Genomic DNA, 144,179 nt, shown 5'->3' with positions numbered 1-144,179 from the left:
TGCATAAAATGTCGCAGAGCTTAAGAAATATATTATCTAGTTACAGAACAAAAAACTAAGATTTATTTCTATCTATTTTTTAAATATTGGGGTTCGACTGATAACACTAAACTTCAATTTTTTTCGCATTGTAAAGTACTAAAACAACTATAAAATATATTTAAACGAACAGGTTACTTATTTTTTAGTTCAGAAACTGCAAAACGTATTGAGATATTTTTATACCAAATTCGAACAAAATATACAAATTAGATTTTAACTTATCAAGTTTTTCATAAGGAAATTCTACTAAAGATAATAATTTTTGAAAATCGCATCTAAAGATGCAAATGTAACAATTAGTGTACATTCTCCAAAAATAAACTTAGAAACAAAATTTTAACCATTTTATAAAGAAACCTATATAAATATTAAGAATATTAAATGAAAAAAATTATAATTCCCCCCCCCTCCTAAAAAAAAATCAACTCTTTAACGTAATTATCAACCTTAACTACATGTCTGATGCAATTTAGTCAGAATTGGCTCTTGCGTCACTGAAACCCACAGTCAACCAATCCACAATGTTTAATGCACTATCAGATGGTATTACTTACACAGATTTGAAATATGATTAACTATTAATTAAGCATAAAATCATTAAAATAGCGAGGAGAAAATAAGTATACAAAAATTCAGAAAATTCCAGTACATTACAAAATATTTTAAAAAAATCGATGATAAAATTCTATTTCAAGAACATGAAATAAGTCAAATAAAATCCTTTAAAGGAAAAACTGGTAATTAGAATATTTTTCATTTTTTATTCGAAGAATAGAAATATCTTATTTCTTATCCTAAAAATAGGAATTCAGAAATGAGATAAGATAGGAATCATGGGAAAGTTGAAATGAGTTTTCTTTTTTCGCCTTTTCCATTGAATCGGAAAATCGGAAAATGACTTACCGAGCATGAAAATTATGATGTCGGTTGGTGAAAAATGAAGTGAGAAAAGCAGGTGTAGATGAAGCAGACGATTAGAAGTTTCCCTAGACTTCTCTCTGAAAGAAAACTGGAATTAAAAAGTGAAAGTGATTAAAAGCTATTTTTAGAATAACTCCAGAAAGATTCTTTAATTTTTTTTTCAAAGAACAGAAATATATTTGATAGAATTTTTTTCAAGAAACAAATTGTTCAGACTACCTCAGACTTTCAATTTTCATTCCTTTTAAACATCCGTTCTACGTTCGTAAGAATTTTTAAATTTCTTCATTAAGAATCACAAATAAGCAAACATAATAAACTTATTCTTCTGTCTAAATAAACTTTTTCTCAGCGAATTACTTATTTCCTGAAACTTTCTTTTTTACAATTATAACTATTCTGCGTCGTCATAAATTGATGTTTATAGTTTTAAAAAAGTTTTATAAATTTTCAGCATTTAATAGAAAAGAAAATAGATATTTTAAGCGGAATATGTGATGTTTTTAACCTTTTTAATTGCTCTTTATTATTATTTAATAAGAAACTAAGTTAATTTCTCAAAAAAAATGAGTAAATAATTTTATTTTAATCTTTTATAATCTAAAAATTATTTCTGTTCTGATCGGAACAATTATAAATTGGAATTGCTTCAAACGGCTAAAGAAAAAGAAAACCATTCTGAAGATTCTTTATTAAATATAATACTTCTGACAACTAACGTGGTTTGCTGGAATGCTGATTTTGTTTGACCGTAATGTAAATAAAAGCGTATTCTCTCTCCTTCAAATTCAATCAAATATTGCTTACATATTATTTAACACAAGATAAAGAGTATTTTTATCTTTTCAATATTAAAAATATTTAAATATTCAATTAAGTAGAAATTAACTAAACTTTTGTCATAGTCTTACAATAAATTCAAGGGAAATTATTCCAAAAAAATTTTACAAATAGCTTAAAACTTTTCATTTCTATGATATTAATTTCATTTTTGCTCATTTCTTCTTTTCCCCATTTGCTATTAATTCTTTTAGAAAAAATAAACGCATTAAAATTTATATGCACTTGAAATACTGTACCATAATTTTTTTTAAATTCTGCTTTTTAAAAACTATAATACTAATTAGGTTTTGTCTCAGAAGCATCCAAAATTGTTATTTATTCTTGGATACTTTTTTGTATTTAATAATAACAGCAATTAAAACGTAAATATTTGTGTTAAAAATACCTACTTTATAGTTAAAATAATCTAATTTTATTCAGCGGAATATAATTTATGGATAAAAACATAAAGAAAATTAACGCAAATGCGAATATTATTTTTTAAAAATGATGCAGCAGCAAAGAATAGTTTCTACTACGTTCTCAGCATAATAAAGAAAACAGCTCATATTGTATTAAAAAGTGTCCTTAACAATTTTTGAAGAACCATTCAAATTGCAAACAAGTTTAACGACAAAACGCAGTAACAGTAATAAGTAAAAATGGTACGTAAGCATGTGATTACAATTGTTTTTGTCTTGGTTTTTATTATTATTATTATTTCTGTCCCCATATTTTATTAATAATTTTATTATTATTATTTTTCCTGAATTTTGTAATCGAAAACAAACTAGGTCTCTTTATGTAGATTAACGTAAGTTTTTAGTTTCTCTTTGATAATTTGCTTCATAAGTCAATGCATTTCCCTCTTGAATTTCCACCACCTCATTGTTTTTGGCATTTTTTAATCCAATATTAAAATTTCCTTACCAAATTTGAATCAATAAATGTCAGACGTCGAACAATTTGGATGAGGGTCACAGCGATGGATAGAACATGAGCGTCTTTCGATGTCTCACCCACTTTATGCTCATTACACTGTTTAAATAACCAGTAGGTTATAGTTGCAGGGGCATGAAGCGTTGTGTTGTTTGTTCATTTGTAACTTTAGTCTTAAAAAAAACGCCCAAAATTAGATATTTGATTTTTTTCCTACTTAATGTTCTAACTGCATGACAATTATTAATCACAGGAAAAAAAATCGTATAAGATCGCTTTTTTTTACTCTTTTGTGGCTATTGTTTTTTCGGCAATAGCATACGGTTAATACATAACAGCCGGTTTCCTTTTGTATTAACACTACGAAGTATACATTTCTAATCTTCCGGACTCTGAAAATAAAATTCTGAGTAGTGATCACATTTACAGATTAGACGTAGATCCAAAATTTTATACCGGATTAAGAAGAAGAATATCTTTTCTTAGAAAGTATACGAGCAAATTCAAAGGAGATCGATCACTTCCGATCGTTTTTTTATATACTTTTCATTTTCTCATGTGAGTTATTTTTATAACATTTTTAATATATTTTTGTTTTAATATTTCAAAATAGTTTTCAACAAAATGGGGGCAAGATGGTTCACAATTAAGAAATAAATTCTGGATGTGAAACAATTGAAGCTGGACAATTTTTCCTAGAAACAATTGAAGCTGGACAATTTTTCCTAGAAACAATTGAAGCTGGACAATATCATTAATTGAACAAAATTTCTATTCTTTATTTAAAAAAAAGCAAATTATTAAGATAATGTAATGGAATTTAAAACTTCTACGAAACTACTTCCTAATTAATAAGCATTTGTTCATACAATGACTTATGCATGGAATTATATTTAATGCATGGAATTATATTTTAATTGTATTTTATGGAAAATAATACTTTATAACTATTTCACACAAAAAAAATGTATTTCTACAAATTTTGTAAAATTTAAACTTTTAAAAAAATTTGAGATTTTAAAAGCTTCTTTTTTTAAAAAAAATGCATATTTTTCTACAAACATTTTTCAGGTAGCTAATAATATTCTACATAAAATCTGCTAAGGATTTTTTTTTCTGTAAATGATATTTATGTTTTTATAAAATATTTTATTGTAGAACCAAGAAAAAAATGTAAAAAAAGCATTCATTTTGACCTTGAATCTTTTTTTTTAAATGACTATTCATCTTAGAGCTAAGATAAGTAGTTTTAGAAATAGGACAAAGAAATAGACTGCAACATGAAAAGTATAATATTTTAAAATCATTATCTACAGATTAATTCTCCATTGCCTTTTTCTCAAGTTGAAACATGCAAAATTTAAAGAGATCAGAAATTTATCTTGCATTTATATTAATCAATCTTTTTAGATAGATTTTGTGGTGTTCATTTCTCTTGCTGTCACTTATTAGTTTCTCCAAACATAACATTTCACTCCTAAATTACTAACTCAACTCAACTCAATTAAAATTCAGAACTTGCCATCTCAAGAGAAAACAAAGCAACTCATTTCTGCATTCTCTCATCACAAATCTGTAATAAAGGCGTAATGAGTCTTTACCAAAGATTGGTAAGGTGATTCTTGCTCGAGGGAAACCAACAAGAGATAATTATCATCGAAGCAGCTCATTTACTGTAATGAAACGTGGCAGGATTTTCAGTGGATTTTTCCCTTCCACAAACTTATCCACCGTCTCCATTTTCTGGGCATTATTGAATTGAAAGAAGTTTTAAAAGGAAGTGACATCTTGTGCATTTTCACTGCTTGCAGCAACAACTCTGTGAAAGTTTCTGAATGCGTGACTAGTATAAATCAGATTGACATGTTGAAGTTTTAGAAGTAAAACATAATTAAATAAATAAGAGAATCTAATGCACCAGGTAAGTAACGGCGAAGATATAAAATATGTTTAGGCTTCGTATACAAATACACATATTTACTTCTTCATATACAAAGTATAACTAAGAGAAAATATTGTAATGGCCAAAAAATCGTAGTCGAGATTTTGACAGACTTTCAAGTCTCACATCATCCCCTATTCGAAAAACATATTTTCAGAATGATGCCTATCTCAGAACATAACTGAATAATGTCTTGAACTAATCTGATGAAAATAGATATATGGACTTTAGACTAAATTCGTAGATTCCTGTTAAATTATGAACGACATTCATTCAGATAAAATTTATCAAACCAACTGTCCAAATGTATATAAACACGATAATTACAAAACGTAAAGTGCTAGACAGATAAAATCTAGTATACAGGTTAAGCATCTAAAACGTTGGTCCATATCAGACTGAGAATCAAATTTATCAAGGGTTTGATCATCTGCCAGATTGTTCTTGCTTATGTATGCAAACGAGAAAATTAAAAAAAATACAATGACTAAAATAAAATTTGGTGTGTCACCATGTGATTACAGTTGTTGCTCGGTGTTCAGTTGCAATTTCATTCAGGTAAAAAAAATCTCCCAAATTATATATTTGTTTTTTTTTCGATACTAGTGTATTAACAGTATGTAAATTATTAATCGCAGAAAAAAATCGCTTAGGATTGCTTTGGCTGTTTCGTAACTGTTGTTTACCAATAGCATACCGTAAATACAAAAACACCCAGTTTTTTTGCATTAACACTACGAAGCATACAATTCTAATCAATGGGACTCTGAAAATAAAATTCTGAGTATTTATCGCATTTGCAGATTAGCCAGAGCTCCACAATTTTATGTTGAGTTAAGAATAATAACATCTTTTCTTAGAGAGAATACGAGAAAGTTCAAGAGAGACCACTCCCGATCGTTTTTTATCACTTTTCATTTCTTTAAGTTAGCTATTTTCATTGCATTTTTAGCATACTTTTGTTTTAATATTTCGAAACGATATTCAACAAAACAGAATAAGACTGTTTACAGTTGCAGAATTATGAAAGAGTTGAAGGGGGTGAATTTCTCGATGAAAATCGTTAACTGAACAAAGTCGTTATTCTTGATTTAAAAAAAAAAGCATACATAATTTAAAGTTAAAAAAATATATATAATTTAAAGCCTCTTCGAACTACTTTTTAATTAATATGCATTTATGTATTCAATTAAATTACAAGAAATGGCAGAAATCTTTAAAAATAGATGCTCTTTTAAATTGGTTCATCATTGCTTGCCTGTAATGCTATAAATACAACAAAATTTTAAAAATTGTATTGAAAATCTCTTTTTCAGAGAAACTTACTCAACATACAAAAATTCTTGTTTTCATTCTACGACAATGGAAGAAAATTATGAAAAGAAATGTTTGTAGCAACATCGAAAACAATTTGAATTTCATGACAATTATTTTTATACTATCACTAAATTAGCTAAAAATGCTTTTAATTAATTAGAAACAGATAGAAACTTCTCAACCAAATGGATTACATTGAACAGATTTTTTTTTCAAATTAAATATTATTGTAAAAATTATTTTTGTACTGGAATAGTTTCGGTAATATATATGGTATACACTATTAATTAAAAATTTTAAAAATTACTTTAGGATTTCCATTTGCATCTTCCAAAATATATATGTACTAAATTTGGTAGCTATAGATTGTTTTGTCCTGTAGAATGGCAGTAGATACATGCCCAAGCACATTCTTTTTTTTTTTTTTTTTTTTTGTAATCTATAATAGATCTATGGCTTTGTTTTTATTTTCACTTCCTTTATTGATTCATTCCTTGATGATAATAATATTATTCAGTCAGAATACAAAATTATTACCTATTAATAATAAGCATATGTCTTCATGCTACTTCCGATTTCTTTCCGGCCAAAAATAAGCTTATATCGAACAGCTCTGAAAATCACTCCCAAAAAAACCCGCTTCCTCGGTCGTATCACTTCGAAAATTGTATATATAGCCAGAAGAAATTCAAATCTCCAATAGGGTCTTCAGATCAGCTGTCAGAAACCAGGCGTTCAATAGAAGCTTCTATCGGCCGCCTTGTATAGCGAGTCTTCTTGGCGAGCGAATTCAACGGGCGGAAATATAAAAGGAGAATTCTCAAATCCTGTTATTATGAATTGCATTTTGTATAAAAGTAGAATTTTGTTAACTGTTTATTGAATCTATTATAGATTAATAACAATTAATGCAGGATTCAGGTATTTAAAAAAATCGACAGGTTGGAAAATGTATCGTTTGCAGAAAATCTTTATTTTCATAAATGAAATATTTTCTTTTTTTTTCTAATCATTTTAAAATAGCAAGAAACCAAACGATTCTTTAGTTTTAACGTTCTCAAAGAAAACTTTTCCGAAGCTAATCTATATCTATATCTATATACTTATAATAAAGCTCAATGTGTGTGTGTGTGTGTGTGTGTGTGTTGGCGCTCTACAGGCTAGACCGTTTGACCTAAAGCTACCAAATTTGGTACATGTATACCTTGGAGGTTGGGAATGTGCACCTGGGGTTCCTTTTTTCGAATTTTTAATTAGAATTTTAATTATTAATTAAAAACTAACTTTCCCGCCAAAAAAATCTTCCATTTTCCCCAACGCCAACTTTTCCGCCAAAAAAATCTTCCATTTTCCCCACCGCCAAATGAGAAAGGCTTCAATTTTTTTTTTCTTCCAACAGTAATGAGGCTAGGGTTAAAATTTTTCGGCGGATTATTTCAATCGATTCAGTTTATTTTCTTAATGTATGATGCATTTAAAATTAAACATTGTTAATTAATCGATCTTTCAGATTCATTCTGAAGTACTTTTGAATTAAAATAAAACAGAATAAAGGAAATTAAAAATTTCTAATCCGCATAGCGTTACCCCAACTGGCGTGGAAAAAATCACGTATTTGCGTTACGTAACTGGGGAAGAAAATTCACGCATGCGCATTCTGTTCCGATTGTTGCCATGACAACCGTTATCAATGGACGATTTAAATTATTTTTGAGTTAGTCGCATGCTTTTGTAAGTAAATTGTATTTATGTTAGTTTTATATTTTTTGTATATGCTTATAGTTTTAAGTACATCGTTTTTTAAGTAGTTTTTTTAAAACCTGTTTTCAACCGTTTATTTTAAACGATTCGTTTTATTTTCTTAGTGTTTGATGCATTTAAATTTAAACATTGTTAATTAATCGATCTGCTCATAATGAATCTAAGAAAATTTTGTTGACAAACTCTTGAGATATTACATAAATTAAAAAAGATATTCTTTAGTGGCCATAAAGTTTAAACGCTGAGTGACTCTATTTTCAGTAATCAGATTATAAAAAAATGCTTTCTTTCAGTAAAAAATATTATTATATTGATTGAAGATTAATTCTTTCCACTTTAATTTAAAGCATAAATTCTACGGGTGCTAACAGAAAATGAGAGATACATATTACGTTATGACTAAAGGTCTTTATAATATTATGAATGAATTATATCACAATCAAAATTTGAAGTTTTAAAATATTTTGATGAAGAAGCTATTAAAGTAGAAATTGTATAAAATATTTAATTATTGAAATTTTAACGAACATTAAGATTGGCGAACCGGCTGGTCGCCAAAGGCGGCTAGTAGTTTTATAAAATGTTACAGTAACATATAGATAAATTAATGATTGGTTGCATTTAATACGATATATGCAAATTGATAGTCTATGTTGAAATAATATCATTCTTTGATGCAATACTTTCAAAAAATACCTGAAATCAACGCTAACATTATTTTATAGAATGTATATGCCAGAATATAAAAGCTAACTTGCCAAATGTTTTTCGTTCTTTTGTTAGCAGACAATTATCAAATCGAAGAACATAAAAGTTTTATACTCCTCGCTTTCTGTAATCTTTTAAAACAAATTCAGCTAAAACAATCTGGATGGTATTATCATATCTGCTTACACAACAATTAGTGTATATTCTTTAGGGAATGCTATTCTTGAGTGGTCATAAAAGTTTGCAATGTCAGTTCTTTACATTAAAAGAATCGTTTTTCTTAAAGCTGCCATCTGTTTTATCATAATTCTGTTTTTCTTTACATGGCATAAGGAAAGTTTCTGTAGCAGTATGCATGAATGGTAAGTACAGTAAAGCTGGTATAAACATTTATTATTTTTTTTTATTTTCAGTGATTATTTTGTTCAAGCACTTAAACCATGTCTAATTGTAGAAGACTAATTTTAACCCTTTGCACTCGGAAAAGTAATTCGATGCAAAATTATTCACCTATAACAAAGGCTTGTTTATTGTTTCGGAAAATAAATATTATATATAACTGTCAATGTGAACCATCGGTTATTATTAATACTATCCAGTCATTATTAATAATAACCTGACAGGTTATTATTAATAAATGAGCGGCTAGTATTAATTATAACCGATTGTTCACATTGACAGTAACATATATAATTCTTCCAAGTTGAATTTCCCCCCAAAAAATTATCTACATGTTCTTACCATTCTGTAGGTACTATTAACAATCAAACCTGAAAAATAAATAAAGCATCAAAATGATGCACTGCCTTGAATAGTGCCAGAGAGACACCATCCGAATTGAAAGGGTTAAATTAATTCTCCATAGACATTCATATGGTTACCTTTACCATCTAAAATTTCTGTATCTCATTTTGTCATAAAATCGATTCGATATAGGCTACACTTTTTAACAATATTGAGATAAATTACATGAATGTAAATAAAACTGAAATATAACTACAGATGTGTAACAAGTAAAATGAAAAAAAGTAATCAGATAATTCTGGCAATATTCGACTTAAAATATTAACCAAGAATTAACTTCTGAATGTTTATAAATTTAAAAGCACAGAAAGCCTCATATTGTATTTTATTTGCTTTTGCTTGGCAACATGACTGATTAAGTTATTAAACAATGAGACAGAAAATTGTCCAAAAAAATTTCATGAAATCATTTTTTTAATCACCATTAGAGTAAATAAAACAAAAAAAGTTAAAGCTCAATTATAAATTATTGAAGTAATTTCTTAGATCCAAACACCATAAATAAATTCCACTAACATTTTAGTAATATATAAATATGTAGCATAGATTCTATGAAAAATTAATCAGAATAACAGACGCATTTTTCAAACAGAGAGAAAATTCTTATTGTGCAATTCACTAGTTATTAACTTTGAGATTTGTGGCATTAGCAAAACGATCAGAAGATAAAACAAATGATCAGCATAACAGAGAATCGACACGTTTCTGTTGCTGTGTGTCATTATGTTAATCATTGAACATTATTGGAAGCAAATAAACTGCCTATGACTATCCTACCAATTCATAAATAAGCTTTTAGGTAAATCTCTAATTATGTTGGAATTTGTTGTTTGTATTTTTCTGTTATAACAAGTTTTTAATAATTCGTGTGATTCATTCATTATAATTACTATACATTGAAGCAGATATGATCGCATTTTTTCTGTTTTTCTATGTTTTATTGGGGGAAGTTGCAGAGTATTTCATTCACTACAAATGCATGCTAAATATTTAATGAACTAGACTACTACTATAATTTCCATGGACAAATGGTGGTATTTCATTCAAAATTAAGGAAGATATTATTTAAACGGAGAATCATTTAAAAAGAATTTAACTAATGATGTTCTTTGTAATGATTGTGTTCTTAACTAATGATTGTGCAATAACTTATATAAAGACATCACTATACGCTTCGAAAAGGTTTGTAAATGTTTCCAAATAAGTAAGATTTCTATAATTCTCTTCATTCCGATTTCCTAAGACGAGTTTTATAATGGATCTTGAGTTTTATTTATCATTTGATTACAAACGAATTTAATAAGATTATGATAATGTACTTCTGGCTACTTGCATCAAATATTCAAATTAAGTTTGCATTATTGGGGCAATCTTTTGAAAGAAATTACGTTACTATGAAAGTAGTTGAATGGAAATAATTTTGTAATTGTGTGCACCATCTTTGTATTGTGTTGCTAATGAGTAATGCCGGGTTTACATTCAGCCAGTTATAAGACGGCCAGTAAGGCAACGCATGCGCAAAAAGGGACTGATTTATGATTGAACGATTTCGTAAGATAGGTTTAGGTATTCCATGCTTGGCTATAAATTGGTCTTTTAGCGTCCCTGGATTTTTCTTTTTTACTGCGTATAGTATTGAAATGATGGATATTTACACAAAGAAACATGGTAAAAAAAAAAGGTCAATATGCCTAAATTTAAAAAACGTTACAAAAGAAATGGCAAATAAAGTGAAAAAAGCTCGTATTTGAAAAAACAAAGAGCAAAAAAAAAAAAAGTCAGAATTAATCTATGATAAGTGATCAATTTTTTGTAAATGAGCAATAAAAAATATGCCTAAGAATTATTCAAATGTCAAAAAATAATGGATTAGCTTTAGATCTACCTGAATCGTGTTGGTTTGTATTTCCATTAATTGTTTGTACCTTTATTGACTTTTATATACATCTTTTACCAAAAATTAAAATTCCACTCCAGTCTGATATTTTATTTTTAAAAAATAACTTAATTGTACTTTAGCAAAGTACACTAACATAAAAAAGGAGACAATTGAAATAAAAATCTAAACGATCTTATCTGGAAGTTTGACACTAAATAAATGTTCTCCTTCTCTCCAGAGACTTCGCCAAGAACAACAAAAAATCGTTTTCTAGTCACTCTGCCCATTTAAAATCTTTCACCTTTTTATTGCTGACGTGCGGCGGAACGTTTCTCGGAGGAATAGGCAGTTTCTCTATCACTTACGTCTTCACTAAACAAAATAATTAACCCCTTAATATATTAATATTCATTATAATTACTGTATTAATTAATAATGAAAAATTGCACACAAAATAACCATTTAATTTTTATTTAAAAAACGTTTCATTTTATAATTTTTACATAGCGTTAATTAAAACTATATTATTGATATGGATTTATTGCTAATGTGTGGCGGAACGTTTCTCGGAGGAATAGGCAGTTTCTCTATCACTTACGTCTTCACTAAACAAAATAATTAACCTCTTAATGTATTAATATTCATTATAATTACTGTATTAATTAATAATGAAAAATTGTATACAAAATAACCATTTAATTTTTATTTAAAAAACGTTTCATTTTATAATTTTTACATAGCGTTAATTAAAACTATATTATTGATATGGATATAATTACAATTTTTACGTTCATATTCAACACTCCGTCAAAACCTGTAATGATTTCGGATTAGCGCATAGTTTTCCCAACATCAAAGTGTTTACACCAGGCATTCCTGTAAATTTCTTTATTTCAGGCACATTATCTAATTCCTTCCATTCTTCTGATGATGTGTCTACGATTCCAGAATATTGACTAGAATCACTCATGAATCGCCTAGTATGTTTTCGTCTTCTTGATAACAATTCACTACCATGAGTTTCATAATCAGTATGTCGTAAATATTTGCTTATTTCTTCTGATTCCGCAGAATCCCTCCAATCACCTTGATATTCATAGTCTGCGCTATCCATTATGGTGTTTATTTTCCAACATGTTTTTCCTTTAGTAAAAATAGATACTGGCCTGACCGATGTTTCCACTAAATGTTTATAAGAATGAAATCCCACTGACTAACAACAATTTAGCCATGATTTATATCAAGAAATTCTAACGATAAGCAATATGTGATAGTGTGCTATGATACTAATATAAGTAAATAAAGTGCAGCCGGATTTAATACACTAGAAAATTTACTCAAAATTTTTTATCATATTCAACAGTAACTTTAGCTCATCATCGTTCTGAATGTCATGAAAATTCAATGACGAGCTATACTCGTCATTTTACAGGAAAGTGTTAATTCAATATACAACAAATATCCCGGTTCATTAACGCAACATTTTACTCTTTCCCGTTGTAGAGCAACGTCCACTTCTTCTAATAGATAATTTTTCATCAGTCTCCATATTCCTAACCTTCTGCTAAAGTTTTTCTTATTAGTCGTTCTTTGTTTAGTCCCAATAACTTCTGCTCTTTCTTGGAACTCAGATCAATTGACAATTATTGGTTAAGTGGATGATGTTATTAGTTTCCCTATGAATTAAGAGGTTCTTAAAAGCGGTGCAGACAAGAAATTGTGTGGGGAAATCAGTGAATAATTCTGCTGACCAATGGCCTTGGAGTTGATTGCGGTAAGTATTTTGAATTCTGTTCTTATGCAAATAAGAATAGAATTCAAAATACCTTTCAAAGTTTGAATGTCGTTACTTCTAACGTAGTTGAGGTTCATTAAGAAAGTATTTTTATGTATTAAATTAAAACTTTAATACATAACTCAGTTTCTTCAAAAAGTACTGAGCACACCTGGAGCAAATAAGTTTTTCATCCTACACATTATTTTTTACTTAAATTATGTGTGTGTGTATTTTTTTAAATATTTACTATGCAACGATAGATAAGATGGATTTTTTTTATCATTTTCTCGTTACTGAAATGCTTTCTAATCTTTTTTAAATGTGGAGACAGGTTTTATAGTATAACCTTTGAGTTAAAAAAAATTACATTTCAATCGTAAAAAAATCTTTAAATTATTATATCTGATAATAGAATCTATTTTATTATTATTATTATCTATTATATTATTTAAAATTATTAAATAATGTAATAGATGTTATTATATTATTTCAAGTATTTTGTATTATTTTGATACGATTTTATAAATTCGTAAACTTGATCTAGAAGGGCGATGAAATAATGTTAAAAGCACGGGATAAAATAATAAAGATTCAGATTTCCTTGTATTTTTACCCTTGGTCTGATTTAAAATTTCAACCAATATATAAATGCAGTGCGCTCTAAAAATCTTTGAAAAAAAGATTATGCCTCTCGATTTACAAGTGCTTATAGTTTGGAGAGAAATGTACAGTGAAAAAACCGTCGCTACCAATTGTAATTTATATTTCAAAATGCCCTTTTATGACTTCCTGAAAACAGAAGTAAAATATATAAACAACCTCGAACTGTTAAATATACTTAAAGGAAATTTTTTATCATTAATTTAAGAAAATTTGACGGTTCATCAGCTTTCAGAACGTATGATCACTCAAAAACCCAAGCGCTATCTATGAAAATAAAAAGAAATTGGTAATCAACAAAGAAAATCATCAACTTTCATGATTTTCAACGAATAAACGAACAGCCTTATGTATCTAAGCAGTAGGTTTGTAACTAAAAATTACATAAAATAATTTTGATACTTTGATCCAAATTACTAATATTGGTTTTTAAAAAAACACATCCATTTTTAAGATTGAAGTGCCGTTGTCAATCGATATTTCATAAAATTTCCAATTGTTTTTTACCATTAATTTGGGAATAAGCCTATGAATCTATTAAATAAAATATTAATAATCTCTCTCAGGTCGAATTTGTTAATCGCCGTTCGGCAACACTTCGACCTCGCCCGGGAACATCACCATGCGGTTTGATAAGATTTCAAGCGAACGCTATTCTTGCATCGGGTTGAAAATTTTTTAAACATAAAATTAGCGGTCCAAAAACAGACAAAACTTTTTACTATAAGTTTAAGTCAAGGCGTATCGATTATTAAACAAAATCGTCGAAAAAGAGAACACAGGTCGAATGAAAATTCTCAAGAATCGTTCATAAGAAGATTCAATCGCAATGAACGAGATAGGATTAAACGTTTATGTGTACGGAGTAAAGTTTCCGAACTACAGGAGCATAGTTGTGGTACTATGTCAGGACTGTTCTTTTTGCCAGGCACGTTACTGGGAAATTTTTTAAAAAATTTGTTTCTTTGGTGGATGTATATAAGTATTTGATTGAAAGGTTATTTGTGTTTACAAAGAACTTTGATGCAGGTGATTTTTGAAAGTGTACTTTTTGCTTTACATTTTTTTTTTCATTTTTTTATCATAATTTGGAATAAATTAAATATGAATATATCTGTTGCTAGACTAAAATGGTTTTGTAAATTGCGAGCGAGCGAAACAATCCGAGAGGAACTGATTAGCAGTTCTTGGGGGTTGGCGAACATAAGCGAGCAGGGGGTTGAGACCCCTAGTTTCTAATAAACTAATAAATTCAAATGGTAAACAAAAGTAGTTAACTAATTGAAAATAATTTATGCAATGTAAAATTAGAAAAAAGTGGTTCATGTTTACATATGATCTTATATAATGTAAATAATTGAAAAAAATATAAATAATTGAGACATTTTAAAGATTTTGAGTTTATTTAATGATTCACGAAAGTGATGCAGTCGTATTCTTGTATCGAATTGTTCACTGGCCTTAGTATTAGTAATATTTCTCATTTATAGGATTCTTATGTGTATCTTCATGTTTGTCTTTTAGAACTTTATAAGTCACAGAGTTAGATCTAGAGCAACAAATGTCGCGCAAATAAGCTCTTCACACTAAAAGTGTGTATCTGTACGATTTTTTCAAAAAATTCACTTTAAAATGAAATGAAATTTTGGCATGTTTTTCGCAACAGTTTCCGAAATATTATTGCAAAAAGTTCTTCTTTACTTCGTTTTAAAAGTTAAAATAACTTTTCATTGGCATCAATTTATTTTTATAACATTTTTTTTTAAATTGAAAATATTTTTTGCATGATTTTTAAAATAGATCACTTTAATACAATAAATGTTAAATCTTTTCTCCAGTTTAATAAAGTATTTAAATACACAATTTTCTTCCACTGTAGTAAACTAAAAAAAGAAAGATTTTGATAATTATTTTTCTAATTATATATGCATTTTACTTGTGGAATCAGAAAGTGAAGTATCGGTACTGCAAAAAATACTATATGTATATATATAATTAAAAAAAATAGATTATCCGAATATATATATTTATAATGCCACTCCTTTGACTCAGAAAAAGAGGCTCATGCACATTACTAACTCAACAGGTGTAAGGCTATTAAAATAATAAGACATCAATTTTTACCACAATTTAATGCTTACAGTTATTTGTAGACAAAATCATGAATTCCAAGTTATGTATAAGAAATCTAGTTGAGTTCAAATATAATCAATACTCCTGGCGACCCAGATGGTCACTAAAGGCAGCTGCTGTAAGAAAATTAAATCTTCTTTAAAATAATATTTATAAATTCTTCGCAAAAAGTTTCCCTAGTCCTTTAAAAAAAATCGATATCCTTTTAAGAGACATATCCTTACAAAGTAGAACACCGAAATACAACAATTGGTAAAAAGCTTTCACCAATTGTCATTACCATCTGTACAATTTGTATTTATCGAAGGAGAAATATTTTTGAAGCAAAGTTTCGGCCGAATTCAAAACTCGACCCAGAAGAATAACTCTTTCAACGAGTATATCCTAGGGATTCGAAATGGTAATTTTTTTCCCTTACTCAAAAGTGGTTTTAGGGAAAATGAAGCTGCGAAAGCTTAAGAGGTTCTTTTTACTCGTGAGAAAAAAGAAAAGCAAAAACATATTATGGTTTTCCCTTCCCAAGAATAATAAAACATTTCCATATTGCGTTCCTCTTTTTCCATTTGATGTTGATCAATCTAAGTCTTATTGCGCTTGAAATCTTTGTTGCGTGTCTAAAAAAAACAACTTTTGTTTCGATTTTTAGAAAAAGTTAAAATACGGCGATAGGAAAACAGACATGAAAATAACTTTACACATATAGTTGATACATAATATTATAATTTATACAGGAAATGTGTCCATTTGAAACAGAAGTAAGACTAGTTGTGATTATCTATTCAAAAATATTCTTAGTTCTCTGTCTCATCCGAATAGGTTAGTGCACGAAATTAAAAAAAAATGATACATAAATATTTTTATAGTATCAAATAAAACGGACTTGAAAGGCCCCTATTAGAATAAAAAATACACTCATCGCCTTTAGTTTATGAAAGAAAACTGATTGTTTATTGACTATTTAGCAAAAATAATTGACAATTTTTTCAATGTTAGGAAAAACAAAGTAAGTTAAAAAAAATAATGGAAATATTTAATTTTTATTTCACCTATATACAACTCAAACTATCTAAAATGAAACAGACCACAATATAAAAATTATTTTAATAAATAAAATTTTTATGAGTATTTGAAATTGCCGCTAATGATTTTCTGTTGAAATTTGTCTGTTTTGAAAATAAAATGTCTGTAAAATATGTCAAAATGAAGCATTTCTATCACATCCTTAAAGGTTTAAGATACATGCGTACCAAATTTAATGAAATTTTATTGAATTGATTTTAAGATATGATGATTAAGATTCCATGAACCAATCACAAAGAAATATTCATTCTTCAAAAAATGCGTTTAGATATTGCAAATTAGTTCATCCAAATACGCTATAAACAAATATATTTTTCACGCATTTTTGGCAGAAATGCCAGAAGTAAGTAAACTATGGCTGTGTAGATAGACAGTTAATATAAACAAATATTATTTTAGAGAATATAACGGTAAAAATAAAAATAATAATAAATAACTCATTTCTGATTTAAAATATCACTGTTTCCGATTTCATTTTTATTTCTTGTGATTATTGAAACGACTGCATCTATAGTTTTATCTTACATATATTAAAAACAAGGTCTTTTTTCGAATCTACGAAGTTTGGACTTTATTTTCAGATCATAAAATAAATTCACATTTTTTTGGAAAAGGCATCTTTACAACCTAGTTGGATACATCTATATACATAAACCACTAACGTACCTGGCTCAGAAATCTCTCTTCTTATTTATTGCGGAATGGCAGCAATGAAATGTAAACGATTCGAAACTTACGAAAGTTACAGCAGACTGCTGTATTCAGGCGTTCTTAGAGCTGCATTTAATTCAACGCTTTGCTAATTGAATAACATTTTTTAATTATAAATGTTGCGCGCCATGTCAAACATTTCATTAAATAAGAAAATGTAAAAGGAATTAAGAAATAAGCATAAATCAGAAAGCTTAATAATCAATTGTGAAAATAGGATTAACCATCATTATGAATACTCGCTATAATTTACCTAATGGAAATAGTTGACTTTCAAAAATTACTTTTCCAAATTACTTTTTAATTTCCCAAAAAAGGTTTTTGCATTAACTTAAAACTAAAAACCCTTCATATTTAATGATGTCAAATTGATTTCTGTGCAGTTTTTTTTATTTACTTTTAATAAATCCTTTAAGTTTATTTTGCAAAGAGCATCATAGAACTTCAATATATCTTAAATTATAGTTACTATAAAGAATTAAAAAAAATCCATGGTTGAAATCTGTAGTACACAGAATCCTGCACATATTTAAAAAAAAGTTGCAAACAGAAAATTAAAAGATATTAAAGAAGAACATTCTGTTACATAGTTTTTTTTTTTTACACTGAATAAAATGAATTTCCTTTCCATTGCAATTTTATCTCGAGCATGAAACAATTGAAAAAACTGGTATAGCAAACATTCTGTTTCTACCATTTTGCATCCATTTATATCGTAGTATAAAGTAAGTGTTTATAAAAATGGTCAAACATTAAAAACTTTTCATTATTGCTTGGTTCTGAAGTTAAAACTTAATTTATAACAAAATATCTCTTAAAAGCATGCCTTATTCTAAATCCTACTCATCAAGGAAGAAAAGACACGATTTTCAAATCTCGTTCATTAACTTTGGAAATAAAATTAGAAGAAATGTTAATAGCAATGCTGAAAGAAATTTGAGTTAAACACTGAAAGAATTGTTATAAAATAGGCTTAAATTGATTTTTAAAAAAATCGATTGAAGATATATCAATTTTTGTCATAACTTTTTTGTAACTAAAATGAGTTTTTAAATTTTAAAATGATGTAAAAATTGTTTTTGTTCTATGATATTTTCATAAGTTATCGTGGGAAAACAACAAAATTACTTAAATTTACAAATTTTTAATTAATTGAAATTTTGAAAATCACTCCGAGTTGCAAATGGTTGCTCACTAAAGCATATATTAATGGCCAATTTTGATAGTTCTAGGTTAAAAGGATTGTAGAGTAGAGCGCGAACACACTTAAATTCATTTTTATTCGATGTATTGAAGAAGTCAGCACATCGTTGTAAATAGTACTAAATACAATATAGCCTCAAACATTATCTATTAACAATCAGCTTTGTTTATTAAAGTTAAAAATTGCGGTAGCAAATGTTTTCGTCCTCATTTATTTTGCAGTATGCAAAAAATTTTGAGCTCCTAGTTCGAAATATCGTCTCTCTTGTTCTAAGATGATGTTCTTTGTGAAAAAATATTTTATGCGATTAATAGAGAAAATAACTGTTTGCTACCTTTTCATCTAAATGGTTCTCTTATTCCTCTTTTTTATCTTTCAATGAATAATACTCTCATCATACCTCAGGAAATTGAAGAATACCATGTCAAATAAAGCAAAATGTTATATTTATTAAATTCTAGTCGCCTTGGGTGATCAGTAGATTCACTCGAGATTTTGGTTATAATTCATTTCGTTTAAATTGTGCAGATATAAATTGCCGGCGTCCTGGCATAGGGGTAGCGCGTTTTCCCCGTGATCTGGGCGTCCCGGTTTCGGCATGGTTGTTCTTCCGTTATTCTATCTGCGAGATGTGTGAGTATGCCCTCCTGTAAAAAAGGGGTTGTGCAAGCGAATGAGTGATGCGTGAGCAGCGAAGTCGTGCTCTTGGCCCTAGTTGGCGCTACTATAAAAACAAAAGACGCAAACCCCCACCGGCTTAAATCGCTGTCTTCGTAACAGCAGGCTAGTCCATGGCAAGTGCCATAAGAAACAACAACAGATGTAAATTTCATGTCCATGATTTTAAAAAATTTCCAGACATTAAAACCGTGTTATTTAAGTGTCACATATATATGTTCTCTCGTTGTGTACATGAGTCTTTCTAATGGAAAAATACTAGAGCTATGGTGTTTTTTGTTTAAAGTCTGGTTTATGCATCTTCTAAATTTTGAAGTATTATAGCTTTGTTATTTTCATTTGTCTTTTAAATCAAACAGATATTAAACAATTCTGTTTCTTTAATCATCGAAATTCGAATGGTAAAATACTAAAAACAGTAATAAAACGGCTTAAATTTTCAGGCTACAATGTCATCTATCGTTCGAAGTCAGTTTATATATATATATATATAAACATTATTTTATGTGAAGCCGAATGCAGTTTGAAGACAGTGAAGATACTTTTAATTTCGAGACGTCGTTCTATTTCATTTTTAAGAAGCAGGCATATGTACAAGCGACGAGTGACTAGCAACACACACACAACACAGAAAGGAAAATGAGGAAAAAACTCTTGGACATTTTATCCCTGGTCTTATATAACCAGAGAAATTGATAGGGAAAATATTTCTTCATAATGCTAATATATAATGAGAGGGATTATATATATCGAGAGGGATTTTCGTTACACGCGTTGAAGACGTAGAGGAAACCCAGGGAGATTTTAAAAAAGAATTTGTATCGTCAGCGGTATTTTCTCTCTTCACGCGGAGTATGGGAAAATTAGGCTTTTAGCTGATTCAGCAATTTAACAAAGCTTCTCTTGAATAAATTAAGTAGAGACAGTGGAATTGGATCACGAAATAAGAGAATATTTTAGAATGAAGTTACTATGGGCTAAATTAATATAAAATTTTGAAAATTAATTAAATTGAAATTAGAGCTAAAAATATCATTATATATATTTCAATATATATATATATATTGAAAAATTGCCAAAATTTAGGAAAACTTGCTCGCCTTTTAGACATGTATTATTATAAAGAAAATATTTTACATTTTGAAACGAGCTAACATTTTTTTTTCACTAATATTTTGAATATAAGTTGCAGAAAACTTCGTAATTCAGATTAATTTTTAATTAATTAAATTTTAAAAAAACTCGTTCCAATGTGCAAATCCCCACTCTCCAATATATATGTTCTTCAAACTTGGTAGCTCTAATCAAACACTCTGGTCCGTAGAACGCCGGTACATATATACATACTCATTCTCTTATTAGAATAGACATCACAGTTTCTAGTCAGAAAAAATACTTCGGAACAGTAGATAACAATTATTTAAAAAAATATCAATATCAGTTAATTCCAAATAATATTTAAAATTAAAAACAAATTTTTTGTTTTATTTTGTATATCATGCCAAATGCAATACAGTATGAATAAGAATAATACCAAGTTTTGCATCATGTTGGAAAAAGGGAAACTACATTCTCAAAATAGATCACTTCTTACATATTCATAGAATTTATTCAATCGGTGTCTAGTTTTCTGAAAGCAAATGTTCATTCTGAAATGTTCTGTATCATATATATCGTGGGAGTATCGGAATGAGCTGATTGTATAGCCTTCAAATCAGACTTTGAAACACTTCAAAGGTTTAGGTTAAAATGAGTCGCCTTTGAACTTGTTTCTAAGCAACAGTTTCGGTTTCGTTTAAATCGTTCGTTAAGGCAATGAAGTCAATGTCATGATACATACAATCTATTGTACATGTTTCCAGTCTCTTTTCTTTTAATCTAATTAATTCTGCTTCTTGTACTACACATTAAAATTTTAAAAATATAGGAAAATAAACCCGTTTTAAATATCTTCGGTTTCGGTCTTTAAAATTTAAGCAGATTGTATTGCTGTCTACAGTTAATTCGCAACATTTATAATTGGCTTCGATAATTGTTTTATGTCCAAAGTGGAAAATATATATATTCTGCACAATTCATTCATTGATCAAAACTCACTAAGCCTATTTTGTGTACTTTTGAAACCAAGCGTTTTTAAAAATATATATGTATATGTAACATAATAGTTGCCTGGCCGAATAGATTGAAGAATTTGTTGGAATTTTAATTTCAATTTATTTCAACCAAGTATAATTTTTACAAAGAAAAAGTGGTAAAAAATGCGTCTGTCTACATCGCGACACAAGAGTAAAATAGAAATTTTTCCCTTTAATCATTTTACTATAAGATTTTTATAAGGATTTCTTTTGCAGGTATCGACTTAGGGTAGAGAATCATAGATATCTCTGAAAGGATGTTGGACTTTTATCCCTTCACTCGGAGTGTGAGAAAAGGCTGAGATCATCAGAGGCGTGTGGAATTAAATATAAAAAAGGGAGAATTGGATGAAGAAATATAAAATTTTACAAAGACGTTAATATGCACTAAATTAGGGTAAAAATTAGGAAATCTAATTTAAAATTAAATTTTAAATTGGATTTAAAATATAATTAAATGCATATATATATATATATATATATATATCTTTTTAATAGCTGAATAAAATCTATACTTACCGAAGGAAGTGTGTAAATGCGTGTATTAATTTTGAAAGTGCAAATGTGCGTCTTGATTGGAAAAAAATTGCTTTGAAAATTTTAATTAAGAATTTAGCGATATATCTACGTTTTCCCGCAATAATTTCCTGGAATAATATTAAAAATAATTGATATTTGCAATATTTCAAAAAAATATCAATTTAATGATACCAACTTAATGAAATTTAAATTTTCTGGAATTTTAAATATTTCTTTAAAATATGTTATGCATGATTTTCAACAATAGTTTTCATTATTATAATGAAATTCCAAACATTTTCATTGTTTCATCAAATATTTAATCGAGGATTTTCTTCCATCGTTAAAACATAAGAAATAATAATTCTATTAATATTCTATTACTGAGAAATTTATATGGAGGATCAGAAAATGGAAATATATTACCACAAAAGACAATATTTGATTTCAAGTTGTTTAACTAGACAAAATTTTTATAGTTACTATTATTATTTTATATATCATGCAACTCGACTGCTTTAGGCAAATTTCTTCTTTTTTTGAGAAAATAATGAACACACAAATATACTAAAACTAGTTTATCGAAATTAAACACGACCAATATTCTTGACGGACCAGTCGATCATTAAAAGCGACTGGTACAAAATATAATTCAACTGGAAATTTTAGGCAAATGAAGTATGGCTTTACTTTTTTTCTCGTTCTATTAGAGTTCAGAATTGCTTATAAAGGTCTTCAATATAAAGTAATATTGAATGTTTCATTTTTCTTTTCAACAGCAGATGCACGCAAGTCACATCAACTTTGTTCTTATACTGAGGACATTTATGTCATTTTTAAGAGTACATGCGGATTTAAGCATTTTATAGCGGTAGGTAGTGAAAATAATTAAAATCGTCTTTTAATAACTAAATTTCAGATTGAACGGATTCGTAATTCAATAATATTAAAAAAAATTCAGTGTTAAATTAGTAATTTTCTTTACACATAGTTTTATCTATTTAAAAAAAATAATAAGAATCTCATGGGGAAACGGCAATTATAATAAAATTCTGGAAAAGTTAAGAATTATTTATTAAAATAATCTCCTTATTTACAAATGCAAACATTTAATTATTGTGATGAATTATAGATAAATTATTAATTTCAAACAAATATAGCTTTAAATTTATTATTTTACAGGATCTATAGGCAAAAACTAATAATTATTTAAATGGTTACTTTTTCCGCTAATATATACAACTCTAATAAACTGTACTTTATTTTTAAACGATTTAACTATCAAACATTATCACATACTGTAGATCTCCTATTTTATAATTAATGGAGTGTGTATTTTTTAAAAATGTATTTACTTGACAACTAGGCTAATAATATTTTAACCCTTTAAAGGGCCATTTTTTTCTAGTCATTATGTTAAAATATTTTGAGGCTTGAAATTAGAATAAGAAAAGGGATTCATTTAGCTTATTAGATGAATTCAATTTGATTCATTAATTAATTTGGTTAATTAATAATTAAGTAACAAATCAAGACACATCATTTTGTATGAGATAAAGAACTGAAGCATCTAAGTTTCTGACTTATTAAAAAAATGTGTCAGAACTTATGCCAACTTACATAATTTCATGCAAAGATTGATAAATTTAGTGGGAAGCATACTTCCCACCGCCCTAGAAAGGGTTAATCTACTTGCTTACACCTTTTCCCCTAAGCCCGACTATCTAGTATGCCTAGTTGAAATTTTGCGTCTGTTTGGATACTGCAAGTTTCCCTTTTTTTAAATATATCAAGCAAATAAACACGTACTGATATTAATTAATATAATCTTCATGCCAACTATATCTCACGATAAATATCACATACAAATCAATCACCGTTTCTTCGGAAAGAAGAATACTCTTTAAATAAAGATCTTCATCTACATTTCTTTCCTTTAATTGATCATTTAGAAATAAATAAGGATAAATGTGTAAGCATTATATTAGTTTCATTCTCAAGGAAAAAATGAGCAACTCTCACTTTTAAAACTAAATTCTTCACAAGAACTGCCTTAGAGAAAATAATCAGAGCTTGTTAAAAATACATTTTGTTACAAATGTACGACAGAAAATCGCAGAAATGCGTATCATAATGAATCGCAGAAAATTTTCAATCTCCTGGAGACAGAATCTCCAGACAGAATATTTTGTTTTTCGAAATTAAACATAATCGACTGACTTCCATGAATAATGTATGATACTCCATTTGATAGCGATATTTTTTTTCTAAATATCTCCTATTTCCTGTAAATGAGTGAAATTTCGTGATCTGAATTCTACTTTTATTATATAGTTCCCACTTTAAAAATTAACACACATTGCCCACTTATATCTAGGATAAGATAATTTCTTTTAAAGCGTTATTTCTGTAAAAAGGACTTTCATTTTTTCACCTTCAAAACGTTTTGGAACTTAATTTATTAAGAAACTGAATAAGGATTTTTAAAAAAAATGCTGTTTTGGTGCTTGCTTTGAGCTAATTAAACAGCGAAATTGTGGGGTTTTGCATAATTCAAGTAAACATGTAAATACGAATTACTATTCTGTTTTTACCGCTTCCTCAAGTACCTAACCGAGTATCCTAATTTTTGGCTGAACAAGTGTCTAATCAATTCTTCAAGTACCTAATCAGTCAGCCATCTAACTCTCCGACCCGCCACGAAGACACACGGATTTAAACCACAAAAACTGAATGACATTACCGCCGCAACACCAACATTGGCGGGAACTGTGGTTGAGTCCTAAGGGCCATTACCGGCCACGGTACAACCCTCCCCGAAGGAAGTACGTCCCGTCATCGATGGGAGGAGTTAGATCCCCCACCTAGTAGTGTACCTTCCAGGATGGTGAGATCCAACCACCATGCTGGAAGCATCTCATCCTCATTTCGAGGTGCTCCCCCCGGGGGGCCAAGTACATAATCAAGTATCATTAGCTAATTACGGACGAATGAATATAGATCAAACCTACTGTTTTGGTATGTTCTTCGAAATAATTAACCTATGATGCGCATTTATTATATTACGTATATTGCACAGGGGAATTGTTTCGTAGAACATATCAAGACAGCAGGCATTAGCTACATTCACTTTTCCGTAACCAACTAAGGTTCTTGAAGAATTCTTTAACTGGTTTTGCCCAAAAAGTAAATGCCGATTATAACTCTTTTTCTCGCCTCCTGCAACAATATTTTATCATTTGACTTCTTCGGAATTTGAAAATTGTTGTCCCTCAATCCAATTCACCATCCAAATAAATATTATGCAAGGCGAGATTAAAGAAATAAGCTAATATTAAAAGCACAAGAATATATTTTAAATACTTTGGCATCTGGTTATTCTAATGGAGTATCCCCAATAAGTAGTTTCGAATGCTTCTAATCATAAAATATGGTCATGCATTGTACATATTTAAACTGGGTATAAACTATTCTTAGAAGTCCCTTAAAGTTACTTGTTCTGCAGAAAATAGTGCTATGCATTTATTAGTAGAAAATATTTTAAAAATGCAGGAACTTTTTGAACATAGCAGTATAGAGATAAGAAATCGATTTATAAAAGTCTTTGCTTAACGGATGCATTTTCTTCATTTTATTTCGACAGTGTTAAGTATCGATTTCTTTTTCAATATAGTATTTTTTTTCTTTTATTATTTAAAAAAATGTTCCTTTTATTCGCTAGACTATTTTATATTTCATGTCCATTTACCTTCCTTTTTTTTTTCTGTATATTTCCAAAAATCTTTTAAGATCTCGTATTTGAATGAGTGGAATGGAAAATATTTGAATACATTTTATAAAGTTAAAGGAAGTATTGATTTTAAAAAATGCGGAAGCGCTTCTGGTTGATCATTGAAATGAAATGAAAAGAAAGCATTTGGATGTAAAAGACATCTAAATAAGATATTGCAAAAAAGATATAAGATATTGCAAACAAAAAAAAATGTCAAGATCTGTACATTAATTGCATATTAAGATACCGACTTTCTCATTTTCATACTGAAATTTTTAAATGCAAATTTTTTTTTATTTCAATTCTATAGTAATCGTTATGGAACGATTACTATGGAACGTTCCTGCAGTAATCGTTATGGAAATAACGATTACTGCAGTCATCAAAATATCTTTATAATTTTTTTTTCCAGTTTTTGTATTTCTTAATTTTATTTAATTGTAATTTTTCACTTTTTTTTATTTCAAAGTATCATATTTTATTTGTTATATTTATTCTTTCAATAAAGCTGACATTACAAAATTGATCCTATAAAAATAATTTATTTTAAAATAGTCAAATTTTGATATTTAATAAAAAACAATATGCAATTACTTAGCAGTTGTAGATAATGATATTGTTAGTATCGTTGTACTGTCTTTCAATTTCGATACAATCAGACATTATAAAAACATAAGAAGTAAAAAAATGGTAGAATTGAAATTTCGGAATAAAATTTATCATTCCCAATTCTATACAAAAGCTTTAATGATACACTTACTGATAAATTTGATTCTTGCATCTTCATAAAATCAGGATTATTTATGCACTTTTAAGACGACGAATTTCGGAAAAGCGAACGCATTAGTTAAGATATTTTGATTCAAGCGCTGATCATTATCCTCTGACTAACAATCTGAGTTGCAAAGCGAGAGAATGCGTGACATTCAGACGGCGGTTATTCATAATTTACTGGAGACGACGTCACTGAAAGGGATGGGAATATTATGGGAAATAATATTAATGAAATAATAAATAATGAACTAACTATTATGCCATGTATTTAATGAAAGCGTTCCTATTTTGACTAGTAACGTCACTGTAAAACATAAATAGATTTTATCAGCGGCGATGCATGGGATTTTTTAAAAAGTTTTTATTAAATCAGCAGGTTACTCGTGAAGGATTCATTTACGTATGTATACATTGAAATTGTTGCAAAATAAAAGCGCGAATAAAATTATCAACTTTGAATAAATGCTGGTAAAGGTTTTAAACCATAAATATGATTCGGAAGGTTTTGGCAATCAGGTGCTCATCATTTAGCATTGAGGAAATTTTTCTCGTTAGCTATGTTTAGTTTAGTTATATTAACGTCCCGTTTTAAAATTACACTTGGGCTATTTTGGGACCACGGTCAGATAACGAGGGTGGCACCCGTGTCTTCAAACTTCCACACCACACCAGGCACTAGCGGGAAGACGTTTGGCCCCGACGGATTTAGCATGCACCACACCCGCTTACACGACGGTTCTGCGGTCGAGTCGTGTCTCGAACCTCAATTCCTCCAGTTCCGAAGCCAAGAAACGGCCACCGCGACTCTTCTCGTTTGTAAAAATTTATACTATAATAAAAGTAGATTTTATAAATCAAATAACCCCAGAAACTATCCTATCTCCTTAAGTAACCAGGTCCATCTGAATTATAGACATATTGTTATTAAAACAAAATTGAGGATAAGAACCTGCAACTGTCTAAGTTCTCAACCCAATATTTCTCTCTATAATCCCTCTAATTATCCGATCATAGTGGAATCAACACTTCCATTCTTAGTTACAATAATTTATTCCATTTCTTATTTGGCAGGATCATTACTTCTTTCTTTATAGGTCAATTCCAGTAAAAATAAACAAAGAATTTTTGAATTTTCATGAACATAACGATAGATACTGTTGATATTTTGAATTTTCCGAGCACGAATTCGAAACTTAAATAACTACTGATAGCAAGTCTTTATAATTTCCACATATTTTAAAGAACTTTAAATGTCGAAAATTATAAAGATTTTTTTTATTCTTTAGGGTTTTCGCACAACCACAATTATGGTTATTTTAAATCAGCTATTCAATTACTTATTATCACTAACTTGATATATCATTCATTTGAAAGTGTATATTTCGTTATAATTTACAACTAAATTTGTCTTGTTTCTAGTGGTCTTTGCCATCTTTACTAGCCCTCTTTTGTGACCAAAGAATGCCTCCACAATGAATGGTCGCTAAAATTTTAAATTAAATATTTTATGTCATTTGATCGTAGTAACATCTTCAGCAAAATATTTTTAAGTTTCAAATTTTTATAATTATATAACCCATACTATTTACTATAAAATAGTATGAGTTTAGAAATATACAATTCATACTGTTTTAGAAGCATTACGTTCATTCATTTTATTATACATTTTTCTTATTTTCTGTCAGCTCCCATAAAATGTAAACTTTAATTTGTAGAGGAAGTGATAAAACTTTAAGTAATGCAAATTATATATATATATATATATATATATATATATATATATATATATATATATATATATATATATATATATATATATATATATATATATATTGCATTGGTTTGCAGGAGAAAAAAAATTAAAAAATAAAAGCGCAAAAAATAGAATAGTTCTGCATTGAAATTTTATGTGCACTTCAGAATATTTTATATATATGATATTTCTCAAAAAAGCTGTTTCATAAGAATTTCTCTAATTCATCATAAAATTCAGTTTTGGGTTTTACTTTTAAAAATATTTAAAGCATAAATCTTAATATTTTAATTTGTTCAATGATTAAATATACTTCTGAAAAGATTTTGAATTCTAAATTTTATACAGTTCTTTGCTTCTAGAGAATTATATTTCTTGAAATATTTTTAACAGTCCAACTTTCGAATTAAAAATAAAAAACGCTTCTATTATTTATGATTAAATCTGATGAAGTAATGAAGATTTGAATATCACTATTTTATTACAGTCAATAATTTCATTACTTTAGGCAAATCAACCGTGAGGAAACTCCGGGTGCTGATTGTTTTATTTTCTTTCAAATGGCCAATGGTGTGGTTTAAAATCGTAGATTTTTATAATATTATTTTATTCAAATTTTCTTAACCCATTTAGTTTTTTCCTGCGATAGTGTAAATACTTCTTTTTATTTAAAATGCTAGTGTCACAAGAATATTTCACTAAATATGACTCATAGTTCAAAGAGCCTGCATGAAAATATAAAATTTGTTATCCATCAGAATATTTATTCACACTCATTGCATAAAATAATATTCATTCATTCATTCTGACAATTTTGATGTATATATATTGTATATACATTACTCTAACAATAAAAGTTTTAAGAAATTATCTGTTAGGAGCGTATAAATTAGATATCTTACATATACAAATAATATTTGCTTTAAATGCTACACAATTATTTAATTAATTGTGTATCATTTAAAAGACATTTTAAAGCTGTTGGCAATTTTTTTCTTGTACTTGTTTTCTGGAAAGTATCATTTTTCATGTTTATTTCATTTTATTCAGACGTAATAAAAAGTTAACCAAATTAGAATAATTATTAGAAATAAATATTAAGTTTACAGCCAAAGAATCAAGAAGAAAGATATAATGAATCCGGCCAGAAGACTTTTTCAAGGGTCACCCTCAGGCAAGGATTCAAACCAGGGATTTTTTTCTGTGAGGGATCTGACTTTCGTCCAACAAACTGACCCCTAGTAATAAAAAATTAGCTTTTTTTAGGTATAGCTTGTTGTAAGAGTACAATCTTTTAATTTCAGCTTTCGTTAACTTAATGGCAAAAAGTTGATAAACGCAATTTTTTTTTCATGCACTTCCAACAGCCTTGTGCAAGTTAAATTTTATTTTATATTAAATAAATATATTGCTGTAAAATATTCTGAAAAAAAATTCAACCAAAAATAGAAAAACTTATAAGATCAAAATTTGGTATCAGTGAAGGAATTTTTTTAAGTTTTAAGATCCTTACAAGATAAAAATCTTTCACGAACTATAATATTGTTAAAAGTATCGGAGAAAAATATCAAAATTTCGTTTAATTTTTAATTATTTAAAATTTCAAAAATATTCGCTCCGAGGTGCATATTCCCACTCTCCAAAGTATACATGATAATACCAGAGCAGACGGATTATCTTGTAGAGCGTCAATACATATACACACATTCACCATTATTGCAAGCAGAGATTGGTAGTCCTCTCCAACCAAATTCCTGTGATCATAAATCAATAAAATCACATAATAACTTTAAAAAAATTCAATATTACAAACCGAATGTTACTCAGTTTCATATCAGATTCCATGCTTATATTTCGAAATAAGTTTTGAATGAAACAAATAAGATTAGCGATTGAATTAACGAAAGATTATCTTTATTTCGTCGTTTATATTCTGATTTAGAGAATGCTTTATTGAATATTCGCATGTTATTAATATTGTCACGTAGATACTTTAGTGTGGAACTCAATGACGCACACAAAAAGTAGAGCTAAATTAATTTATTAACTCAACTCGGAACTCAGAACACAGTGACTGACAAATCTTCTGCTTTTATACTAGCAGGGAACGCTCCAGAATACTTTTCTGGAGACAGTAAGAAAAGTCCAGAACACTTGTCTGCTAAACTAAAGAAATGTCCAGAATCTCCTGGAACATGAAATAAAGGGAAATATAAAATCAAGGAATTAAATATTTATACAAACTGAATCACATTGTCTCCAGCGGGATTCGAACCCACGGTCTCCCGATCACGAGACCAGGCGCCACGACCACCCGGCCATGGAGACCCGACCGTCCCACCTCAATGCGGCAATATATACATTCTATCTAAATGGACAATATATGTAGAAGTGGATATAATTGTATTTTTTTAGCCAGGTTTAATTATTCGCAATTAGTTGCTCCAAATCAATACGAGATGTCGAGGTTTCTTCTTTTTCTTCCTCATCAATTTTATTAATTCCTTGTCTGCCGCGGGCGTATATATACGTCTCCCTAAGTCAATGTGTTAACCGCCCCTGGCGTATATATACGTCTCGCAACTATATACGTATATATATATACGTGGAACTGGGGACCGAATCTCTCAAGTTATCCTCGGCAGCTAAGGGGATAAATAGATATATCCAGTAAACAATACTTTTTCAAAATGCAGTACGATTTTATCCTATTTCAAACTAATTGCAGAATATTGAAGGATAATAAAGGATATTCGAACCTATAGTATCAAAAATACAATAGTTTAAAAATATTTCTGTATTGTTATCTTTTTATATTACCTAAAAAAATTTTCATTCTTTTATAGAAATAATAGCATGCACACAAAAATTGTTTTTAATATCGTTGCAAAGCAAACTTAGCAAATGTAGGTACTAAAACGATTAAATGAATGATTGTAAAATATAAGCAAAATCTCTTCAATTTATTAAAACAAGAGAATAATTGCGCAAAAATAAAAATTTGTACCAATGGCAAATGTTTCAAAGAAATTAAAAAAAATAATAATACAGTTATAGGTTTCGAAGTTGCCGAGAAAAAATTTTAAACTTTAAATACATTTTTAATTTAATACATAATTAAAATTCTAAAAGTCCTATTCTTGATTAGAACCATAAATGGATATCTAATATATCCATTTACATATACAGTGGTGGCCAAAAGTGTGGACATTTTTGAAAGTTTCATGTTTTTCAACTTTGCTTGCTTGTAGAATATATTACTTTTCACTTAAATACAAATGTTTATATATCAAATTGAAGGTAATTTAATGTAAAATTTAATAACAAAAATAGTATTACAATATCTGCATTACAAAAAAAGTTACGCTCATTTTAGTAAGATCTATCTTAAATTTGCATTTTTTAAAGTGATACTTACACAATCAATACTTAGAAGGATAACCCTTATTTTTTAAGACAGCTTCACAGCGCCTTTTCATCGAGTGAACGAGTGTTTGGAGTTCATCTTTCGTAATCACATGGTGCCAAAAATCAATTATAGATTCAATAAGTTGCCTTTTATTGGATGGATGTTTTTTTCGTACAAGAATTTTCAAACATCGCCGCAAATTTTCAATTGGTTTGAGATCAAGGCTGTTTCCTGGCCATGGTAATACATCTATACCTTTATTTTGAAACTATGCTTTGCATATTTTTTTGTGTGGCATGGAGCTGAATCCTGCTGAAAAATAAATGGTGCTTTGTTGGGGAAGAAATCCCTGATGGAAGGTATCAATTTTGGTTCCAGGACAGTTTCGATGTATTTTTTGGCACTCAGGATGCCATCAATCACTTGAATTCGGCCCACACCATCTGCAGACATACATGCCAAAATCATGGCATTTGTTGTTGTTTTTATAGTTGCTTCAATGCAATCAGGATGAAGCGCTTCACCTACTCTAGGTCTCACGTATTTTCTACCATCACTACCAAAGAGCGATATTTTAGTCTCATCGCTCCAGATTACTTGCTTCCATTGACTTTCTGACCATTTAATGTGTTCTTTTGCCCACTTAACTCGTTTTTCGAGTTACTTTTGATTTAAATATGGTTTTTTCCTTGGAATTCTAGCTTGTAGTCCAAATCCTGATAACTTTCTTCTTATTGTTCTTTAACTTACTGCAATACCCGCTGCATTCATTTCACATCTAATGGCATCTGATGAAATTGTTCTATCTTGAAGGCATAACCGTTTAATTTTTCTATTGGTAGTAGCATTTGTGCATTTTTTTCGGCCTGATTTGGCCTTATTTTCCACTGGTTTCGTTTTTTCATAACGTAAACAGAACTTTCGTACACCAGAACAAGTCACTGAACCACCAACTTGTTTTGCAATTTCAGCATAAGAGAGGCCATTTTCTCTTAATATGACAATTTGGCTTCTTTTTGTAGATGTCACCAACAAGAAAAACTGATTGGACATTGTTTAAAATTAGTTTAATTAAAAAAAGGACTTAAAATATTCAAAAACAGCAATACTCTATTTAATTGTACTAGTATGCATCATTCCGCAAAATATTTCCACAACAATAACTTTTATCATCCAAATAACCTAAACTATAGTTACAGACATTTGATGGGTCCTCAGAACAGTGTTTGTGATTGGCTAGTACGCTTTTATTACAAAACACGTCATTATTCAAAACGATTTGTGTTTGTTTGTTCTACTAAAATGAGCGTAACTGTTTTTGTAATACAGATATTGTAATACTGTTTTTGTTATTAAATTTTACATTAAATTACCTTCAATTTGATATATAAACATTTGTATTTAAGTGAAAATTAATATATTCTACAAGCACGCAAAGTTGAAAAACATGAAACTTTCAAAAAATTTCCACACTTTTGGCCACCACTGTATATATTGATTGGATGGAATATATAATATATGGATTAGCATATCCATATCTATTGGTTAGAACCATAAATCTTGGATATAACATCCATAAAAAATATATCTGGTAACCCTAGTACCTCTAATCATGTAACAACCCGTCATTTATCAAATGATATACCAGCCTTTATTCATTTATCTAGTAATATTAGAAATTGCATCTTTTGTAACACAAAATTTATCTTTAACATACTGTTTATGTTTCTGATTGGCAAAAATCGCCATTAGGTATGCGAATTAAATATTCACACGACTTATTTCTGCTGATGGCAAACCTAAAAACAGAAATAACTTCACTTAATCGATTTCATTAATCCCGCCGAGTCATTACTTAATGACAACGTTTACTTTAAACTGACGTAGCAGTTCATTTAATCCCAAATATCCATCCAGGACGCAGGGTTGATGAAGTGGCGTTTTGCTCCACTTTCATGGGGCAGCTATTTCAATTTTCGAGAATTCTATGTGCGTAATCCAGATTAGGCGCTCTCTCATTCTCTCACTTTCAACACAGCAATACCTTGATTAGGAAAGGCGCTGAAGTGTGCACGAATACGTTTTAAGCTACAGAGCACACTGATCTGCCTGTGCGAGGATAATCCTCAGAATTCCCAAAATTCCCTTCTAAAGATTCACTTGTCTGTGCGCGAGAGATCTTAAGGAAGGTAAATAACACTTGTTTGATGACTTAGAAGACGAGCAAGAAGATAAGAAAGATATTGCTGGTATTCAAATTCAAACAGTTCGATTCAAGGACCATTGATAATGGAGGTTCTTAATCATTATGCAGAAAAGTATTTGAAATATATATCATGTTCGCACTTGCTTTAAACATTGTGGGAGACATTTTCCAATATCAGGTTCAAATATAGAGGTTTAAAATATGTAATAAAAAGGTTCTACATAAGTTTTTAATGCTAATTTTATAAATTTAAATTTTGCAAGTAATATTGTCTTGTATTAATATTGTATTATTATATAGTAAAATAATAATACAAGTAATATTGTAATATATGATATAATAAAAAAGATCATTTTAATGCGCATGCTACTGAAGCATATGCTTGAATCTATATTTACTATTATGCCATCATGTAACCCTTTGCACTACGGAAAGTAATTCGATGCATAATTATTCACTTAATACAGGTGCTTGTTTATTATTACGAAAAACATTTGTTTTAAATCGAATTTCCTGGAAATATTAATCTACTTCTTACACTCTGCAGGTATTTTTAATAATCAAAATTAAAAAATAAATAAATAAAAAGTCAAAATGATGCACCATCTTGAATAGTGAGTGAGAGTCACCATCCGAATGCAAGGCCAATGATTGCATCATTCTAGCATATAAAATTTTACAAAATCTAGAATTGTATTTTTCTTTCGTCACTATTGTATATATGAGGAATACGTTGCCTTAAATAAAATATTGCTGATTTTGATGAGAACAAAATATCTAATTCGTCAATCAAAATTAGCATTAAACAATGACTAATTAATCAATGACTGAAAGACTTATAATTGCCGAAATTCATATAACCCTGAGATTTTCAATTAAAAAGATTTTGTATTACTTATAACGCCATAAATTAGAGTAGAATAAATTTTTTCACAAAACGGTGGGACAACGGTGGACAATGATAAGTAAAATCCAATTCTAATGACCACAAATTAAAAAAAAAGGAATAATCCTACTTTGATTTATATTGCCGCATTGATAAGAGACAGTCGACTCTCCATGGCCGAATTGTCATAGCACTGGTCTCATAATCAAGAGATCGGAAGTTCGAATCCCACTAGAGGCAATGCGATTCACAGTTTGTGTAAATATTTAATTCCTTGATTTTATGTTTCCCTTTATTTCATGTTCCAGAAGATTCTGGACTTTTCTTACTGTCTCCAGAAAAGTATACTGGAACTTTCCCTGCTAGTATAAAAACAGAAGATCTGTCAGTCACTGTATTCAGAGTTGAGTTAATAAATTGGTTTAGCTCTACTTCTTGTGTGTGTCATTGCATTCCACACTAAAGTACCTACGTGACAATATTCTCATTCTGAAGATATTTCAGAAATGTTGATTAGATTGTTAGAGCTAGTGATTTTGACATGCATTCAACTAGAGCTAAAATAATCTCGAAGACATGAAAAAGAATAAGTCCTTCTGAAATTCTAATTTCTTTAAACGGTAAAAAAAAATTCCTATGCTCAGTAAGAATAAAAAAAAATGCAAACAAATCGTTAAATTTTAGTAACAAAGAAGCAAGGGGAAAAAAAGCAATTTTAACTGACGTTAGAACGAAGCAAGAAAAACTCACACCTACTGTGAAAAGCATATCCTACTTTACTCTCATTTGTTAAAAAAAATTCTAATAAATCTTTCTTTGGATGTTACTTTTAAAATAATTTTTCTAGTTTACGGATGTAAATAAAAAATTTCATTAATAGACATAAGGCATAAAAGGAAATCGGTTTCATTTTATATCCACACTTTGTTTATTTTGTCAATACTCCTGCATTTGTCTTATCAATAAATGTAATTATTGATAAGACATTGTGGCTCTCTCATTCTTTCACCAAAAACATCCAACAAATAAGTATCAGCTAAATGAATTATATTGCTATTACTGATATATTTTGTATTTCCCAAATACGTTCATTTTAACCTTAAGAAACATCTTAACCTACTTTTTAACCTTACATTTAGAGAATAAAGTGTCACCTTAAAAGCTAATGACTTCCTAAGGGGACGTTGTTAATGATTGCAGATCGTTCCCTTCGCCTTTAACAAATGGTATTCCAGATAATTAGTTGTCTTCGCATCCTTTTTCTTACAAAGCAATAAAATAAAGAGTGTCATTCTGACAAAACGTTACGACTTCCGTAAATCGTTACGTCTAATGTTCAAATTCTATCGAAGTAAATAAAGACATTACAATATATATATGTTAAGAGCCTGTCTTCTCTGAAGGGTGTTTATGTATACTTTTTCTTCAAGAGTTTTTTTAATTGTCTGCAACCTGTAGTGTTGCCATTTTAGTGTCAGTCTCAGTTTCTGAATCGCAAAGTAAGTTGCAAGTGTGATAAAAAATAACGTTTAACCGAAAAAACATATTCCAACAAACCGAGAGAATAAATCTGAAATGTTTCTAGACAATAAATTTCTTTTACATAAAACCATGCTCCGACCGAATATAAAATCAAACCTTGTGTTGGAAATATGCCAGAAGCCATTTGAATATGCTAAAAATCGCACAAACTATTCCTAACATCACGTCCATGGTATATCGTTTAATATATATATATGTATATTTTGCATGTTTTGTGTGCATCTAGTCTACAGGACAGACTATTTCTACTAATATATTCTGCAAAGATATATCTTACAATACTATAATGTGCACCTTAAAAGCGATTTTTTAAATTAAAAATACTGAAAAATTAGACGACATTTTGAAGTTTCTCCCCTCCCCCATAACATATTTTCCAAACATTAATTAAATAAACTTAAAACTTAAATCCCATCCCCCCTTTAAATAATGACTGAAAGAATATAACCTAAAATCGTATTATCATTATTAAATTTTTCAAACAAAAAGAGTGTATCTTTATATTTCAAAATGAATAAACACTTGTATCGTCGATTTATACGAGAGACCAACATTTTAAAAAGACAAATGCGATAAAATGTCTCTCTTCCTTGAAATGAATAAAGAGTTACAGACTAATATTTATACTTTGATATTTATCTGATTTTACTTTGATATTTTATACCTTGATATTTTATACCTTGATATTTGATATTGCAATAAATACTGAATGGTTGGCTAGCGATATAAACATTACTTATGTTTGATTCAATACGTAATATTTCATTTATATTTTATATTATATGAGGAATAGAGAAGGTATTGTAATCGTCAGAAAATTCAAAATCTAGTTTCTGATGAACCTCCTCGTTTTGGTCTTCCTTCAGACTGAAAAAAATATTTTTGGCATTAAGGTAGTCAGTCAGTCAGTCTGTCTGTCTGTTCGTCGCTAACTCAAAAATGCTTTCAGGTTTCTTTTCACCAAATTTTAGATTTCTATCGAATCTTGAGCAAAATCTGTCCAAAGGACAAGACGCAAGAGCTATATAAATAAAACTTGGCACACAAGTTAGAACCTAAAATGGAGATTCTTATCAAATTTTGAACCAAATCTGTCAAACGATTGACCCTCTGTCGGTCCGTATTTTCTCATTCATGTAAATGCGATACTTCATAAACACAGTAACTTAAATCAATAAAATTCGTCATGTTGACTTGTGACAACAATTGCAGTTGCATGTCACATTTTGGTGCGAATTGGCCTGCAAAATGACGTTCAAAACACGTATTCTTAAAATAGATACGATAAAAACGGTAGATCCATGTCAAAATATCAGTACTATGTAACATTCACTAGATGTGTAACTTTAAGTGGTTTTAGTCAACACCATTCAAGATATACGTGGCCTTATCCAAGAAACACAACTTTATACTGGGGAGGGGGGCTCATTGGAGAGTATACGAAAATATTTCGGGAACACCAGTCTAGTAGGTCTTTGTATAAAGATCGAAAGGAATTTGAAAATAGTCACGCAGATGAAAAGGAATCTACCTTTGATTTCCCAGCATTGCCGAGATGAATTTGTTTGAATATGGTAATTTTAGAATAATTTTATATCATTTCAATCACGAAACGACCATCCATTTCTCCTATTTGATTGTTAAACTTTCTTTGTGAAAAGAGGCATTCCATTTATGATGGACAAAGTCCTCAATTTAAAATTTAATCTAGATTCTTAGGAAAAGCTGAAATTTGTGCATTAAAAATATATATAAGAATATTAAAAAAAAACCGATGGAATTTTGAGGTTACTCAATGCATGACATTATTCGGATTACAGATAATCAGATGCATCGATATTTCTTCTAGGCACAGTACTTTTATATCGAAATCTAAAGCAGAAACTGATTCTAAATGGCGATTAATGAACGATATAGTATCCGGTATAAAGGGTGAGGAATTTCTTATTCTATGGATGAAAACAAGCTCAAATTCGGTAAAATAATTCAGCGGATCGTGATAATACGAGAAAAAAATACAGAAAGAGTCATTAATACAAAAAGAGGGAAAAGTGATACAAGACAAATCGACGTATTTTGTTCGGTAGGAGCGCTTTACTGGTTATAATGTATTAACATCGCCCATATGAGCCGTTGTAGAGTTGCGGGTAAGAAGCAAAAGGTTTTGCGTGAAGCGTGTGTGATTTATACTTCCCGAGCGAATGCATTATCTGAGAATTATATTAGCTTCAGGTGGCAATCGGCATGTGAATAATAATAACAATCAATGTACAGGGTGTTTATAAAGTCCCGGACCCATTTTGATGTTTAATAACTCATAAAATAATAAAGATAGATTAAAATTAATAACATAAATAGTTAAATAGACTCAAAAAGTTTCATGACCCTTGTCAATGAACTTCCACGTGTGCCGCCTTCGTCGCAAGGAGAATATCAAGTCGATAGTCAATTTCACGCCAGGTAGCGACAAGCATGTCGGCATCCACAGAGCCATTTGCGCACTTTATGGCGATTAACAATGCCAGAAACATGAAAGGATGCTTCATCGGAGAACATTATGCTCTTCAGAAAATCAGCAGCATCTTCTATCCTCCTTAGCATATCTGTTGCAAAGGCCATCCTCCTAGGTCTATCGTTCGGTTCCAAAACTTGAACAATTTGAACTTTGTATGCATGCAGTCTTAATTTTTTCTTAATAACCTTGTACACCGTCGAAATTGGCATATCCAATTCTGTTGCCGCTGATCTCACAGATATTCTAGGATTGTGTAAAAATGTCTCTCTGACACGCTCAACATCAAAATCACTTGTGCAAGGGCGTCTGGAACGTTTCTTATCTTCGATACTTCCAATTTCTAGAAAATTCTTTTTCCACCGCAAGATGCTGTTTTTGGATGGAGGATCTTTTTGGTAAATTCTTCTGAAATTTCTCTGTGCTTGCACTATCGATTTCATTTCTATGAACCACCATAAAATCTGTGCTTTCTCTTGTGGTGTACGCATTCTCCTTAATATCCACTCGAATAAAACATCACATACAAAAGTACTACATAGACAAACACATCAAAAGTAAACATAACATTGCAATAGTTGCCAAAAACAAAAGAGAGAAAAATGCAATTAATAAGCAGATAATATTTAGAAAAGTACAGATATTTAGACTGGAAAAGGAAATTATCTGAAAATAACCACACGTGCAGACGATATTTACAAAAGTAAAAATATTCAAAACTGAAAAGGAAAATATATGAGTTATTCCATCAATAAATGCCATAAGTTTGTTTATATCTTTATTATTTTACGAGTTATTAAACATCAAAATGGGTCCGAGACTTTATAAACACCCTGTATTTTGGTTGTGATTCTAGGATAAAATCTATCCATAAAGCCTTAAAAAAGGCAACAATATCAAAAAAGCATTATTAGCAGCCTGTTTTATATAAGGTGAAAAAGCGTTATTTAGTTGAAATCCTTTTATCAAATTAAATTGTTTGAAAATTATTGATATCGTTAGAAACTATCTGGATAAAAAATGAACATGCTTATTATGAAAAGCCAAAGAGCACTTCTGAGCAGTGTCTTCTGCATTATCTTGTGAACTTGATAATTAGAGTAATTTTGAATTTTTGATGCTGTTGCAAAAACGGGGAGTATAAAGGAATTGGTAAGGATATAAATATTTATCTACATAACTTAAAAAGACAGTTCAAAAAGGAAAAAAATTGTCTTAATAAACAATTTTTGCTTGATTACATGCTTTAACCAAATAAATTGTTATTACATTGAAAAAGTCGTCACAGATGAGCCAAATGTAGTCTTTTTCAATTACTACTATTAGCTCACACTCTCTCTATATATATCTTGTTCAAATTTTCAATCGTTAATAAAATACTTTTTATTCATCCACTCAAGTTCAAATATATTTTTTTAAACTTGTAGTGGATGACACTCGATGTTAATACAGTTTTTTGTAAATATTAGTTAGTTATTTAATTATGTCCAATAATTCCTATTTAGTCGCCAAAGTTACCAAATCCGTCGCCATGTCACCAAATGGTCGCCAAGAGTGTTGCCAAGCTCTATTTTGCCACTTAATATTGCAATACTGCCATATGTATATACATATTTATATTAATTGTTATATTAATAATTATTTAATAACAAGTAACTAAAATAATTTTTTTATTGATCTAAGTAGGAATTGACTTAATTTTTTTATATATTACTTGTTTCTTTACAGGATATATAGCACTAGTCCATAGGTTTTTAGAAGGGCGATAATGTTTTGTTCTAGCAAAGACTGGAATTCAACTGAGTTATTTTAATTTCTCAAGTGGAAGTTGACTGATCTTATTGAACACTAGTATACTTTAACAAGAACACTAGTATTCTTTAATGAGTATACAACGTTTCGTATTAAAATTTACTGGTATAAGATTGAGCGCATGTTCGATTATATTAAAAAAAATTCGAAAAGCAATTGATAAGGCAAATCGTCAAAAATTCTCTCTAAATTAGTTGAAGCACCACTGCAAATTTTACTATTCACTTTAAGAGAAGTCAACTTGTCAATTAATCTACGATTGCTGATATCGATAAATAATTCAAATCTTTCAGAAACCTATTCAACCAGTATAGGTCGAGAGACATTCGAAATCACACGATTTCAAAAAAATAGCAAAATTCCAATGTTAAAAGTCGAGTGCCGTATTTCGAATATGATTCATACAAAACGAAGTTCGTATTTGGTGCACGTTTAGCTAAATTCATATTGAAATTGGGGAAACAGAACAAGACGCGCCGCTTTCTATTAAAATATAGGTTTAGATCCGCGGTAGTAAACAAATAAGTGCCATAATTAATACAATCGTCAGCAGCCGCTACAATTGATGATTTTTTTAAATATCTTTATAAAAATACGCTTTCACATACTTCTTTGTTTTATCGGCATGATGTGTATGATACCAACATTTCTTTAGTATAAGCGTCTGCAACAGAACATGATCGGAAACTAGATTTTGATGTTCTGTTTCTGTTATGATTCTGAAATAAGCATGAACATTCAGTAAACTTGCTTTGCTTGCACAAATTTTGCTTCTAGTGTCTTTAAAAAGAAGGATTCGTTGAAACCGCACTAACCGCTGTTTTATTAGCTGTTTCATTAATTTTATTACCAGTTAATGCTAATGTTTCCTAATCATCATCGTGAACTGATAAGATTTGTTGCATTGAAAAAGATAAATGTTTTTAAAATATCATTATTAATACGACATTATTTCATTCTTACATTAGCATTAAAAGTTGCAATGAAATTTTGTCTCCTGGTTGATGGTCTTGTAAAATAGCTTTAAGTTTAATACTTTCCAAATCTACATATTGCTTAGTTGTTTTATCTTTTAATAACATGTAAGGAGTGTTAAGAAGAAGAGAATGAATTATCTTACTAACGCAAGCCAGAACATCGTAATCCAAAGCAGAAATTCCACAATGAAATTTTGTTCTTACAGAAACAATTCCCACTGTGATAAATTTAAATTCTACCTGTAAAAACCAGAATTCTTTTCCAAAAAGGAGATGCTCTAAATACAACACTGCCCAACTCAGCAAAAGCATCAACTTTTGTTTCCATTTTGAACATTAGAGAACAGGAACGCGATCAAAAGTGAAAACCAAAAATGATTCAGAAACAAACATACCTGTCATTTAAAATTGATGGCATTCATTCCATTCCAAGCTGAGTAATATTAAAATTCAAGTCACTACTTGTAGGGGATTGGAAAGATTCCTCCAAATAAATAATCATAGCTTCACAAATGCTACAGCTTTTAACACAATAAAGAATATTTTTCACACAAAATAGACCAAAACAAGAAATATTAATTGGAGAACAAGTAGAAGTAGCTCTTTCAAGCTTTGAAAGAATATTAAATTCCTGCCGGCCAGATTACATAGTGGTTAGTGATACAATAGTCGCCACAGTCCATATCTGGATAATACACAACACAGAGCAGCCTGAGTGATGAAAATAAATATGTCTTGTGACAACAATTTTTTTTTCTCGTTTTAACGCGTTTTCTATATTTTCGAAGATTATTAACAGTTGAAACTGGCATTTTAATATCTTTTCTTAGCATTAATGATACTCATTTTATACTAATTTGAAAACGCCCTAGAACTTTTAATTGACATTATTCTTTATTTTGTCACATTTCCTATATAGGAACGCTAACTCTAAAGGTTTCTACTAGGCTAATACTAAAAGTGATCTCATCATATAGCGCATAACCATTTTATTATACCAAACCACCAATTTCATAACTATAGATGTTGTCGTTTGGAAGTTAAGAAGTGGACATCCTGTATACACGATATGAATTCATACCATTATTTCTCCTCATTAAATGCAGAGTTTTCAGGTTCAAGTCTGGGTTTAATCGCAAGTCTGTCTTGTACGTCAGTCTTATGCAGGATGATTCTGATAAAAAGGTTCAAACATCCCCTTGCTGGTCCGGGACGGAAGTTTCGAGAGAAGGTATTGGCTCAAATGTCATCTTTGACAGTGATCATGCTTGAAATTTACAAGGTCTGCCCCAAAATAGCACTAGGGCCAAGTTTACAGTACTAAGGAACACTAAAAACAGGAATAAGTTTAGCACATACCATGCTTAATGATTAAATATATTGATAGTATAGGTTAATATATTAATTCCACGTCTTATAATAAAATCCAGACAATAACGGCTTATACTGTAAAGTATTGAAAGACTAGACACTTTGGTGAGATGGCGACGAAACAAAATTTAGTTGGTGCCGAGTGGCAACGTGGAGAAAAAAGCGTGGAGCGGAATGATGTGGTGTGCGTGAAAAAGGAACACTGGAAGGAATAGTTTATTGAAATTTAAAATGTTTCATAATTAAATGTTACTCTTTGTAAAGTTGTGTAATGTAGTAATCGTCCCTATAATTCAAAAAAGAAATAAACCAATTCGGTTTAAAAATCGGCCTGTTTCTTTGGTATAATCCACGCTATCATATTACAATACCAATGATTAGTGTATCAATAGCAATGCATTTAGATGAAAAAGAGAAATCAGAAAGAAAAACACAATATTAATTTATTTTATCGCGAATACGATATATATTTTTTATTTTTAAAAATCATTTTTTTATTGCCAAAGTATTGGTTTCTATGCCCATTTTTTTTCTATGACCAAATTTCTCTCAAAATAACTGGCGTAAGACTAAATGAAATTGATAATGACTCGGCATTGTTTAGAAACTCAGTTGAAAGAAAATAACTGTCATAGGTAACACAATTCTTCATTTGGCATAGTCATTACATTTCAATTAAAAGTTTATTACGTTTGATGTCTTTCTTTTCACTTCGTTTCGTTCAATTAACTAGAAAGGAGGTGTTTCGTGCGTCTTTCAAAAAATCTCGAATTAACTTTCCACGATTCAAGAAGTTTTGTTTGTATATTCTTTCCTTTGAAGTAGAAGCAAATCTTATTCGAATTCTTGTGAATTTTTTTTTAAAACAAACAAATAAACCTCGCTAAAGTTTCACGGAACTTTTAATCAAATTTGCAATACCGTAGGCTCGACTAACCTAGAAGAGTTAGAAATCCTTAATAAATCATTATAAACAAAAAACTGAAAAACTGATTGTAGTATTTAAAATATTAGTGCTAATTGCATCCATTAAAGGGCACATTCTCATTAGAAGACTTAGAAATTTCATTTACATTTGCTAAGTCTAATTGTTGTGATTTTCACTTTGTCTAAAAACTCATTACTCAATTCTAATCTTTTAAACTGATTTCAATTCGCAAACATCACCCATTAACAGGATTTTAAAGTTGAAATGTCATTTTAAAAATTTTGTCAATTTGATTTGATTTTTGCATTGAGATAATGTAAGAAATTCGAAGGTAATTTTCATCTTTTGACAATTTATTTATTTAATAGATGGTTATCTATCTATATATGAAAAAACGACTTACGAACATCACACAAAAATCCATCTTATTATTTATTGTAAACAGTAAAATAAATACAAACCATCGTACGAATTTCAACCTTTTCATGGAACATTTTTAAAGATCATTCAGTTCTGGCTAAAAGATCATTTAAATAATTAAATGCTATTATCTTTTCTATATTTTCTCAGCCAACTTTTCCTACCTAAATATATAAAAGTGTATCCGCTGCTTCAGAAACGATGTATAAAATATTAAAATTCTTCCTAAATGCAGAATTGGAATGCAAAAACTAAATCAGAAATACAATTTAAGTTTAAATTAAAAATAAATAAATAAAATTAAATAAAAAATGAAGGAAATGATAAATACAGCCTGAAGACTTTATCAAGGGTCATCCTCGGAAAAGGATTCAAACCAGGTATTTTTTTCTATGAGGAATCTGACTTTCGTCCACATATTGATCCCTAGTGACACGAAAATCCCAAGAAAGTGAGGCTGTTTGAACAAAAAAATTAATATAAATCAAGCAGTGATATTAAAATTAGAAAATAAAAAACAAAATGTTAATTTAATAGGCAAAGTATTTTAAAATTCAATCCAAGCAAACCATAACAAAATCGAATCGAATCAAAACCACTATCAGACAATTATCAAACTATAAAACCAAAAAAACATTAATAAGATATAAAAGCAAAGTTCATACCGGTTGGATGTATATTCCAAAAGGTTTTTATGGAGAGGACTAAATTCCTGTAAGTAGCTATACTTATCTAAATTCAACTTTCCCGCGCTTAACCTGAAAACGCCTATAATGCTTGGCCAAAGTGCCTTAGAACCCAAAAGTATAAACTTTATCTTCAGTTGTGAAAATATTAAGATATAAGTTAGAAAATAGATAAAGCCTCTCTTATTAAAACTTCTATATTGTAATAGTTATGGGGGAAATCATTAAAAATTAAGTTTTAAATAAGATTGTTTGTTGCTTCAATATAAAAATTTTGTCATTACATTTTTTTTACTCCGGTGGAATTGTGAGAAAACCAAATGTTTAAAAACTTTAAGAGTTTTAATTAAGATGGTAATTACTACTTCGAAGACAAATTTATCTCTTTTATCGTAATTACCTACAAAAGTTTTTCCATTAGAAATTTCTATTTTTAAATCCAAATAAGTAGCTTTGCATTGATTTTCGTTCGTTTCATTTAAACCTAACTCTTTGGGATAACAATCAATAATAATATTAGCATTATTTATGTTTAGCAAAAGTAAAACATCATCATATCAAATCCATTTATTAAATTGTGTTTAACTGTTTTTTTCTCGTAGTAATGCAAAAAAATATTGGCTAAAGTACTTGAAAAAGTTGTTCCCATTGGAATTTTTTTTTTCACTTGTTTATAAAAATTTATTTCTTTAAAAACATAATTTTTGAAAATATAAAATTTACATAATTCAATCCAATTACTTTTTTTAATAAAATCTCTATTTAAATATTCGTCATATATAATAATACAAATATCTATTAATTTGTAGTGTAATAGATTTGTGTACAAATTTTCAAAATCATACGTATAAAATTTATTGGTATTGTTATCTTTTAGAAATTCCAGAGTTTCCTTGTTGCTATTGATTATAAAGTTATTATCATTTTAAATTTTATTTAAGATGATTTTTGGATATTTAAAGAAATGCTTTCTCATATAATAATTGTAACTATCAGTCCTACAAGCCATAAATCTAAAAGTTTTTTTTTCTGAATTTTGAATTTTGAATTTATATGGAAAGCCAAGAAGGATAGTTAATAACAGGATAAATTTCATATATTTTGGTATCTTATTCCATGAACCGTTGCGATTGGAAGCATATGCCTAAATACGTTAAGAAAATAAAATTTGCTCCATTTTTATAGTACTCCTCTAGGATATATATAATATATTTTAGCAGTTGCGTGGCCCAATAGAAGAAACTTTTGAAACTTTCAAACTTTTATTTATTCCATCCCAGGAGACATAATTTGTACAAGAAACGATTATAACAGATGCTCAGTTTACATAGCGCCACAAAAGCAGAAGAGCAAAGGAGACCGAATTTTCCCCTTCAATGTTTTTACACTGAAATTTTGATGCGGATTTCTTTGACACGTGTCGATTTAGGATAAGGAAATTTATATATATATATATATATATATATATATATATATATATATATATATATATATATATATTATACGAAATTTACGCCTGGCTATATAAGTTTTTTTTTGGTGGGAAAAAATGAATCCAGAATATATATTTAAGCGATAGATTTAATAAAACTGCTAGATTCGAGCCAAAAAAATCTATATTTTGTAAAATTTATTTGTCAAATCCTGCGAGGCATCTGTTGTTTTATGCAAGGTCCACAAATTTATGCAGAGGGTGGGGGGAGGAAAGGCCTTCATTGGAAAATACGCGAGAAACATTCGAGGTGACATCTGCCTCTGATTTTCCTATCAGCGAAGCGTTTTCCTTTCATGCATCAATCAATTCACAAATAATATTCAGATTAAAAGTGCTATCATACTAATTAAATTTTGTAGATTCATAATCAAATGGAAAAAAAAATGACGTGTATAGCTAAATTGTAGTCATTAGTTATAATAGCAATATTCTACTTAAAGTAGTTTTTCCTGTTCGATATAAAAATTTTTTAACAGATTTGGGCATTTTTTCCTAGATTGAAAGAAAAAACAATTAGCCAGATAATACATTATTAACGAATCTAACTCTCGATTTGGTCTATAAGCAACATTTTATTTAAAGGTTTGTCATATCTAAATTCATTTATTACTTTTATTAAAAATCATTTTATAAGATTAATTCTTTATGAAATTTATGTCCTTCCTAGACAACTCTTTCTCCTGAAAGAAATTTTAAATGTATATGCTACAGACGCAATAAATCATAAATTTTTCCGAAAATATTAGAAATATTAATACTTCTGCTGATACTTTTAAATCGAAAATATTGAATGAAGCAAACAATATTTTAAAGTAGTTGGAATAAAATGTGTTTGACTTTTAGCATTCTATAGTACAACACACACAGTCATTAATTACGATGACACTTATGAATTTGCCAGCCAAATAAAACTGATTTAATTTGGCTGGCTGAAATTAATCTGATTTAAGCACTTTATACTTCTTACAATTAATAATAAAGCAATGGGCCTTTCTGTTAAATTGCTACATTTTCAAATCTATCAAAATTAAAGTAAGAAATAATTTGTTTCAATTTTGAAAAAAAGTTGCTTTTTTTTTTCAAAAAGGGTCCAAACTTGATAAATAGATATTAACACAGAAAATCTAGTGAAATTATCCAATTACAAACAAACATTGAGTAAACAGTGGAAGTTGGCGTGGCTCTTGTTACAGCCTCTGTCAAAGTGACTTCTTATCTCGCAAAAAATTTATCTGCTCCTTCTGAAATTTTCTGAGAATTCAAAGATAATTTCGAACACAAAATTCAATTCAAAATTTAATCGGAATTTTCGTTTATTTTAGGGTACCAAGTCCCTTTAATAACAAATAAAGATGACTTTTTAGTACAATGATTACATTTTCAATCTTGGGAAAACAAATATTTTTTAGAAATTCACATTTCATAAACGAAATTTATACTCGAGCTGCCCGAAAGAATGTTAAAAAAAATGTATTTACGACAATCTTCGAAACATCTAATACCTTTGAAGAATTACCTAATATCCGGGTAAAAAGAAGAACAGAAATACTTATTCTCAACCTCCTGGGACATCTTCAGATAGAAGATTTTCATTTTAAAATTTTAACATCAGTCACTTGAATTTCATGAATAATGGATGCTATTCAGTTTGAAAGAGATTTTTCTCTCTTTCTCTTTCCTACAACTTACTGATATTTGAGGATCAGAATGTATCTTTATTTTTATTTATTTATTTATTTTCAATTCAAAATACTAACTCTATTGTGAGAGATTTTCTACTGGCACGATCAAAAAGATTTGCAATTTTATTTATTCCGAAGGGTTCAAAATTGTTACAAATTTGTAATATACCTTCCCTGCACAATTGGTTTTATGTTAGAGAAGAGGGTTTTACAGATAGCTCTGACGAATGTTGAATGGATACTATTAATGAATCCCGATTTTGGTAACAAACTTGGCTGCTTCAGTTTGGTGACATTTTCAGAGGAAACAGAGACCCCAAAACTACTCCAATTTTAATGATATCTCCATTAGGACTCGAGTTTCAGAATTTGTTTTTGAGAATCGATGCTCTTCAACAGAGTTATAAAAACTCGAGAGGCAGAACTCAGAGAGCCAATAGTCGAGTCGAGAGAAATTAGTCACTCTTTCGAGTGCTTCTCTCAAGCAAGTTTTATCTCTGAGTATTTCAGCTTTTGCAGTTATTTAATAAAGATACGTTAGCGTATCTAGTTTGAATTTTTATAAGTTGTGTTATTGTGTATGTTTTGGTTGTTAACCGCTTTATAATGCTCTCTTTTCGAATAAACCATCGTTATAGGTTATTGAGTTCATTAGGCTTTCTGTCATGTATCCATCAGACGAATTTTTTCGTAACAATACAGATAGAGTTTGTTTATCCGAGGTTTTCTACAAAGTAACCACTTGCCCAATTATGTCTTTTTGACATCATTCAAGCACTGATGTAAATGCAAATTGCAAGTCTTCTTTTAGCATCTCCTCAATTTCCTCCGCTGATGCACTTACTGTATAGCTTGAAATTCCTGGCTCTTTCACACTTTCATTGCCACAATTCGAACCAGGTATTCGGAATATCTACCATAGACTAGTCCTTCATTTCTATTTCTTAGTTATAGAGGAGGTCATAGTTCTCTGGTGGTAAAGTTTCATCTTCGAGACCTGATTCCGTCAAGAACCGTCGTGTAAGCGCATCTAGTGCACGCTAAATCCATAGGGGTTCAAATGTCCCCCCACTGGTATGGAGCGGAAATTTGGAAAGGGGATTTCCAGTTCATGTGTCTTCTTCGTCATCTGACCACGGTTCAAAATTACGAGATCATTAATGCCGTCCGCAAATAGTTCAAGCGTAGCTTTAAAACGGGACGTCAATATAACTAAACTAAACTAAACTTAGTTATAGCAGAGAAGGGATTATCTATTTATATTACAATAAAATAACATGTTTGAGCCACAGATGAAACATTTATCAGCATTTTAGACGCATTCAAAACAAAAGTCACATGAGACAAGACCAAGGAAAACAGGTTGTAAAATTTACATTTTGGGGGTAATATATATATATATATATATATATATATATATATATATATATATATATATATATATATATATATATATATAAATTTGTGAAGTGGCACAACCATCTCATCATAATGAGAAGTTTCAAATGCTTGTAATCATGATCTACACGCTCACATGTTGCATGCATGAACTGGATTAATTCTAGTCGAACTGGTCGAACACCGTTCACTGCGCTTGTTTTGTAGGAAATGGCATAATTAACATACGGGTGAGATTTTTTTTTGAAAAAAAAAAGTATTTCGGAACTTTTAAACCCACTAGCATAAATGTAAGTAAACAATTCATGCAGGGTTTTCTTACAGCTGATGGATTTGTTTCATTTTATATCGGCAGTGTTAAACATTGGCTCCTTCCTTAACATAATATTCTTTTCACTCGATGATCGAACGTTTTATTGGCGAACTGTTTGATATTTAAAATTCATCTACAAGCTTTGTTTCCCAAACGTTTTCAAGAAATTCCGTTTGAAATCTAGTTCATGAACAAATACGAAAACAAATATTTAAATTGGAAAAAATAATTTAAAAAAAATATCTATTTGGTTTTTAATCACGCCAAAAATATCTTTTTGAATTCATCAATCGAAATAATATGAAAATCAAACATTTAGAAGTACATTTTATTAATAAAATATTACGAAAATGACAAAATAAGATTTAATTATTAACTTTAACTTTATTTACTAATGATTTTTCCAGTCGCGTTTTCTTTTATAATGTCGAGATTTTTTATATTTTGTTATTTAAATTCAAATCCATATCGATTCTCAGAAGGAAAAATTCTGTCGAAGGAAATAAATAAGAAATTAATTCTTATTTACTTTCACGTTGTAAATATATTTTAAAGAATGTTTTTAATAAAATAATAATACACACATCAATTGAATAAATTCAATAATAAACTAAAATAGGAAAAAATATCATAGTGAACAACAATGAAATAAGTACTTGCCAAAAGCCATAAATGCAATAGAATTTTAATGTATCAATTGCGCAAAATATTCATTGGAAAAAATTTACAAAAAAAAAAAAAAAAAAAAAAAAAAGTGAGCATGGACCGTATTGCTTATATTGCAGTTATTGAAAGTAAAAAATAAATAGTAGCAAGTTATTTTATTACAAGTTCTGGAATATTCTGGAAGTTGTTGTATATGTAGTAAAATCCAATGAAATAATATAGCTTGATTCTAAAATTATATTCCAGTATTTACATAATATTTACACATTTTTTGAGAGACAGTTGGCAAGAGTGCGGTTAAACCATAAAAGTGAAGTTATAAATTATACAAAAAGTTGTTAACATAAAAGGTTAAACAAAAGTTGCGTAATATAGAAGTGTCGTAATTATGTATGACAAAGGGTACGAAAACACCAAACGAAATTGTCACTACTCTTTAGGGCGTGATATTAATAAATAAAAAATTAGAAATCAGAGATAAGAGGAAATCGATTTGAAAAATAACGAAATGAAAATGTTAGTAATTTGAGAAATTCTATTAAAATAGGGTTCTTTCATTTTCAAGAATTTTCTGTTTATACTAGGAAGCGAGAAATATTTTATTGGTAGGAAATGCTAGATCAAGAAACACGCAGCTTATTTTAAAGACTGCGATTGGTAGAAAAAATAAAACTGATGTAAAAAATCATTTACTAATTTAAAAAAGTTTAGTGTCACAAAAAATTGATGGTATAATGTCTACTCGATTTACGACTTTAAATTTAAGCTGCCGTAAATTAATTTATATTATTCAACGATTTTCATCCAAGTATGTAAACAAAATTGTCCATACAACACCAAAAATTCAATTATTTAAGCAATGATATAAAAAAGATTTTGTTAAATACATAATATTTATTCTTTTATTCATACTGTAAGCAAAAATATAATTTAAAACATTTTAATATTCAAATCTAAAGGTGTTTCTTTTTTTGTCACAAACAAGTAACTGTAAAATGTATATATATATATATATACATATGTACATTTATCTTTATTTTTCATCATTGATTTCATTTTTATTAGTTTAATAATTGCACTCAAGTACATTTGTGCACGTCTCAGAACGAACACATGGTTATTTAAATTTTCTATGGGTTAGCACTATTCTAATACAGCAAACAAGTTTCTTCAAAATTTCCTTTCCATTTTTTTGCATTTTCTAAATATTATTTTATTCTATTGTTTATCCACTGTTTTATTTTAAAATATTGTATTTTATATTTGTTGTGATGCTGTTTACTATAAGTATTCCACCACCGGGGGGCACCTCGAAAAGAGGATGAGATACTTCCAGTATGGTGGTTGGATCTTGCCATCCTGGAGCGTGCACAAAAAAATGGGGATCTGGCTCCTTCCATCGATGGCGGGAGGTACTTCCTTCGGGAAAGGTTATACCGTGGCCGGTGATGGCTTTTAAGACTCAACCACAGTTCCCGCCAGTGCTGCTGTTGCAACGGTCCGGTCATTCAGTTTTCTTTATCAGTGTGTCTTCGGGAGGGGTCGTAGAGTCAGTGATGTGACTTATTATATGTATTCTCTTTTTTATTTTTTGAAATGAAATTTTTTTCAATAATGCCACATGTTTTAAAAAAAAACATTATGAAATCTAACCTTAAAATTTTTGTTTACAAGTAACAAGATAACAATGTACTTCCCATGAAAATGAGGCCTAAAGAGTCTTTAATGAAAAAGAAATTTATTTTCTCATTCTCAAATTTTGTCTTTAAATAAAAGACGATTCGAATTATTTAGTTAACTGCCGATAATCCTGCTGTTGAAATTACTGCATTACTGTCCAGTTTCATTACAGTATAAACATTACAACAAAATAAATTAAGGTATTCGGAAAAGGAGATAAATTAAATTACGAAATAAAATTAGTCCTATCAGTAGCAATGGAAATATTTTAATAATAAATGTATTGATAATTCTATTATTTGCATGTATATGAAATCGATAATAACAATGCTCATTCAAGATGAACTTCTAGAAAAGTGAATATATTGATTGAGGTATTTTGGTCACGCCCTGGTCATTATCCTCCGACTAACAATCCGAATAACGAAGCTAGAATAAAGAATCTGAAGTATGTAGACAGCGGTTATTCCTGTATGACTAACGAAACGCAGCTGAGAGGGAAGTGAATAACGTGGGAAATAAATGTTGGACTAACTATAATTGTTAAGGATGTATATAGTTGAAGCATTCTTATCTTGACCAGTATATCTTTCTAAAATATAAATAAATTCTATCAGAACAACTTTTGTTTGATTTTATATTATTTCAGTCGATAACTAGTGTACGCATCATTATATACGAGTTATATCAAAATGAAAGAACATCTGAAATTATCAACTTCAAATAAATCATGAAAGAATTTATTAACCCTATAATGACTATTATAAGTGATCTGACACACATCATTTAATTATGAGGAAATTGCTCCATTGAAAAGGTTTTAAATGTTACCAAATCTCTATGAAAAAAGTGTTGTTAGAACAAATCAAATAACCATATAAAAGCTGGAATTCGATGTTACTTGAATGATAGTAATCACGCTATCGAAACGGAAAATGAGTATGGAATTCAATCCGTCCCACAGGTATTTACTTTTCGTCATCGGAATGAAGGCATCTCAACCCCACATAATTACTACGTGCTCCAACAGAATCGAGGACATTTTTACAAGACGACATCTTTTATACATACCTTGTTGAAAATGCAAATTAAGTATGCCCGATATATTTTAATTCAAAATAAATTTCAAATAAGGCATGTTTTTTAGTAATATCCGATTTGGAAAATGTAAAAAATTTATTCATTCATTGGTTTGCAATATGAACATGTGTTTGGTGCTACCATTATGACTTAAACGTACGAAATAGTCCAATAATAAATCCATCAGTAATTTCACGTCACTAAAGTTGTGCTAGGACTCTTCTAAAGATAAGTCATATCACTGACTCTCCGACTTCCCCGAAGGCACACGGATAAATAATACTGAATGACCGGACAGCCGCATCAGCAACATTCGCGGGAACTATTGTTGAGCCCTAAGGACCATCACCGGCCACGCTACAACCCTACAACCCTTCCCAAAGGAAGTATGTCCCGTCATCGATGGGAGGAGCCAGACCCCCACCTATTTGTGTACCCTTCAGGGTGACGGGATCCAACCACCATACCGGAAGCATCTTATCCTCATTCCGAGGTGCCTCCGGGGTATTCTTTCTAAAGAGAAACCAGATGATAAACAATATGTATAAGGAACTCCATTATGCAGTGCAATTTTATAGGATGGATGTTAATTTTCTTGACATTCCAACAATCCATTGATCTAAATATCACGGCACTAAAGCTGCTTTAAGACTCTCATTCTGATCAGAGTGCCAGAAGATAAACAAGATCTGTAGAGAGCTCTAATATGCAGCACAATTTTACAGGAAAGATGGTGATTTTTCTGGGCCCCATTGATTTGATAAGAAAATTAACTAGTCCTGAAAGAAATCCATCAGGGCTTTCACGACACCGGAATGTAGGAATCTCATTCTAAATAGAGTGCCAGACGATAAAAAAGATCTCAAACATGTGATTTAGTCTTACATGTTGGATGTTTCACTATCTTGACATGCCAAGAATTCATTGATTTGGAATGGGAATCAAAATCTCGAACCTGATGTAAAAATTTCGGCATCTATAATATCTGAGAAGATATATAACTCTCTACATAATATTTTGCCTTTTCCATATCTTAGAGTTTCTCTAACTAATCCAAATATAATTAAAATCAATGTATACGGAAATGAAATTTGTTTACTTATACCAAGTCCATAACAACAGAACTTTGGATTATCCATATCCTTTCACTACTCTATCTGCTGGAGCAAAAGATGTGTTCTCTCTCACGACTCGTTAAAATTGATGTATTCAACAGGCGAAACATTATGCATCAAAGTGTTTGCAGGAGAGTAGTGAAAAATTTATTTCACGGTATTTGCATCAGTTGAAATAATCAGAGGATATGCATTGCTTCATATTTTAGGTACATTCTAAGAATACAAAACATCTGAAATCACTCTAGAAAATTAGCAAAAAAATTTTTGATACTTATAAGACAATATAAAAACTTGTTCATATATCTACTAAATTTGTATTCATAAATCTTCTTTGCTAAAATTACTTTTTGTTCAATAATATACTCCAAAATCATTCAGGGAAATCATTAAATTTCAATTAATTTTTAAATAATAAATATAAATAAAATATTAAAAGACATTTTAGCTGGCACCTATTGTCCAAAAAGCAACTACATCAAAATTTGGTAAATATAGATTCAATGGTTTGCTCTTTAAAACATTTGAAAGAATTTCTAATCCAGCATGTTACATGACGCCATTTACAAATATTATGCCAACCTTAAAGCTAATATTATAGATATTATGTTAATATTATAGATTGAATCTTTTACAATATTTATCTTTAATATATCTTTTCTGGTTTCCAAAATTCAACATCAAATAAATTCATAAAAAAAAGCCTAGTCTCATACTTTTTCTCCGACAATATATGTTCCCAAAAATTGAAATAACTTCAAGAATTTTATTAATACAAATCTATCTTCTTCAGTATGTGCGCCATTGTTCAACCTCCAAGACCATAGTAATTCAATTAATCCGAAACATCCAGCAAACAATGTTGCTGAAGTGAACTTTCGTGGAAAACAATTGAAATTTTCTAGAATGTCATCCTATGGAAATCATGTGAGATCAGTCTCTTTTAATGCACACTTGATTTGGTTTGAAAAGGAACTGAAGTGTTTCAAAGTGGAGATTAAACTTCAGAGCTTAGTAATCTATCAGAGCGAGGATAATCCTTGAGAATTCCTAAGATTTACATTTCAAGATTCACAAGTTGGAAAGCGAGAGATCTTGGATTAAGCAAATAGCACTTGTTTGGTTCCTTAGAAGACAACCCAGAAGATAAGAAAGAAACCGTCGGTATTCATATTCAAACATTCTTTCAATGATCACAGAATAAAATAATTGATATCTGCATGTTCTCTCGGTTTTAAAAATGGGAGAAGAAATTTTCGAGTCTAGATTTAAATATAAATTAGAACATAATAAACGAATAGCGCGCACCTTTAATGAATATGATTACAAATTTAGATTCTACAAGTAAAGCAGTTGAAAAGAAAGTAATTTTTAATTATTTGTCTCTAGAACACATGACAGCGTTTTCGGATTACGTATTGGTTCAACTTTTAAGCGATTACATCAGTTACATGCATAAAATATAATTTATAAAGAGACATTTTCGTTGGTTGCTTTTGTGTATGAGCCGTTTATTTTAAAAGTGGGGCAAGTCCATTTTTGAAAAAAATGGAGATAATGGCAGTTATAGATAAAACTTGTTATGATCTTTTTATGAGTAAAAAATGTATAATAAAAAAATATTTAGATTCTAGTATTTTGGAGATGGAAGTTTTAACTCTTAACAGTATTGAAAATCTGTTTATTTTGAAAGTGATGCAAGTCCATCTTAGATTGCCGTAATATATTTGACCGAATATATTAAGGCAAAATTTAGCTCCGGTTGCTCTATGGTGAAGGAAATGTGGCCGTTTGTTATCATTTCTGAAATCTAGAGTGTTTCTATTTATCTTTGATATAGAAAATCGGTGGTTGTACAGTATTTTATAAATAATAAAAAGTATATCTTAATTTTGTGTGTCGATAATAATGTTTAATTCCATCACTGATTATTCAGTCCAGTGACAAAGAAATAAATATAATTGATCACAAATTTTTATTGTCAGGACATTCATTTCTACCGAACGGTCGTGATTTTGGAGTGGAACTATTCAGTAACTATTCAATCCAGAAACCAGTTCCTTGCATATTCCCCAGGATTACTATAAAGTAATATACAATTGTTGAAAACATAATAAATTTTTAGTACATGAAATTAAACATGGAAATTTATTTTCAACCCAACCTCTGGAAAAAGCGGTTTTAAAAAGAAAGAAAAATACTGATTGAGAAACCATGAATTGATTAACTATACGCTGGATCAGATTTACAAGGGATGCACCATACAAAATGTTCAACAAAACTTCGATAGAACGAGATTTTGAATTTAAAATTATTGATTTGTCAACACAACGAGGAAGGTAAATAATTCTAAGTAATTTCAGAAATATAAAATTATCTTTTATGTAAGATAAAAAGGAGATTTTATTACATCTGAAAAATATAAGGATATAATGGATTTATTACCATATATACCACCCGTTCATCATGAATTTTTCAAAATGTTAAATCTTGAATAAAATTCAAATTGATTATACCTACGTATAAACTGATATGTATAATTTCATTGAAATTCTTAATAAAACTGAATTGTTTGTTATATTTTCTACTAGAATATTCTTGGTTTTGTTTCCCCTTTTATCAAATGAATAAATTTTTATAAAAATTTGAATAGTATTTTGTTGTTATTCTTAAAAAAAGGCTGATGCAATTGAAATATTATTTCCCAATTAAATGAACGATTCCAATAATTCTTTAATTTTGAAAATGAATCAAGTTCATTTAGTTATAATGGAATTCTTATTTTTTTTAGTCAGCACTGTAAACACTATTAGATTATAAACCTACATTATCTGGTTTCACAAAATACAAAAAATATATCTATTAATATTTACCAATATTTTTAAATTTATTGAAACGCAAACCTTTAAATATCTCGCAATAACAAAAAATGGACTTGACCCATTTTGAAAATAAACGGCTCGTATAATGATATCAATTACAATAATAACAGTCCAGATATATTAACAATTTAATTTAAATTTAAAAACAAAGTTTTACTCAAACATCAAAATGTCAGTTGGAAAAAAAATATTATCAGTATTATTATTAGTATTTTTTTTATTTTCTAGAAATAAAAAGTATATACAGATAAATTTTTATAATCTTTAAAACTTTGGTTTTTAATGAATCTCCACATTTCAGACTTTCCTAAATAAAAAAATTAATAAATTAAAATTAAATCATGCTTTTTTTGAGAACACGATAAATTAAAAATGATTCGAGCTAGACAGATGAAATTTGGAGTACGGTACGATCTCTATTCCAAATTTGTAGATTCTATCAAATCTTGAAGGAATTCAGAAAACACATATATGTCCAGAATACCGAATAAATATTTACACGATAGTAGTATATATATGCCTGTTCTGGCGCACCTTAAGAGCCATCAATAATTTAAAATAACATCAAAATTTAGAGCAAAAATAGTGTAAAAAGGGCATAATTAGCACACCTTAAAAATCCATCAAATAACCTCAAAATTTAGAGCAAAAATAGTGTAAAAAGGTCATAATTAGCACACCAAAATAACATCAATAATTTAAAGTATCAAGTCAAAATTTAGAGCAAAAATAGTGCAAAAAGGTCATAATTAGCACACCAAAATAACATCAATAATTTAAAATATCAAGCCAAAACTTGGAAAAAGTTAACAAATTAACCGAAAGGCTATCGTCTTAAAATCAATATAAATTCATGCGTTGTTCACATTATTATACACATAAAAAGAAATAAAAATATAAGAATAAAAATATAAGAATAAAAATATAAAAAAAGAAAAAATTATTCATAAATACTGCACGCACCCCATTGAAAAAAATCTTTATGTTCTGTTAAAGGTTCGCCGTTTAATTTTATACATTGAAATCTAAAACCATATCGATCTACTTCTGTTATTTTAACAATAAAAGGTTCACCATATTTACAAATAGGTGTTACAGTTATTACAGGATGAATTCTAAAAGTTTCTGTAAAACTAACGTTTATTCGATCACTAGTACAACTACCTGTTAATATCTTTGTTTGCTTACCACCCATTTATAAAGATTAAAAAAAGAATTATTATTTATTCAAACACGTTCTTGCTATATACCATAATTTCATCCTTCTATAAAGTTTATTAAATTCTTCATCTGAAAGTTTCAGATTTCTCATAACTCTACAATCTGTTATTTTTTCAACATGTTTCATTATAAATTCAGAGGTTAAATTTTTCTGATATGAATAAATTTTATTCCAATTAACAGTTGTTTCTAGTTTTTCGATTATATTCATACTCATTTCATCTTGATACTGAGAAACTAAATCCATATCTAGTTTTCCAACATTTTCAAAAATAAATTTATCACTTAAAGTTTGATATTGTGAAATTGCAGGCCAGTGTACTTTATGATCATGCATTAAAATAAATTTTTCTGTTAATTTTTGAAATTTCGATATGATATCCCATTCAACTAAATGCTCATTTTCACTTATAAATTTTTCTGATAATTTTTGATAAGCTGATATATTTTTCCAATCAACTTTATCTTTGAACTCTAAAATGAAATTTTCTGATAATGTTTGATATCTAGAAATTAAATCCCATTTCACTTCATCTTTTAATTTTCTAATCAAACTTTCAGGCATACCACGTTCTTTTGAAACTTCATCCCAATTGACTTTTTCACTCATTTATTATAGGATGAAATTCTCTAATTAAATCTTCACTTAATTTTAGTTTTCGGGATATATAATACCAATCTACTTTATCTTGAAATTCTCTTATAAAGCTTCACTTAATTTTTGATGTTCTGATATAAGTTTCCAATCTACTTTATGTTGAAATTCTCGAATAAAATCTTCACTTAATTCTTGTTCCCATGATATACCTTCCCAATCTACTTTATCTTGAAATATTCTTATGAAATCTTCACTTAATTCTTGTTTCCATGATATATTACCCCAATCTACTTTATCTCGAAATACTATTATAAAATCTTCACTTAATTTTTGGTGATATGATATACCTTCCCAATCTACTTTATGTTGAAATTCTCGAATAAAATCTTCACTTAATTTTTGGTGATATGATATATTACCCCAATCTACTTTATTTCGAAATTCTCTTATAAAATCTTCACTTAATTTTTGATATTCTGATATAAGTTTCCAATTAACTTTATATTGAAATTCTCTTATAAAATCTTCACTTAATTTTTGATATTCTGATATAAGTTTCCAATTAAATTTATCTTGAAATTCTCTTATAAAATCTTCACTTAATTTTTGTTTTATTGGTTTTATTAGCTTTGCTGCTAATATTCGTTTTTTATAGTCGGAAAGACTATCGTCTTTAAAATAGGTAGATGAACTCATTTATTTAAGACGATAGTCTTTCCGACTATAAAAAATTATAAATCAATTTCAGCTAATTTCTCGATATAAAGGTAAGGTTTTACATAAAATATCATATCTTCTGTAGAAAATTTATGTTGTATACTTAATGTTAATTTATCATCACGTTTACCATAAGCAAACAGGACAACCATTTTACTAAGATCATCACTGTATATTATATTATCATTGAGTTGGATATATAACAAATAATTATCATTATTTACAAATCTATCAGTTTTTAAAAAGAGTGTAATTTTCATCAACATATCAGTTGTAAGTTGCAGTTCATTAGTTAATAAAGTAGAACTGAAAACATTAAATTCAATCAAAGTACCCTCATGGTCAAATTCTATCTGTTGTTCTTTATTAGTTGCTAAAAATGTTGATGTTTTAGGAACATATAATCCATCATGATCTCTCATCAACATATTATCAGGTTTTTTATCATTTATTTTTGTTTTTTTATCAACGTATTGTTTAGTAACTGCATCATTTTTATCTTGTGGATTAGGAAGATGTTTTAAAGGAATACCTTTCAAATCAAAAAAATTGTTAGCTTTTTGTTGTCTAAAATCTTCATTCAAAATTAAAGCATTATTTTCTAAATATTGTTTATTAACAACGTTCATAACATGAATTGGATCTTTAACATTTCCTATAATTTTATCTTTCGCATCAAAATCTCCATGTTCTGAATGAATTAAACTTCTTTTTTGTAATTCAACAATATGTGATTTTAAGCCTATTTGAACTGAATCAACATAAGATTTAGTCGCTGCATCACTAATTTCAACAGGTTCATCAACACGTTTTAATTTCTTCTTTTCCATATCATAATCACCATTATCTGTTAATTTAAATCCAATTCCTGGAGGTCCTATACGTCCTTCTGTCATTTCATCATCAAAAAGTGGATAATAAGCAGCCATTTATTATAGGATGAAAAGCGACTATCACTCTGAATGATCTTTTATACTAAACGTAAATTTATTCTCATGCATATTTAAGTAACATTTATTCCTTTCCTTCAAAATAAAATAAAATATATAATCTTTTTGGGTATTATTTTCTAATTTCCAATGAAATATTAATTCTCTGGAAGATACAGAAGTAAGATTCTTATGAGCAGATAAATCTATACAGAGAAATGGATATAATTCTCCAAAATCTTTATATCCAATCATGCAACCTGTTTCTGTATTATTAGCATTATATCCTTCTTTTAAAAGAGCTGTATATGCATTATTATAATTTTTATCCGAAAAATTTACTTTATAATGATATTCAGGATAATCTTGTCCATTTACAGTAACCCAATATTCAACTATCCCTAAATTATCAAATATTAGATTATTTTTAGTATAATCTCCATTTCTATCATTATATTGGGGAATTGCATAAAATGCTGAGACTTCATCCCATTCAGTTGAAAGTTTATATGATCCATATTTTACTTTTAAGTTTATACCAGATTTTTCTATTCTATAATGATCCCAATATATATCTATATATGAATTTAAAACTTTCAATTCTGTAAATTTCAAATTTGCGGCATTTCTAAACTTTACATAAGGTAAAAATAATGATATTTTCTCAACTTTTACTTTAAAATCAGGGTTTGCATCATCTGTAATAATCATATCCTTACTAGTATTTCTCGTAAATTCCATTCTAACATGAAATCCAGTCAATACTTTTCTGTATTCATTAAAGAAATCGAATATATATTTCAAAGGAATCCATATATTAACGGTTTTACTATTTTTTGTGAAATAATACCTTTTATCAAAGCCTTTGTTATAATTCTCATTTATTTTTAACTTATTAAAAAATTCAGTTATTTTAGTTGTATCTGTTAAAGTTCCATCATATTTTAATATATTTATATCCTTCGTATCTGCTGTATCTGAGTAAAAAAACATATTTTGAGCTTCAGATTTTGAATAATCACTTGTAAAATGAATATGTCTTAAAACTTGATCTAGAATTGAACAATTTTCATTAATCGATTCGAGTGTAGTTGAGCCAATTTGCAGTTTTTTACCCTTAAAAAAACCTCCTCCATTCTCAAAAGTTGCTTTTCTATTTCCAATATTTAAATCATTTTTATCAGTAATTTTCATTTCCAGATGAATATAGGCTCCTGAATAAAATATATTATCATTTTCACCTCTAATACTAAACTTATACGTTGCATTTTCATCATAAGCATAACTTGGATTTTCACATTCTTTTTCCTGATATTCAAATTGTTCGAGATCATTATTTTGAAAATAATGAGTATCTGTCAAATCATAAATCTTTTCCATTTATTAAGGATGAAAAGTGTAAAGGTGATAACCTGTCGGTTAAAAATCTCACTTGGAATACTTTTTAAAGCCTCCTCCAATTTTATTCTTCGATAAAATTTCTTCTACTTTATCATGAAAAATTTTCTTTGTTTTATCTTCTAATACTGGTTTCACTCCTTTAATAGCTGCTAGAAACAAATCTTTAAAAAATCCTTTTCCTTGAATTTTTTTAGATGAAAAGCTATCTCTTTTACTTCTACGATATAATCTATGTTTATTCATTTATTATAGGATGAAAAGACATCTAAGTGGATAATCTTTCATGCATCAAATTGTAAATTTTCTTTAAATAATTTCCCTCTTCTTCATCATATACAGCTACAAAATTATATTCAACTCTTCCTTTATTCAAATCTATTAGTTCATTATTTTGATTAGTAATTCTCATTCTTATTCTATATATATTCTTCTTTTCCACAGCTGAAAATATCCAATTATTAAAATCTTTAGTTATATTACCACCATGAGGAATTTTACTAACGAATGAATGAATAACATCTGAATCACAATTATTAATTAATGAACCTTTTACGATGTCACAATGAATATAAATATTATCGATTCCATGTGTAATATCTGCAATATATTCACCAAATTGATTTTCCTGATCTAATATTTTAGATTTAAAACCTAATAATTGATGAAGATTTCCTTCTGTTAAATCCATTTTAAAATTTTTCTTCAAATTAACAGAAATTAATTCTCTTTCTTCAATAATACCAAATTTAATGGGTGAATCTATTCCGAATAGTTCAATCATATAACGATTTAAACTTTTAACAGTATAACTACCATTTGGAATTTTAATGATCCTTTCATTGTTTCCTTCAATCAATTTAAACTTATTATTATTAAATTTTTCACTTATGTTATGCCAAGTCTTTTTAATAGAAAACGACTCTAAAGCTAACTTTTTAATCTTCAAAGGAGGCGAATATTCAACTGTAAAGTCTTCAGATTTTTCATAATTATCTGATGTCAATTTTAAACGACTCATTTATTATAGTCGAAAAGACTATCGTCTTATGGATGAAAGTCGACTAATTTCTCATTATAAGCACTTGGTTCTTGAGTAAATGAATATAAAACTTCAACAGGTGATTTTCCTTTATTTCTTTCAGTTATGTATTTCATGCAAAATAAACCACATTTTACAGAAGTAGGTTGTTGTAAAAAACTAGAATTATATCTGATTTCTTTCTTAGATGTTTTAAGATAATTTACAATATTTTTAGGAATATCACCTTCTTTGAATTTGATCCCTTCATATTCATATTCACCAAAAGAATCAAAATATTCAACAAATTTATATTTAGGATCATTATAATAACAGACCCAATGAGTTCCAGATCCAGTTGAAATATCAAAATTAATTATCCCATTTTCAAATTTTCTCATTATTTTGGGTAATGTATCTATTGTAAAAACTCCTCGAAATCCTTTCTCTTTTATCATATTTTCATTAATCATTGCATCGGATATTCCCTTGGTAGATATACTCCCTTTCCATTCTTTGGTTTTCGATTTTTTTTTTTAGGGTGCCAGCCCTTCAGTCTAGGATTACCAGAGCCTGTTACTTTATCTAATACTTTTTTAGTGCCCCAGGCTCCTAATCCTGTTGCTGCACCAGTTAAAAGAGGAATAAGAAATTGTAAAAATCCCCCATTTTTATTCAATTGAGCTTTACTGATTGTAATTCTTTTACCTTCATTAATTCGATTAATATTTGTTTTTGTTAAATACAATTCATAATTCGGTGATTTAGATTTATCGATTTGTAAGGTAATTTCCTCATTTTTTCTATAAGCCGATTTTAATTTATCTTTCTGCCCATCACTTAAAAAGACTTTCTTTTTAATATAACTCATTTATTAAGGATGAAAAAAAGCGTAAAGATGTTAATTCCTTTTATAAGAGAAATTTATGATAATATCGTATTACTTGATCATTAGTCATAAATCCTTCTTTATGTAATCTATCTATTAATATAACAACTTGATTATATATTTTTGCAGGAATATCACTTTTAAATTGACAAATTTTATCTGTTAATTTATCTAAAAGCATCTTTTTATCTTCTAAACCTTCTCCAATATAATCTTTACCTAAGTTTATAAGACTCAGTGCTTTTATGTATTTTTTCATATTATTCATCTTTTTATCTGCATCTTGTATTTGATCTGTTTTCCTATGTTTAGACGCATTTCCTTTTGCTCGTTTATATTCATCTCGTCTATCTTTTGCTTTTTTTATTATTGTATTCAGTTCATCTGCACTTTTATTTACTAATTCTGACGGTAATTCAAAACCTTCATTTTTAATAAAAGATGTATCTAAATCTTTATTAAAATGCATCTTAAATATATCGTCAGCTCTCTCAAACATATTTGTAATATCTGACGAATAATCAGGCTCAATTTCTAAAGGAATTTTGGATGATTCATGCTGTGGAATGATTGAAAAATCACTTACAACATTTTGTATAGCTCGTATTTGCTCTTTCGTATTTATTTCTTGTTTCTGAAATTCTTCTAAAATAGGCTTATATTTTTTCTTTAAAGATTTTTGTATTCCAATTTCTTCTTCTAATTTTTCTTCATTTATTCTTCTTTTTTCTTCATCTAATTTATTTATATGTAATAAATCTCTTATTTCTGAACTTTTCTTTAAAGGGGTAATCTTTTTATTCGTTCTATTTAAAGGTTTAGATACCTTTAAGGTGATAACCTGTCGGTTTAAAGCTTCTTCATTTATTCTTCTTTTTTCTTCTTCTAATTTTATGATACGTTTTAAATCTTTCAAGTCTTTTTCATTCAAGTCTTTTTCATTCAAGTCTTTTTCATTCATTTATTATAGGATGAAAAGCGTAAAGGTTTGCAACGAGCAGAGCCATATTTGCAACGAGCAGAGCCATATTTGCAACGAGCAGACCTTTACGCTTTTCATCCTATAATAAATGATAAAAATCAAAAATTATAGTGAAGAAGAAGAATTTACAGATGAAAACCAAAATCCATATATACCAAAACATCCATTTCGTTTATTAATTACAGGAGCATCTGGTTCAGGAAAAACGAATTTATTATTGAATTTAATCTATGATTATTTAGATTTTGATGCTTTATACGTATGTGCTAAAGATTTATTTGAACCTAAATATTCTAAATTGCAAGAAAATTATACATTGTTTCAAGATCTTCAAAAAGAAGATATTATTAGCAATATTAAAAATCATAAAAAAAGGGAAAGGTTATTAAAATTGTACAACAAATTCAAAAAGAAAGAAGTCTTATTTTCATCTGATTTGAATGAATTTATTACAGTGGATGATTTAGATCCTGCTATTAAAAACTTGGTTATATTTGATGATTGCGTTACAGAAAAAAATCAAAAATGTATAGAAGATTTATTCATAAGAGGAAGGAAAAAAAATGCATCAATTATTTATTTATCACAATCTTATTATTCTACACCAATCAATATTAGAAAAAACTGTAATTATTTCATTTTTTTCAATCTTCAACCAAGAGAAATGAAACAAATTATTAGAGAAATAGATGGTAAATTAAACACAGAAGAATTTAAACAATTATATAATAAGTGCATTCAAAAACCATATGATTTCTTTATGCTAGATTTAGTGAATCCAAAAATGAGATACAGACAAAATTTTGACTATATTAAATGGACGAATATTTAGAAAAACGGATCTTTATTTACAGAAAGAGCTATAATTACTTTCACAAGATAAGCATTTCTTTATCTGTCAGTAAGTTTATTTTAAGTGGAACAGGCTTATCAGCATTTGTTTTTATTCCTTTAGCAGCATTAAGTTTAAGTGCTGGAATTGTTGAAATTATTGAAAAATCGTTAAATATTTTAGAAAGAAAAGAAGAATATAAGCAATGTTATAGATTTTATAAACAATTGTTAAATTTATGGAAAGCTAAAGCAATTTCTGAAGAAGAAATATATCAAAGAGAACAAGATTTTATTAATAGTTTAAACTATTTTCCTGTCGAAAAATATGTAAAAAAGACTCAATTGAATGGATATAAATATGTTAATAACGTATGATTTTTTATCCTTAATAAATGGTTTGTGATAAGAAAAAGACACCTTGCAACTGTAAAAAATTTGTTATTGAAAAAATATCAAAAAATGGAAAATTTAAAGGATATTGTCAAAAATGTGAACAATTAGGTTCAGGTTTATTCAAACTAATAAGTAATCCGGAATCAGTTAAATATGGAAAAGGATTTATAAATTCAGCTATAAATAATTTACCATTCGAATTGCATTTACCAGGTCATAATTTTACTGGTCCTGGAACTCAATTATTATGGGGAAAACATAGATTAAATCCAGATTTATCATATAAAGATTTGAGTAAACCGATTAATAGAGTTGATAAAGCTGCTTATAATCATGATGTTTGTTATTTAAAAAATAAAGATACAAAAGTAAGAAATGAAGTATGTGATTCAAATATGTTGAAAGAATTGGATGATATTGAAAAGCCAACTATTAGAGAAAGAATTGAAAGAGCAATTGTAAAACCTATTATTAAAACTAAAAAAAGGTTTGGAATGGGAGGCGTTTTCATGATATATTGTGTAAAATGTAAAAAGGAAACAGAAACTAAAGATATGAAAGAAACTGTTACTAAAAATAATAGACCAATATTAAAAGGAATTTGTATACAATGTGGATCTAAAAAGTGTCGTTTTTTAGGGCTCAGTCTAGGGGGCAATCTAGGAAAGGAGAAAAAGCCTTAAAAGTCCTTGAAAAAACATATTATAATCCAGAAACTGGTTATTGTGGAATTAACGAGATAAAAAGAAAAACAGGGATAAAACAAAAAGAAATTGCAGATTTTTTACATTCTCAAGATGTTTATACTAGATATAAACCTGTTATAAGAAAATTTAAAAGAAGAAGAGTATATGTTTCTCATATTGATGATCAATGGCAAGCAGATTTATTATTCATAAAAAAATTTAGTAAATACAATGATGGAACTAATTATTTATTAACTGTCATTGATATTTTTAGCAAATATGCTTGGGCTATACCAATTAAAAGAAAAACAGGAGAAGAAGTTACTGAAGCATTTAAAAAGGTTTTTAAAGGCAGAATTCCTGAAAATCTTCAAACAGATAAAGGAACTGAATTTATTAATAAACATACTCAAAAGTTATTCAAAGATAATAATATTCATTGGTTTACAACAGAAAATGTTGAAATTAAATGCTCTATAGTTGAACGGTTTAATCGCACTATTAATACTAAAATAAGAAAATATTTAGCAGCTAACAATACTAAAACGTATATAAATGTATTACCGAAATTACTAAAAAATTATAACAATTCTTACCACAGATCTATAAAAATGACACCTATAGAAGCAAGTAAAGAAGAAAACGAATCATTAGTTTATAAGAATTTATACCAACAAAAAGTGATTAGAAAACCGAAATTTCAAGTAGGTGATAAAGTTAGAATATCTAAATATAAAGAAACTTTTACACGAGGTTATGATCCTACATTTACTGAAGAAATATTTCTAATCTCAAAAATATTAAAAACTGACCCAATAACATATAAAATTAAAGATTTAAATGATGAAGAAATTAAAGGAACGTATTATGAATCTGAATTGGTTAAATATAATAAAAAAGACAATGACTATAAGACTATAAAATTAAAAGAAAGGAAATAATCCGAAAAGATTTAAATTATTAGAAAAAATCGGAGGAAATAAAATTAGTTATGGAATTGGAGATAATATATAGCATCAGAGAAGCTTCTGGAGCGATAAGACACTTCTCGAAGCGATGATAAGAAACCAGGAAGTTACGTAAATATGAATGAAAAAAGGCGTCCTTCAAGACTTTGAAGGACTTTTACAAGGTTCGTCAAAAGCTTTTGAAAAATATTCGTAGCCGTCCATCTTAGTTAACAAACTGTTTCGTCTTTGATAAGAGTGCAATGAATTAATATTAAAATTTTATATTATTTCTTTTTAATATCTGATAGGTTCAAAAAATTCCACGTACACTAAAACAGTGAAAACCTAATAAATGAATACTAATTTTTTAAAAGACTTGGAAGAAGATATTTCTTCTGAATTTAGTGAAAGTGAAGAGGTCTCTGGTCATTATTTGAAAGTAGTTAAACAAATAAAAAATAAGGAAATGTCTATTTTTTAAAAACAGGCTGCGTTATTTTAATTTAAATTTTACTAACGAAGCGGATGAATTGTTTTTAAAATTAATTACGGTTTTTTCTTTAAAAAAATTTGCGAATTATGCAATATACCACACACTTTAAAGATGACTAAAAATGAAAAGATCTGGAATGATTTTATGAAAAGCCTTAATAAAAATGTGTCGTAATAAATGGAAGTGCTAAGAACTTGTACATACTGTCGAATTGTAAAACCATTAGATGATTTCTATAAACATCGTAATTATGGTAAATTTAATCGAGATAATATATGTAAAACATGTAAATCTGTATATAATTATACAAAATATGATTGTGAATGTGGTAAACAATACTCTATGGGTCATAAAAAAAGACATGAAAGTTCAAGATATCATATTAGTCGTCTAGCGCAAAGTCCTTTAAAAAATGTTTCCTAATAAATGGAGGTGCAGTTTAAGACGACGACTATTGGTGAACTTAGAAAAGCTGTAAAACAGTTAAAAATTAAACAACCTAGAGGTTGTAAGAAAGTTGAATTGATTAGATTATTAAGGAAATACATTAAAGAAACAGGTGAATATAAACCGGTTTTGGTAGATTTATTAAACTTGGATGTTACTGATTATTTGAATAAATGTAAAAAAATATTTAACAAAAAACCAGAAAAGCGTGATAAGATTAAAAAAATATTTGATTCTTTCGGTTTTAAAGTTGAAGGTTACTCCTTAAAAAATTTATATGATTTTGATAAAGGTGAAATTGAAGGCCAGTTTAATCTTGATAAGTTATTTACAGTGGAAGAAGATAGAAAATGTTATATATGTGGCAAATATTACAAAATCGAAGATATAGAGGAGCATATAAAAAAAGACTTAATGAATAAAAAATCAAAAAAGAAGAGAAAATGTATGATTTGTGGTGAATATTATAACATAGCACATTTAAGTAATCACATATCAAGTCGAAAACATCTAAAAGCATTATCAAAAATAAAAGATGGAGAAATTATAGAATATGACACTGCTTTTGAATCTAGATTAAGATCTTATAGAATTAATAATTATAATAATATTATAATCCCCTTAGAGTTTTTACAAGAGAAAAGAAAAATTGTAATTGATAAAATAAGACAAATTTTGAATGAATTTAATGGAATAAAGGTGAATTTAAAATTATTTTGTTTGTATAGGTTAGATGATGAAATTCAGGAATTTTCATTCAAAACTGAGAATCAAATTATATTAAATTCTAATGATTTACATACTTTTTATGATAATGCTATTGACAAATTAATTAATGAATCTGATGAATTTATATCAAAAGGATCTGGCTGGAGTCTTGAAGAAATTAGATTTTTGGAATTGAGAATAAATAAATATCAACCTTTGAGTGGATCAAGTTATATTGATTTACCTAAAAAAATTAAATCTAAAAAAGCTATAATAAATGTTAAAAATACAGATAATAAATGTTTTATGTGGTCTATATTATCAGCGATTCATCCTGTAAAAAAAGATCCTCAAAGAGTGTCAAAATATGAACAATTTAAAGATGAATTGAATTTTAAAGGAATTAATTTCCCTGTTTCATTAAATAATATTAAAAATTTTGAAAAACTGAATAATATATCTGTAAATGTTTATAGTTATGACAGTTCGATTTATCCACTTAGAATAACTAACAATAAATTACAAAATCATGTAAACTTGTTTTATATGAAGGATGAACAAAATGATCATTATTGTTGGATTAAAGATATAAATAAATTGGTCGGATCCCAAATTACTGTTGATCATCGAATATTTTTATGTGATAGATGTTTAAATCATTTTTATTCTGAGGAAAAATTAAAAATGCATGAAGAATACTGTAAAAAGAAAGAAGCTGTCACAATTAATATGCCAGAAAAAGGTAAAGTTATTCGATTTAAAAAATATAATCATAAAATGAGAAATCCATTTACTATATACGCAGATTTTGAGTGTCTTTTACATAAAATGGATACAAGTGAACCAGATCAAACTAAATCGTATACTATGAAATATCAGAAACATGAATCTGATAATTTTTGCTATTATATCAAATATGAAAATGAATATTTTAAACCTCCTATTCATTATAGAGGACCTGATGCAATAAAAAAGTTTATATCTATGTTAAAAGAGGATACTCTCGAAATTGAAATTTTTATAAAAGAGAAAACTGAAAAATATGAAAGTCTTAAATCAATGATAGATTTCGATAAAAATCATTACAAAAGAACTAATATTTGTCATATATGTGAAAATGAAATCTTAAAGGATTCTCCTGTTGATGGGGAAAAAAAAGTAATTGATCACTGTCATTTAACCGGAAAATATAGAGGTCCAGCTCATAATATTTGTAATTTAAATTATAAAATTCCAAAATTTATTCCAGTAAAAATCCATAATTTAACAGGTTATGATTCTCATTTATTTATAAAAGAGCTCGGATTTGATAAATCAAAAATAGATGCTATACCTAATACTGAAGAAAAATATATATCTTTCAGCAAAAAAATAGGAGGAATGAAATTGAGATTTATTGATTCATTTAAATTTATGTCATCCAGTTTAGATCAATTATCAAAAAACTTGAGAAAGATGCCTGAAAATGAGTTGAGTAAATATCCGTCAAAAATAAGAGAAATGAAATATATTAATTATTTAAAATCGAAATTTAGAGAGACATCATTACATTTTCCTGATGACAAATTAGATCTCATAACAAGAAAAGGTGTATATCCGTATGATTATATGGATTCTAAAGATAAATATGAAGAAACAAAATTACCTCCAAAAGATAAATTTTATAATAAATTGAATGAATGTCATATAACTGATGAAGAATATCAACATGCTCAACGTGTTTGGAAAGCATTTAATATAAAAAATTTGGGTGAATATACAGATTTATATGTTAAAACAGATGTATTAATTTTAACAGATGTATTTGAAAATTTTAGAGATGTTTGTTTAAAAACTTATAAATTAGATCCAGATTGGTATTTTACTGCTCCTGGTTTATCTTGGGATGCAATGTTAAAAATGACAAAAATTAAATTAGATTTATTAGATGATTATGATATGATTCTTATGTTAGAAAAAGGATTAAGAGGTGGAGTTTCGCAATGTTGTAATAGATATGGGAAAGCAAATAATAAATATATGAAAAATTATGATGAAAGCAAAGAATCCAATTTTTTAATGTATTTAGATGCTAATAACTTATATGGATGGGCAATGAGTCAATATTTACCTTATGGAGGATTTAAATGGATAAATACAAATGCAATACAAAATGCAATACAAAATATTCTTAAATGTCCTGATGATTCAGAAAAAGGATATATATTGGAAGTTGATTTAGAATATCCAAAAGAATTACATGATTATCATACAGATTTACCATTATGTCCTGAAAATAGAATTCCTGAAAATTCTAAACAAGGTAAGTTATTAACAACTTTATACGATAAAGAGAAATATGTAGTTCATTATAGAAGTTTAAAACAGTATTTGAAAATGGGTTTAAAAATTATAAAAGTACATAGAATATTGAAATTCAAACAATCGAATTGGTTGAAAAAATATATAGATTTAAACACTGAAATGAGAAAACGAGCAACTAATGATTTTGAGAAAGATTTTTATAAATTGATGAATAACTCAGTATTTGGAAAAACCATGGAAAACATAAGAAAACGAATAGATATAAGATTATGTTGTAATTATGATCAAGTTAAAAAATTAATTGCCAAACCTCATTTTAAAAGTCGAACTATTTTTGATGAAAATTTGGTTGCTGTTCATATGAAAAAGACAAAAATACTTTTTAATAAACCAATCTATGTTGGAATGAGTATATTAGATTTGTCTAAATATTTAATGTATGATTTCCATTATAATGTAATGAAGCCAAGATATAAGAATAATATTAAATTATTATATATGGATACAGATAGTTTCATATATGATATTAAAACAGATGATTTTTATGAAGATATGAAATCTATGATTGATTATTTTGATACTTCTGATTATCAAGAAAATAATCTATATAATATGCCGAGATGTAATAAAAAAATATTGGGTAAAATGAAAGATGAAAATAGTGGTGTTATTATGGAAGAATTTGTAGGTTTAAGAAGTAAAATGTATGCAATCAGACTAGAAAAATGTGAAATTAAAAAATCGAAAGGAGTTAAAAAATCTGTAGTTAAAAATAGAATATCATTTGATGATTATAAAAAATGTTTATTTGATAAAATTCATCAATATAGAACACAGAATTTAATTCGAAGTATGAAACATGAGCTGTATTCAATTCAAATAAATAAAATAGCTTTATCAGCAAAAGATGATAAAAGATATATTTTAGAAGATGGAATTCACACTTTAGCATTGGGTCATTATAAGACGATAGATTCTTAAAGGTGAAACCTTTCGGTTTTAAAAATAACTTTAAATAAATGGAGGATCTAGAACAACTTACACAAGAACTTATGAAACTAAATTCAAAATATTTAAGATCTGACTTGCATGAATTAATAACGAAATATGTCAAAGAAATAATTAATTCATATACAAATAAAATATCTAATGCATTGGAAAATATCGATTCAAACACACAATTAATCAACTCAATTGAAGAAATAATCGATTCATAAGATTTTTTTCTAAATAAATGGAAGCTTTCAATAGACTTAAGCCACTTGTAACATATAGATTAAAAGATTTAAAGAATGGTGAATACACTCTATTATCTTTGAAAAAAATTCAATCTGCTAAATATGGATATATAGTTATTGCAAAATTACAAGTTGAAGGGCAAGAAAAAGAATATTTTCTCCCTAAACATAAATCTAATATATCTGATGAAGCAATTGATATAATTAATGAAGGCTCATATATTTTTGGTTATAGAGGTAAGGTTGATGGTAAATATGATGATTGCTATATCAAGAAAATTGAATAGTGAAACCTTTTTCTTTTTATATTTTTATTCTTATATTTTTATTCTTATATTTTTATTTCTTTTTATGTGTATAATAATGTGAACAACGCATGAATTTATATTGATTTTAAGACGATAGCCTTTCGGTTAATTTGTTAACTTTTTCCAAGTTTTGGCTTGATATTTTAAATTATTGATGTTATTTTGGTGTGCTAATTATGACCTTTTTGCACTATTTTTGCTCTAAATTTTGACTTGATACTTTAAATTATTGATGTTATTTTGGTGTGCTAATTATGACCTTTTTACACTATTTTTGCTCTAAATTTTGAGGTTATTTGATGGATTTTTAAGGTGTGCTAATTATGCCCTTTTTACACTATTTTTGCTCTAAATTTTGATGTTATTTTAAATTATTGATGGTTTTTAAGGTGCGCCAGAACAGGCATATATATACTACTCACGATAGTTACAAGACGAAAAGAGCTAGATAGAGAAAATCTGGTGCATAGATTTAACATCTAATCAGTAGATAACAAATTTGGGACAAAATCTGCCAAAGGATTCAATCATTCTTCTGTACATTCACAAATATATATATGTGTGTGTGTGTGTGTGTGTGTGTGTGTGTGTGTGTGTGTGTGTGTGTGTGTGTGTGTGTGTGTGTGTGTGTGTGTGTGTGTGTGTGTGTGTGTGTGTGTGTGTGTGTGTGTGTGTGTGTGTGTGTGTGTGTGTGTGTGTGTGTGTGTGTGTGTGTGTGTGTGTGTGTGTGTGTGTGTGTGTGTGTGTGTGTGTGTGTGTGTGTGTGTGTGTGTGTGTGTGTGTGTGTGTGTGTGTGTGCTATACCACGACTAAAATGCCGTTTTGTGAGAGATTTTGATCTAAATCATTCGGAAACAAAACATCCAAAATGGACATACGTTTTTCTGTCATTTCTATACTAACCGCATTGCAGCGATTAATCGTCAAAATTGCTCGCTAATGAAATCTTTCATAATTATTTCGTGCTAAATGAGTGCCTTTAATAATACTCAAATACATTTATTAGAGAAGAATTTCGGAAAGTTTGGAGGAACCTCTTATTTTAATTTATATTTAATTGAGTAAAAAGAATTTTTAGCAGCGATTAACAAATTCCAACCCTTGAGACAGTAAATAACTGAGATTCTAGTTTTAAGTTATTTAATTAATATTCCCGTTTTGAATTTTCAAAGAAATTATGATTATTATTTTAGGACTCAATTCAGATCTGTGATTAGTTAATCTCAAAACGATCTCAAAGACTTGAAAAATTTTGAAAATCTAATTATTGAAATCATAAAAGAGAGAATTATTCTTTCTGTACAAATAAAAAATAGAATTTTCAAAAACTATAATTACATGAATATAGAAAATGAAATTTAAAACTGTAATTGACGTTTTTAGCAAAGAGAAGAACGGGAATTTGTTAATATTTTTTTCTCTTAAATCATATTTCTGTGATATGTTTGTCATTTTGAAAAACTAGTTCGTCTCGTTTTCTTTAATGTGTACATTTTTTTCTAGCATTGAGTTTTTTAAAAATAATAGTTTTTATTATGTGTTTGTACATAAAAGATCGTTCTGTTTTGTCAGCACTCGTATATTCACATTATCTCTTATGTTCTATTCTTTCAGTAAATGCACCCGACAAACATTTCTCAACTAAATAAAATTTAAGCTCATTTATAATATATTTTTACAACTTCTTAATTGCTTTTAAGACACATTTTAACCTACTTTTTGACATTATTTTAAAGAAAAAACTGTCTTTCTTAAAAGCCTAATGACTTCCTAATCGTTCGCTTCTTAACGATTACAGATCGTTAGCTTTTTCCTTAAAATATGGTATTCCAGATTAATTTGTTGTCTTTATATCCCACTTCCTGTAGCTCTCTCAATGAAGAATGCTGTTCCAACAAAGCTTTGAAGTTTCCGTAAGTCGTTTCCTTTGATGTTAAAGTTTTATAGGGATAAATCAGGAAATTCAAATGAATATCATAAAAGACGGCCTTCGCCAAATAGTGTTTATATTAGTTTTCTCAACCAATATTATTTCACTGTCTTAAAGCCTGTAATGCCCAATTTTAGTTTCAGTGTCGATTTCCGGAGTTTTCACGTCATAAAAATAACCTTCAATAGCAAATGGAGCCCTAAAGTCCTAGAAAATAAATCTAAACTATATATATAGACAATGACTTTCTTTTATATAAAGCCATGCTGTGCCCTATCATAAAACTAAACTGTGCCTAACTGGAGATATAGCAGAAGCCATTTGAATATATGAGAACCCATATAAAATATATTATAGTTGGACAAATAATATTACTCTCATGGTTTATCGTGTATATTTATAAAATAAATTGCATGTTTATACTTATATCACCCACTTACAGTCCAAATTATTACATTCAAAAACAAATTATTCTACAAAAATATATTTTACAATGTTATAATATGTACTTCAAAGCGAATTTTTCTTCAAATTTTAATTGAAAATTGAATAAAATTTTGAAAGTTTTTCCGCCATATAATTCAAAATTAATGCAGTGTATATTTTATATATTTTTAAAATGATGGGAAAAAATTAAATGTACTTTTTAATAATATCAATTATTTTGCATGCATTTGTTTCTTATATTTTGCAAATTTTTTAAGAATATTTTTAGTGTGATCTTTAGCAGTCTATTTCATTAGTGCAATGAAATTCAAACAACTTTCATGTTCCATCAAATGTTTCCTCGTGTGAATTTCTTCCATTACTTAAAACTAATGAAAACAGATTTTGAAAATTACCCAAGTAGTTTACATGCATTCAAAAAGGGAAAAGGGAACACCATCGCAAAAGATATGCCATGTGTAAGCTGAAATACATTGCCACGTATTTTTAATTTATTTCAACTATAACGTCATGAGAGTCATAGGATTTATTAATGAAATTACCCCTATGTTGAGAGAGTAAAAAATAGAAAATTATGCATAAAAGATGTAATTTAAATTAAACAAACCCATTCTCCCGGTGAATGAGCTGGTGACTGCAGATGGTAAGTCAGAAAAAAGGACTTTGCAAATTCGAGTAATCTTTTAGTCATAATCGACAAGAAGGGATAACCAAATCCACAATCATAAAAAAATTGAAATCTGCTATCGGTAATTTCAAGTTATCATGTGAAAATATTATTCTTTAAGTCACGTGATATCAATCCGAAAGAAAAACGTCTTGTTCTCCCATGACTCATATTTTGCAATTACCAACATTTAGAAAAGCAATAGTTTTTGACCATCTCAAAATCAAATGAAATATAAAAAAAAATTTCGTGATAAAAAAGTTTAAATCAATTTTAACCAATCACGTGAACATCAGATTGCGCATGCGTCGATATTCTGAAAACGATGGTAATTTTTCATCTCAAAATCTTTCAAGGACTAAATCTTTGTCTGGAATTGTCTCAGATTTTGTGTGTGTGTGTTTGTGTGAAAATCTATTTTAAATTGGTTTGGATTAATCACGCAACTATTGCATTGCGCAATTCTCAACTTTTAAAAAAAACGATTTTTTTTTCCTCCATCTCAAATTTGTTCGAGCTCCTAAACTGTTTTTGCAGCTAGAAAAATTGAAAGTCAAAAGAAAAAATATTATATATATAACTTTTTAAAAAAATATTTTCTTACGACCCTGCCCTTTATTGGCCAGAGACAGGAAAATCGGGTACATGGCAGGCATTGGCGACAAGTTGTAACTTTTTGTCGGTGATAAGTCGCCAAATGAGACAACCATCTTTATCATTTTCAAATAACACTAAAAGCGAAAAATTGCGGCAGCAAAAGCGATATATCGCCAATCTTCTGCCCATAAATTCCGTGACTTCAAAACCTCAAATCAAAACGACATCATGTCCTCACATAATAATAAAATATTTTTCATAAACCGTATGTACACTTTAATCATAGCAAAATAAATAATTTCTGAGCCATTAGGACTGGATATAAGCTTCAAGTTTAAAAACATAAATGAAATGAAGATTATCGAAAATTATATTTTTTTGTTGATGAATTGAGGGTTTGATTTATTGGAAATGTAAAATAAGTTTTACTGATGATTTATTCCGAATGTTTCTGGTCTTAATCTTTTTTCTGAATTCTTGTATATTGAAAAAACTCTGCAGACAAATCTAAATTTGGACTTTCATTTAATTATATTAGTAAAGATCAAAGGTTTTGTCTTATTATAAATGAGGTAAATAGTAGCTAATTTATAAACTAGGCGAGTGAAAGTAACACAGATAAAGGATACATTTGAATAACGGCTGAGAGAGCATGAATCAAATGATATCATCAGTAAATCTTTCCAAATTTCCGAGAAATACTTCTTAATCTTCATCAAAGAACAAATATTAATATTCTCTCATTACACTGCCGCATAAACCAGAACAGAAACCAATCGCACTGACTTAGTCCACAGATCGTCTCTTTTAAAATTGGTTTGTTTGTGGTTCGATTCTCAGCCCCGGTGTTTTATCCAAAGAGTGGAATTCTTTCATTTTAATTGTTATCTATTGTCTATCTAAGATCTGGAAGGTTCTACGTCTTTCTTAAATATGCAAACAGGATTGTTCTTGAACATTCTATATATGTATAAAGGCTGAATCCCATCAGTGATAAGTAAGTTCTTAGTCTCGTGCTGTTGTGGGTTGCTTCGTTCTAATGAATATAATAGTTTTTTTAAACTAAGAGTTCTTTACATCTTCGGGGAAATACGATAGATTACACAGTTCAAAGAATCAGATTGGAAGGAGCCTTTACATATAATGATTTAAGAAATTCAGATTCTAAACATTAGATAAATGATTACAATTTTTTTTTCTTATTAAAAGATTTAAGTATAACAGAAATGAAGCTGTCTAAACAAAAAAAAAAGTTAAAAACATTTTTAATTTTTTTTTCTTCCAGACCAGGTATTTTCCGCTTGATTGCTGATGCTTTAATGCTTTATATGAGCAAGTGTCACTACTAGTCACTTTACATTAGACTAGTTATAAGACGGTCAATAAGACATAATTTCATAAGATAGATTCAGGCATCCCATGCTTGGCTAAAAATTGCTGTTTTTCTTTTCCCTGAATTTTTCTTTTTTCACAGCGTATTGTATTAAAATTATGAATATTTACTCAAAAAAACATATTAAAATGAAAATGAAAGGTCAGCATACCTAAATTTCGAAAACTATAAAAAAAATGCGAAAAAAAATAAAAACTCAACTTTGCATCAGAAAAAACGAAGAGCAAAAAAAAAAAAAAAATGTCGGAATTAATATATGATAAGTGATTTATTTTTTCACATCAAAGAAAACCCGCCAAATTCAACAAATGTATGTTCAGTAAGAAAAAATAGATAAAAGAGCAGCATGTTGTAACCCCATCGGAGTAGGTACTTGCCATGGCCTGAACAGCCATTTTCAGCCTTTCTACATATGCGATGCCAACTGACCAAGTGTAAACCCACCTTAAGCAGATAGAAATATTTAACCTTTCAAATCAACAAATATTTTGGAATTTATGAAGCATATTTACTGTTAATTAAATCATTCGCAAAATCTTACGCTTACCCCAAAATGTATCAAGTATTAATTAGTTACATCTATGTGGAATACTGTTACTGACATTTGAATTTTTCAGTACGAATGAGTCGTCGCGAGAAGTGAATCAATTATTCACAATTCTAAAATCGTGCCGCGGATTTAACTCTATCAAGAATGCCGAATCCCTAATAAGTACCCAAGAGATCCTTCATGCGAGGTGTAATCAATGATTAGTTGACGAATCATGGATTCGCGAAGAATCCACAGTCATTGATCGATAATCCAATTAAAATTTTGGGACATTTGAGATTAATACTAATAAATCTTATATTATCATCTATGGTAACAGTTCCCAGAATTTTTTCATATGTTTAAGACTTTCAGATTATTATTTTATTCCTCTTTTAAAATATACTCTAGAATTCACTGTTTTGAATTCATTGAAAAATGCAATTGCACATTTCTTTATTATTTCATTATTAACAAACAAAACGGCTATTTTTAAAATTTCATTATAATAAAAAGTGATCGCAATTTAGTATTAAATTGTTTTGTAACCTTATATTCAATTACTATACTGAAAAAGAATCCATTTCTTTTTGCGGAAAACATCTGTTTTAATTGGTAAGAACACACGCTAATATTATTGGTGAAAGTACAACGATCCGAAATAAACTTCCTCTATATATGATTCCCTAGCTGCGTATCCACTCAACTAATAGAACCATCATTTCAGACATGGTTATTTGAAGGTATGCGCTCGAGATTGTGGGGATTTTAAACAACGGATGCTCACCGTTACAATTACAGTGAAAGAATTTCGAAATTTTCAAATGGCAATACCACTTTTTCCTTGCACAAGATTTTCAGCAAATTGAAAAACCACAAATGGTATTGGAGCGATACGCATTTTACGAAAATTGCCAGCATCACTCTCTATCTCTATCTCAAACAACTAAGCCTGAAATTTTAGTTTGGTTGGACGGATAGGCCACTATATATATATATATATATATACATATACAAGGAATTTTTTTCGGTGTGGGACCATCCTGTATTTGATTCAAAATACTTCCAAGTTCTTTTGAAAAACAGATATTTTAAATTGAATTATTTTCTGAAGAAATTTCTCCATTCTTTATCATTTAGCGCAATAAAAAATAGCTAAACTATCTTTAAAAATTTACTGCAAATCAATTCTTTTGTTAAAAAGATATTTTTCGTGTATGCTTGCTGCATTTCAAATAAAATTTAACCAATCCTCTAGAAAGATAACTAATCATGTTATTTTTCAGCTAATACGTAGCTTGTCCTTTCTTGTTAAATTATTGAATGATTTCTGTTTGGAAGTTTTGAAAAGAATTGCAAAGAAACAGATGTATTTTTATCTTTTGAAATGCTTTTCTATAAGTATTTTTACTTGTTGAAATATTTTGCCTTTATTCCCAGAATGTTTTTCTTTTCTTTTTTCCAAACAGTATTTCATTGCATAAAGAAGACAAGTCTTGATTGTAGCATTATTACTTTTTGAGTAAAGAGCAATATCCTTTCTAGTTTAATTGAACCTCGATAAGAATATAACGAGATTAAAATTATCTCCAATAATTTCTTACTGATTTGTAATATTACTTACCTGTGATGCTGGTATCATCTGTAAAAATAGGTATTTACATAAGTCTTAAAGAATGTTGAGCTATGTCAGTAATTCTAGACGTTAGGAACAAACTTGTTTATCTTAGCGACAGAGATGAAGCTTCTGGAAATCCAAAAATTTTGACTCTCTAATAGAACCCCTCCTTAGAAGATTCTTCTCTAGGTTTTATGTCAGATTTAAGGCAAGGAAGCAGAAAGTCATGTAACTCGAATCACATTATAAACAAAAGAACGACTAGTATTTATACTTGTTGTTAGAAGTACTTATACGGTTAAATAGAAATTATTTGCATGGATCTAAATAAAACATTCCTTTTTTTTAATAAATAACAGTTCTCAATCCAAATAATAATAGCTCTAACTGAGCAGACAAATATTTACCAAATTTAGGTCATCAGCCTGTCTAGCGGATTTCTAATTCTAGAATTTCGATGAAGAGTCACACCACTAGGTACACTTGTTGTGCTTTTAGGAGGTATAATTGACAATTATTCGAAGCTCTGTTCAATTAGAATCTTTGCCAAGATTAATAGAGGTTGTACTGCAAGAGAAAATACTAAAAATAACTCGGGATTTAGAGTCGGATTCTTAAATGTAGGCGGCATATCTGGAGTGACTGGGAAACTTGATTCGAGTTTGGATGAACTCAGAAGGATGTCTCCATATTATATATCTCATTTGATCTATGTCTCTACGACCCATTTCTATTTGATAGTTAAAACTTCCTTCCCTTTGTGGAACTAGTATTTCGAACAAACACTTACCATCATTACTTGAGACGTTATGTAGACTACTTTATCTCCTACATCGTATTGACGCTCTGGAGAATTCCTGTATTTTACAAGCACCTTTGTCGCCAATATATTATATTCCAGTGGGAAGTAAACAAATAGAAAGCCACTTCGTATTTCGAATCACATTTTATAATACAGAGTTACAGAAGAATAAATAATATTTGTACTCATGCACAAACACGGTTGCAGTTAAATAAATACGAATGCAGTTCAATAAAGCTAATTTGCATAGAATTAAATATGACAAAGGCTAATAATTCCCTTGATGGAAACAAACTTTATTATCTTGTCAACAGAGATGAAGTTTCTAGAAAATACACGAATTTTGGCTCTCTAATAAAACACTTCATCTGAGATAGTTCTCGAAACTTTCATACCCTGTCGTATGACTATAAAAGATGAAGTGTTCACACGAGTTTTGCCTCTCTCTTAGGAATGTTAGCGCATTACGAGCAGGTGGAAAGTGTTATTGCATCGTCGCTCTTATTACTTGTTGTTTGCGTGTATGTGTTGTTTATTTCTGCTAATACTAACTTTGTATAAGCTTCAAGTGTGTTTTGATGCCTTTGTTTTATATTTTCTTGTGGAATAATAAGCGAAATTGGTTATCGGGATTCTTGAACCATGTACCATATAAAAAATCAAAATTAATTAATAATATTTCCAACTTTTAATTCCAATGACGAAATCATGTTTCTTACATAAAAATGATTAACTCCGAGATAACATTCACTACTCTGTTCCTTATCCCAGAAATAGGGGAAAAGGATATTTTAAATCCTGATCCCCCTATTGTATTCACAATATAATACAACAATGCACATTACTTCCTTAAAAAAGATTAAGAATCTCCGAATAAGCACTCATTCATTTCCATTGCAAGAAAGACTTTCATTTCGAATCGTATCACAAAACATTTATATATTTCTCCACTCCATTTCTCATGTATCATAACCAATAACCAATACAACAATTCCAATTAATTTGTAATTCTTGTCTGAACAAGTGTCATTGAATGACTAAAATGGATATCTATCAATAGATATCTACCGTTGTCTTGAACATAAACAAAGAGTAATAGTGCTTTAATCTCTCCGGAAAGATCAATTTTGGAATATTCTAGCTTATGTTTTATTTCACAGGATTCGATTCCAATGATAGCGAGGAGTGGTATCGATTTATTGAGTAAAATAGTCAATTTTGATTAGATAAAGGATCTTCTATTTGCTTGACTGTCTGGGACACATTTCCGAATCTGTTGACTGGAACGGGTACTTTGCGACAAGTTCGGTGAGTATTGAACAAAAAGGATGTTGAGAGTTGGAGTTCAAGAAATTTATATCAAAGATTTCCGTTTTGATAATAAAATTTTATTTAAAGAATTAATACAAAAGAAGTACCCTGAAACATATTCCATGTAAGAAAGGCTTTAAATAATATAAAAGTTAATCTGATAAAATCAAGACACAAATATGAGAGATATATTTAATAAAATAAATATGATTCTCTAGCTCTGTAAAAGTAATATCAATTTGTTTTTGATTTTATATTTTCATTGCGATATCTGAAATATAGCCTAGAATTTTACACGAATTTATTCATAATATTATGACTTAGACGTATACATTCCCTAACATATCACTGGAAGTTTTTGTATGTTAATTTGCTTCTAGAAAATGCTATTTTTCTTCGACATTCTTTTTATTTTGAAGTAATTTATCAGAGTATGATTAAATTTAGAAATCCATGACAGGATGTCAGAGCACTGGAGACAAATTTTCCTATGAGCAAAATGAATGTAAAACATAAAAATGAATAGATTCCCAGTCTTTTAAAATTTATTTTATTTAGGAATTCATCAGACACATCTATACTATCGATAATTACATCAAAAGTATTTTTTTTAAATTTTTCCTTGAGTTGCGTTGTTAACTTCATTTGACTCTTAATACTTTAATTGCTTATTATTATGAATTAGTTCATTGATTATTTTATGTATATGAAACTAATGAATTTTGCACAATTTTTAGAACTGCTATTGATTTAAAATAAATTAATCAATTTTAATTTATTACCATATGTTTTCTTTTTATATGTTACGTATTTAGTTCATATAAAGTTAATATTACATTACATAAATCAAGTATTTGAAGAACTAAACATTTTTATATATTTTGTATAAACATATCGGCATATGAAATATGAGTTTGCCAACATACCTTTTAATGAGAGGAAATTATGTGACTACACTTCTTCAGAAAAGAAATGTTTTAAATTTTTCGAATGCAAAACTGCAGAAAAAAGGTTTTTTTCATAAACTTTATTTTTATACTTCCGATCATGATATATTTTTAAAAAAATGCTAACTGAGTATGATACTGAGTATTGATAAGTTAGAAACAATTGATAAAATGCTGCTTTAAAGGATATAAAGCTTGTTCAGAAATGCTTCTGTTTAATTTTACTGAGGGCAAACCTCCTACTCGAACATCAATATGAATTTTTTTTAGCAGAATCTCAGTGCCTAACACTTGTTCAACTTTCTGTAGCACTATTATAAAATTACGGATGCTGTGTCATTGATACCCTTGTCACTTGACAGAATATTCATTCTATAACTGGTGCTCTTAAATAATAATTAAGCTTGCATTCTAGATTGGTGCAATGTGGAATGATTAATGTATTGAGATTCCAGAAAGTTTAGACATATTTTTTTCTCATATTACTTTCTTCATATAATTTTCTGTCATAAGTCTCAAAAGATAACCGGCTATTTTCGAAGGGTTTTTTTTTTTTTTTTTTTTTTTTTTTTTTATAATGATACATGAATTAACATTTTTCCGTTTTATAATTTCATTGATACAAAAACTTAATATACTGTAGAAAATATTTTATAATTTAATTATTATATTAAATATTTAGGATGATTTAGAATATTTGCCCTAATTTTAACCTGTTTTCAAACACCCTGATCAAAACAAAAACAAATGAACGTAAAGGTATAATCTTGGTTATGTAATTATTGATGCATTGGGTAGGGATTGAAGAAAGGGGTTTAGAGTAACACCACAGATTTTTTACGGAATTTTTATTATTTTTAAAAGATTATAACTTGCAATAAATTTCAATAGCTCATTATTGCTCTCAAATATTGGTTCATGCCCTCTAAAATAATATAAAATAAATGTATATAAAAATTTCAAACTGTTATTTTAATAGTATTTCAGAAAAAGTGAAAAACCACATGTTCAGAAAAATACGTTTAAAGATTTTGGTTTTCAAGTTTTTGTGATATTAAAAAAGGAGTTTTTCAAAACTTATTAGATTGATAGGTCATTCTATCTTTTGCTTAAACATAGTTCTTTTTTTAATTTCATTTTTTAAAACTTTTTTTCTTTGCCTTTTCCGTCATTCTTATTAGTATATATTGTGATCTGCTTTGCAGTTGGTTGGTATCAGCAAATTTTGATATTTCTCAGTATTTTATAGTTAGAAAATGTTTGTTCACTAATCTAGAAATATTTTTATAAATTAATATTTGTTATAAAAACGATTTTAATGTTTTTACCATCCATTTACCACCAGAAATTACAGCATAAGTGGGAAATCAAGTTATTTGAGTGATTCAGAATTATCAAAATTTGCAATACTGCCATCGAAATTTTCAATCGAACAAACAATCAAACAAAATCCTAGTGAAAATATTCCAAAATAATATCTAATACACTGGTATTGTATTAGCTGGTGTATTTGGTGAAATAAATGAAATAGGGAAAGAAGATGATTTGTAAACAACCTTAATACAAATAACGAAAAACGCTTATTTTTAATATTCCTAATAGTTCTATTTTATTAAAATGTTTTTTAAATTCATTTCTAATTATTGTAATCTCAAAATGAAAACGATTTTGATAATCTTAAATAAGATGTTCCCAGATAATATTAATATTTGTGATTTTCGTTTGGTATAGATTTTTAAAGTAGGCAGAATACTTTAAAATGAATAAAAATTTTATCCCTGTTTTAATTCATTGTTTCTGAATCGGTCAAACCGATTCAGAAATAGAATTTGCAGTATCTCTAAAATAGTACATGAAAATCTTTTGTCTGTAAGCTATTTAGTGATCTGAAAATAAAAACTCGAAAGAAGGTCAATTTATGTGGATTTAATATTTTCCTGTTTTTATAGAAAATTATATAAGTTATTGCAGTGATTACTAAAAGAGTAACAGATAGTATATAATTGAAATCTCATAATGCTTTAGGAGAGAAAATTAAGCTAAGCTTCGACTTATTTTCAAACCATACTTTTATGGAAATTCAGTCATTCTTTCCCATCAAATAATTTATTGAATTAAGGTATACTTTGAAACTTTGCTAATGACTTGACGTAATACGAAACATTCTAGAGTTGAAGAGGTTGACGCTTGCATCCCATTTATCTAATTTCCGCAGAAAGCCGACGTGCAAGCTCCCGACTCAAACATGTATAATTGTGCCCAAACTCCACATTAATCTAATGCTAAGCATTTCGACTGATATCCTATTTACCAAAATGCGGCTGCATTTTAGTATCAAAGTAGCAGATCGTGACATTCCTCTATTATTCAGATTTATATCCAGAAATTAAACAATGTGAAATTACTCACAAGGGGAGGGCTCGGGGCTGAAATCTGAAATCGGGATGAGATTTAGTATAATGATGGTACACATTTAGAATGTTCAATTATGAAAATATTAAAACGCATTGGCCAATCAATTTCGAGAAAAACGGTCCTCAAACTTTTGGTAAAACTTATATACTGATAACTTGACTCCCGTCCCGATGATCCCGACGGCATGGTTGTCTAGGTAACCGTCTCGTATGTGGAAGGTCAGGGTTCGAAACTGGGTAGGATTTTTTTTCTTTCTAAATAACTTTTATTCAGTTAAAAATTTACAAATATTCTTAATTAATATTTTTTTCATCCGAAATAAATATTTATTATCAAAATACATAATAACAAAATTAAAATTTTAAAAGAAAAAAATTAAAACTATAGATGCATTTTTTAAATAAAATAAAATTATTTAAATTTATCTTATTATTTACAGATAGTTTTAATTAATATGATACTTCTTTTTATGCAAGGATAAATGTTTATTATTTTAATACTTAAATTGTAATTTAATATTTAAAAAAAAGGAATAAATATAACATAAATGGTAATAATTATTAATTGTAAATACTCACATCGTAAAATAAATTATTCAATATTTCTAAAAAAATTATCCTATATGCATTTACTTTCTATTATATACAAGAACCAGAATGGTAACTATAGTAAAAACATTGAAACAAAATATATTTGGACATCTTGCACAACGGATAAATGATGATTGTCCACAAGAGCAAGGTTTATTTAAGAGATCTATGGGAAAACAAACTTCATTTGCATTTAAAAATCTCTCTCTTTCATCAGAAAGTTGGGCAGTGTACCATGCATACCTTATCATCTTATTAAAAATTGATGGACAAATTGACGGTGTACAATTCATTGAATTTTTACACTATCTTCGCAAGAATTTATTTCTTGATCATGTTCAAAAATAAGAATTTTGTATACGTTTAATACGCTTTGAAGCGTTTGCCTATGCCTTCAATAAATTAACACCTGCTCTCTACTATTTCTTTTGATTACTCCAGTTGGGGATGTTCGCTTACATATTTAACAAATATCAGCTCTCCCTTCAATATATGATATAAATACAGCTTCGTTGAATTAGAATGGATACTTTATTATTATTAAAATCGAAGAATTTGAAAATTAATTGTTTGAAAATGATGCAAGGAAGTTAAATTATCTCTAGCCAGTAATGTTATTTTTCTAATTATTTTTCCGTTAAACATTAAATTATAATTTAAGTATTAAAAGAATAAAAATTTATCCTTGCATAAAAATAAGTAACATATAAATTAAAACGATCTGAAAATAGTTAATTAAATTTAAATAATTTTATTTTGTTTAAAAATGCATATGTATTTATAATTTTTTTCTTTTAAAATTTCAATTTTATTGTTATGTATTTCAATAATAAATATTTATTTTAGATGAAAAAATTAAAAACATTAATGAAGAGTATTTGTAAATTTTTATTTGAATAAAATTTATATATAAAAAAAACAGGTTCGAACCCTGACCTTCCTCATTCGAGACGATAACCTAGACAACCATGCCATCGGGGTCATCGGGACAGGAGTTAAGTTATCAGTATAAAAGCTTACCAAAAGTCTGAGGATCATTTTCTCGAAATTGACTAGCCATTGCTTTTTAATATTTTCATGAATGAACATTCTAAATGTATGCTATCATTATAATAAATCTCATCGCAATCTCAGATTTCAACCTCATGCCTTCCCCTAGTCAGTACATTTTATAAAAGTTATTTATATTAAAAAAATACAAAAATCAGACAAGATTTTTATTATAAAAGTCAGTAAGAAACTGAAAAATGAAATAAGGAATTAAAGACTGTGGATTTAATTCATATGGCAAATTACCAAAATAAAATAAAATTCCATTGATTAAAAGAAGGATTTAAGAAATCACTAAGTATTTAATTTATTGAGAAATTAATTTATGAGCATTCAAGTAATATTGAATTAATAAATACATTAATAAATTTAATAATTCATTTATTAATGGAGTATTATGCGTATTATTGGAAACTAGCCGCCTTTGGCGACCAGCCGGTTCGCCAATCTTAATGTTCGTTAAAATTTTAATAATTAAAAATTTTATGCAATTCCAACATTAATAGATTTTTCAGCAAAATATTTTAAAACTTCAAATTTTGATAGTCATATAATTCACTCATAATATTATAAAGGCCTTCAGACATAACGTGATATGTATCTCTCTCATTTTCTGTTACCCCTCGTAGAATTTATGCTTTAAATTAAAGTGTAAAGGATTAATCAGCAATTAATATAATAATATTTTTTACTGAAACAAAGTATTTTTTTGTAATATGATTACTGAAAGCAGTCACTGAGCGTTTAAACTTTATGGGCACTAAAGAATATCTTTCTTAATTTATGTAATATCTCAAGAATTTGTCAACAAAATTTTCTCAGCTTCATCATGAACGGATCGATTCATTAACAATGTTTCATTTTAAATGCATCAAACACTAAGAAAATAAAATGAATCGTTTAAAATAATCGGTCTAAAACAGGTTTAAAAAAACTACTTAAAAAACGATGTACTTAAAACTATAAGCATATACAAAAAATATATAACTAACATAAATACAATTTACTTACAAAAGCATACAACTAACCTAAAAGTAATTTAAATCGTCCGTTGATAATGGTTACCATGCCAACAATCAGAACACAGTGCGCATGCGTGAATTTTCTTCGCCTTTTACGGTAACGCAAATGCGTGAATTTTTCTACGCCAGTTGGGGTAACGCTATGCAGATTATACATTTTTAATTTCCTTTATTCTGTGTTATTTTAATTCAAAAGTACTTCAGAATGAATCTGAAACATGGATTAATTAACAATGCTTAATTTTAAATGCATAAAACATTAAGAAAATAAACAGAATCGTTTGAAATAATCCGCCGTAAAATGTTAACCCTAGCCTTATTACTGTTGGGAGAAAAAAAACTAAAGCCTTACTCATTTGGCGGTGGGGAAAATGTAAGATTTTTTTGGAGGAAAAGTTGGCGGTGGGGAAAATGGAAGATTTTTTTGGCGGGAAAGTTAGTTTTTAATTAATAATTAAAATTCTAATTAAAATTTCAAAAAAAGGGACACCAGGTGCACATTCCCGACCTCTATGGTATACATGTACCAAATTTGGTAGCTTTATGTCAAACGGTCTGGCCTGTAGAGCGCCAACACACACACACACATTGAGCTTTATTATAAGTATAGATAATATAACAGACTACACTATACAGTTCGGTGTGTACCCTTCAGCTGGGGTTGGGGTTGTTGTGTGCGTGCGTGTATTCACACAAGATCAATTAAAATCTCTCTTTCTCACTTATTCTTACGAGATTCGCTGAAACATTTCCGTTTCTCATAAAATATAATTAAAATGGACTGTAATGCGTATTTAGTTTTTACAGGAAGGATGCAACGACCCAACTTACTCTATATATTTAAAACGAAAACTGTAGAAATGGACCGTGTTTCACGTTATTGCAAATATTGTAACATGTTAAAATGTATTAAATCGTAAAAAAAGAATGCAATGAACCATAAAAGAAATGACATTATCATTCGTTTTGATGTTTCAAAGAATGATAGTAGTCCAGTAATTGTGTTTCTTGATTTTGTGTAAATCAAACTACAAGTGAAATTTGGTTTCATTCGCTTCCGCAGCATTAAATCATAATGCAAGTAATCAAAATTGGGCCAGATTTATAATTTGTGAGTGAAAACTTTTATTCCAAGATAACGACAAATTTAATTAACTCGCATTCATATGCAATTGCATTTACAAAAAATTATCTAATTTTAAATATACAACAATAACAACGTTAACTTAAATGGTTCACACACTGTGTCACATTTTTCATGTCAACTTTTTCCTAACTATCACTCCCACTAGGAGGACCTCGTAATTGTGGATGAGAAATTTCTGGCATGGTAATTGGTTCTTGCTACCCTGATGGTACAAAAAAAAGGGGGGGGGTTGCCTCCATCGATGATGGAATGTACTTCCCAAAGGAAAGGGTGTACCGTAGCCGGTGATGGCCCTTAGGACTCAACCACAGTTCTCGGTAGTGTTGCTGTTGTGGCGGTTCAGTCATTAAAATTTTTTTTCCGTATACCTCAGAGCAGATCGAAGTAGCTGGTTTAAGGTTTTCCCAATTATCATATAGGTTATGTACTAGCAGAAATTATAATCTTGCCTACAGTCTAGTGTAACTGCTGTATAGTAACCGTTTGAGATTTCATTTCCCTCTTCGACTTTATCTATCAGCGGTTTAAAATTTTCCAATTTCAAAATCCTGAAAAAATGAAAATCTGAGAGATCAAAAATTTTAAATACAGAAACGGTAAGATACCAATATTTAAGTAATTTAAGCATCGTTCTAGATCAACATAAATTTAAAAAATACACTATAAAATTAATAAAAACATCAGAAATGCTAGACTCCCATTTGAAAACTAAACATACGAAGTAAAATTATTCCCCAAAAGATTGAAACAAAAAAAAAAAAAAAAAACTAAAAGGAGAAGACGTAACTTACTATTCAGCAAAGGTAAAATGAACTATTTCAATATTCTCGCATTCAAGTGTGAAACGCCCACAAAATTTAGTCAAAGGTCATCACACAATTTAGTTTGAAATTCTTAGCGCCATCTATTGACATTATTTTAAGTCGAAGGAGAAAAAACAAAGAAAAATAAAACAAGAAAGCATATTTTCATTCGTGAAATTCGGTTAAAACATAGATATATCCTGTCTGATTAATCCATCTATATTATAATATTTATAAAAAAATAACTAAAATATAATTTTTTAAGATTATTTGTTACTTCAATATAAGAATATTTGTGATAACATTTTTTTAATCATGTTCAATTGAAAAAAAATTAATTTTTTGGAAATTTTAGAATTGAAATTACGAATTTTAAAATTTTAAAATCAAATGTTTATCTTACATAGTTAATACTTACGAAAGTTTTTCCGTTAAAAATTTCTATTTTTACATCCAAATAAGTACCCTTCAACTTGTTTTTGCTAGCATCATTGGATTTTAATTCTTTTGGATAATTTGAACTTTAAAATTAATTATAAAATTAGAATAATCTATGTTTTACAAATGTAAGCTATCAATATACCTAAAATCGTTTATTATTTAATGATTAATTATTTTCTCTTCAATAAATGCAGGAAAATATTAGCCACAATGCACTTGGAAAAATTGTTCACAAGAAATCTCCTTTTACTTGAATGTAAAGATTTCTTTAAAAAGAAAATTTTATGAAATATCAAATTTATGTAGTACAAGTTAATTTTGTTTTAGCAATAATATCTATTTAAATATTCATTATATTTCATAATTCGAACATTTATTAATTTTGGATTTATAGGGATTCGGTACTCAGAAACATTTTTCCTCGATTTCCAAGAAATTTTAAAATTTTGCGATTGATAGATATAAACTATGCATTAACGTAAATTTCTAAAATATTTTTCAGTTTCAAAAGTTACAAATTTATATTTTTTTAAAAATATCAACCCTTTTTTTAAAAAAAAAAATGCTTCTTTTTGTAAAAGTTTCAATATTTTTCTCCAATTTTTTTAAAGAGACCTCACATTGTACTTAACAGAATAAGGGATCCGATTTTTGATATCTATACATATCAGTTTCTGAGAAAAAAACAATAAAAAATTTTGTGATTTTTTTTTTTTGAAAATATGAGATTTTTTTACTTTTAACATTTTAGAAAAAATTCTCATCAGAATTTTCACAAATCCATCCCTAATTCTATTCAGCATGTATTTAAGAGCAACCAGAAAAAAAATTCATACAATTACAACAAAATGAGATTGACTTTTAACATTTTGTAGCAAACAGAATTTTGGGGTAAAAAAAGCAAATCTTTTTTAAATAGCTTTAAAGTTTTCAAAACAAAAAAATTGTGATAAAAAACATCTGATATCAAGCTGGGTTTTTTTTCTCAAAGCAATAATGTGACATTTGTAAATCCTAAGATATCAATTTTATTAATATATATTATTATCATATTTATTAAACACTTCGCTGATTGTTTTTCTTTTATGCAATCATCTTAAATGCTTGATGCATTTACAGAGAGCTAATTTTGGAAAAATAATAGAGACTCTTCAGAAAACTGAAAAAGATCATGGATGTTCACTTTCTTACTGAAAAAAACGGAAGCATATTCTTGCTTCTTCAAGATTTTTTAGAATTCCAGATTTTGTAAATTCCCTTCTTTTCCATAATGCAAAATTTAAGATTGGTAAGCCAAATTTGAGCGTTTGTAGTAAAATAATAAATTATATTGGTGAACAGTAGGATAGCTATACAGAATACCACTCCACCTTTTCAAACAAAATATCATTTTGAAATTATTGATATAATCAATTTCTACATATTCATTTTCTGAATAAAATCAATTCATTTTAAATATATGAACTATGAAATCAAGCTTTATGTAATGAAAATATTAATTTATCTCAAATTGGATACGATGAAGTGTCATTCTTTTAATATTTTCATTGTTTATATTTTTGAGCCAGATTTACTCTTCATTTGAAATCTTGCACAGTAAATAAGAAAAGAAATCTTTTAAAGTTCTTTATGAGAACATTTTTGTTTTTATTGTTCTTTTTTCGGTTCCTACATGCTTTTTGTTTCTGAAAAGTACCCTTTTTGTTTTGATATCAATGTGTGTAAAGTTCTGTACGTTACTTACTTAAAAATACGCATCTCCGCTTCCAGTATCAACTCACTCCTATTGATAAAATCCAAATACACTGACGCATGCGTAGGAACACGGAAGATTTTTAGCTCCTGAAAACCAACAATATTAGTTATTTTATTTGACTATTGTTTTTTCATTCAGTTTGATATTCTACCATATTTTATGATTTTGAATGGAACTATTAAATTTTTTTAAAGAAAGATGTATATTTTTAGCTTTTATATCTTAATATTACTGTGTATTTTTATAATCTTAAAACAAGGTGATATTTTTTACGTGATTATGTTTGTAGTCTATCTGTAAATGGTGATATCTATGGTTAAAAATTGCAGGAAAAGATCAATACAAAGGACTCTTGGACCTTGAACCATCAAATTCAGCAACAGATTCTTAGTAAGAAAGGATTTCAAAAATTTTCATAAAATTTCATCATTAAAAAATTAATATCTTTTCTCAATAACTTGAGATAACTTTTGTACAAATATGTCACATCCCTTTAAAACTCAACGGAATTTAGAATTATCTTTTCAGCTATATGGGTTTTATTTCTGTATTATTCTATTCTAATTTTTATAAATATATCAAAATATTTTTCAAAAAGACTTTTTAATTATTTATTAACTGTATTCTTATATACGCATATTACAAAAATATTAAATTCGGTTTTTGTTTTCATGTTCACGGAGCCATAATTAAGCCTACATTTTTTAGAATAATACTGTAAGTGAAGAATCTTACAGGATTTTGAATTAGAGGCTGTAATCTTCTTAAGTTTTTTTCCTTGGTTCCTTTATCCTTTTTGTAAGTAGATTGAAAAATAATACATAGAGTTTAATCAAGTGGTTCATTTTTGTTATTAGATAAGTACAACCAATAAAACTAAACTCCTTAAGAAGTAATTTAAATCTTTTTTTCTTCCGGAAGTGATATTTTTTATTGTTGCTTATTTGTTGACGTTAAAGTTAATTGGGTACGAAGGAGAAACAAAAGAGAAAAGCCTAATCCAAAGCAAAAAATATTTTCTGGTAAATTGCTTGATCTTATCTGCATTTAGAATTGTCCACACGTAAGAGGAAATTGGTTGGTTAAGACTAAAATCGGCTTTTGAAATTAAAAAATATCGATCCAAAAATTGATGCATTTTCTTTTTGGTTTTTCACAGTTTTTGACTTTCTACTGCAAGATATATTATTTACAAATAAGTTATTTTATTAAAAAGCTAAAATAAAGATTTAAAAATAAAGATTTCTTATTTGTTTTGAAAAACAAAAAGGTTGTAAACATAATTTAATCATTGTTTAGGTATTCAAAGTCTCCAATAGCACACATATATTGTACAATATTGTATGATATCAAATATTATACACATTATTATATAATATTGTTGGGATAATATAACATCGTGCAATGTATAGTATTTAGCAACATGCTGTGATACTTTAGTTTCATAATTTATCATGCACAGTTGAGAATGTTGAGAAAAAATTAATTGCACATATTAAAATAACTCTTATTTTAATTTCATTCTTTTACTTAAAATTCAGTATAAGAAAGAAATTTAAATATAAAATTTTACTGAAAAAAATTATTGCGCTTGATTAAAGGATGTTCTTGAAAGTTAACATAAAAAAAATTAAAGTAAAACAAAGAGCACAAAGATTTTATTAGATAATATAAGTGATAATAATGCATTATTAAAAAAACTGAAAATTAGAACACATGAAAATTTTAATTTTGTATATAAACGATAAAAAATTAATAATGTAGAATGGGATAAAACATAAGAATCTAATTTTTTTTTTACTTGAATCAGAAAAAATTACAACAGAAGAAAAAGGGAAACATAAAAAAATCCCAATTTTTAAAAATAAAAACGAAGTATAAAACGACAGTGGGATAAGGCTTGAGAATTTTAATTTTTAATATAAAAGATAAAATTTACTCTAATCGAGAATAAGATTGGGTGTGATAATTCCAATTTTTTCGTATTAATAAAAGAAATTTATAGTAGAAATGAGTGCAAGATTTTGCACTCACTTCTACAATGGGTGCAATAGTTCTACTATGAGTGACAAAATTTAAACTTGCAAAGTAAACTACATTTTACTATTTAATAATATTTAAAATAATATAAAAATGATTTTTCTATTATAAATTAATTTAAAAAGGAGATTATTTTTTCTTATTTTTAATTAATAAGAAAAGCAATCATAAAAATTAAAATCGTTTGCACTTTCAACACTAAATTTCTAATCTCTATTTATAATAATGCTCAATGTGTAGTGTGTGTTGGGGTTCTATAGGCCAGTCCGTTTGACCTACAGCTACCATATTTGGACCATGCATACTTTGGAGATCGGAAATGTGCTCCTCGGTAAACTTTTTGTGAATTTTTAAATAGAATTTTAATTAATTACAAATTAAGCGAAACATTGGCGGTTTTTCGCAATAACTTACGAAAATATTATCGCACAAAAATTATTTTTACATCAAATTAAAGTTAAAAGTTTTAATGATACCGATTTTTTTGTATATATATTAAGTTTCTTTTTTAATGAATTTTTAAATAAATATTTTAACTATATTTTTTACAATTTTTTTCGCGCAAAATAAAAATAAATTTAAATTGTATGAGCACGTTTCGCGCGCATGAGAAAAATTTAGCTTTTATCAACTTGTTGAAATCACATTGATAAAAGTTCAAATTAAAAAATACATTAAGCACCGGTATTACACCCGATACTTGAATTTAAATCTAGAACATTGCAATTTTCGGCACGTTTCTGTTTGAAATGAAATAAATGTAAAATATGATATTTTCTAAAAAAAAATTTCTATGTTTTTTACAATATTAATATTATTAAAACAATAAATCAATTATATTTAAGGCAAATCTGATTTAGCATATACAGAATATCCACTCCAATCGCCACCCAACTGCTATTTTGTAAAATCTTTAACAATATACATACATCTGTTAACAAAATGATTTAATGAAGTAAATAATAATATTTTATGTAAATTTAGTCAATAAATATTCTGACGAATTATGAATTTCAAGTTCTTACTAAGACCTTCTGCCTTATGAATCATCTTTAACAAAATAAGTTTGAGACACTAATATTTTAAATAAAAAAAGAGTTGCACACCAATCAGCTAATTCAGTCACTAAAGTTGGCCAATTTATGAAAATTCGAACATCACAATTCTATAAAAATGGTCGATTTTAAACCATTTCATCGATCATCTCAAAGAAGCCAATCATCTCAAGGTTTCCCAACAATGATTGGTCTAGATTTTGAAAATGCCGATTATTCCAAAATTGTAACATTTAAAATTTAATAAATCGGTCACATTTGATCGCAGAAGAGAGAAACGCTTATTTATTTAAAGTTGGAGTGTCAAGAATATTTTGTAAAATATGATTCCTTAGGATCACAGCACTGTCAAAAATTTAAACCTCATAAATTTTAAAGTATAATTATAGACAAAAAAACTGCATTTTACAATAAATCCGTTAATTTTTTGTTGGATAATTTTTTGAGATATTATAAATTATAAAAATTATTCTATAGTGCACAGAAGACTTCAATGCCGAATGGCTCTGCTGTTAGCTCTTATATATATATTTTTAAAATGACATGCTTGGTTTCGGTAAAAAAATGTCTATTAAAATTGCAGTTTAATCATTTCGCCTTTAATTTAAAATTGCATTTTACTTTCGCTGATAGAAAATTAGAAAGAGATATGTAATACAGTGAACAAGGCGGCTTAAGTCCTACATAACATTATAAGTGAATTATATGACTATCGAAATTTGAAATTTAAAAACATTTTGCTGAAAAAACTAATATGAGACTAAGCAACAAAAGATATTTAATTGAAAATTTTGGCGAGCATTAATACTAGCGAACCAGCTGGTCGCCAAAGACGGTTTGTTAATAATAAGAAAACCCCTTTATTTTTTCCCTGAAAAGCGAATCATCATTTTTCCTCAACCGATATTGCATAATCAGTTTAATCTTCTAAGATAACTTAGTTTTATCATCTTCATTATCTTCTCCTGAATATAGGCAATAAATCCATAGCTTACACTCAAACATTGAATCTAGCTTCCAATAAATTGTGAATATAATTAATTGCAGAAAGATCCCCAGCATCATCCCTAAGTTCCCCCAAACTTAATGGATAAGTCACAGCGTTTTCATCACTTCCGGATTCCAGCTTCTTCCATAATTCTTCTTTTTATGCGTCATAGGTATTTACGCTAATCTGCCAAAGAAAAAGTACTACTTAGCAAGACTGAGATGAGTACTTATACCATAATTAACCATATAAAAATCCATCTTAACTCACTGACATGTGAATGGTTGTTGCTCTTTGCTGGTCAAAATTTTGTCAAAAAGTATTTATATAATATGTAAATTAATCATTAGGACTGCATTTTTTTTATTTCTATGTATTAAATCAAGAAACTTGTTACATATTTCAACTCAAAATTGCAACGACAAAAATAAGGTTTTCAAGAAATTCAGACTGTATGTTTGAAACTTTATTGTAGTAGCTAAATATTTCGATCAAAAGTTGCACAAAAGTTTCTTTCATATTTTTAACACTTTTATTAAACCTGACAATTTTATTACACCACTAAGCACGCCAGCAATACTCTCAATTTGCACCATTCTGTCTCAGAATACATTTCATATATTTTTAAAATTATCATTAATTATTCATTATTGTCTTATATATCTTCAAATATGAGAGACAGAAACAATTCTTCTTCATCTAAAAAATAGTTTAACAATATTTCTAATGTCTCTAAAATCCATTTTTATTACTTTCTTCTCAAACGTGCTATAAAACTGGATAAACTTTGTTTCTACGCAAGAGCAAAAACAGGAAATCGATTCTGAGTTAAAAAGCAATATTACACTGTGAGGCGAACTGGTTTTCTATGACTTTTCAATCCCTCTTAAGAAAATCTAATGCAACCTTTAAAAATAATTGCTTTAGGTCGTCGTTAGATTTAAATACTTTATACAAAATAAAATTAATTAACTTTCATATTTACAAATTGAAAAGGATTAAGACTGTTGTGATTCTTCAGCGCTTTTGCATATGCCATTCTTTTTTTAAATAATATTCATGCTATAATCGAAAATATTCTCAAGATTTTATAAAAATAGATACTAATATCTATTTCAATTTTTTATGTTATTTTCTCATATTTAATCATTATTTCTTTATGCCAGTGTAATTACTTCGTTATTACCTTTAATAACTGTAAATTATTTTGATTCTTATTGTAAATTATTGACCTAATATACATATAATATATATATATATATATATATATATATATATATATATATATATATATATATATATATATATATATATATATATATATATATATATATATCTGTGTGTGTGTGTGTGTTTAATGATATTTTAAAATTTAATTTAATCCTAATTACTTTCAAAAGTTTTATCTTAATTTAGCCCATATTAACTTCATTATAAAATGTTCTCTTATTTCCTGATCCCATTCCATTTTTTCTATTTAATTAATTCAACAGAAGCTTTGAAAAATGCAGAAGTCGACGAGTTCTCACGCTCCGCATGAAAGCATAAAAAATTGTCAGTAAAGCGAATTCCCTTGCCTAATTCAACACGTGTAAAGAAATCCCTGTTAGAATCTCATAATATATAAGCACTGGGAAAAATATTTTCTCTCTCTTGCCCTTTTTCTCTCTCTTCTGCCTCTTGTACATAAACAATGCCTCCGGGGATGGGATAAAACGAAGTTTTAAATTCGAAAGTATTTTCTCTGTCTTCGGCCACGATTCTGCTTAAAAAATTATGTATATATATCATAATCTTAGTTAATTTTTAAATTGTTCTCTTAAATTAGCTCATTTTAACTTCATTCTAAAATGTTCTCTTATTTCTTGATTTAATTCCAACTTTTTATTTAATTATTCTTAACGCACCCTCTAAAAAATTGGTGACTTCAGCATTTTCTCATTCTCTGAGTGAAGGGATAAAAATCTGACTAATGTGATGTGCACGCTGACTATGTGCAGATAAGGAAGGTCAAAGGTTCGAATCTCAGCCAAGTCGCATTAATTGAAAGGTTGAACTTTAATTTGAATTTCTTATTATGCATTTTTTAATGTTCTAGAAGATTCTAAAACATTTTTTTAATGTTCTAGAAGCCTCTAGAACTTTCTATAATCTTCTTTATAATTCTAGATTATTCTGTAAAGGTATAAATTCTAAATTCCACAAGCAGCGGAATAAGTTCTTCGGCTGCCTGTTACGAGTTGCTTAAAGCTAATAAACTTGATATTGTGTTACTTTGTGATCTGCTTTTCTTTGCATTTTCGTGACAGTTTATATATATATATATATATATATATATATATATATATATATATTAAACTCTTAATTTAAACCAAATTAATTTCCAAAGATTTATCTTAATTTAGCCCAAAATAATTTCATTCTCTTATTTCCTGATACAATTCCACTTTCTGTTTAATTAATTCAACTGAAGCTGTGTAAAAAATACTGCGCAGTCACTTCTACGTATCAAGTGAAAGTGATACCTTCGTTGCCCTTGTCAAAGGTCAATACGTCGCCGGAAGTCCCATGTTATATAAGACTAGTGATCATTTGTTTCGCTCCTTCCTTCTTTACTTCTGCTTTTGTGCCGCAATGCGCCTTGTAAATAAATCATGCCTGTCTCCCGGTAGAGAAAAACGAAATTAAAAATACAACGTCTCGTCTATGTCTTCAAACCTGCCTTCTGCTGCAAACAAAATAATGTTACATATTATATATATATATATGGTAATTTTTCACTTAATTTGGAGACCAGAAAACTAATTCGTGGTATTAAAAAATTACTAAAATAAGTCTAAAACTTAATCAGAACAATTGAATAATATTCTCACACTTCATAAATCTGCTCCACCAGTAATAGTGCATTATTTGCAAGAAAATATCACGAGGTGAATTTTAATTTCCTCAGAAGGAAGCAACTGCAAATAAATGTTATGATAAAGTTATTTTTAAATCATGTTTCCCAGATTTACGATTTTATTAGTATTTTAAATTATATTTCATTTTAATGAAATGAGATTTCGTTTTTACCATGCTGTTTACTACAAAATTTGTTTTATTCTTTCAATGTTTTTCAGTATTAGCAGTTTATTCCTTTAAAACTCTCCTGATGAATTTTGAATCTAACAAAAATTTTAAATAACACTTCTTTATTTGGCAGAAGAAGTTTACTTTTTCAAATGAAAACAATATTTCCACTTGAAGTAATTATTGTTCGTTTAGTCTGAATCCCAAAATAATTAATTTCTTTTTCAGTTGAAAATGGTAGCCTGTCAAGATTAATTTACTAAACACAACAAATAGAATTGGGAGCTGAAAAAATAAGATTTCCAGCGATATATTAACTGACCCAACCAAAAATAAATAATACTTTAGTTTATTTAAACCATTTTTCTTTCTCTAGTGATTTAAGAATTAGCATTCCAACAATCAGAATAATTCTCAAAGAACGCTGTTTTTAACTGAAGTGTTAATTAACAAATCTATTTATCAAACATCAGAGTTCTTAGTCATTTAGATTAATCAACAAAAGACAAAGAAAGTTAAGAAATAATCATTATTGAATCCCAAATTTTTTATTCACTAGTCCATTAAAATTTATTTTAAAAATATTTGAGGTAAAATAAAATAAAAATTAGATAAAGATTTTTTATTCAAAAGTTGCGGCATGATAATTTTTTCAGGATGAAATTAATGTTTTAAATTTTCTAAATTTCGTAGAATTTCTAAAATTAATTTTCTTATTTAATAAACGTAAATATCAAGTAAATAACTCTGCAGCCATTAAAAAAAGCAAAAGTTTTCACAGAAAATATTTCTTTCAATCACTTGTCTAGTTTAAATGTTGAACATTTTTCTTACCTTGTTCGAATTTTTAAATTTCAACAGCTTTTTAATTAGCTTTTCAAACTAAGTGAAGTTTTCAATCAACAACTTGAGTCATTTGGGTAGTTCTTAAAAGTTTATCCTATCGAAAACTCTTTCTTCTGAACACAAATGGATGCATGTTAATGCTTAATGGGGCAGTAAGCTTTTTAAAAAATGGATTAACATGAAATTTTGGTGAAAAGGAGCTGTGAATAAAAAAAAAATCTGTTCGAAAACTAACGGTTTCTGAATTTTTCGTGATTTTAATTAATTAACTTTACCTTTTCTGTCAGCTTTCTGTGAAGTCTGAAAAGAAAACTGGATATAGCATTATGTATAAAAAGTCATGTATATAACCTTGTTTCCAACAAACATTAATGTTTTTATTGTTGTATGGAAATATACTGTGAATATTTTAGGATTTATTGTTAATTGTTTGAATACACTTTAATTTATATATATTTAAACTTATTTGACTTATGTCAATAACCTCGATGACAATATTTTTTTTTATCTTACATTTTCTTACCTTAATGAAAATGAAATATCGAAGTAGATTAACCTTAGTAGTAGTAGCCGAAAAATATGGTAAATTAAATAAAAAAGAATGAAATTTTTTTAACATGAATAGCTTAAAAAATATCTATCACGTGTTCTTACGAATATTCTGTTCTAGAATTTTTGCATGAAAATTAAATAATAAAATTAAGTAAGAAGAATGAAAATGTTTTTATATTAACAGCTTAAAAATATCTATCACACGTTTCTACGAATAATTTCTTTTTAGAATTTTTGCATTCAGATTTTTTTTGTAGATTAAAAGCATCAAAACAAAGTATTAATATTCTCTGAGAATAATTATTTCAGTTTCAACTGAATTTTGACTTCATTTTCATAGATTTTCATGCGAATTTATTTTCATTAAAAAATTCTCTGTAATAAAGTTTAGAGTATATTTCGGTGCTTATTATATCTAATTATGTATGAATACTATTAAAAAACTGTATTTTCATAATCTGAATTTTAATTACTAATCACTTATATCATCGCATTAAGTAATTTTGTATAAATTAAATAAAAACTAAAAATCTGTAATAAAAAAATCTACATTTTGTAGCATTTTATAACAAGTTGAAGAAAAATATACAGCACATTAATTTAAAGATAAAAATAAACTGACATATAAAGGAATATTAGGCAAATTATAAAAAAAGAAATTTTGCACTTGCAAAACAAATTAAATATATCCTAGTTCTTGAAACATGTAAAATTGATAATCCTGAATTCTTTATATCACACTATAATTTTGCCCCTTTATAGTTACAAAAAATTTAAATTTGCCCTTATATTTAATTAATATATTTCGCGATTTGAAAGTTAAAAAAAAATTAATTCACAAACTTAATTGAATTCAAAATTTTAGAGCATGATGAACAAATCTATATTGTTGCTTCTCTGAATAGTTAGTCATATTGTAAGGAAGAAAATTTTACAGATATTTTAAGCCACATTGAGTGGATTCCTAAATTATTGACACTGATCTTGACGATTTTAGTGAAAAAAAATGAAGGATCTCGAATGTACAAGAATTATTACTTTATCTTTATTAGGATTAAAAATCCAAAATGTTGAATTATTTCCTTAGAAGTTAAATGTGCAACAAAATCTTTGTCGGCCATAAGAGCATTCTGCCGTTATTACTTAGCGATTTGCTGCTGTTTTTTGGATTTTTGATACTTTGTGTTGATAGGCGTTCTACTTTATTTGTTCTTGTATATATTTCTGTTGCATTTTGTTGTTGGTGTTTCTTATTTTTTCTTGTAGAGCAAAACGTCGTTACCAAGTTTTTTGAACATTTTACCCTGTACCCATTGGAAGAATTTTTGTAACAATATATTAAAATTGAATTAATATAAATTTTTAATTCTCATTGTGAATTCCTGATATCATTTTCAAAAAAGATTAACCGGACATAGTCGTTATGTTTTAAAAAAATAGCATTTAACAAAACAAAAAAATGAGGTTTCAACATAGCACTCGATCTAACAAACTATTAAACTGACAAAATATGAGTTAAAAATAAAATTCATTTAAATAGTATTTATTGCGTTTAAATGTTGACCTTGTATTAATATAAATTACTAAGAAAACTAAGAAATATAAATCGACGTTCGCAAGCTTGTACAGCACTACGACTCTCGTTAAAAAGCTACTAACCAATTTTAACAGCTCAAATAAATAAAAGTTGTGTATTATCTGCCATTTCTTTAGGAGAGGAACTTTATTGGGAAACATAAAAATTAATGAAGGGATGTTCATAAAAATTTCAAAAAATCCTTCTTCCAGTATGGTTGCAGGAAGCAAGTAAACGACAGTATATTGGAATCAAGAAAAAAAAGTGCCTACTCAAAGTAAGAGTTTTTGTTAAGAAAACATGGATCTAAATGAGAAGATTATGTTTCATTAGTGATACATGGAAGAAATGGTACTAAAGTAAAGCATTAATTTTGATGAGAAACAATGTGGAAGATCCACTCCAATCAGGTTTAGGAATAAGATTAGTAGCACAATCAACTCTATTTTTTCAGTTCCTGGCTTAATTTGTATTATTCTCTTTCTTTGGCAATCACTTTATTTATCTTCTCTAATGCAATCTGTTTATCCATTTATTACAATCGTTTTTATTCATTTGTTTTGTTTCCTTTTTATAAAGTTAAAAATTTATTTTTTCAGCTGAAAATCATTTAGATTTCAGCTGATACCATGAAGTGCTAACTAAAACCTAATTGAACCATCGGAAGTGGTCTCCCTAAAACTTTCTCACAAACTCTCTAATAAACTTGCCACGCCAGAGAATGCCTTGCACGGCATTGGCGTCAATAGTTAAGCAATATTAACTTTTGGCGTGAATTTAGCATTTTTATTGAATCTGTCGTGTTATCTTTGGTAAGTTATTTGGCAATTAATTCTTGGCATGTGGTTAATAGTATCCGAACAATAATATAATTTGCATTTTAGACACATTTTTGTCAACCGAGTAAAACAAAGATTCGACATAAATCTGCACTTGCAATCGTATACCCAAATTTATTTTACTAATTAAGCAATTGTTTTTTTTAATTATCACATTTATATTTTTCTGAAGATACTGACCGATAGACAGTCAACCCGCATTTGGTTGTGGCTCAAAATTTGACAAGTTCTACACTCTAGATGTTAAATCTGTGCATCGAATCTTACTACCTAGCTTTCTTCGTTTTGTGATGATGACGTGTCTGTGTTACCACGGAAAGGGGGTGCAGTAGCTTCTGAGGGTAAAGACCCCTGAGCACTCAAGGGCAGAAGTCTGACTTCCAGCTCATATAAAGATGAAACTCAGACATTCGCTTGCACAACCCCCTTTTTACAGGGGGTCACATTCACACACCTCACAGTTAGAACACAGATGAAGAACAACCATGTCCGAACCGGAATTCGAACCCGGGACGCTCAGATCACGGGGAAGATGCGCTACACCTATGCCTGGACTCCGGCTCTCTTCGTTTTGTAATTATTGTATCAACTTACATTCGAACAGCCTAATAGACAAACTTCTTTTGAGCAAATTTTACTCAAAACGTGACGACAGAAATTGGTAAATTTGCAGTAAAGACCGTATACCAAATATCAAACGTGTAGATCAGGGCGTTTTCTAGTTATCTTTGTCACAGACGGATATTTTCTAAAAAACGTGTTCCTTGAAATCTGGGATGTCTAAAACGTGGAAATTCATCAAAATCTCGAGTTTGAATTTTTTGACGATTACTATACTTTCTCTATGCTACGTGTACTAGAAAGTAATATCTCCCTGGTTTAACTGTAAAACGTGTTCAGAAAAAGAATATGCATTGTTATAGTCTTTATTTTTATTCATTCATTTATTTTTTTCAAAATCTTTTAATGTTTTTTTGTGTAATTCACCTATGTTTCACAAGGTTATTTGAAAGCGACAAAGAAATCTGAGATTGATATTCATTTCCCAAAAACAAAGACTCAAACTGAAACTAGAGGGAATGATTTCCTATCATCTTAATCATAAACTTATTACCCTTGTTTTAATTCGATTTATAAAAATTTGCAGCTATTGAAAACATTCGTCAGTGCAGAATTGGCAGACGTTTTAAACGATATTATCAGGCGTTCTTGAACACTATTTAAACCCTATGAAAATGAAATATAAAAATTCAACAGTAAAATTTTGTTGTTGTTTCTTATGGCACTTGCCACGGATAAGCCCGCTGTTCAAAGACTGCCGATTTAAGCCTAAGGGGGAGCACCTGTTGTTTTTATCTTAGAGACAACATGGACCATGACTACGACTTAACTACTCATGCATCACTCATTCGCTTGCACAACCCCTTTTTACAGGAGGGCATATTCACACATCACACAGATAGAACAACGGAAGAACAACCATGCCCAAACCGGGACGCGAACCCGGGCGCCCAGATCACGGGGAAGATGCGCTACCCTATTCCAGGACGCCGGGGTAACAGTAAAATTTTTAAATGATTAATCCAATGAGTAGTCGCCATCTACTTCAATAATTGCTTCAATTACCGAATGATGGTTGAATGGTCCACATTGACGTTGCCGGCCAGCATTTGAGTTGTCAAGCTTTCGTCTCCTTCTACGGGTGACAAAAGTGCCTGTTCATCGAAATCTGATGGTCGAATTCTTCCTGGCTTATCTTCCAAGCTAGGGTCGCCGGATTTGAAACTGGCAAACCATTCCCTGCATCGACTTTCGCTTATTGTGCCCTCACAGAAAAGTTTGTTGAGATGACTGCGCTGTTTTCCATCCTTTCTCAAAGTGACACAGCACAATGTGACGAATATGAGTATGGTTATCGACAAGCATTTTTATAACCTAAAAGAATATTTTTCGTTTATAAATTTATAAAATATTGTAAATTTTGATTAAAATATAGCACGTCAAAGAAACGCCTGATAATTATGCACCAACCCAATATTTTGGATGGAGGGTTTGTGGATTCCAAGATTGCGGCAAATCCGTAAAAGCGAGTTTTCTCCTTTCCCCTGACATCTGCGTCCTAAACTCACGTCTAATGGTTTATGTTTTGGACTAGTAACACATTTTTTTACCCTCATTACAAAGAGTTATTGTAAAAAATTATTTTAAGTTGACGTATGATTGTTTCGATATATTATAAAGCTATTTATAAAACTTTTAATAAAAGAATTTGCACCAATAAATTGAAGATTGAGTTCCTATAGGAGCACGCAGAATATCCAGATAGAATTCCAGTTCTCGTCACGGTTTGTTTAACATCATGGCTGTCACACTAGACGCAGTATCTCTGATCCTAATTTTGAGTACATCTATAATTTCACATGGCGTTGCAAATACTTTGTTACTCATGTAATCCCAAAACTGACTTTGATTCATTAACCAATTCGATTCAATGATTCACTTGAAAACTGATCCTAAATTTGTGTATATCAATAATTTCAAATGACGTTGAAAATACATTGTTCCTTATGTAATTGTAAAAACTGACATTGATTCATTGACCAATTTCAGTTATTGATTCATTTGAAAACTGATCCTAATTTTGAGTACATCAATAATTTCAAAAGACATTGGAAATAATTTGTTCCTTTATGTAATCCCAAAACTGACATTAATTCATTGACCAATTTGAGGCCGTTGTTGGCGATTTTTAAAAATTGCGCCAAGCAGGGGGTTAAACTCCGGTCGTACCATTAAATATTTTACGCAATTCCAACTTTAATAGATTCTTCATCAAAATATTTTAAAACTTCAAATTTTGATAGTCATATAATTCACTCATAATATTATAAAGGCCTTCAGTCATAGCGTGATATGCATCTCTCTAATTTTCTGTTACCTCTCGTAGAATCTATGCTTTAAATTAAAGTGTAAATGATTAATCTGCAATTAATATAATAATATTTTTTACTGAAACAAAGCATTTTTTTAATAATATGGTTACTGATAATAGAGTCACTGAGCGTTTAAATTTTATGGGCACTAAAGAATATCTTTCTTAATTTATGTAATATCTCAAGAATTTGTCAACAAAATTTTCTCAGATTCATAATGAACAGATCGATTCATTAACAATGTTTAATTTTAAATGCATCAAACACTAAGAAAATAAAATGAATCGTTTAGAATAATCGGTCGAAAACAGGTTTAAAAAAACTACTTAAAAAACGATGTACTTAAAACTATAAGCATATACAAAAAATATATAACTAACATAAATACAATTTACTTACAAAAGCATGCAACTAACCAAAAAATAATTTAAATCATCCGTTGATAACGGTTGTCATGACAACAATCAGAATGCGCATGCGTGAATTTTCTTCGCCAGTTACGGTAACGAAAATGCGTGAATTTTTCTACGTCAGTTGGGGTAACGCTATGCAGATTATACATTTTTAATTTCCTTTATTCTGTGTTATTTTAATTCAAAAGTACTTCAGAATGAATCTGATACATGGATTAATTAACAATGTTTAATTTTAAATGCATAAAACATTAAGAAAATAAACAGAATCGTTTGAAATAATCCGCCGAAAAATGTTAACCCTAGCCCCATTACTGTTAGGAGAAAAAAATAACGGAAGCCTTACTCATTTGGCGGTGGGGAAAATGGAAGATTTTTTTTGGCGGGAAAATTAATTTTTAATTAATAATTAAAATTCTAATTAAAATTTCAAAAAAGGGACCCTAGGTGCACATTCCCGACCTCTAAGGTATACATGTACCAAATTTGATAGCTGTATGTCAAATGACCTGGCCTGTATAGCGCCAACACACACACACACACATTGAGCTTTATTATAAGTATAGATATAGATTTACAACTTATTATAATTTACAACAATAAAATAAAAACATTTATTTATTTTTTAATTGTATTAAGCAATCAATATGTTTGTTTTTTAGTTGCCAGGATCTTAAAAAAATATAAAATTGGCTACTTAAGTTTATTTTCGCAGCGAAATCGGGCAAAAAATCTAAGTTTTTTTTTTTTTTCTGTTATCGAGTGAGGAAAATATTTTCCTCTCTTCCCACACCGAAATTCAAGGCGCATTTCCTTCTGTTAATATTTTTCTTGTCCTGTCCACGCCTCGTTGCTTTAATAATGTTATTTTAACCTAAATGCATTTGCTTGTGAAATGAATCTAATTTTCCTTTGCTTTTTAAGTACGTAAGCACAAAATTGCCGAGAAGAATTGTTTTGATAATTTTTATTATATTTCGAGATTGCAAAAATTTTATAAGATCCGTGTAAGAAACAGGATTAAACAGTAACAGTATAAATGAAGGAAAATAAAAGAGAGAACCGAATAATATAGAAATTTTTATACTGGAGAATTTATTTTCTTTTGGTAAGGACTAGAGAAAAAAATTTAATCTAAAATTAGAGGTTTCTGTGATGGATGGCTATACACGATTGGTAGAAAGTTCATAAAAACTTTAAAAACTCATTAAACTCGAAAAAAATAACCAAAATAAAAAACGTTTTGCAGGTTTAGCATCGATAGGTCATTGGATTTTTTTTAAGATTAGAAAAAAATAAGAAACAGCCAACAGATGGCGCTGATACGAACGATTTAGTTGAAAATATGCAAATGAGACAGATGATTATAAATACTTATGCTCTTGATCGAGAATTAAGAGTCTTTTGCCTTCGGATTCAGCAGAGAGGTGGGCTCTCTTCAAAATTGATCAAGACCCCTCTTTGGTCTTTAACATATTATGGACAGATGAAGCTCATTTTTCGTCCCAGGGCGACGTTGGTACACATAACTGTCGCATCTGGCCGACGTCATATACACGAGTGTACACTAAGAAACTATTGCTTTCCCCCGAAGTCACAGTGTGGTGTGGGTTCACTGGTTCCTTCAGCATTCTTTTTCTAAAAAGTACATTGTCCAGTAAATGCCTAGTAATGTAAAGTGGTGACAGTAAATGCTCAGCGTTATTTATCACTTCTGCGGGAAAAGCTTGTTCCATGCTTGCGTGAAAAAGATGCGTCTTCTACTGTTATTTTTATGCAAGATGGAGCAACAAGTCCCACTGCCATTCCAGTAAAGGAATTCTTGATACAGATGTTCGGGGAAGAGAGAATCATTAGTAGATATTGCTAATTTCCATTTCCTCTTCGGTCTCCAGATCTGACACTAGCAGCTATGGGGAAATTTTAAATCCCAAGTGTATCTATTTCGCCCATCCAATTCACCAAGAGCCGTCATGTATACAGCCGGACATGCTGCATTATGTCGTTGCTGGGTTTATGACTCGCCTGCAATATGTTATCACCTATAGTCGTGGACATATGGAACACATATTGCTATAATAAATGATTCGGTAACATTATTTTTATTTGCGTGTTTTTTCTTTCACTTATGTATGAAACGCCACCTATCAGCCGCTTTTTGAATTATTTTTTTCTTCTATTAAACAAAAATCCTGTGACTTATTCGATGCTACATCTGCAAATATTTTTTTATTTTGCTTAATTTTACAGGTTTTATAAATTTTTAAAGTTTTTACGGACTTTTTGTCAACTCCATTTCTCAGGGAAAATTCGATATCAAATGGTTGACAGTGTTATGATTTTGAGTGAAACACAAGCTATATAGCCTTGCATTCCTGTCAACCGGTCTGGGTTATTGTCATACCATGGATTCCATCAAATCGGCTTTGAGCAATATTTTCTTAAGTTGAAGGCTGTATTTCTCTAGAGAAACTTACTATAAAATGGTTGGGTTGGTATATCTATGAAACAACAGTAGTAACAGTTTGGAGGAATCCATGCCAAATACCGTTATGGCATGGATTCCTCCAAACCAGATCAATGCACATCAATCCAAATATGTACTTCTGATATTTAAGGCGTTCTGAAGTCTCTTTTAAAATGAAACATAGTAATAACTATATATATATATATATATATATATATATATATATATATATATATATATATATATGGGTTTTTTTTCTTTACTTTAAATTAAGAAGCTTTATATTCGGCATTAATAAGTTGGAAATATACATGCTTTGGAAAGAACATTAAATTCAATTTTCCTATGCAAATCAAACACCTTCAAACTTCGCTCTGATAAAATTTGTTAAAAAAATGATAAACAATCCTATATTTTTGAAATATGGAATTTCCTTTAGTAAAATACATTAAATGAATCAATATTTAAAATTGGAAGAAATTTCATTGACCTAAATTGTTACGTATTTAAATTATCGCGTTCGAATATACGAACAAGTTACAGACCGACAGACGGTCAATCACCAACGGATTTTGATAGATATTAATACCCATATTTAATACATATTTGTATTTCATATGGATCAAATTATATATAGAATCTCGTTTCGTTTTCTAATTAGCATGTTAACTCGTTCTTGAACAGATGGACAGACAGACTGTTTTCTGAATGGACATTGTTCAAAATTTGACTGAAATCTACATATTGAGTATAAAGATTATATACCAAATTTCATCCTTCTGGTTAAAGCGGTTTTCAGTTACCATGTGCCCAGATGGACATAATTCTAAAAACGTATAAGGAGGTTTTCGTCGAAATCTCGAATTCGAGTATTTGTGATGATTGCAATGCTTTACCTTTGCATATGAGAAAATAAAAGAGCATCATTCAAATCTCTATCCTCATCAAAAGCATAGTACTTTCATCATATACAATGGTCTATAAAAATTGCTGATACCATTATACTAATGAAATAATTACTACTAATTCCTTTAAGCAATTTATAAAAGATTATATAACCTGATCATCTTTGAGTATTTGATCCTTATTTAAGAGTCATTTGCGAAGATTTATGTATTTTCAAAGCATATAGTTTGCGATATTTGGAGTTTTTTCGATTGAATACTTTAAAACAGGTATACTGGTATCAGTATTCGATTACAAAGCAACAATGATATAGGATAAATATAAAAGGAATCTAAAATAAGAATAAAACACATTAGACTCAAAATTTAGGCAGTATAGACAACTAAATTTTTTTTTTGATATTACAGACAAAATAAAGTATAGCTCTTTCTTTCGATGTAAAAATATTTTTCGATATATAAGTTCCAACTCTTATTTTTGTTTTGTTTTGTTTAAAATATGAAAATACGATGTCAGAATTAGAAAACGCAATTTGAAAGAAAACAATTAGATTCTATCAACGTTTTGGCATCCTTTGACGAGACATTTAAAAATAAAATGCTTATTGTTCTTGAAATAAATCATAAATGCAAATAAAAATGAAGAACTTTTGAAACAGAATTGGCAATAGCTCTCTGTATTTCCATTTCAACTGATTGAGCTGGAATATTTTCACAAACATTTCCGTGGGAGCTGAATAAGAAGTGTAGATCGTCTGAAAGAGTTTCAAAGCACAACAATAGGGATCGGTGATATTTTTTATCGCTTTTACAATTTAATATGCATAAGAAAACTTTTGTAGTTGAAACTCGATTATAATTAGGCTTACTAGTAAAATTAACATTATTTATGTTGTTTCTCTAGTAAAATATTTAGGGAGTAGTATTTTAAGGTGTAAAGCTCTTATCCAATTTCTTTCAATAGTTTTGGCCGTACTTTTAAAATATTGAATATGATACAATACTTTGAAAAGGAGAAAGTCTTCAAGACAGTTTCGCTTTTAGTAGTAATTCCTATCTACAAATAAAGCGGGAATGATGTATACGGAACTTTCTTGCATATTTCCTAATAAAGTATTTCACCTTTCCACATATAAATTAAGAGTCTTATCAGAGAAGGCATTGGGCTCTAGATATTTTATTTTCAGCTTTTCGTAGATGAGGGCTTTGTGCCTTGTTTACGAAAAGGAATGAATCTGCGTTTTGGACAAATTTTTTTCAACCGACAAAAAACACTGAACTAGAATTAAAGTAACAAAAAAGATACGCCAAATTTCATTTATCAAAGTTGCTCTATTTTTGAGAAGTACATCTACATGAATGCGAATATACAGACAGACAAACAAACAATCTACCTCTCAAGAGATTTATTCCAAAATGGGACACGAAATGATACTTTAAATGCTGAAACAATGAACCAAATTTTATGAATTTAGTTCGTTTAGTTTTGAAATCACCATATTGACTTGAATTCAGCCAAAAAGACAAGTAAAGGTTTTGAGGAATGAATTAACTCCATTCAAGTTTCACTCAGTTAATCAATCCCACTCAATGAATTCATTAAAGTTTTGAATGGCTTCCATTTAAAACTTGATTGGATCAATATATTTCGCGTAAAGACCACATATTAATTTCAACCATCAGGTTCAAAGACTTTTTTTAAATTATTGTATCAGTCAGAATTTCAAAAATGTATTTTCTTGCCTCAAGGAAATGAGGAGTTCCATTAAAATCTCGAGCTCGAGCTTTATGACGATAGTAATACTTCCTCGTTGTATACTTCATATATAGTAAAAGCCCACGGTTTTTACCAACTCATCAAAATAGAGAGCATTAATTAAAATGGAAACAGAAACTAGTAAACCAGTTTCTAATCTTTCTAAATCTAAAAACATATACAAATTCTTATTTTTATCTCTTTAATATTCAACTTTCTCTTAAAACAATTAGATTTATCTAAGGAAGCGTATCCTCATGTGCAAGTTACTTTATCTTATTTAAAATTTAATTGAAACGATTGGGTGAAATGTGAAAGAAAGCTTTTTTTTATAAAAATAAGTCGGGGAACTTCACGTTATTCTTTAAAAAGGCATATATTGAACTTCTAGTTTCTTTTAATGTAAAAGATAAGCATTTTTAGGACTTATTCCTTGTTGTTTATACATCCTTCTTTCTAAAGTAAATAATTTTCCAAATGCATTTAAAATACAAATTTAAAAAGGATCATTTTGAAGAAATGCATTTTTTGAATAGCACACTTGCATAAGCTTGATATTTTCGCTTAAAAATATACGAAGTATTTCGTTTTATAAATATAGGAAATAAAAAAAAAATTAACTAAATTGGTGTCATCCAAGAAGACTGAAACGTAATCATTTAATGTTCTCTAGTTACTGTATCTTTAGTTAATATATTTTAAGAAAAAAAAAAACTTAAAATTTCCCGTTTTACATCGCCTTTTACTATGACAATGAAACAAAGGAAACGACGAATAATAAGAAACAATACACTAATTTTTCCGGCAAAGTGAGCATGTTTAGCGAGACAAAATGCAAATACCGAAATGATACGACATTACTGCAGTAAAGTTTGTTGAATGCCAAACTAATTTGTTAACTTCTGCATAAGGCAGATTTTTATTTCTAGAATTTTTTTCACAGAGAGATGTCAACTATCTTATTATTTCACAAGAGATAAATTCTTTTTGAAACCCATTTTTCAGAATTTTATTTCAAAGAGTCAAAGAGACTTTTTATTTACTTAGAATAAATTTAATAAAAAGTTTTTTAAAATACACTTAAATTAATCGGAGTATTAAGATTTTTATACAACAGCATATTGCATATAAATCCTCTTTTGGAATATATTATCTCTATGTATATAAAATTCGTTGTAGCAACATATGCATATATTATCTAAGTCCCCATATCCTCCTAAATAACTGGGTAGAATCTTATCAAACTTTACATACTTATTTAAAATAAGCAAAATAATTCTATTAACTTTTCAAAACGTGAAGTTAATTAGATATTCAATTAAATAAAGTTTAACAGAAATCGATTCATCATTGATTTAATACAAGGAGACTAAATTTTCAGTCCAGTTTAATTCGCGGTCACACTACAAATGAATTAAGGAAAATATTCTTTTCATGTTTCACTTCAATTTAGCAGAGGAAATTTTTTTAAAAATATTTAAGACAGAGAAAACTTTTAGACGGAAATGGCTTCTCATATAATTTTAAAAATTAAGTTTAGTTTAATTATATTAACATCCCATTTTAAAGCAATACTAGGGCTATTTTAGGACGGACTTCGTAATTTTGAGCCTCGGGCAGATGATGAGAACAACATCTGAGCTGGCACCCCTCTCTCCACGTCACACAAGCGGGATAATATTTGACCCGGACTGTTTAACATGCACCAGACCCGCTTTCACGACGGTTCTTCGGTGGAATCGAGTCTCGAACCTGGAACCCTCCGCTTCCGAAGCCGTGACCTTACCACCAGGCCACCGCGGCCTTTCAAAAATTAAATAAATATGTATATATTGTTACGAACCTGTGATGCGGCTTCCCAGCATAGTGGGTTCCATAGGAGATCCCAGATATTGGCGACTTTGGCGCCAAAATAGATTATACCCGAAACATCGAGAATTTTCCCGATCCATCCAGTAGGAACGGAGTTACGCCTCGAACGTTCTTGATTGGCTGATAGGCTTCTAGCCCCGCCTCCCGAGACCTATAAAAGGAAGCAGCCGTGCCGAGCAGCGGTGAATTGGAAAGTAGTCGGAATCGACAGAAAGAACTGGCCTTCCAGAGATTAGCGGAGCAGCGACGGAGTCAAGTGAGTGCTGAATTAAGTTGTGCTCTACGGTCTGCATTAGAGTCTGTTGTGCGCTGTTGTCTGCACGTCTCGGGTGAAGATAATTGAGTGCTGTATATAGTTGTCGTCTTTGTGTTGTCCTGTGTGTCTTCGTGTAAATAAACGCCGTTGTTTCATTTTCTACTGCCGCCTGCTGATTGAGTGTTCTCCACACCATATGACTCCCACTATCCAAAAGAACACCGGAATTTTCGCAACAATATAATAAAGTTATCTCCCCTTGACATTCTGCAATTGTTTTAAGTTTCACATTTTATCTAATAGGTGGTGTGCAGTATGGCAACAAATTGTTAAGCTTAGTTGTGTAAAATTAAGCAGAAACAAGAAATTGTTTCATTAACTGATAGGGAAACAATTTCTTGATAAGGTAGCAGATAATAAAATAATTTCTTGATTTTAAGATAACAATAAAATTCAAAGTAATTCCATTCGTCTTCTATGCACTATTGATACTTATTTAATAAATATTTAAATGCTTTTTTTAATTGCTATCAAAACATGGATTGGAGCTGTTTGAATGATTGAAATATCGACAAAATAAAATAATTTTAATTTCCTGATTTTGTAGAAATAAGCAAATAAAGTTTTTAAAAAAATAGAGAGAGAGAGAGAGAGAACGAAAAGAAATTCCAAATCATTCGAACACACTGGATAATTCAATTCACAAATTTAATTTATTAATTTTTTTGTCACAACTCTACGAAAATGAGCGAATAGTGACAGAATGCATTATTGCGCACTGACTGTGATAACAGTGTTATTCTGGACAAATTCTGGTCAAATGTTTTATATGGAAATATTAAGTACTAACAATTAAAAAAAGAAGTGCATGATAAATAATAAGTTCCTTATTAGAATCTCAAATAATGTGATTTTATAAATAATTATTAGTCCGATTGAATCATTTCTGTGCTCCAAGAGAGAAGAATATTAAAGAAAAAAAAAAAAAAGAAAAAAGTAATAAAGGATCAAAACTCTAATTTTTTCCTTAATTAAGTTTGACTCAAATCAATTAATTAAAGGAAATTATCAAATTTGTTCATGTTGTTGTTTCTTATGGCACTTGCCATGTACAAGCCCGCTTGTTTTATGCCATGTACTTGTACTTGCCATGTTTTAAGCCGGTGGGTGAGCGTCTCTTGTTTTTATAGTAGCGCTTACTAAGGCCAAGAGTACGACTTAGCTACTCACGCATCACTCATTCGCTTACACAACCCCTTTTTACAGGAGGGTACATTCACACATCTCACAGATAGAACAACGGAAGAAGAACCATGCCCAAACCGGGACTCGAACCCAGGACGCCCAGATCATAGGGAAGACGCGTTACCCCTATGCAAGGATGCCGAAAAATTTGTTCATATTTTGTACAGGTGTTTTATTATTATATCGAAATATTTAATTTTAATTCGCTATAAATCTACTTCAGAGAATGTATTATAATGAAAGAAAGTAGGAAAATTCACCAACTTGAGATTATTTGTTTACAAAAAACTATTCAAAGGGAGAGAAAAACGAAAGAACTCCAGTGCAAAAATATCCTTCCACAGTTACTTTATCTTAAGATTTTTTTTGTTTGTTTGTTTTTCTTCGAAACTTTCAGTATTTCAATATTATTAACTTATTTTTGCCTTTGAGTAAATATTAAAGATTACAAAGCTTTTTTTTCCCTTTTGTTATGGTTGTTCAAAACATCGGTACATTTTTATCGACTCCTCATTTTTTTATTATCTAAGTACTGTGGCTGATTGTGATGAACGAAGCGTGACAATCACTTAAGTTATATTAAACTTTTTAAAAGATTGAAATTTCAGCTTTCTTTTTTTTCCTTTCACTATTTTTTATTCTTGTTTAATTCATTCTTGAGTGTCATCTGGTGTCATCTTTATCTCTATGGACTTAATAAAATTCTAAACATCAACGTTTTGATTGAAAATCTTGTGTTTTATGCTATTTCTATTAAATTCAGTTCATTTTCATTCTTTAAATTAAAATGTATTTTTGAAAAATACAACTTAAAAATATTCCTACTGCTTTATTTCATTTCATTCATTCTAGAAGCCCGCCGAAAACAATTTTTTAAGCTAAAAATAGTATGGAATATCTTCGGCGAAAATAAATCTATAATAATCATACTTTCATTTCTTTCTTCAATAGCGTTAGTTGGAGAATATTGGAGTCGTCCTGAGCAATTTGCAATTCTGCAATGTTTTCGGTCATCAAAAGCGCTGAAAATGGTCTTACACCACCTACATGAATGGGATATGTTATAAGATACATGGTGGAAAGCATAAGTGTTGGGAGAAGATTTCTCATCTTCAGATTTTTCGGGTTTATTAGAGCATTATCGGATATTGAAAGAAATCGAAGTCTATTTCAATATCCGATTATTTTTAATAATATATAATAAATCATACCTGTTGAATAATAAATAATACATTCTGTGTAATAAATAATACCTTTTGAATCAATAATTATTACCTATTGGTATTTTGTAAATTACCTATTGGGTATTTTGTAAATTTGTAAATGCGTTGAAATTATACGCGACATACTCAAAAAGGATTTTCTATATGGAATCCATATCATTAAAAAAAGCCCAAACTCAAATAATCAAACCATTTCTCTTGTATTTTTCTCAAATCGCACTAAATATTTTATCTCCACGTGTTGGAAAGAGTTAAATGTTAAGTTTAAAGAGTTAGTTTTGTTTTTAAATTGAATTTTTTTAGTAAACTCACAAACAAAAAGACTTTCCAGGCAGTTATCCCTTTAATATTTTTAAAATTAAAGCTAAATGCTTTATTATTTCTCCTAGCTGTGATAGAATGCTGAGTACATAAGTAGGGATTTCAATACCGGTATACCGGGATACCGAATACCGGTATTTTGAGCCATTTTACAATTTTGTAATACCGGTATTCACAAGTTTAAATACCGGTTTTTCGGTATTTACTAGAACTTTTTTTAATTGTCTCCACTATATGAACAGGGATCGCCAACATAGCAAAATTTTATACGTTTTTGTTTTTGTGCCTTCCTAACGGGCGAAATTAATTAGCTAATTAATGGCGTAATTAATTGCTTAAATCTAAATTAGCGAAACATGGATTATCCCTGAAAGAAGATATTGCATCCATAACGACTAATGGAGCAACAGTTATGAAAAACGTTGGAAAGTTGATTGGTGCAAATCAGCAATTGTGCTCTGCTTATGCAATTCAAATAGGAGTAATAGATATATTATACCAAAAAAATAAAGAACAGAAGAATCCAAATACTGTAAATATAGAAACTTTATTCCAACTTTGAAGAGAGTAAGAGTGAGAGTGGTATTGACAATGAAGATAATGACTAATTGTTGAAGAAGATATCACTAATGAGCATGAAATATTAACTCATCAAGAATTGCTTCCTACAATTTATAAAGTTCGAAAAATTGTTAAGATATTTAAACGTTCCCTTATAAAAAAGGATATATTACAAAAATATATACTAACTGAAAATAAAACAGAATATATGTTAATAATAAATTCTAAGACACGTTGGAACAGTTTACGCCTAATGATGGAACGGTTTTTGAAATTTAGAAATTCAATCCAAAAAGCAATAATCGATTTAAACCTGTAAATTAATTTTTCAAATAGTGAATTCGACTTAATATCCAGAACTATATCAGATCTACTTACAATAAAACTGACTATAGAGGCATTGTGTCGGAGAGATTTTAATTTATTAACAGCTAATGCAACAATAAATTTCATGTTGCAATCGTGAACACTATAACACTATCACTAAAAATCCAGATAGTGAAAATGAATAATATATATATCTGAAGAATTATATATTACATTGAAAAATCGCACAGAAGAACGGCATACCGAAATAGAATATGTCTTATGGTATTTCATAGTTATAAAGATTTTCAAAATGAAAATGAAAAAGAAGAAAAGAAAATAATCAATTCAAATCTGATTAAATTTATAGTCAATTTTCTTACAATTTTTTACTCACAAACCTATCCACATTCAGAAGAATTCGGTTCAGTTATCGAAGATTATGATGACACTAATGTCGATAATGAAAATGAATTGTCTCTTGAAGAAAAATTAGAATTAGCGATAAAGAAAAAAAAATTAACGAACCAAAATGCAATACAGAAATCAGCTATATCCAAAACCATCCGACGAGAAATCGATTTATTTGAAGATGAGGGATTTAGAGGTAAATACTTGGAAAAAGTATGTCGCGCATTGCTAACAGTACCACCAACTACCGTAGATGCCGAAAGAGCGTTTTCAACAGCTGGTAATTTTTACACAAAATTACTTTTCAGGCTTAATGACAGTACAATTGATGTATTATGTTTTTTAAGATCACATTTCAAAAATTTGTAATAGTACCACAGACTGAATAGTGATATTTACACTTTTTTTGTGATTTAAATAAAAAAGTTGTTCTTTTACTTTTTTGTAATTCCTTATATACTGTTATAATTTATAAGTTACATATTATTTTTTGTGATATTTACACTCTTTTATAAAACTGGCAAATAAAACAAAGAAACACCTGTATTTTCTTTATTTTCCTAAAATTTCTAATACCGATATTAAAACCGGTATCCCGGTATTAAGATTTAAAAAATACCGAATACCGGTATTGAAATTTTGGTCCGGTATTGCAATCCCTATACATAAGCCATGTCGTGAATTTAAAACAGATAAAAACGTAGAAACATACTTTAAAAACTTACAAATAATATTTGAAAAGTACAAATGAATCGAAAAATTAATTTACAGTTTAATAGAATTAGAATAACAACGATGCAAAAGTGTGTATTACTCCCCATAGGATGTAACACCATGCAATGGTACTATTCAGAAAATTTACTATTTGAAAAAAGTAAACTGGTTGGACAAAACAGAATTAATCTCATTTCTCACTTAATGATTTCGCTAAAAGAATACTGAATAATAGTTAGTGAAAATCATTACTAAATGTAATATATACAAAATTCCGTTAGGTGCGCGGAATTCCCCCAATTTTTCCTAATCATTTTTATAATAATCAAACCATTTCTCTTATACTTATCCCAAATATTCTGAATATTTTATCATTACGTGTTCCAAAGAATTAAATGCATATTTAGCTTTGTTCTTAAACACATTTTTTTACAATAAAATCACCCCAAGAACAATTTAAAAGAATAGCAAGCCAATAAAAAATGGGCGCTAAAATAATCACTCCTCTACAATATTTTTTAAATTAAATGTAAATTAAATGCTATTTTAATTAATATCTAAAATTAAATGCTATTTTTATTTCCTTAAGTTGTATAGAATACTGCCTATACCATCGTATAATTTCAAAACATGTTGTACATGCTTTCTTTCAAATTAATTATTACATAAATGACAGAAAGAAAACGATATTCATCGTTATGACTATTATGAATTCAGCAGATATAGATTCAAATTTAAAAAGGCTTATAACACAGTATTATGGTTTCATGCAATTACTTATTAAAAGAATGCACAATAAAGCACATCAACAAAAACATTATGATATCTAAACATTATGCTTTAGAGAAAACATTGACAATTTATGTATACAATGTTCAGATTTGTTCATTATTTGGATTATTCATTCAAATGAAGGTGATTACAATTTCCATAAATGTTTCTTCCGTTTTGATTTCAAAATGTAAAAAACTGGCATTAAAGATATGCTTAACACTAAATATGATGGCAATTAATATATACCTCACAGAGAAAGAGAAATATTTGCTTCACTGGGATATACCTTTTTGTACCATAATCTGATGGGTTTTGAGGTAAAAAAAATTATTTATTTATTTGAATTGGAAGTAAAAACATTGATATTTGTTAAGAAATATTCAACTAAATAATTCTTTTTAAAAAAATCATACAAAATTTATTTTACTCTTTTCATAAAGCTATCGTCTGCGCAGACAAATAAAAATCGTTACGCCTGCTTTCACCGATGTCGACGAAGACAAAACAAATGAATCAAATGAATAATAGTCATACATTATTTATATTGGATAAGAGTTTCGAATATAAACTATAGTTTAAATTCGTTATCGTTGTCAGCTAGACATATTTGTTAAATATGCTTATGATATTTTCTGATTCAATAATCTTATAAATCCATATATTTTCATCTTGTGAAAATGATTTATTATGATAAATAACTGTAGACTGTTCCTTTTTAACAGAATAAACAAATGCATAAGGAAATTTATGACGAAAACTAAATGCATGTTTATATATAAATAGAAACAAGACGATGGATTTTTCGTTATGGTTGTTGACTAAAGAAATATAAAGTATTGCATGGACTTATATCAAATTTTACTAACAAATATTATGAGCCATGTGAAAAGCTTTCGTAAGGATTTCATGGTAATTAATTACGTGTAGTAATATTTTGTTAAATAAAAAAAAATACTGTTTGCATACATGTTTATAGTACGATAGCAAACAAGATGGCAAAGTCCGTGCTATCCTAATAAATACCTCATTAAAAATTTGATTAAAAATGAATTTCCTAGAAATTACTGTAATGTCAATTTTTTAATTAAACAAGGTATGGCTTGGGATTAATCCTTTGGCTTCAATAAAAATAGAACTTTCCTTGAATATTAGATCACTCAATAGATGACGCTGGGAGCCTACAATTTTTTAACTAAATTACCCTTAGCTCTGTTTTTTTTTAAAAAAGCGGGAATCACAATCGATAGCTTATAATTTCCTTGACTGCTGCTGGTAAGTGCTTGCCTTTTCGTTTTTTCTTTAGTGTTATTTTATGGTATTTTTGTTTTTATTGTTATTTTTGTTATTGTATTTTTACTTAGTTTGGTTATTTTCTTCTAATTTGTTGTTTTGTATTTTCCTTTCTGTTAAAATGATATATCTCTCTGGCCTAATTTCAGGGAATTTTCGGGTCACGAGGAATCATTATTAGACTATTGTCTGCATTTCCTTCACAGAAAAAATCCCTTTCTTTGAATCCCTGCCTGAGGGTGACCCTTGAAAAAGTCTTCAGGCCGGATTCTTTTTTTTAATATTTTTTTTATTTGGTTTAATTTTTATTTGGTTTTTTTTTATTTTCCTATTAACTTGATTTTAATACTTTTGTATCAATTCATCTGTGTTTTAGAAGTAGCTGCAGTTGCGCCCTCTAAATACTATGAAGTTTTTTCTCTCCTGTTCTTTTTTTGGTTTTAGTTTGAATAGAAAAAAAATTTTAGTCGCGATTTTCGAAACTGGTTTGTTTCGTTTTCATTTTAGTTTCGTTTTCAAACTATTTCTTACTTTAGATTGGTTACATATATATGCATAAATATGTAATGTAAGCACATATCTTTGAAGCAGTTTCGTGATCGAAAGTCGGACTTTAGTAATTTTAAAACTTCGCGTTTATTCCATCACATGAGGCATAATTTATGTACAAGCAAGAAGAGACTAGGTACATTAATCTATAATACCACACAAGAGCGAAAAGAGAAAACAGTGACAGAAATATTCTGCCGATGATTATATACTATGAGATTCTGATAGGGAATTCTTTTCACGTGTCGATTTAAGTAAGGAAATTATAGGGATCTTTTAAAAGAATATGTTTAAGTCGACAGATTTTTTATCCCTTCACTCGAAGCGTGTGAATGTTAAGCATTTTTACAGAGCTCGTGGTGCATTAATTAATAAAAAAAGGCGAAATTGGATCAGAAAATAAGAAAACATTTTAGAATTAAGTTAATTCAGGTTAAATTAAGATAAAATTAGGAAATTAGTTAGGATTTAATTTAGATTAAGATATATTATTGCATTTATATTAAAAAAAACATTATTTGAGGAAGCATTAGTATTCCAGTCAGTATGATATCAAATATTTCTTTCTCTCACGCGTACAACTTGTATTCTATGCACATCTCAATAACCGATTTAATATGTCATAGCGTAAACAAAACACTCGCGTACGTGTCACAGAAATCGCTCTTACTACATATCATCGAATGGCAACGTTCAAATGTAAACAAGTCGCAATAAGAATGTTTCAAATTATTTCATTGGACCTTTTTTACAATTGCATTTAATTCAACATTTTACTAATTAATGAAGATAATGAATATTGTTATAAATGCTCTGCATAAGGCTAACCCTTAAACTCTATTTATTTATAGGAAATAAAATGTAAAAGAAATCAAGAAATAGGATTCACAATTTAATCGGGCCCGAAAATAGGCTTAAGCGCTGTCATCTGTGTAATCTCTATGTCTTACCAATTGAAATTGATGATCATATTTTCCAAAACTATTGTCCCACAATAGATGTTTTTTTTACATCGTAAAACTCAAACATATTACCTTTTTAATTATATTGATTTTATTTCTGTATGATGTTTTCTTTACTTTTGACGATTTTTATGTATAATTTATATTTTTTATTTAATTATTTAGTATATTAATTAATTAGTTAATTATTTTTATATATAATTCATATGTAACAATTTTTATCTGCAATTTCTTATATGTAAAATTTTTTAATGTTATGAAATTCAAAGTCATCCATCAAAACATCAATCACATGCTGTTGCCAGTGTTAAAATAAAGTTTTAAGAAATACTTTTTTAAATAATAATTTTGAATCAGGATTTTTATTTCCGTTTTTATTTCACAGTTTATACACTTTTAAAGTTGTAAGTTTAATATGAATTATTTGTTTAGACTTTTTGAATTAAATTCACGTTATCAAATTAAAAAGATGATTTTAAAAATAGGCATTTTGCATTATTTTTTATCAATGAAAAACCTTAATAATCTATATGACCATGATGATCTCCAAAGGCGGATAATTTATTATAGATGCTATTGCTGAAATGCTGAAATTTAAGTAAGCTTGTAATGATGTTTTTGTGTCAATTAATTAAATAGAAAATATTTGATAAAAAAATGAAGATAATTTCATATCAGCTAGTAATAGATATAAAAAGCCACTAAATGAAATATTAAAAGCTATTATACGTGAATTTTCTAATCAAAATTTGTAATTCGTTATTTCAAGATTACTATTTAAATATTGAAGAAAATATAATTCCATTGGCTTGCAGTATTATTAAAAAGGTAATAAAATATACCTCTGTTTTCGATTTCTGTCTCATACATTTAAATAGTTTCCTTAACTATGTAACTTACACTTACAGTAGTTAACTACAAGTAAAAGAAATAAACTACTGCCTAAGGTCAATCTATGAATTACATTAACGTAATAGATTTTCTTCGTCGTCTGGAACTCGATATTGTTTGGTTAAAGAAAATAATCAAAAGAAGCTGAATTTTTCCATGTCGTCCTATCATCCTCCTATCATTTAATCATCTGGGTCTGTACTATTCTAATTTGAAGAGTCCAATCAAATGGAACTTATTTTCTCGGTTCAATATTCATTAAATTTTGCCTTATCGCCTCTTCATTTCATTACACAAGATAATTTCTTTTTTTGATGAAGATTGAAGTGTCATTTCAATTTACTTTTACTATTTCAGGTTCATTAGTTGTTTAAATTCATTTTCCATAGATGAATCTAAAATTACTAGTTGCTCTCGTCTTAGAGGATATACGGTTATTCGATTGTTGATTTATTGCCTCCTCCAAAGCGAATATTTCTGCTATTCTATGGAACGTTATACTGTGAAAGAGAAAGACTTGCCCCTATTAATTTCGCTTTTAGCTTCTTTATAATTACAAACATTTTTAATTATATTTAAATCGTCAACACGTTAATTTTTAAAATAAATTTTATTTGTAATTTTGAGAATATTCACAAAGATTACTTCAAAAAATTATAAAAGTTATGGATAAATGTAATTATGCATATTTAAATTAGTACTTTAGTTTTTTCTTATTAAATGATTTTTGCCTTTATGCTGAAAATAGCTTAATCTTTTGTTTAAATTCAATTATTTAACTGTAATATTATATATTTGTTTAGTATTTGTTATATTATTCTGCAGTTAATTTTTTTAGTTATTAAATAAAACTTATAATGTCTTTAAAAATCTATAAATTTTTTTAAAAAAAATTCTACTTTAGAAATACATACAAAAAAATTTTTAAATTTTTTATTTAATAATTTCTTGATTGTAACATTACCTGTTGTTGAAATATGGCATTATAGAATTTTAAAGTTTTCAAGTATTCGTTTTAAGGAACTAAATAGTCGTTAAAGGAACATCTAATATCGAATGGTTCGTATAAAAAGCAAAACAAAATGCAAAAAAAATGCTTTCTTGGCGTACATAAAACGATTGAAAAGGAAATATCGTGATGTTATATGTGGGATAGAAGTATCTTGCATATCAGTCTGTATAGAGTACTTGTTTGTAAAAGATCTTTATCTTTCCATAGCTTTGACCAGATAGCGTTGTCCAACGCTACCCTGACGGATTTGAGCAAATAAATGCATGTAAAACATTAAAAGACGAGATTGTGCCTCTGTCTCAGATTAAGGAGATAATAATGACATCTATGTGCTAGTGGAAGAACATATCTAGTACTATCGAATAGCATAGAGAACTTTATTACTTATCACAGCAAAAAAAAAAAAAAAAAAAAATACAAATGAGTTTTGGTCGTGGAAGGAAGTAGCAATTTCTTCCCTCAACGGAGTAACAACATTCATGTGAAATGAGGGAGATACCGAAAGATGAAAAATTATTGCATCATACGTTGAGAAGAATCACTCTAATAAGGCAAAATTATGCAAATTAAAATCTATTTAACGATAATAATGAGTCTCATTTCTACCAAATTTTGAATAGTATCAAAAGACAATTTTCTTGTAATAAAACATGCATTACAAGTAATAAAAAATATTATTATTGAGTATTGTTTTTGGACTGGAACGCAATGTCATATTTTACATTGGTACCTATGGGAAAAATGTTTTCCGCCTTTATCATTTTACGAGTGAGATTTGGGAACGGATTATACTCGACTGGCGAGATACCAGTGTATAAACGTTTGAACAGTATCATGTTTGTGAAAGAAATAAAAAAGAAAGAGGATATAATTTGAATGCAATATTAGAAATAAACGCTTATATTAAGAAAGAACAATCTTTTTCAGGAAACTTTCAACAAAACGTGACAAAGATATATTATTGAACTTCTGTTTCAGCCTCAGCGGAGAATTAAGACAAATAGGTTTCACTTTTGAATAAAAATAATGGGAACATTAAATTGAATAGATATCAAATATTATTACTATTCATTTAAAAAATTATTTATTACAAACATATGAATCACTTGTTTAACTCTTCACTTGGGGGAATGTGGTATATCAGACCGCTAAGGATGGACATATGGTCACCCTTATTCTACTTTTAGCTCAATCGAATGGATTGACCCTAAAGTTTGTTTCGTGACCTTCACTACACGTGCACTATTTCAACCGGCTTCAGTGGATGCTTTATTAAATATTTCAGCTATTTCTTTGCGCGATGTCTGTGAGACCGCACTCCCTTTTAGTGTACTTGTATTATTCAAGGCTTAGCAGATAGTTCTTCTAAATCTTGGCCCTCAAAATATCCTCCAACCCACTCATCCCCTTATGAAGCAGAGCTCCAGAGACTTTTAAATGAAGCAGAAAGAGATTTTAGTGATGAGATTAATTGTACAGAAGATTTTTTTGATGAAATTTTGCATTCGACTTATTCTGATATGTATGTTGAAATATAATTAATTTTTCTAATGATAATTCTATTCTATTTTGAAAAATTTCTAAAATATATTAATATACCAAGGGAAATATCTACAGAATTTACAGGCTGATTTTTATACTAGTACTTAAACTGTGTGCTTAAATACCATAGAAAAGCGTGCTACGAATGTTCACAAGCTTCTGCGTTGAAATGATGCCGATAAAAAATGAAGGTCAATTTTGTCCATTATATTTTTTTTTTTCATATAATTGTTGAATTTTCCACTATATTGTTTCCTATGTACCTTTGTATATTATAAAAATAAGTATGATTTTAAAAGTAATATGTTTTAACAAAAATATTATTTGTTAGAACATGTCATTTGAGAGGAAAATGTAAGTTAAAACACAATTGCTTTTTTCAATGATAATATATTTTGAAAAATTTCTAAAACATATTTATACATCAAGAAATATATCCGCAGAAGATATTGGCTGATTTTCATTCTAATACGTTCATTAGAAAATTTTATTTGAGTATGAAAAAAATGCGATCTCATAGACCGCACCTCCCCAGTTAATTCCTAAATTTTCACCTACCCATTTAAGAGTTAAAGTTCTTCGAAAATACAAATTTTGATTTAACTTCTCATAAGCCAGATTGAATGACTAATCTTTCATAATAAAATAAAACAGCTTCCCCTCCCTAACCCCTCCGCGGTCTGGATCTTTGACAAGGCTGTCAAGAGTGCTCAGATTTTCATTTTCATGATCCCTCAAAGCGGAATGGCATATTTGCAGTATAGTAAATAAAATCCAATACATTCCATTGAAGCTCTTTTTACTACAAATTGGAATCAAAATAAGGCACTACTTTTTTTGTAGTTTTAAGACCACATACCGAATTTCATTTATTTTATTCAATGTGCTTTTGAGTTATTTCGTTTTCATGCATCCGAAAGTACATTCGTCACACAAATTTTGGTATGGATTTACACTTTCGAATCTAAAACTAGGCACCAAATTTCATTTATTGTAAAGTATTTGAATTATAGATGTGATCTGGATGTGAAAGTATAGACCGTTAGATAGTTGAATTCTTGAAGAAATGTGGTTTCAAATTTTATTCTGATCTACATCTTTAGAAGCTAAATCTATGCATCAAATTTCATTTATCTAGCTCTTTGCGTTTTATAGTTATCATGCTCACTTGTTGCTACTCGGTCAGCCGGACAGATATACTACCTGTAAATTTATTTCATTCAAAATTTCGCGGAATCTACAAATTTGGTGTAAAGACCACATAATAAATTTCATTCATCTAGCTCAAAAGGATTTCGAGTTTTCCTGATCACAAAGAAGCAAACAAACAAAGATAATCATTTGTTTTAATCCATGAAGGTCTTAAAAGTGGAGATCTGTCGAAATCTTGATTTGGAATTTTTGACTATTATTATTTCACTCATTCATTTTCCCTCTGTATTATTTGTAGACTAGAAAATAAAGTGAATCGTGTATCTTAGAATATGTAGTTATCGATTTTTTTAACAATTTTATATGTCTATCAATATCAATAATACAAATATCATATATATTTAAAACAGATAAAACGCACTTCAGTTATATAATAATACATGAAACTTGGTTTTAGAAATTTAGCACTTTGAACGTTAAGTAAGATAAATTGTTATATGACAAAGATTTAGTTTTTTTAATTTTTAAGAATGCACTTTTTACTTCAAAATTTCTTGCCAAAACGGATTTTCTTGCAAATATGATTTGGAAAACACATATCTTGATCATATTAAAATATTGTATGATCAAGATATTTTCAATGGTAAAATTGACTTAAATATAATTGTTAAAATAGAGAATGTGACGGATACAGAAAATATATTCAATACCATTAACAATGTAGTATTTGGTAAGAGAGTTATAAACAGTCAATACCAAAATTTTTAATTTGTATTATCTATCTTTATAATTCATATGCTTTTTATTTTTGGATTCATATGATATATTTTTTCCCACCAGATGAGGACAAATTCAAATTTACTCGAAATGATTCATTTTCAAATAGAAAAGGAAAAAAAAAATGTTTGAATGTATTTGATAACTTTTTGATTAGATTGTGAAATTATATGACCTTTGACGTTTCTCATTTTGAAGACATTGTTCATTAAATTCTTTTTACGCTTCGTTTACAATGAAAATATTAGTTTTCTTTTAAATTATTATTATTATTATCTGCAAAGATTGAATAACTATCTGTGATCAATATTATAAATTAAAATTCACACCGCATCTTTGTAAACTTTAATTTTGTAATGTATCATTCAAATTAAAATTGCCCTAGTCATTTAATGAGAAATCATTCTAATATATAAATACAGGCTTCACAAAGAAATACATGAACACGGAAATACATAAAATTATAGGACCAGACTCGTGACCAGACAGCTAAAATTGAACAGTCGACCACAATCTATCATAATAATAAGCTATCCCTGCCGATTGCAAAATAGGTTCCTTTACGTCACGTCTCCTGTAATTGGCTGTTCCTCCTTGTGGTATGACGTGTCGTTAGTAAAAAGAATTAAAAAAGCTTTTACGATTGTTATGCTTCTTCGGAATCTGACATCGAAATAATAATGTAGGGTTATTTCCACATCAATTTAGAAAGAGCACCCAATTAGTAAATTTTCTTTTTAGGTTAGGATTAAGATTATTTTTTCGTCAGAAAACATATATTTTCAGCGTGCTTATAATAGCCTAAATCATACCTGAGTTAAAACGAAGTTAGACTCGATTAAGATCGTTATTATGCAATGAAATATTTTCTGAGAGTAATTTTTAAAAAGACGGAAAATTACATTTTTGTTTTATCTAATTAATAAACACATTTTTGGCTGTAAAACCCATGTATTCTAATACTCTAGTTCAGACAGCTTTAATATGTAATTCTGTCACTTCAGAAAAATATTTAAAAAAATAATCGAAATTCTTCAAATTTACTCATCTTTTTATAATACAAACATGCCTTTTTTTAGAAACATTTCTTGCTTTAATAGTACAGAATTAGAAATTTCTTGATTTAATAGTACGAATGAAAAAAATCACTCCGAATATGGTAATTATCGAAATGAAATAAAAAAATAAGAGATAGAAATGAAAAATAATATCACTGACTTTCTGACCTCCCGAAAGCACAGGGATAATAAAAACTGAATGACCGGACCTCCGCTACAGCAATACTGGCGGAAACTGTGGTTGAGTCCTATGGGCTCTCACCGGCCATGGTACAACCCTTCCCGAAAGAAATACGTCTCGTCATCGATGGGAGGAGCCGGACCCATACCTTTTCGTGTACCCCCAGGATGGCGAGAACCAATCACTATACCGGAAGCTTTTCATCCTCATCCGGGAGGGGGGAGATAGAAATGAAAATGAAATAGTTGATGAAAAAAAAAGAGCATATAATAAAAGCATTATTACACAAAGCATTTTGATAGTATTAACCCCTTGAGATGCAATTTATCTTCTGCTTGTTCAGACAAACAATTTAATTTTCTCAATTTTAAGAGGAAAATTTGAAATAGAATATATTTATTTTAAATTCATTAAAACCATTTTTATACAAACCATCAATTCTAAATTTCTGGCAAATGCAAGTAGGCATTAGCAGTTCTATTTAATCCTTTAGTCCCTACCGGGACATATACGTCCCGATGATATTTTTAAATCACCCAAAGGAATAAGAAAGTTGGAAATTTATCGAAGTGCATGTCCTAATGGTTTTCTGTGATTAAATTATATGGCAGTGCAATTTTTTCCCGTATTCGCTGTATTTTATATGGTCACCTCAACCCCAATGGGACACATGTGTCCCATTTAAAAAGACCAATTAGACACATATGTCTCACCTCCAAAATTGCACTTATAATTAATTTTTGATTTTATTTTAGCAGAATATAGCTATTTGTACTTCATTCGACCCATTAGAGCCCTAAATTATCCTAATTATGGAAAGAAAAAACTGGTATTGAAAGGGTTAAGGAAGTTCATGTCGTATTGGACTCATCCTTTCAGTTCAAGGGGTTATTTATTCAAAAAAATTTTTATTTAAGTATTTACTGATAAACAATAGTAATGAATAAAAAACATCCTTATAACAAATACGACGAATAAAAACCGAAGATTTCGGGGAATATTTCGTTCAGAATAAAGTATATTATATTCAAGGATGCCTTTGTGAAGCAAATATTTCAGACGCGTTATATAACAAGGCTTCTTAAAGCTTTTTTTTTTTATCAGCTATTCTTTTTGTAGAAGGATAAATACATTTTCAAATATATTTCAGAACAAAAAATTTGACTTATTTTCAAAATTGAATATGTATTAGATAGTACAAACCAGCAAAAGTTATTTTTATTTTATTGGCAGAATTTTTTTTTTATTGATTTGGACTGTAATTACTGCAAAGATTTCAAATATTAAAAAAATCTCTTTATCAGCTACTCTTTTCGAAATTTTGTGTGAATAAAATTCGAAATATTCCAAGTTTTTCCGAATAAGTTATTCTTCCTATATATGAACAATATGAAAAATAAACGAAAGAAAAGAATATTTGCGTCTGTCTTAACTCAAACAATCATGTGATTAATAAGAGGAGAATAAGATGCATGATTTGATCATGAAGATTAAGCGTTGAAATTATAACGGGGAATTTGTATGAAAAGGCAACCGAATCGTACGAAATATTCCTTTCTTTTGTACCTATACCATCATAACAGAAACCTATACCACTATAACGAATAATTTTATAACCCACTCAAAGGCATACGGAAAAATCTGAATAACCCGATCCCCGCGTTAGCAATACTGACGGGAACTATGGTTGAATCCTAAAGGCTATCACCAGTCACGGTACAACCCTTCCCGTCGGAAGTACGTTCCATCATCGATAGGAAGTAGCTGAACCTCACCATTTCTGTACCAGCTGAGTAGCGACAGCCAACCACCATACCAGAAACTTCTCATCCTCATTTCTGAGGTTGCCATCCTGATGGGATTTTTTTTGTACTATACCTTACCTTAAACTGGCTACTCCGACCCGTCCTGAGATACACGGAAATATACGAATGACCGAACCGCCGCAACAGCAATAGTCTAAGAAAGTACGTCCCGTCATCGATGGGAGGAGCCAGACCTCCATCTTTTCATGTATTCATAAGGGTGACGAGAACCAACCACAATGCCGGAAACTTCTCACCCACAATTACGAGAAGAGAATGTTCCTCATGGGAATGTTTTGTATCTATAGGATATGAAACCTTTCGATATGAAAAGAGAGGAACATATTTTATTTTAACAATTTCTGATTTTTAATGCAGCTATTGTAGATTGACAAGAATAGTTGATAGAAATGTAGCACCATTCGTACATCCTTAGAGAGATGTGGCAGTACCATCTTTTCTTCAATGCATAAAAAGTTTATTTCATAGCTCTATTCTCAAAGTCTTCATAGCTCTATTTTGCAGATGGAGAAAAAATAACCGAAATAAGCGTAGGAAATCTAGGTCTATTATGGTACCCAAATACGACAGCTCATAAATTATCCTGGTTTTATGGATTTCGTAAACAAGACAGACCAAAAAAAGAGTTTATCTAATTTATCCCTGCTGTCAATAACATTCTGGTCAAATATAAGATTAAAAACTATTTTTAGTCAATGGCATGTTTAGAAGCTTCAGATACCATAGTTATAATATGAACATAAAGGTTTATCACTTACATGCCATTTTCCCTACAATTTATTAGAGATATTATTGAAAAGGTTAAGTAAATTATTAAGTTAAAAAACGAATAAAACATTAAGAAAGGGATGTACTAATATCAGATCAGATGGGATATTTATATGATATCGAATTATTGTTGAAATCTACAAAGAAACTGTGAAACAAAATTTCATTAAGGAACGAAAGTTGAGGGGAAAAAAGCTTTAGGAGGGGAACAAGTTCTCTTATTTTATTTTATTTTTAAAATTTCTTATCTTTAATTAAGCTATAATTTAGATTATTATTGATGTTTATTTTCAAACAATTCAAGAAATATTTTAATTAAAATAAAAATATTTAGGTTAAAATTTATTTTAAAATTAATCTATTTAAAAGTTTAAATTTAATGGCAAATTATAGTATTTTACAATATTTATAAAAAGAAGTTTTAAATTAGCTCCTAAACTCTGATCCTTTTTTATAATGTAAACAAAATATTGCTGTAATCACATATAGAATAAATAACAGCACATGAAATGCTCATAAAATCTGTTAAAAAAATTGCAACACCAAAATTTTGTCTTTCATATATTATATATAATTAAATAATTACTGTAGTCACTTTTTAGAAAAGTATGTCAAATTTTTCACTTAAATACATTTAGATTTTTATTTAAATGAAATATTTTAAATCAAAATTATTCTCCAAATTATTTTTATTAATAAATTTTCAACACGGAATATAGAAAACGAACAAACTATAAAACTTTTGCCGAACTCATATATATCCATTAGGGTGGAATGAAAAAAGAAAAACAACTTTTGATTTTTACTTGGTAAAAGCGTTAAAGTTGCCTTTGGTAAAGTTGGGAATTGGTAAAGTTGCCTTTTGGTGTAGATAAGAAAAAATATTGGAGAACGTTTTAAGGTGCCGTAAGGGCGTTAAAGTTTATAAAATTGAAATTTTTGTTGCCATTTAAAGTTAAGAAATAATCAACTTTTGATTTTTATTGGTAATAGAGCGGAAAAGTTGCATTTCGGTGTAGATAAGTTAAAAATATGAAAAATATGGTACAATGGACGATAAAAATGTAAAAAATCAATGAAATCTGCGATTTTTTTTATTTTGATCTTTCATGTATATTTAGAGTGTAAGCTATCGTTTGCAAAAAGAAATATTTTGATATCATTATTAGTTTGCGAAATATTAGCATTTTTTTTATTGATATTAGGATGCTACGCCCACTTGTTTACATTTGTACAGCTGCAGTATAACACAGTTTCGTTTCCCTCCAAGCGCTGCTAGTGAGCCTTTTCGCAATTTTTATTTTATCATGTTGTTTTTACAATGACAGATGTTAAAAACTTCTACTTCTTCTTTTCTCTTGTTGCTTGTTTTGGTTTGTTGATTCGTTCGTCATACATTTCATATTCAAATTACTCGTTTCTTTCTTTGAAATTGAATACATAAACAGTTCTTTACAGGGCTAAAATTGATATTTTCTCTATTTTAAATTACATTACAAATTAAATTACAAAAGTGCCTAAAAGAAGTATTCGTTTCAAAGAAAATATTAGAGTTGGGTATATAGTAAAGCTGTGAGAGAGTATAATCTGGAATATTTAAAAAATCTTTACTTGATTGAAGAAAATATATCAAAAGATGATTCTCACTTTATCATAGCTCAGAAAAAGAACCAGAAAAGAGCAGCACAAAATAAAAGAAATTCCTTGACATCATATAAAAACAAAGAAATGAAATACAAAACAAAAAAAAGCAAATGTAAGATTAGAAGCAAAACATGAGGGTGTAACTTATGCAGCAGTTGCATTTTAATTTGTTTCATATTTTGTATTTAATTTGTTTATGGCTGCATATATAATTTAAAAATGTTAGATAAATAAAAATTAATATTTATGGTTCATGAAATTATATTAAAAAATCTTTTTTTTGAGGGTTGTTGAGGTTTTTTATAGGAAAAAAGGAGTTAGTTTTGCTTCACCAGTAGTATTTCCTGTATATGCTTTGTGCATTCTTACATAAATATTATGTATGTATATTTGTATATATTTCATAAAATAAATAATTCTTTTAATAAACTTGTATATTTAATAAATTTGAGTTGTTTTAATTTTGTTTCTGTTCTGTAGGGATCATTGAAATGTATTTTTAGTTTTTTCTCAAAATGAAATTTTATGATGCCCTTCAATACTCCATGCGCATCATATTTTTAGTTACAACTCTGAAACTTTTTTGTTATGCTGTATAAACATAAAATAATACAATTTTGCATTTATAGGGGAATTATGAGTATTAAATTTTTTTTATTGAAGGCCTTGAGTAATATTACTGTACTGATTTTTTAAAATTTTTCAAAAAATGTCAAATATTTCAAGTTTTGAATTGAAAATCATATTTTCAATTAATTTAAGTATGCAAAATATTTTGTAGAATTAAAAAATGTATCTGAAAAAATAGAAATAATTAATTTATGTTATATTTTTATGCGCATGGAACAATTTGAATTTTGAGAATATTTAATTTTTTCCCCTTTTTTACCAAAAAAAAATTTAAGTTATCAATGAATTTTGATGAATTTTTTTTTCAGCATTAGATTGATATAATGCAATTACCATATAAATTTCAAAACAATATCTCAAAAATTGAGAAATTTTGGTTTCAATGTCCATTGTACCCTTTAAGGTGCCGCAAAAACGTTAAATTTTCATAAAAACATTACTTTTTGGAATTTTTACAAAGATTCATGCATGTCTTAATTGAGAAATAAAAAGTTTTAAAAAGGCGTTATTATATGAATAGAAATGTAAAAACAGTTTTATTTTTGAATTGATATGGCATCCAGTGTTCTGAGTTATTAACTAATTGGTCGCCGAAACTCATTTTATTGAGGGGAGATAGAGATAGAGAGAGGGGAGATACAGAACTGGTGTCAGGTCAGCAACTTTTCCGAGTTCAATTGAGGTGGCATCTCCACTCCGTCTACTGTGTAACTGATTAACGTAAGTGATTTGATAGTTCGTGTGCTTTATTGTGAGTAAAAACTGCTCAGACTAAACTAGTAAAGTCAAGACAAATTTCGGAATGTCCTATTTTTGGGGAAATTTAGTGATTAGCTTGAACTGTACTTACGAATCTGTTATGAAGTGCTACTGTTATATCCTTGCTATATCAGATACTGTTATATCCTTGCTATATCAGATACTGTTATATCCTTGCTATATCAGATACTGTTATATCAGAGAAGGATCCTTCTGAAAGTGAAACATGTAATACTTTTTGAGAGTCTCTGGAAACTGTTTTAACAAGGGTAGTCGGTTCAGTTACATCATTTTCAAGCCATGAGATCATGTCGATGTAATCATTTGCATCGAAATTTATCTATGGGACTTCAAATTCCCCGACCATGTTTATTTACTTTCTGTTCTTGCTTTTAAAACAAGTCGTAAATCAACTTCTCATTGGATTTTACGTTCATCACTTAGTGTGGACAAAAGGATATTTTCTGAAGCAGCAAAGAACCCATTACTTTGAATATTTTGATCTGTAACGTTCTTGAGATCGTCAGAGAGATATCGTGAACATGAGATAAGGTTAAACAGATGGTTGGAATCATAAGTATATGAAGGTTTTAACTTAATATTAAACCATTCAAGCACATACACTTTCAGAAAACTCAGCCAAAGTCTTAAGATATATTTGAAGGATTTGGTTGGTTTGCTTCTCTTTGGCAATAACACTATTTTTCTCCAGCGCTGTCATTGTTGCCAGTAATTGTTTCTAAAAACTAATATTAATTGTCCGTTCTTGATTGAACTTAATTATTCTCTGTAATTTTTTTCACTTTTTCTTTCTTCTTCTAAGGGCTTATGGTACCTAACTAGGTATCAATTTTACCTATAACCATTAAGGTAATATTGATTTTATATTTAAACGGTAATATATTTATACGCAAAACATGTGAAACTGAGCCAAAAAGTATAGTGGATCCTGTTATCGACTTTCCTTGTCTTTCTTGTCATACGCAAGCTGTGGAAAAGAGCTGTGAAACTGGAGACCGAATCAGTTCAAAATGTGAATGGTTTAATCGTAAGGGAAGGATACATAAGAGCAAAAATTAATTCAGGTGTGAGTATGCCAAAAATTAATATAAAAAAATACTACTTCTACTTCATTGCCTCAGTAAACAAACATTTTGCAGCTGTAACATTTGTAATCATTAAGGATAGAGAAGTAAGAAACACAAAATTGGACATTAAAAAATTATTTCATTATAATATATTAATATTATAATAAAATTTATAATAACGTATAATGTTACTATCATTGTATTTTGTAATTAATAATTTTTCAAACTGTAATTCTTATATATGTATTTAAAAACATTGCTTGTAACATTATACATGCGAAAAATTCATAAAAAAATATTTTCTCAAAGTTTATAATTTTTCGATTTTTTTACAAACTTTAAACTTTTTGTGGCATTTCAAGGTATTAAAGTATTGGGACCAATTTTTTAAAATTCTATTGGAACATAAAAGACAACATTTCCCCACTATTACCAAACTAAAATCTAAGCAAACTTTTAAAGGACCATTTTAAAATTTGTCAATTTTTTTTTACAAACTGTAGGCTCTTTGTGGCATCTCAAGATGTTGTTGTATTGCAATCAAATTTTTTTGATATTCCTTTTTAACGTAAAAGCCAACTTTTCCCCACGGCCAAACTAAAATCTAAAGAAAAAAAATTAAGCCAATTTTCGTTTCACCTTAATATACACAACTTCCTTTTGAATCTAAAAAATATATTTTAAAAATACTTTTAAACACAAATTATTATCAAAAACTGAAGAACTATTTAGCTTTTATTTTCATACTTCATGATGCTAACAAAATTATTTTTATCGAAACAACATATTGTGCTCAAACTTCGTAAGTAGAAAATTACTAAAGTAAAGACGGAAATGGATCAAGCGTTAAAATAGGAAGTGATCAAGGAGAATCCTTACAAACAAGCACCCTTCAAACTATCCCCAACATCGCTGCCCCATAGGTGTATTGGGCAACTGAGCAAACTCATATCGCCGCTACTCGCTGAGGTGTAAATACAATAGAACGTGAGCGTAGTACGGAAGTGCCACTGTCACTAATCAAGAGGTGAGATCCAATATTTAGAATTGTTCTTTATAATATATATCACCCTTAAAACTGGATAAATTCTACTTCAGAATTCCATTAGTCAAAATTAATTTTTTTTTTAATTTAGTAAAGTTTTACTCAATACTTATTTATGAAGTTTCATTTTATGGAAGTCTATTTTAAAACTGGTGAATTTTACTCAAAAGAATTTTATTTTCAGTGTTATAAAAATATTGGAAAAGATTCCACAGGAAAAGATAGTCTTACTTGTTTTACAATATGCATTTCATCGGTTGTAAAGGAATTCTTCCGAGGGGTTTATACAATGTATTTATTATGTGATGCTAATAAATATTATTAATAAATTTTTTAATGGATGTACTTTTCTTAAAATTTTTAAAAAGTACCTCAAAAAAAGTAATGAAAGTTTCTTGTCATTGGTCTTAAAAATTCAACATTTTATTTCTTATAATATACTCTATCCATCAACATTCTAGTTGGTTAACAAATGTCATAATTGGAAGAGAAAATATTCTAATAAATGTTTATGGTTACTATTCAATGATTTTGAATATGCAATGAATATAATGGCGCATGATTTGAAAACGAATTAATCACTGCTATTGGGCCGACTTATAGCAAGACTATATATATCACCCTTAAAACCGGATAAAATCTACTTCGGAATTCCGTTAGTCAAAATAATTTTTTTTTTCAATTTAGCAAAGCCATTACTCAATACTTATTTATGGAGTTTCATTTCATGGAAGTCTATTTTAAAAGTGGTGCTTGTTTCAATTAAAAGAATTTTATTTTCATTGTTGTGATAAAAATATTAATCACAATATTGCACAGGTTACACAGGAAAAGAAATCCTTACTTGTTGTAGAATATACATTTCATCAGCTGTAAAGGCACAACATATATTTCAACATTAAGCACAACATATATTTCATCAGCTATAAAGGAATACTTCCAGAGTGCGTATACAATATATTTTTTTCTAATTCTTACTTGTTGCACAATATACTTTTTTTCAGCTGTAAATGTCTATACAATGCATTTATTATATGATTTTAATAAATATTATTAATTAATTTTTTCGCGGATGCACTTTTCTTAAAAGTTTTGAAAAGTACTTCAAAAAAAGTAATAAAAAGTTTCTTGCCATTGGTCTTCAAAATTCGGCATTATATCTTCTATAATATATTCTACCAATATGCGTCCTAGTTGGTTAACGAATGGCATAATTGAAACTCATGGATCAGAAGAATAAATATTTATGGTTTTTATTCAATGAATAAATATAATGGCGCGTGATTTAAAAACGAATTAATCACTACTATTGGGCTGGTTTTGAAAAATATCCCGATTTACTGGAAGTGAAGCACAAATATCCTCTTATTTCCTTTGAAAGTCTTCAAGCAAGGCCAATTATTCACAAGCATTGGAACAAATTCAGGATTCCAGGTAATTTCAGATGATTCATACGTGCTACAAAGTCGCTTTGACAAATGGAGAATGACGCATTTCCTCTTTTTAAATAACCTATGATTGAATAATAACCTTTTCGGTAACCCTTTGATTGAATAATAACCTTTTCAATAACCCTTTGATAAGACAATAGGAAATTATGCCTAGGAACGTATAATATCTCGAAAAGAACACTCACCCCTCTCGAAGTTCTGCTATCAACTTAAATAGATTTTCCTTATTGGGGGGGAGGGAACTTTTAGTATGAGGGTGAGAGTTTGTCATATAACGAAACATGTATTCTCTTAAAGGAATAAAGCAATATTACAGTATAAAATTACTTCCACTCTAAAGGTGGGACATACTTTCTAATGGAGAGTTACGTTTGTAAGAGGGGGGGGGGGTGAATAGGACTGATATAAGTTATCTTTATAAGGGCTCAGACTACAGTTTTCACATTCTACTGTCCCTACAACAACAGTGATACAGAAAATTCTGTATGATTTATCAGGGAGGGTTTGAAACTTTAAAATAAACTTGGATTTACGAAATATATGTGTTTCTGTTTCATACTTAAAGTCAATTAACATCGATAAATTAAAAACTAAATTTCACACGACGGCTTTTTTCTTTCTTTTTTTATTTGATTTCCTCCCGAAATACTATTACAAAAATAAACCATTTAAATGTTTAAATTTGTATGAAGGAAATGTTTAACTCTTAAATGTATGAATTTTTATTTTTAGTAAATGAAATTTGAAATCAACCTGAGAATGGATGTAATTTATGGAAAAATTCAAAAATAAATAAATAAATAACCCACCAAAAAGAATTTTTATTAATTTCTAAAAAAATCATCTTTATATATTTCTACAACAAGAATAATCACTCCTTGAGACTTATAAATCTTCTAAATATTCTAAATTTCTAAGTATCTAAATTTCTAAATTCTAATCTTCTAAATATCCGTTACCTTTTCCTGGTTTCGAACCGAAAATAATTTTTCCTGTGTGATTTTATTTCATCTTGTATAAATGATAGCAATTTGTAATTCGACACCCGCCGAAATGAAAATATACTCAGATAGCGCGAAAACAATTAAAATTGTCATAGGTAAAGAAAAAGTGCCAAATATTCTCGTAGCGTTCGGAAACGATAAAATAGCTTTGGCATAATTAAATTTTAAAAAAAAAAATGCTATTCACAGATTTCTAAATAAAGTGAAATGAGGTTTTAAACAAACGCTGCAGATCTACATCGCTATGCATTTGAAGGTTAAAAACATATCAAATAAAATTTAGAAAAGTTGAATTCTTTCGTAAACATAGAAGTTCTAAAATTTTCAACAGCACAATTATTACTGACTAGATGGTGCTTTTATTGAATTGTTACTGAAGTATCATATTAAATAAATAAAAATTTTATATTTTCCTCTAAAAATGTGTCAGATCTCATAAAACATGGATGGATTTTTTTTTTCTTTTTGAAAAATAAATTGTTCCTAAGGGAACTGAACTTGGAAAAATGTGACATTAAGCAAAATAAATTTTTGTTCTTCAAAGACAATTTTATCACAAAGGTATATTCGACTTTTTCACCTCTTTGTTCCCTTACTGTAAAGCAAAGACAAAAAAAAATCTTAGCCATTTCGGTAAAAATCAATCATCGCTTGGTTTAAAAAATAGTTTTCTCTTATAAAAGCTCATTTCGGTGCGACAAATAACTCAGTATTGCGGTAATAAAAAAAAGTAAAACTTTTCCAAAATAGGATTTTAGTAAAAGACTTCAGTGAAAGATGATATAATATCATATTCTTCTTATTTCCAAAAATGAAATCGAACAAAAATCTGTCGATTTTGATAAATGAACAAAAAAAAAAAAACAGCTTTTGATCGAATGTTTTGTAATGGGTTTTGATACTCTGCGACAAAAGGAAACTTCAATAACTGGTTGATAAAAAATAAAATAAAGATTTAAAGAGGAATTTATTGAAGAAATAACTGGTTGAATAGATTTACGGTACATGCCGAGTGATAACAGAGCTTGCAAACACCTGAAATCAATCACGGACATTGTCAAGTTACAAGAATAGAGTAAAAACTTTCTAAATGACAGGCGTTTTTCCACTACACCTATTTCATTGTTTTAAGCGTAAGAATTGCTGTTTCTCAGTTTTTGCCCTCTATAATCTATCTTATTGTGAAATAGGGTTTGGAGAGCGGTTATTTGATTTGGTTTTACGGCACAAGGACAAATTTCCTTATTCTGAACCAAACATTTATTAGGCATGATTAAAACATTCTTAAAGAGACACAATTAAATCTGATGTAAAATTCAGAATATTTTTGCGTTTCCGAATGAGAGATATCACCTAAAATATCATTTAACACTTTGCGCCCCACCGGTACATAATATGTCCAGTTGATATTTTTAAATCACCCAAAGGGATAAGTTAGTGCAGAATTTATCGAAGTGCATGTCCTCATGGTTTTCTGTAATTACACTCACATGTTAGTGCAATTTTTTTTTCATATCCTGTATTTTAAATGGTAACCTCAACCCCAATAGGACACATGTGTTCTATTTAAAAAGACTACTGAGATACATAGGGAGATCCCTTCTCCAAAACTGCACCTATAGTTAATTTTTGTTTTTATTTTAGCATAATATAGCTATTTATACAATATATGACCCATTAGAGCCCTAAATTATCCTAATTTTGGAAAAGAAAAAGCTGGTCTTGAAAGGGTAAGCTAATATCAGTCGAGCCAAAATGAACTTGTTATTGTATACTAACATTTTGGAATTCAAATATGTTTAACTGTAAAAACACAATTACATTTATCACAAAGTGGTGCATGATCAAAGTGCAAAAGATGTTTTAGTGTTAAATAGGTGTGACCTATTCGAAGTCTCATGATAACGACATCTTTCTTTCCGGTTAACTTTTGAAACCTTTGACAAATGGCTTATTTGAAATAGCTTATTCGTAGATTACTTTTTCCACACATATTGCCAAAATTTATTTTGAATTACTTTATTGCTTGCAATCGGGTAACGGAACAAAATTTTTTCCCATCAGGCTTGAGCTTTTCGCTGCTTTGTCTGCTTTTTCATCATTTCCCCAAATTCCAACATGCCCAGGAATCCAAGCGAATTTAAATGCCAAATTATTTTATGAGGGATTATATATGTGAAAATATTTAGAAATAAGGGATGACTTTCCGACGACACATCCTTAAAAGCTGCAAAACTATTTTTAGAATCAGTATATATAGGGCGATTTAAAACTTACCCTTCAAATTTCGTGGGCAGATAGGGAATGCGTCAGAAAACCGGTTTCACATAGGATAGTATGTCCTCAAAAGTCATCTGCATGGACAAAATGGACAAGTGAAGGGAACACAAGGAAACAGTAAAGTGGTAACGAATGTTACTTTTATTCCAACAAGGTAAAGTACAAGTTCAAAGTAGGTGCCCTAATTGCGTCCATTTACATGAACGCAGAATTCACAGCGCCGTTGCATTGACAGCCGAATATTTTCCAAATTCCTGGCATATCACGGATAATGCCTGCGGCGACCCCTGTTCGTGCAACAATCTCCATTTCATTGTCAACGTGGGTCTTGTACATATGGTCGTTCATGGCCCAGCACGACTGGTCCACCTCTGCCGATCCATTGACCTCAGAATGTTCGGTTCAGGTGATCACGCTCAACAAATGCGCTATGGTCTGGAGCTCCGTTATGTTTAAACCACATATCTCGGTGGATATGCAGAATGCATTGTCCGTGATATGCCAGACGTTTTTGAAAATATTCGGTGATATATGGAATGGTGCTGTAAATCCTGTGTTCCTGTAAATTATCGCAATTTTGAGCACCTACTGGTAATGAATGTTCTTTACCTTGTTGGAATAAAGGTCTCATTCGTTATCACTTAACTTTTCAGTTTCCTTGCGTTCACTTCACGTCCATTTTGTCCATGCAGATTAAGTTTGCGGTTATACTTTCATATGTGAAATCGATTTCCTGAGATATTACAGACTTGTTTGTTTGTCTGGTTATTCGATTACAGAAGTAAATAATAAGAAAGTAAAAAAAACTACTAAAAGGAAAGATTTTTTTAGAATAAGTTCATAGAGTAAGTTTAGAATAAGTTCTCATTTCATTTTCATTTTTCTCCTACAAACTATTTCGTTTTCATGTCTTCAATACGTCTCGATTACAAATACTTCGAATTAAAATATAAATACTTCGAAAGATAATGGTTAGTTTCATTTTTAAATTACGTCTTATTTCTTTAATTACGTCATATTTCTTTTTAACGAATTTTAATCCAAACGGACACTCGCTGTCTTCTATTTATCATAGCGGATTAATTCAATTCAAAACACATAACATTTGACAAAATATTCTCTAAATACAGCTTATTACACTTCAATGTCTTTATCAAAACCCATCAATAAAATCTACTTTATAAACATGCCTTACATTTTACAGCTACCCTTAAGCTTTCGACCCATATATAATCTTACTCAATTACTAAGAATAAAAATGGGACTTCAGAGAATTTACTTCTTTTTGTTTAATTTTTCTAAAACAACCTACATGTATATTTTTAACAAACATAACTAAAAAAATAAAACATTCTTTCCCTCGTGTTTTATTTTCTTCAGAGTGCGACTTTACTGGGAATCATAAAAATTAATGATTGCATCTTCATAAATATATTTTGAAAAAAAAAGGCACTACTAGTGAAAGCATATTGAAATGAAAGTAAATGTCCCTTTAGGGAAATACGTGGATCTAAATCGGGGGATTATATGTTTGGGTCGTTCAGTGAAAGAGAAATGATACTAAAATGGAGTAGTTAATTTTATGTGGAACGATGTCAGAGGGTGTTCACTTTTTATTGACTCTGTATTCATGCGAGGATTAAGTAGAATCCCACATTTAGCTGGTATTTGTTTAATGTCGAAAAAGGAATTTATTTTCCTTTGCTGTGCTATAATTATGTTTTTACCGTAATTCTTCAAATCCATTATTCTCAATTTGTGGAAAAAGTAAAATGATTGAAAGGCTTAGTTATTGAAACCAAAAAAATTAATAAAAACAGTTTTAAATACCTATGATTTGGGGAAATAATATTTGGTGCTTTTTAGTCTTTGAGTTGCAATTTATTTTCGTAAATGTCGTGGATGAACTCTGTTTCCATATTCAGTAGAGTGTAGTGCAGTTCGTATGTAAAAATGCTCAATTGTTGTTGTTACTTATGGCTCTTTACAAGCCCGCTGACAGATCTGTCAGTGATTTTAAGTCGAGTGACTGTCTCTTGTTTTTCAAGTAGCGCCAACTAGGGCAAGTTTAGTTATATTAACGTCCCGTTTGAAGCAACACAAGGACTATTTTGGGACAGACCTCTTAATTTTGAACCACGGCCATATGACGAGGACGACACCTGAGCTGGCACCC

The sequence above is a fragment of the Argiope bruennichi genome, chromosome 10, assembly GCF_947563725.1.
Source record: "Argiope bruennichi chromosome 10, qqArgBrue1.1, whole genome shotgun sequence".
NCBI lineage: Eukaryota > Metazoa > Arthropoda > Arachnida > Araneae > Araneidae > Argiope > Argiope bruennichi.
Note: the sequence above shows the minus strand (reverse complement) of the source record.